Genomic DNA, 142,123 nt, shown 5'->3' on the forward strand with positions numbered 1-142,123 from the left:
CATAAAGAGTTTCCAGTAAATCTAAATGATGTCCAATGTCGAGTTTTAAACGATAAATCCCGACTACTTCCACTAGAACTTTCACTCTATTTCCCATAAAGATGAACTTCTCATTTAGGCTATGATTTGGATTGTAAGGAATCCTTGCATAGTATTAGAAACATGAGTCGTACATCCAGAATCAATCCACCGTGTATTATGGGGAACTTCAACTAAGTTTGATTCAAAACATACATGAGTATTAAGCTCACCTTTCTTTTTGAACCAAGACTTACACTTTGAGCAATCCTTCTGGAAGTGTCCAGATTTCTCACAGAAATGGAAATTATTGCCCTTTGATACCTTCTTCTAGATTTGCAAAGAGTCGTCATTGATCTTTAATGGCCATTTGCCTTTATCATGTTTCTTCACAAATTTCTTTCCAGCTCCTTGATTCTCTTGGTGACTTACATAATGGACTGAGTGACTTCATTGATTCTTAAGCCTCGTTTCTTACTGAACTAACATACTGTGCAATTCATGCACATTTCATTTATCTTTCATGATATTATAACTCATTTGGAACGGGCCATACTCAAACGGTAATGAGTTCAAAATAAAACGAACAAGGAAGTTCTTATTCACGACCATTCCCAAGGTCTTAAGTCTTGCTACAATATTTGTCATCTCAATGACATGCTTATGCATAGTACGTGAACCATCAAACTTCATGATGGTCAGTGTACTCATTAATGTCCCAACAAGGGACTTATCAGCTGTTTGAGAGCATTCTCTCACTAACACTAACTTTATAAACTCTTTAACACTATCGGTCTTAGAGAGAGTTATCTTAATACTGTCTGAAACAGTCATTCTCATGAACATTAGGTTGATTTTGTTAGATCTTTTCTAAATTTTATAATGGGCTTTCTCTTCATTGTTATTAATGTCAGTAATAGTAGCATGCTTCTCTTCCAATATAGCAAGATCAAGATCCAATACATCAAGGTGAAATTGAACTTGCTCATTCCAGTCAGAGAAGTTAAGCCCATTAAAAATTAACACAGATGATATATGAGAATTCAATGAATTGGGAACTGGTACTACATAATAAAATTCACATAAGCGTTCTGAGACATAAAACACATGTCATACATATAATTCATTCGGATAACGATCTATGTATATTGATACTCTCCTTTGGGTGATACACCAACGCACAACATACAAACATGATGATGCTAATAAAAGTCTTAACATTATTTGACAATTAAATATACACCATTTAGTAGTATCTATTACCTTTGGGTATATAAATAAATTAATGGTACACACAAATTACCTAAAATTATATTCATTGATTATAAAAACAACTAATCAACCTTTGGACGATCCATAAATGCTTATAACAATGAATTTTAATTACACATAAACCAATAATCATATAATTTAGCATCCATTATTCTATGAGTAATTGAAGTAATCATTAATTTGGAATTAAACAAACTTATGGATTTGAACACTTTGGTGACAAACAAATCCATCATACACTTAATTCCAATCAAATACGCGACATGCATATACTTATTACTATTAACAATTCATAGTCATTTTATTAATTTCATTCTAGGCCATAAAATAATATTTACATTTATTTGTTTTTTTTTTGTATTCAAACACATTCAAGCAAATATATATAGCATATACATATTTAATGCTATCAAAAATTTTAAAGCATTTATGTTAATTTAATTTCAAAGCATAAACTTTCAATTCTTTAATGACGTTCAACAATAATATTAAAAAAAAAATGAGCCCATGAGATTGAGAATAACAAAAAGTGGACTAAGAATAACAATTCCAAAAGAATTCCTTTCAAAACGTACATGGCAGAGATTAGACTTTTCGAATTCTTTTCATTCCATCCAAATTAAGGTACTTTCTCTTTATTATATATCAATTAGCTAATAGTGAAAAAACACTACTTGCAGTAGAAAAATAAAATTCTTAAATTTCATAATTAGGATTAATGAATAATTAAAAAAAAATTATTCTTTAAAAATTATAAATTTCATAATCTATACTCTGATATCACATATAAAACTTTAGGATTTTCTAAATTAATAATTATAGGAAATCAACATGATCTTAAAATATATGATTCTCACAAATAATGGATAAACAATGCACACCTTTTTTTATACTGAGACTTCTCTTTTGTATACTTTGATTCCTTGGAAAGGAGAGAAATAAGATTTTGTTTCCTTGACTATTTTTTCTGTTTATCTATGTTTATGATAACTAGGGGTTAAAGAAAACATTTTTTTGTCAGGAAGAAGACTTTGTCTCACGTTAGTAGGTATTAATCTTTTTATAATCACTACTCCGATCAAGTAACAGTAATTTTTAAAAATTCTTCTATTTAATCCAATTACAATTTAATTCTTAATTATTTATTTATTAGTCCTTATAAGTCAGATATCTCTTACATGAGACATTAATTCTAATAACCATACTGGCTAGTGGCTTGAATATGAAATTAAAATAACAGTGAGCCAAAAATTGACGATGCATATTATTACATAAGCTCCCTTCCATTCAGGTGATTTGCTTAAGTAAAATGAGTTTAAGTGCAGCCCTCCTTTCTCATTCTAAATTCTTGAAATCTGATGCATATAATCTTCTCTCTATGGCAGTGTTCTATCTCCCATTTTAAGTTAGCATGAAATTCTCCTACATGGAAAGCTTTTAAAATCTTGGATGATGGAATCTAAGCTTTTTTTTTTTTTTTTTGTGAAAGGATTCACGGAGGTTAGACCTTGGCAGTATGGCACTAAAAGTATTTATGCAAAAACTTGAGGTATGGAACTCATTCATGTATAGGCAATGGCCTTGGTTTTTTTACATGAAACTTATCTGACTAAGCTGAGATAAAGACTGCCTTAGTTGGCCTACAATGTCATGAAAAAGGTTGAAGAAAAACAACCAACTTAGAAGTTTGGTGAAAGTTGGAAATTTCCCCAAGAATGAGTAAGGACAGGGTAGTTTGCAAGGCATGCCATTAAACCTTTCCCTTCAAGTGCATTTTTGACATATTTTTATTGGTATATATATACAGATTTCAAAATTTTCAGCCTCATCCCTTTTCACACCCTCTCCTACATTCTAAAATCAGAAAATGAGTCTCCAAAGCAACCTCTTATCTCTTTTGGTTGCCTTGGCCGCAGTTTTTGCATCTTTGAATCTGATAAATCCAATTCCACAGTTTCTCAATAACTTCACATATTTTAGTCTCACAACCTTGTCACCATCATCTGCATACTTGGCAAAACCTTTAACTTGGAACTTCTGGAGAGACCATCATCACAAGAAACACCCTGACAGTGGCAATACCGATTCTATTTGTGATGATTTTCCACCGGGAATTCCACCTCCAAATACCAATACCACTTCCTATCTTTGTGTTGATCGAAAAGGGTGTTGTAATTTCACAACAGTACAAGCGGCCGTGAATGCAGTTCCGGATTTTAGTGTCAAAAGAACCATAATATGGATAAACAGTGGCATGTACTAGTAAGTTGGTCTTCATCATTCATCAAACAAACCTCCTTTTAAGCTTTCGTTGTTTTGTTTCATTGGACTTGAATCAGCCGACACATGTTTGGCAACTTTTTTAAAGGAAAAATAACTTGATTTTCTACAACTCTCTGAAAAAGTTTGATAAAAGAAAAGTTTAATGAATCCTAAAGACTGTTAGTCAATAAAAAATTATTATTGGTATAGTTATGGTAAAGGTCAATAAAATTATTATATAATAACGGTTTGTGATTATACTATAATATAATAACTCTATACTGTGAGAGCATAGATAATTTACTCAAGAAATAGTTGTTTTTCTAAGATAACCTCAATCACATCGATCATATCATGTCATTTATTTTGGACAGTGAGAAGGTGTTGGTGCCTAAAACCAAACCCAACATTACATTTCAAGGACAAGGCTACACGTCAACTGCAATTGCATGGAATGATACCGCATTGTCCGCGAATGGAACATTTTATAGTGGCTCTGTACAAGTTTTCGGCTCCAATTTCATTGCTAAGAACATAAGCTTCATGGTGAATAATTTTTATTTGTATGTCTAGCAGAAAGAAAATATAAATGTTACAATAACACTGACACTAACACTAACACTAAAAACTTTGTACATGAAATAGAATTTAGCGCCAATGCCCAGTCCTGGGGCCGTAGGGGCACAAGCAGTAGCTATTAGAGTATCGGGAGATCAATCTGAATTTAGCGGTTGTGGATTCTTCGGAGCCCAAGACACCCTTCATGATGATAAGGGTCGTCATTACTTCAAAGATTGCTACATCCAAGGCTCCATTGACTTTATATTCGGCAATGCAAGGTCACTCTACGAGGTATCTTTAACTCAATTAATAGTCACCTATCATAATAATTTCATTTCATGAGTTTTTGCTTTATGATTTAAGACTTTAATTGTCATGCGTATAAACACTTTTACATTATCAATAAATAATTTATAATTGAATGCAGTTTAAAATTATTTTACACTCTCAATGTGGTATTTTCTCTCGTAAGTTGCAGCATTGCATATGTTAAAAGTGAGTTAAATTATATAAGAGAAGATGTAAAATTTACACATACTGTTATACCAAAATTGTTTGATTCACTTTACACATACTCATAAAATTATGATTAACATGAAAATGGTGTTGTGTACAGAATTGTGAAATAGTGTCTATAGCGAACCCGGTACCTGCGGGACAAAAGAGCATAAATGGTGCAGTTACAGCTCATGGTAGAGTTTCAGGGGATGAAAACACAGGATTTGCATTTGTGAACAGTACAATAGGAGGAAACGGCAGGATATGGTTGGGTCGGGCATGGAGACCTTACTCTCGTGTTGTTTTTGCCTTCTCAATAATGTCAGATATCATTGCCCCTGAAGGTTGGAATGATTTCAACGACCCTTCAAGAGATCAGTGAGTGTATAAATAAATTATTATTCCCTAGATCAAGTTAAAACACTTATTTATCACTTAAAGAAAGAGAGTATATTTTAAAATTATAAAAAGGGGTAATGCAAATTAAACATCTCTAAAAAAAGTATAATTTGCTCTAAAAATATTGAACTGGGGTTGCTTATTTTTACGTTTATCTTATCTTTTGCATACGTACTAGTTATATGATCAAACAAGAAGAACGAATTTAGTTGCAATTTGCATATACTTTTGCTGACTATATATCCATATTAATTTAACGCATGCATGCAGGACTATCTTCTATGGAGAATACAATTGCTCGGGGCCTGGGGCTAATACGAACTTCAGGGCACCTTATGTACAGAAATTAAATGAAACACAAGCTTTGGCATTCCTCAACACAAGTTTTATTGATGGCGACCAATGGTTGGAAACTTCCAAATAAGCTTAGCTTCGCATACCTGAATCCATTTCCTATTTGTTAATTCCTTTTCCATTCATACAAATGGGAAATAAGTACACAAAATAAACAAATGGGGAAAATAGATTATAGACATAATTCATTGAATTGTGTATACTTTAAAGTGACAAATTATCAAGAGTTGTAATTTATTATAAATCCTTTATATCTTTCATGTTATGTGCTGTCCCGAACAATTTATTGAATACTTTAAAGTGACAATTTATTGAATAGAAAAATTGCGTATACTTTATAGTGACAATTTATTGAATAGAAAGATTGCAAAATAAGTAGAAGCATGACATGTTATGTGTTGTGCCCAACAAATATGACTGCAATAAAGTTGGAGATAGATCTATAGCTAGAGTTTAATCTATACATGTTTAAAAAATACAAAAGCCTTAATTACACATTACGCACTCTAATTATATTAATCGTATTTTCCAAAAAAAATAGTTAAAAATATTTCTTTTCTTTACAATCCCAAATTCATTTTTTCTAGTATCCAATTGATTTGGAATATAGAATATTATAATAATGATAGAAATGGAATGCATTTTTTTTTATATTTCTTAAAATGAAAAAAAAGTCTTAAAATTTAGATCGAAATTTTCAATTCATTTCCATTTTGAGATTAGAATTTAGATTCTATCTATTTGTTTTATTGTAAATTCCTTCCTTAGAAATTGAGTATAAAATTTTATTTTATTTATTCCTCTTTTCATAATAGGTATTTCATACACGGGATTAGTTAAAATTTCATGTAATTTAGCATAAAAAATAGATATTTCAGTATTGCTAAATTGATTTATGTGGTTTGATGAAGAATGACATAAATCAGTGGGATATTTTTCGATAAAATTCATGAGAAAATTGAAAATGTTTGGGGATGGAAATGAAGGAATGTCTAGACTACCTGAATTGAATTAGATACAATTTGAAGGGTTTTGTAGGTTCATTGATGGGGACTTATCAGAAGGGCTTTTTAAGTTTCCAAAAATTGAGGATATAGATCAAAAAATTGAATTTCAATTATATGTAGAAACATATCAATTATTAGAATCCTTGATAAACGAAAAAGATGATGTATATGAATTACTTGCATATGTGGGATTAATTTGGAAAAGTAGTAGGGACATATGAGAACAAACTATTTTTGTTGAAAACCTTCCTCTAATGAATTCTTTGGGAACTTTTATAATAAATGGAATATACAAAATTGTAATCAATCAAAATTGCAAAGCCCTTGTATTTATTCTTGTTCAGAATTGGACCCTAACGGAATTTTGGTCTATATTGACACCATAATATCAAACTATATTAGAATTAGAGATTGATAAAAAAAGCAAGGATATGGACTTGTGTGAGTAGGAAACAAAAAATATTTATTCTAGTTTTATCATCAATTATGGGTTTGAATTTAAGTAAAATTCTAGAGAATGTTTGTTATCCTAAAATTTTCTTGTCTTTTCTAAATGATAAAGATAAAAAAAAAATAGGATCAAAAGAAAATGTCATTTTAAAATTTTATCGACAACTTGCTTGCCATTATTATATACAAGTTTCTTAATCAAGAACATTGGTGATATAATGCCAAAATTAAGTTAACCATCTCTAGAATTTTATTTTAATCTCAAATAATCACATATATAAGAATTTTGTTATCAACTGATAACATCATTAAAGTAATCAGACACATATATGAATTTTGTAATTTAAGTCAACTTTTATTAAGATAAAAATTCTAAAATAATTCTTCTCTTATTTTATTGCCTTCACAATAATGTGGTATATCATTACTTTCACAATGATTGCTTCTGGGTTCTAAAATAATAGTCATCCTGAGTAATTTTACACATACTAAAAAAAAATATTAAATAGATGAAGAAAGTAGTAATTTATTAAATTAACCTTATATCATCATTAATTTATTTTTAAGTTATGTATTTTATCATATATATATATATATATATATATATATATATATATATATATATATATATATATATATAAATAAGAGATATAAGTAAAAAAAATAATTAATGTTACATTGAAAAATTAAAATGTCAATTATATATATATTGGGACAAAAAAGTTTTTCTTACACAATAATTACAACGGAGTGAATATACATTTAATACAATCTCATTAGAGGATTCAAAATTCAAATGTGTCAACAAAGTCATTTGTAAGTACAGATGAAGGCAATCTAGCGGGTTATGCCATCCAGTACAAGGCAACATACTTCCCTAGGAACGTAAATTCGAAATAACTGGTATCTTAAACAATGGAAATGGGTATACTTCTTGCTTAATGGAGAATACTACCAGTGATATAAACCATTTGGTTTCTTGAGCATCATAGCCATATACTCACATTACTAATTCTTACATTACTTTATTCACATTTCATGTTTTTTCCCCTCAATTCTAATCACACGTTCCTTAATTATGCTACATGCATAAATGCATAATGAGTGAGGAAGAACAAAATCAAGAAAGACTACAATGGATTTATTAGGCTTAGCCTGTAGGGGCCAATTGGAATAGCTTCTCTGCTTGGTCAGGGAAGAAGGTAACGAATATATATGCACCTGAAAATTTTCATTTAAAAAAAAATCAATACGAGCATAAAAAATAGTAATACAAAAATCTTGGAAAAAAAGACTTACAAACAAGAATAGTTCCCAGCACAGTTGAGATTTTTCCTTGGATTGTCACCAAGCCAGCTTTGCCGGCATTCTCCAACTCTGTAGACCCTACAGAATCAAAAGTCCCTACAGAGTAGAAATAGTTTAATGTTATCCTAAAAGATAAGTTAACTTCTAAACACAAGTCAAATAATTACTAAACCTGGTTTTACAGTTTGAAGGCCAGATGTTATGCATGCTATATTTTCGAAACCAGCTTCTTCTAACTTACTTGCTGCTGCAGCAGACCTTGACAAAGAAAGAAAATCTCAAATTCTTATATTAGTCTATTAAAACTCGATGCAAGTACAGTGAAAATTCAAGTCATGCAAATTTATAGGATTTTGATGCATCTTTTTGTCCCCACATGTAAGACATCTTCAAGTCCTTGAGGCAATGACTAACATAATTTGCTATCATCAACTCTTAACTAACATTCTTAAGGATTTATGCTGAATATTATGTTGGTTCACAAAGGATTTAGCAGAACAATTCACTCTTGGTACCAGCAAACTATCACCAAAAGTAATTGAGTGTACTTGCTAAGAATCCCCAAACACACATAATGCTTGTCCTTGTTAGTAAATTATTCAGGTAGCTTTTGTCTAGTCTCGAGTAGAATATGATTCTTTTTTTCTTTTGGGTACAACACTGGCATTGAGGTTTGAACCCCATGCCTCCCAGTAGCCCGACCCTAGTGGCTTGAATATGAAAATTTAAATCACACAGAGGCTAAAATTGATGATGCATAATATTACATTCTTGGATTAAAACTCACTTCTATTGAAAGGTCAATATCAGCATATAACTTCAGATGGTTTGCTAGCAAAATGAGTTCAAGAGCAACTCTACTTTCTCTTTTTAAACTCTAAAATCTCATGCATATAATCTTTTCTGTCGCATCATTCAATCTCCCATTTAATGAAGTTACCATGAAATTCTCTTGCATGGAAGGTTTTTAAAATATTGGATGATGGACTCTCGGCTTCTCTAAGTAGTTACAACACAGGGGAGACCTTGGCAGTTTGACACTAAAAGCATTTGTGCAGAACGTTGAAGTAAGGAACCCATTCATATATAGGCAAAGGCCTTGGTCTTATTTCATAGATTTGACTAAGCTGAGATAAATACCACCTTAGATGGCCTACAATGTCATAAAAGGTTGAAGAAAAATAGGCAATGAAACTACGAGGATGAATACAAATTTCTTAGATTGTCCAAGAATGGAACAGTGTTATTGAGATATCTTGTACGTTACACCCCTCTCTTCCCAATGCAAACAAACTACAGTTACTTTTTAGTTTGTGGCTTTAGAGATGGATTATAATATATAGCTGTATAAGCTTATAGAATAAATTCTTGTACATTACTCTGGCTAACATAACTGAGAGGTTTTTCACAGTAATACTATCATAAATGGATTATATCAACAAAATTACCTCCAACTAAGAATAATTTTCAGCAACTTTCTTTTCCCTTATTTAATAGGAATGGTTTAGGTCCTAAAGAGCAATGTAGCATAACTGGGAATGATAGTTGTCATCACTTACAACTCTTGATCTTTCCTTCTTATTCAAAACACAGGAACCTTCATCTTCCATTATACAAAAAGAAGTACACCTCAGATCAATGTTTTAATCACAAACTATATATGCATCTGATTCTACCAGAGAATTTAACAGCACTCCATAGGCAATGCCAGAAGTAGTTATGGTGTTTCACTTTGTCAAAAACCAAAGGCTAAAATATGTTTGTGACCCTAATATTACCCGAATTTTGTGTTTGCTCCATAATAATTTTTTTCTTTGTTTTTTCTCCTTGATAAAACAAAAATTTTATTTTTGGTTCTTGGCACTTTTTTTTACTCCCTATGAATTATCAAATTTTGTGTTTGTTTCCTGATAATTTTTTTCATTTGTAATTAATCCCTTCAAAAAAGACTAATAACAAATGAATTTTTTTTACTAGGAAGCAAATATAAAATTCGTTAATTTATCAGATACTAAAAAAAGTGTCAACAACCAAAAACAAAAATATTGTTTTATTATGGACTCAATGCAAAAAAATTTTTTATTAAAAACAAACACAAAATTCGGGTATTTATTAGGGATCGAAAACATATTTTATCCAAAACCAATCATCCTAGAATTGAGCTATTTGGCAAAGGCCAAGAGATGTTTTTATATCATCAACAGTTTTCGATGAGTTTTTATTTCCAAGCTAGAGTACCTTCAAAACACACTCTCAAATACGTGTGCTTAGCACTTCTTCTAAGCTAATACCCTCGTAGAACAGCACTGGCATTTCTTCACTCACTTCTAAGTGACCAATTAGTATTGAATAATCAAACCAAAGCTACATCTCCTCCTAGTTCTTTTTCATCAAACATTTAGATTTCAGACTGCACATAGTGATTATATTACAGAATCATATTTGGAGTATGTAATTTTGGAAGCCAACATAAATAAGGAACAAATGAACTAAATCAGAGTTAGGGTCTCCATGTTCCAAGAAGGGGAAGTTAAGGACCTAAATATATGCTAGTTTCCTGTCACCATGACCATAGACATTTTGTATAAATGATTAGCAATCAAATTGTGTAGGAAATCATAAACTAACCTCAGTCCTTCCTGACATACAACCAAGAGTTTACTTTCAGGCGGAAACTGGCTCTTAACAGATTGCACAAACTCAGGATTTGGCTTAGTGAATGGTAACCCAAAGAACAACCCAGAAAAATTATTGTGCAGCTGCCTTTTTATAATAGTACCTACAGAAAGTGAATGTCACAAAAGTAAAGAAATTGAAGCCGAAAACATTCACACATAAAATCTTTGGGAAGGAGAAACTCCATACCGGGATCATTGTCTTTGTTTTCAACAAAAAGAGGCACATGAGAACAAGATTTTATGTGAGCTCGCACAAACTGAGTTTTGTCCCGCACATCAAGAACAGTATATCCATCAGCTTCCACAAGTTCCTTAGCCTTTTCAGCGTTCACATACTTCACTTCTGCTTTTATTAATGACAATCTTCTCCTTACAGTTCCAGGTAGTTTCCCTGGCACGGCCCTTGCATTGTGAGTTTTTAATACCAACCAACATGTCCCTAAGTTGCTGAAAACACAACCTTAATCCCTCACAACCATGTCCACATACATACATAGATTTTCAAACATTAACTCAACTTTCCCTTCACCCCCAGCATGGTTAATTTGTAAGGCAGAATATACAATTTTAAATACCCCAAGATAAAATAGAGTTGTTTGCTTGGGGTTTTGTTATGCTATCACTATAAGTATAACATTGAAGATGTTAAATAAAAATGAAACATAAGAACATGAGTTAATTAGTTACCTGGAAGAGGAAAGACAGGAGGTGGAGAAACCAGTTCCTGCCATTGTACGAGATAGTTTGTCACTCATATCTGTGCCAGTGAAGTAGGCTTTCAAAGCTGAACTCATCTCAAGCCACCTGTTAAATTTAGTGGGCCATGAAATTTGGGATCAGCAATGGTTTTCTGCCACGTGGAAAATATCTATGATCAGAGACACATGCGCTTCTCTAATCTTAAGCCTTGGAATATTCTATAACTTCTTCAAGGACAAGGATAGGTTTTTTTCCCCAAAATACACCTTCTCTTTTATCTTTTCCTAAAATACATATCTTTTGGGAAAATTTTCTAATATATACCATTTCCTATTCCTAGGATGTCATTCTCTAATATGACAGTTGGTAAAGGCTCACAGTAACAGCTGTTTAGCTCAAGAGCTACAACATCTTGTGTATATTTGATAGTAACACTTAAAATTTAATTTGAAATTAAAATAAAAGTTATTTTGTTTCTAATAAACTGAAGCAAATAGTTATAGCAGAACAAGCGAAAGTCACCGAATCATTCATTTTAGCTACAATATGAGACAACAAACAAAGTTAATAAACCTTAAATAGCTCTTTCAAAAAACAAGAAACGTCAAATATCAGGGTTGTATATGCGCGTGGTGTAACTCAAGTAAATAAACTTTAGTTTTTTTTTCTGTATAATAGAGTAAAAAAAGTTATTCAGAGATCAAAGTTAAATTTTGATTCATCTCATTATCCATAAAATTTATTAATTATTATCCATTTCTTCTTGTTATAGTCCCTCATTTATTATTGAGAGTTCTTTAAGCATCATTTTAATAATCAAAGCGGACCCAGTGGTCTAATCGAAATCCAATGGACACATCGGTTTGATTTGTTAAGAGGATAAAAAATGCATTAGAATTAATGTAATCCTAGGTTGGACCGAGTGGGTATTTGATTGAACTATGATAGTTCTTTTGGTTGAATCGAGGTGGGCCTTTGGTTGAATCTGATGTTGCTCTTTTTTTAAAAAAATTATGAACTTCTTCTACGTTATTTTTTGTGAACTTGTGATTATTTTTAAGACATTAGATGGTTGTTTGTGTTTAAAACTTATTTATGGACTTGTATTGGCATGTTAGTTGTTATTTGAGATATTAGCTACTTTATAATGATAATCATTTTAAATTTAAAGTATTGAAAGATTAAATTATGTTAGTTACTTAGTTATATTATTTTTATATTTTTTAATATATATCAGGTCAAACTAATTTGACTAATGAGACTCTAATTCGAGTTAGGATAGAATCTGTTAAAGCATGTTTGACTTGAAAAAAAATCTTGTTTATAAAGATTTATATTAAAAAATGATAAAATAAAATAGTAAAAACACATTTTTTTTATATTTTTCTATAGAAGTATTTGAAATCAAGAAATAAAGTAATCATCACTCTTTTCCTTTCTTGTCAATGGACCTCAATCTCATAAGTAGCATGTTATAAAAACTTGAGTAAATTCATGAACACAAGTCCTTTGTATGCGTAACATAAGCCCTTTTATGTTAAACATCCAACAACTTGAATGTTCATGTCAGTGAAAACAACCTCTTTCAGCACAAAAGGAATCAAAGAGACCTGAACACTTTTGCATTTTAGTTTATTGTTTACGTCGGAAGCTAAACCTTATATATTTCTCTCCTGAACACATGTTCTAGCGTAAAAGTTCTCCACCTGCGTAAGATGCGAGAAATTGTAAAATGATTCAGCTCGAGGTCCTGGTGCAGCGGTAAAGTTGTGTCTTGGTGACTTGTTGGCCATGGGTTCGAATCCGGAAACAGTCTCTTTGCATATGCAAGGGTAAGGCTGCATACAACATCCCTCCCCCATACCTTCGCATAGCGAAGAGCCTCTGGGCAATGGGGTACGTAGATAGGAAATTCAGCTCGAGGTCTCTTCTTCACACTGTTTTTCATTATTTCATATCTTGAATAGTAGAAAAGCGAAATCTAGTCACCATAATCGTTGGTGCAGTATCAACATACCTTAAGAATCATGATTCAAATTGTATTGAGAATCTCAGCCTTAACACCAATCTCTACAATTTTCCGCTTCTTGGTTTCATTCACTCCATCCAAGGAAGAATCGTCTATTGAGTAATTTGTTATGGTGAACTAACACAATAGCACATTTATTGGAATTTAACCAGTTCAGCACCAGCAACTTACAAAAGAAACAATATGGAAAGATAGCCCAGTATGTAATTCCAACTCAACAAACAACTGGGTCAACAAAAGAGTGATCCACTCTTTCCTATCAACTTGAAATGTCTTCAATCATAAAAGTGCACATTAACAATTATGCTTCAGTACTGGGTCTTTTCTTTGTGGTGTAAGCCGCGTACTCCTTCCCAGTATCATGTTTTATTGTCTGATCACCGAAATCAAGGAATGCAGATGTGAATGCCAATGCTGATCCAGCAGAAAGTGCAGTTTTGATGCTCCTTCCTACAATAGAATGAACAGAACATAAAGCTTGCTAGAAAAACAGCAGATCCAGGGTGACTTATTTTGGATTATGAAGTTAGTAATCCTGGTTTTCGTAATTAATTAGATCCAGAAAGGTAACTTAGCACACTTCATAAGAAGGTTATAAAAGAAGGGTTGAACATCATCCTCAGGAACCATGTTTAAATTAGACCATTGCAGCTGATAACAAGCAAAAATGCAAAAGGTTGCTAATAATGGGGTATTCCATGTACAAAATGTCAAAATGGTCAACCAGGATCAAAATTAAAATGATCCCCTGTATAGGCAGACAAATGGACAGACTCATAAGAAACATAAAGTTTGCAGCATAAGACAATAGTGATGACAAGAAACTAACAAATGTTTAGAGTATGCTTGGAAGTTAGCTAGGAGGGTTTTGAAGTGAAAGGAAAGGGAGGATAAATCTTTCATCTCAAGTAAATATTTTCTGATTTAAGAAATTTCTAGAATGAGAGGAACAAAATAATATATTCTCACAAAACGTTCCAATCACCCTTAATTCATTTTTATACATCATAAAACTTTATTAATTCAAGAATGAAAGTTTCACCCTCCATTCCCTTTCTCTCCAAAACCCTCTGAAAAATGGAACAAATAATCCAACACAAGTAATAAAGAAGTCAGAACTTGAAGTAAAGGATTTCCACAAAAAATCTTAATACCAATAACAGACATTTGAAGCTCTACTACATTGATTTTATTCTCTTGTCGGCATTTTCCTGCCCAACACAACATGAAGTTCCTACTATAACATGGGGGAATATAATTTTCCCATAGCTTTGGTTTTTAACCATGCAGAATGGCTTTGTTTCATCCATGTAGCCAACCTCACCTAGTGGGATAAGACTTTGTTGTAGTTTTGTTGTTGTGTTGTATAACATGGGGGTAAAATGCAAAGTGAATCTGCAACCTATAACATGGGTTACAACTTATAGCCTCCTAGTTCTTACAAAATTCCATTTCATGCTCTCATAAAACATCATGCTACCACCAACCAATGAACCATGCACAATTGAATGAAAGCAATCCAGAAGGTATAACTCAGCTTCTTTTGTGGGACAATAAACCTCCCAATATAAGGATCCTTGAGTGACAGTGAAAAAGCACAAAAGAACAAGCTTTCTATGACAACCTAAAATGACATGAGGGATATTGAAGAAAGGGTTGGTCACAGATACCTGTCCCTCTACAAACACACACATACAACCACAAGAAGATCAATTCTTGCAAGCCAAAGAAGGAGCCAATGATAGATTGGCTTCCCTGCAAGACATCAAAAGTGCCAATGCATCTAGCACAATGACGCAATCATGTCAAAAAGAAGATAAATGTTCAAAATGGACTAATTTTCAGAAAGTGGATCAAGTCCTTGTTCATGTGATGCGGCTTCATTACCATATTTTAATTATATTATATGAGAAAATATACATAGCTCAATAACAGTAGCAACATTTCAGAATCGAGATATTAAAATATGCCAATTCCCAAATATAAACATTTATTAGAGGAAAGGGCTACCTCTGTAACCCAGAATAGTTGCACCAGCAACAAATCCGCCAACAGCTCCATTGACTAAATCCCTCTTCATCCTATAGTTTTGCACCAACTGCTCCACACCTATGTAGACTCCTCCTATGGCAGCAAAGGTCAAACCATAGTTGCCCATCATCTTGAAAGTCCTAATCAGCCCTGGAAGAGCAACATTTCTCTCTACACGAGGGACATCATACCAGGTGGCAACTACGGTCCCCCAGATAGTGCCAGCAACTAAACCAGTTGTTGCCCCCTTAATAGTTTTCATGAGTGATGAATCGTCATCCTCCAAGTACCTACGTTCTGCTGCGTCCACCATGATTTTCTCTGCACACTAACAAAATATTAACACCACCCATTAAGCATGTCAGAAGATAAAGTCACATCACAATATTGTAGACTACAACCAATTACCACTCAAACAGAACAGGAAAAACAGTTTTAACCTCTCCCAACAAAAACCATTTTGATAGAAACCAAGTCCAAAAACACGAGATTAAGGTTCCAAATAACAAAATGATTTTAATACATTTCTAAAACACCTCAGTAAACATTTTTCCATTGATAAAAAAAAAAAAAAACAGAATTGCTGGAAACAGTGGTGGCATTAATAACAAGTAGAAATACGCCGAACCAATTCTACGGTAAGACGACAACCGATCCAGAAAGAAATGAACTCCAAACCGGAAAATAACATTGGAAACATCAGCAACAGAGAACGACGCATTTAAATATTAAAAATCATAAAAACGAGTATGAATAATCACACACACACACACTCATATCCAGGGCGTGTGCTACTTAAAAAGAGAAATCAGATTGAAAACCCTAAAAAGATGTATGAAGAAGGTACGAATGGGTTTTAGAGAAGAGAAATTGACACAGAAATGCGATGTGGATGAAGAAAAACCAGAAAGAGTTAGTTGTGAGAAGATAAATAGGTACCTCTGAGAAATTGAGAAGAGAAAATGGGTACTCGTGTGTAAACTGTGGTGAACACTGAACGCCCTCGACTCAGCGCTGCTGCAGTTACTTTTGCCTACACTATTCTTGTTGAGAAAATTTTATTATATTTTCAATTTCTTTTTTAAATATACTTTATTTTAAAAAAAAACATACTAAAAAAATTCTGACAAGTAATATGACTAAAATTATTGGCATAATAATATGTCACTAATTATCCTTCAAATTAACATGTTAAGTATTCTACAGAAAAAACGTTTTTTGCTTAAAAATGTATATTTATATGATATGATTAATTAATTGTTTATATGTTGATTTTGTAATATTCTAACCTTTTAAATTAATTATCCTTCAATATGTTATTATTTTCTGATACTATTTGCTGAGAGAAACAATTCTATATTATTTTATTATCACTACAAAATTATCACATGATGGATTTTTGTTCAATAACATTATTATATTCGTGAAATATAAAAGCAGCAATTATTTAATTTTATTTAATAACATTTGATTATGAATTTTATAAAATTCGGAATTTTAGCAATTGTAAATGAATTTTGTTTTATTTCAGAGTGGTTTTCTACCTTAAGAGTAAAAGGTATTTTCTAGAATATAACGAGGATAACGAGGTTTAAATTTTGAATTTCATATAAATCATTTAAAACTCTTTATTATTAGGTTAATCTTAATGAGTATTGTTATTTTATTTTTATCTATGTGTTCCATAGTAATTTAAGATTGATGATCAGGTTTTTCTCATGAACTAGTAGGATTAATATGTTGATGTAGGAGTTTTCTTAAGATGAGTTTTCAGGATGAGTGTTATATGGTGCTATTATTAAGGATTGAAGCATTCAAAGTTAAGAAAAGGTTGAGTGAAAATAGAATTAGAATTTTAGTGATAGTTGGTTTCCGTTGCTAGGTCACTTTTATATGCCTTTATAGTGAAGAGTAATGTTGATAGAATAAGATGATGGATATCTATGATCTTCAAGAGTCCAACAAAATGAAAAATGTCCAAGTCTCGTGTCATAATTCAGTGTTGCTAACAATTGTTGAAAAATCTATTCCCCCCTCCTCCATCCAATTTAGAGCATATCTTATACTCTTTCCATTCTTTTTTATTTGTCTTTTGAGGTTTCTACATAGAAACCAAAAAATATAATAAACTTTTTTTTATCTTAATAAAATAGTTTTGAGATTTCTTATTTTTACTCCTTTTCATTTGAAAAGTTAGGATATAAATATAATTAACAAAAAAATAATTATTGTTATCTTAAACTTTTAAAATAATAAAATATAAAAACAAAAAAATTTCAAAAATGTGATGGTTAAAAAGGAACATAGAGGGAATAACTATCATTTTTACCTTAAATACATATTTTCTTTTACATATTTGGTTCAAATATGATTTTAAAGCCTTTTTCAATCAATTGTGCAATACTTATTAGATTTGATTTTATATCATGCACATATAAGATATCATAAATATGTTTCAAACATGTTAAGCTTTCTATAGCAAGTGCCCACTTTTTTCCTAGGCCAGTAAGAAAACACCATTTTCATTACTCTTCACTTTGAAAACAATGGTGTTATCAAACATTGTAAAAAACTTATGGTCATTGGTCGTGTGATTTGTGTAATTATTATCTATTAATCATGTATCACTAGAGTTATTGCCTGTGACAAAACTAATTGGGTTGGTTACAGTTTCCACATCCCACTCATGTACAAACAAATAAAAAAAAACATGTTCCTCATATTTACTAGAGAAAATTGCCACAACAAAAATCAACCTCAAACTTCTAGCACGTTAATGTCACCCAGTTGGAATTGAAAGGATGCAGCTTTTATGTTAGTATCACACACACACACATTATCTCATGGCAGGCATTCTATTATCTATAAGCTACACATTATCTATAAGTTATAATTATCTATTAGTTATTATCTATAAGCTAGTCACTATTTGCATGGATTGTTACACCACCGTAACAATCCTTACAAATAAGGACTCGCAGCTCTCACTCTATTATATAAGTATCAAGTTTCATCTCACTCTTTTTATACTCACTCATACTCTCTTAACTCATGTACTTACTTGAGCGTCGAAATCTTTTATTTTTAAGGTCCCCCCATCTTGTCCTCTTAACAAAAGGAACTCTCAGTCCGACGTGCGAGATCTAGGAGCCCACCTTGTCCACATCCACCATGACGTGGGACTGCTCCAGATTTTGGTAAGTACATTTGGTGTCCACCGTAGGGCCGCAGTAAAACATACCTCGCAACCTCTTTTTTTCACCTATGGTTAGCACACAATCTAGCCTCAAACGTGAGACCCCTTTCAAAGGCTTCAATCCTCCTCCAACAACCACAACAGATACTGATACTCTTCAACAACTCCAAAACCGCATTACGGAGATGGAGTGACGCCATGAGGAGGAGCTCAGAAAGCTAAAGACTGACCACAATCAATTGGAGGCTCATATTAGACGCCCCTAGGGCGACGAACACTCTGCTCATACATTGCCTGAACACACTTAAGGGGAATCACACCCCGACACATAGTCAATACTCAAGATGATCCTAGTCTCTCCCACATACACCGTCCTGAAAGGCGAAATACTCGTTGACACCCATTTGTCGACTGTATCAAGGAATTTGACATACCCTTAAGTTGAAAACCACTCAACCAAGAGAGGTATGATGAAACCATTGATCCAGATGAACATCTAGACGTTTTTCTCACCCAGGCGAATTTATACACCAATGACAACGCAATCATGTGCCGTGTATTCCCAACGTCCCTTTGGTCCATCGACAGCTTCGACACTCTTGTTAAGTGTTTCAATTCTCAATATGCAACAAGCCGGCCACATCATATGACATCGATTGCTTTGGTCAGCCTACAACAAAAAGATGATGAATTTCTCTAGAAATTCATGGACATGTTTGGACGCATTGTCGTTCATATCCAAAATCTCAACCCAGAGGTATCATTACAGTCCATGCTCATCGGCCTACGGCCTGGTAAGTTTACGGACAGTCTGTGAAAAAAAAAACCCAGTAGCAGGGATGAGTTGCATGAACGAGCCAAAGACTATATCCAAAATGGAAGGGATATCCAGGTTCAAAAACGAAGTCCTACAAACTGGACAAAAGCGAAACGAGAGAGAAGGAGGTACCAAGCCCAACTCACACAAGTAGGACAAAAGGCACAAGATGGACAAGCGTCAACCTCTCCCAAAAGGGCCCAGGTACGAGCGTTACATACCTCTGACGGTCAATTGCACTACAATCCTTAAGGAAGCCTTCAACGCGAAGGTACCCATAAAAATACCTCTGCCACTTCTTCCTAGGTTAGGGTTAGACAGAACCAAATACTACAAATATCATCGCAGTTATGATCACAACACAGAAAATTGTTAGGCCCTAAAAGACAAAATAAAAAAGTTCATACAGGCTAGGTATCTAGCCTAATTAGTGAAGAGGCTGGACAGTCATGTAGTAAGAGCAAGACACAAAGGACACCAAAAGGATCACCACAGAAACCACGGTGCCAACAGAAGAAGAGACAGAGCAGAAGATCGAGGAAGACAAAGACACCACCAGCAAAGATGCGAGCAACAACCTCCAAAGAACAGGAAAATGAGCCCGCCCAACAAATCAGAGAGGTAATCAACACTATTACAAATGAATTTTACTATCGAGGGCAATCCAGTCAGTCCCCAAAGTGTCACCTCCATGCCATCAGGGACATCGACATCAACTGTGTTGACCTATCATCCCTACAAAGTCTCTGTCCTGTCACTTTCACCGACAGAAACTTCAAGGGTATCAACCAAGACGACCCCATGGTTGTCTCCATCATAACCACCAACTTCATGGTGTCCAAGGTCCTTATTTACTAGGGAAGAACCCGGCCTGCCTAACCGCCTTATGAAAACCCTTTTCATGCTACTCAATCGCCTTCTTTTTGTACATCAGCGGCTTCTCTTCAAGCTCCTTGTTGGCCTCCTTCTCCCTGGACATCCTCTGTTATGACTCCTTCAACCTGGACTCTGACTTCTTCAACTTGGCCTTTAAGTCAACAACTACCTTGGCAAGCTTGTCCTTCTCAGCAGCAGTATTCTCCATCTCTCCAGCCAATTCATTTTTCTCCCTCTGCAAGCCTTTGCAGTGCTTAAATAGCTCATGACCATCTAATTTGGTGCATAGTAACTTGGCAAAAGCACTATCAACCTTGGAAGACAATTTGTGGTTCGACTTCGCAGCTTCAATGAAGGCGACAATGGCATTAGCTACCCACTCTCCAAACTTGATGAGTAATAACCCTCTATTTGGCAACCTCTGCCTCCAAGGACGCCACTGTGCTTAGCACCTTTTAGTACCCTTGCCCATTCTCTTCCAGGATCGCCAAATTTTGCTTGAGGGAGACTTTGGTAGAATCAATAGCATTTTGGACCCACACTGACCAGATAAGATTTTTTTCAAAGGTTGACACAAAACCAATTAGGGTCTTCTGCTCAAGCTTGTAACTTATTCCTCACGGTGAATCAACATCACGAGAAGTGTAGATGTGATATAAAGAAACATCGAGGTGAGAAGAGGACGACCGAGGAGGGAACCAGTGGAGATTGTGTTTCAGCTTTTGAATTCATAAGGAAAACCCAAACAAACCTTGAATAATCATATACTATAGTGAGAAAATATTGGTAGCCATTTAAAGAAGTTACATTGCAAGGGCCCCAAATATCAATATGTATAAGAGCAAAAGCACAAGAAGAATGAGAATCACTATTAGGAAATGACAATCTTTTTTGTTTTGAATGATGACAAGTTTCACATATGAATTGTTTGTCTGATGTAAAAACAACATAAAATTGTTTCAACAACAACAATCTTTCATAAGATGGGTGAACAAGTCTAAAATGCCACAAATCTATGGGTTTCTTATTACATGAAAGAGCTAAAATGCTAGAAATACTAGGACAAACAGGGATAATGATGGAATTGAAGTTGTATTCCCTATGAGGCTTGAGAGGAACAATGTTGAGTCTATAAAGACCTTTCATCATATCAACTGTACCAATCCTCTACAAGTTTTGTATATCTAGTATAAAGCATTTGTCATTCATGAAGGTTAGTTTTTAGGACAAAGAAGAGACCAATTTGAATATTGAAATCAAATTGAATTGAAAACTAGATATTTACAAAACATCCTCTAGGTATAAAGATTGAGAAAATTGAACTATGTATGCATGAGTTGCAATGACTTTATGATCGTTATGGAATCTAACAATCACAAGGTTTATCTTTTTACATAAAGAAAACAAATGAGGAAAGGCTGTGACATGATCTGTGGCACCTGAGTCAAGGATCCACTCATCTTGACTTGTCTTGCTTACACTACAAGTAATGGATAGTGCACTACCTTTATTGTTGATTGTACCAATTTGATTCACATGGGATTTGTTGTGAATTGTGTTTTGTTGTTGCAGCAGTGTCATCAAAGCTTTATACTGTTGAGAGGTTAGCTTCACATCCTCATTTTGTGTTTCTTGTTTCCTTTACTGAGCTGAGCTATCACTTTCTTCTTTCTCGGCACTGATATTATTGATGTTTGAACCTAGAGACTTGTATAACTTGTGTCTAGGAAGGTAACCATGCTTTCTATAGCACTCATCTACAGTGTGGTTAGTGAAGCCACAATATGTGCAAAGCTTGCTTCCTTTTCCTCCTAAGTTTCCTCTGCCAAAGCCACTTTGGTTTCCTCTTCCTCCTTTGGAAGCATAATTCTGAGGAAAACCATTCTTCATGTAACACCTATCGACAGTGTGATTGTCTTTACCACAATAGGTGCATGAATTTCCTAAGTTGGATGAATTGGTGTTGGCTGCATTAATCAGACTTATGTTTCCCATTACATCATTACTGGCAAGTTGTCTCTCTTGCTGCATATGAAAAGACCTTAGCTATGTTAGGCAATGGATCCATCATCAAATACATTGGATCTAACAGTGTTAAATTGATCATTTAGGCCTCTAAAAAACTACATAGCCCAGTCTTGTTTCTTCCTCTCCATAACACTAGTAAGAGCATCACACATACACTTTGGATCATATGAACACACTGGATCAGGTCTATAACTTTCCAATTCATCCCAAATAACTCGCAATTTTGTAAAGTAATCAGTTATAGATTGATCACCTTGTTTGATAGATGCCATGTCCTGTTGTAATTCTAAAATTCTCAACAAATCCCCTTGTGAATTCCTCGACTTAAAATCCTTCCATATGTCTCGTGCATCATCCATCCAAAGGATGCTCTGTCTTATCGAATGTGAGACTAAGTAAACAAGCCAAGAAACCACCATATTATTGCACCTCTTCCAAGCTGTATGAAGTGTATGGTTCAATGCATCCTTGAATAGATCCATCGACAAATTCAACTTTATTTTTCGCACTCAATTGATCGACTCCACGAGCTGTGATTTGTTGAATCAAGAACTAGAGAAACCAGTGCAATTGCAGGATTTTCTCCTAGATGAAGATAGTATGGGTTGTGTATATTTAGAGATTGATCTTGCAAAGATGAATAGGTAGTCGTGATGAAGAAATCGAAGGGAAACTATAGAAGAAGCGAGAGCAGAGAGTTGCACAACAGAGCTCTTCAATGATACCATCATGAATCTTGTGCCTGCCATGGATAAATGCAAAGCTTGCAGAGGAAGTTAAAGAGAGAAACAAATATAGAATAGCATGAATGAATTAGCTCATAAAGTTGGTTATTACAATTGATATAGTTAGTTGCAAGAGTAACTAACTCATAACTAACTACACTAACTCTAGTTACGTAGAGATTAACCAACTAAGCTAACTCTAGTTACATAATGCTAAGATATCTCTTCAATATTAATCTCATTAGCCTATTTCCAACAATCACCTAAGCGATCAATGAACCTATATATGCCTGCAATAAGCATACTAAAGAAGACTGTTATCAAACTTCTGATTCACTTTGAAACAGCTGGTTTATGAAATTTAAGCAGCTTTTAGCTACTATAACTTATAAAATACAATCCTTATTGCTGAAAAACTTATAGTAACATCCTCTTATTATCTAATTTTGTACTGGAATAACTTCTTAATGGCTCCTCTGTATTGTTATGGTCAGGGAAGGCAATCCCACAGGGCCCAAAAGGGATGCAAAATTAATGGGGGGATTTGTGGGCTCTGTCTCTCCTCTAGTGCGGTAGAAGAGATCCCTATCACCAGAGTGAAAAAAAAAAGAAGCAAGATTAACGATATAATAAATGAATTCATACAAATTCTAAATTGAATGGTATAGTAAATACTAATTGAATTTATATAAAGGTAGAAGTGAATTTTCAATAAGATCAAAATTTACTTGTATTTTTTGTTCTAGATTTTCAAAAGGGCACCTCAGTTTGCAACCATGACAGATGGCATATAAAGGGCCTCACAGTCCATATTCATTTCTGTATGAATTACCTATGGTTGCACTGGTCGGATGAGAATGCAATGAGCCATGATTGCTTTCTGAGGTCTTCGAGTTTGGGCTCTCTTCACGAATTTTATTCAAACAGGTTGGCAACAAAGAGTGCCACCACTGTGGCCACCAGTGTTCCTCCACCAATCATACATGCCATGCCTCCAGGACCTATACGTTTCTTCTTGTGCTCACTTACTCTGAGAGGAGCCTCATTTACTCCGGGAAGAGCCTCACTTAATCTAGGGGGAGCCTCATTTACTCTGGGAGTAGCCACACTTACCCTGGGAGGGGAATAATTCTTTATGGCATTTGCTTGATTTGTGGGTGGGCTACTAGTGTTATGCTCAACTGATACAGTATCCAGAGGAAAACTCCAGGGAGGAGTGTTGTCCGCCACACAGAATTTATTCTCTCCAATCCTAATTGAAGGTATAGTGTGATTATTCAATGTTATACGTTCATTATTTCATTTGATGCAAGAAACTAGAGGTGATCAACACTTGAAATAGTTATCACTAATCATAAATTCAGTATGGATTGAAAATGCTGTGGAAGAATGCCACTAAACAGATTATCTTGAATGTTCCTGGAAGTATAGGCAAATGAGCAAAGTAATAGTTATAGAACTGAAAATATACATTGGGAAAATGTGAATGATAACCCTACAAATCTGTTAGTGGAAGTTCAGCCAAGTTAGTAATTGATCCAGTGAATCCGTTATTCTGCAGGAACCTGCACATAAGCACCACTTTACAGATAAAAAACCAGACCCTAATAAAGTATAATTCTGCCTTTAAGTGTATGATGAAACATAAATCAAGATTAGAAAAATGAATAAGGCATCAGATAGAAGAAACTAACAATCTGTCAAGGTTTCTTAAGGAACCAAATGAACACGGCAGATCTCCTGAGAAATTATTGTATGAGAGGTCCCTGAAGAAAGGAAATAATCCTTTACACAACAACAACAACAACAACAACGCCTTATCCCACTAGGTGGGGTCGGCTACATGGATCAACTTCCGCCATAATGTTCTATCAAGTACCATACTTCTATCCAAACCATGAAATTTGAACAAAGAAGGATGTTATTGGCAGACTTTTAAAATCGGGTGGAATTCATGAGAGTCCTGCTCCCTAGTGAATTTCACCTAATAATAATGTGTTTGAAAATTTGTGTTGCTAGCACTTCTCTCTGGAAAAATAATAATCGAAGGGTTTGCATTTGGCTGTCTTTTTTCACACAACTCCATCAAATCAATTTTCATTATATAGTATTATCATAGTGCTTGACTTCAGCTAACCTATGAAAATATTTTATAATTTTATAAGCAGCCGCCTTTCTCTGGCGCTTCTCAACTATCATTTGTCTTAATTCAACAAAAGATAACAGTAAAGATGACTTGCAATCTATATTTTGATTTTTTTTAATCTATTTTTTGGATGAATGATTTACTTTTACTTAAATATATTTTATGTAGTTATAGTTTTCCACATACCATTTTGGTCCAACAAGAATATTTATAAATTGGAAAGGTTTAGATTGTATTCAAGATTTTTTCTCATGGATATGGAGGGTTTCAACTTTCAAGTACCTAAAATATTGTAGTGGTTGAATTGCTTATTCATTTTATACATCAAAAGAACAAGGAGGAAAATACATACATTTCTTTGAGATTATCTATACCAGTAAATACATCACCAATGGGTCCATGTAGTAAATTGCATGTGGTTTAAATTCCTGCAAGACAATGATGATTTCACAGCTATTAGTAAAGCTCAATCACTATGACATGCGTAAGAGAAGAGATAATGTGAAGAATAAACTTTAATTGATATGCAGGTTAAGCATGTTTCCTTGTAGTACCATCTCTACCGAGCTTAGTCTAAATCAACAATAATGTAGTAAGTAAACTAGCCTTCTGGACCCTAGAAAAGTATACTTGCTCACAATTTAGTCCTAAATTTTAACTTGCATGTTTCGGTCCGTAAATCAACAAAAACCTTTTCATATCACCCCTTTTATTATCTCTGATGGCCAGTAACTTGAAACAAGTTTAGATAACTTAAAACATAATTTACCTCAGGAACTAAATAGCAAACGTGGGATATTTACCCTTTTCATATCAATGAACAAAATTCCATTTTACTCCTAATGTAACTCACAGATGCCATAAATTTTTACAATTCCCAATGAGTGTGTGGGATATTTTGGTTCAAATAGTTGCAATGGTACAATCTTTATTTTATTTCTGCGATACAAAATCATGATCATGAGAACAACACCGCTACACGCGCGCACTCTCACACACACATATATACATGTACAGGTATGCTTATCAGCAAGCATAGAATTTAATTCTGGGGGACAAGGTGAAGAAGATAAGCTGGCTTACATATGTACGACATTGGGGGTTAGACCGAATGGTATTTCGCCCACGATGTTATTTGAATTGACATCACTGCAGAAACCATAACATGGAAATAAATAAATATCAGATCTTGACAATAAATCCAGATAAGAGGCTAATGCCATACAAACTCTCACAGTTGCTTCAAGTTAGGTAGATTATATAGCATACTTCCCAGATACCCAGTGAGGTTTAATCCTTGAAATTTTGTGCGTGTAGACAGAGCGAATTACTAACAGTTATTAGTGACATTAACTATGATCTAAATAGGAAATATAATCAGTGAACTTTGTGCACTACAGCTGTATGACTGATGGTCCAGAACAAGCAACTCCTGTCCAAGACTCCCCACAAGGATCGCTACCATTCCATCCTTTGAGCATCGGTGGGTAGTTAAAGGTTCTGTATAGATCCTGAAGAGCTAACACTGTTTATCCAAAACAATTACAACAAATATATAATGAATGATCAGAAAATTAGTCCATCGTCAAATTAAGTTAAAATGGATCTTAATTTTAGAATAATAACAAAATCTGAATATGCAACTCTAAAAGATGATATCAATAACCAAGCACAGTCCTCAATACAATTCAGAAGCATGAAACGAAGTTTTAGAATCCATTCAGTTCAGGACAACAGAATTGTAAATCTAAATTATTAAACCGGATTCAGTGACGATGAAAATTAAAATTCTATAGCATAATCTGTCAATTTTCGTAGCAACCAAACGCATAATATGATGATAACGGATAAATTTCCAACTTTGTTTCCAAGATTAAGAACAAATTCTATGATTATAAAAGACTAAAAAGAGTTAATAAATAGTTATCTGAGTTACCTTCAGGTGGATGTGAACGCTAATATATTTTCTTTGCTTTCTTTTTCTGAGTTCCCAAACATGCATGCAATTTGTTCTTGAGCGGAATTCGGAACAGAGCTGAATGGAAGAGAATGATTTTTAACGGAAAACAAAATCGAAGGAAGAAAGAATCAAGATTGCATTGCATTAAACTGTGACAATGAGGTTGGTGTCTTCAACTGTTTGAGTCCGTTATATTGGTTTAGGCGCGAAACAAGCTATTGGGTCTGTTAATAGGCTTTTGTTCACTCAACTTTTCCTGAGCCCAATTTGAGTAATTAGGTCTGGGCTTCGTGGGGTAACTGGGCCCTTGTATAAATGATGGAGGTTATTCTTCTTACACTATTCAAATTTCTTCTACACCTAATATATTTTTAAAAATTTTAACTTTATCATTTTTTACTTCATATGATATGGATTGTTAAAAATGTATTTTACGAAGTAATTTAACCAACTGAATTAATAGGTCAAGTATGTTAAAAAATAATTAACATCACTATATATAACACTAAAATTTATAATGTATATTTAATACAAATTTAAATTTACATAATAAATTTTGTAACAACGAATTTTGATCTAATAATGTATTTTTTTTACATATATAGATTTTAAATAAAAATCACAGGTTTAATAAAAAAAAATTGGTTATATGTCAGAGTATTTTTGGAGAGTCAGACGATTTTCCCATCACAATTGGTTTACATCAAGGGTCAACCCTTAGCCCCTACCTTTTTACCTTAATTTTGGATGTCCTCACGGAACAAATCCAAGAGATAGCGCCGAGATGCATGCTTTTTGCAGATGACATAGTCCTCCTTGGAGAGTCGAGAGAGGAATTGAATGAGAGGTTGGAAACTTGGAGACGAGCTCTAGAAACACATGGCTTTCGCCTAAGCAGAAGCAAATCGGAGTATATGGAATGTAAGTTCAACAAAAGAAGGAGGGTTTCTAACTCAGAGGTGAAAATAGGAGACCATATTATCCCTCAAGTCACACGGTTTAAATATCTTGGGTCTGTAATACAGGATGATGGGGAAATTGAAGGGGATGTGAATCATCGCATTCAAGCAGGATGGATGAAATGGAGAAAAGCATCGGGGGTGTTATGTGATGCAAAGGTACCGATCAAGCTAAAGGGAAAGTTTTATCGGACTGCGGTAAGACCGGCGATTTTGTACGGAACAGAATGTTGGGCGGTCAAGAACCAACATGAGAATAAAGTCGGTGTAGCGGAGATGAGGATGTTGCGGTGGATGTGTGGTAAGACTCGACAGGATAAAATTAGAAACGAAGCTATTAGAGAGAGGGTTGGAGTAGCGCCTATTGTAGAGAAGATGGTGGAAAATAGACTTAGGTGGTTTGGGCATGTAGAGAGAAGACCGGTAGACTCTGTAGTGAGGAGAGTAGACCAGATGGAGAGAAGACAAACAATTCGAGGCAGAGGAAGACCCAAAAAGACTATAAGAGAGGTTATAAAAAAGGATCTCGAAATTAATGGTTTGGATAGAAGTATGGTACTTGATAGAACATTATGGCGGAAGTTGATCCATGTAGCCGACCCCACCTAGTGGGATAAGGCGTTGTTGTTGTTGTTGTTGTATATGTCAGAGTATTTTTGGTTTTTTTCCTCTCATCGTTGGGTGTATTGGAAAAATGTTGAGTGCAAGAAGAAAATCGCATGATTGAGTTGCTGCTCTATGCCAAACCAATTTATAAAATGATAATAATATGAATAAAAATTATTGCTTATCCTATAATATTTATCAAAAATAATTTCGAACAAAGTTGATAACAAAATCATTTATAAGCTAAACAAGTCAACCTCTTTTATTTGAAATGCCAAGCAATAATTTCACACTAATTATTGGGTTCTTTTATTTGAAATACCAAACAATAATTTCCGCACTAACTGTTGGGTTCCTTGGAAGCATGTGAACCAACCATAAAAATGATAATAAAAATAGATTATTCAAATACTTCTTGTAAGGTATTAATGGCAAGCTTATAATCCCGAAAGCCAAGCAAAAATAAGCCATCAACCGACGCCTATTTTATTTGCTTCATCATCTCTGTTTTTCTTTATATTTTCAGTGAAACATAAAATGTAAAAGAAAATATGTTTGAGTATTTTTATTTTCAATTTTAAAAATTAAACTCACCAACAAAACTCAACATAATTGGTAAATAAATAAGTCTTTTAAGGGTTCGATTTCAGATGCTTACATGAAAAAGATTCGACCATTATCCATTCTAAACGAATTCCAAGCCCTACACATCATATACCTTGTAAGGTGGGACACTTACTTTGATAGGAGTGTCATTCTCACTACTGTTTTAAGCAACTACCTTATAAGTCATACCAATTGCATAAACACCATGTGTGTTTACAGATGAAGTATGGGATTCTAAGACAGTAGATTGACAGCTTAACTAATCCAATCTCATTTAATTCAAACCACCCAACACCTATAAATAGCAGAACCCTCCCTTCTCTAGATACGCATCAGTTAATATTGTTATTACTCTACCAAAATTCTTATTAACTTGAGTGTTAAAGTGCAAATAATTACTATTGTCACAACCACCAGAGGATCTCAACATCCAACAACCAACCTCAACACGTGCTCCCAACACCCCGTCCACCTCAGTTCAACATAAATTATCTAGGGAATATCCTTAGTGCACACACTTGCAACGAAAAAATATTCACTCCAAATCTTCAAAAATTCTGAAAACAACAAAAAGTCATTTAACATGTCTTCTTCACTCATCATGATAACATTTTTGGAATTTCCATAATTTTGATTACCTGCATCCCCACCCCTTTTGTTTCATTCTATTCTAGACTCCTTTAAGTTTTTTTCCCTTTCCTATCATGGTATTCATAGAAATATCACTTCCAATAGTTGTAACTTCTAAACGATTTGCATACCGAAATTCATTAATAAATAAAATTAATCTCTTTTTGATCTAGGAGGCCCCAACATGTATTCAAAAAGTAAAACTGAAAAACTAGTTTTAGTTTTATTGTAAACTACTGTCCAACACGTAAATCAACTACACCAGATCATTCAAACTTAACCAAAGATTCCAAATGAGTCCTAGATATGCAACTACGGAGAGAAAACTTTGCTTCTTATAGTAATCTTATCTAACTCAAACTAAATTACCTACACTAGAGGATGCTTATGATTTATACCAAAAATCATATTATAAACTGAGAGCTACCTCAATTTTGTCTTGATACTCAATTTGAAATGAAAGAAGAAAAGATTCTTTTTGCTAACTCAATTAGCAAAATGAAATTCTGAGTTCAAACTTAGATTTACAAACTCTAATGTAAACATGCACTGAATTGTTTTGTGACCCTAATATTGTGTTGAAAAAATGAAGTGATTTTTGAACAGGTTGCATGTTTTAATTAAAGTTTACAAACCTCAATTTATATGAACTTCATTTTGCAAAAACAACCCTACCTTTTCTTTCATTTGAAACTAAGTTTTGAGACAAAACCCAATTTACAATTGGATTCAATTGAAAACCATACAAAGAGCTTTTTTAGTTTTACCTTCTGAAATGTACGTTGAGCACCTCCCAACTGAAAACCAAGCATGCCTTGTTATCCAAGTCATTCAACTTAATGCTGTGCAAAATGTTCTTAGGCAAGCAATGTGTGCAACACTTAGTTGACAGATAGTCAAAAGATAATATCAAATAAAATGGAGCGGTGGTAGCAAACATCAAAGAGGCTGTCCTCCCAATCACAAATAATTCCAGAGGTGACGGCAATGGCAGAAAACACCATACCTGTGTTTAAGACACTACTAACAAAACACACTCTCAGGTGAGATTCATTCGGTGCCTGAAAGTTCCACAAATGAGGCAAGGCTACCCACCTTGCTTATCAGTTAAAACAAAACAAAACAACAAGCAATAGTTATCATCAATCTGGTAAGTAACCAAGTAGGCACAGGTTTCTGCTACATGTTATTACAAAGCTGACAAAAAAAAACAAGTGCATTAAAGTGACCAATGAGCAGATTCATATGCCCTGGACTGTTCTAGATCCATATAATGCCTCCTGCCCTGTTGGGACAGGTCCAGCTCACCATGAAGTTGGCTATTGAGAGGCTGTGAAATCTGACCGAGACCTAGATCAGGGACCACCTCGGGCGAACAGTTACCAGAATCAATGCCCTTGAAAAACCACGAGGTATTTGGAAGTTGATGGATTGATGCACCATGAGATGATGCAGCAAGTTGTGTCAAGGGTGTCCCGTTGAAATTTATCATGTTACTCAACCCAAGACTTGGTGCTGTGTTTCTAGAACCCCATGTTTGATTTGACAGAAGAGAGAGAGCACAGCTCGTGTCGGTGACCCCAATGTAACTTTCCCCTGGAGGATGTCCCGGGCTGGCGAAGCTTGTCCCACCCACCGAACCTTGCAAGAAAAGGTCAGATGATGTCTCTGAGTTGCCATTCCAGCTAAGTGTGGAGGTTTGATTTCCAGGAGCTAGCTCAGATGATCTAGGAGTTGGAAGTGAATTTCTCAGACTAAGCTTTGGGTATGAAGTCAATTCCATCAGAAAGTTGCTACCTCTGCCACTATTATCTGTCAATAAAAGTGCCAGACATTAGAGTTTGTTTTACTTTTGTATGCCAGGAATGACACAAGCTGAAACTAAATATGCTTCCCTATGAAAAAATTGGAAGAGACATGAAACTGATATTTTACTGATAGTTTCTAACCAAAAGCAGACGAAGAAAGTCTGGCATAGCGAGAGGTTAAGAGGGAGCTTGTTGGGGGCTTTCTCCGACGTTCATTATGGCCAGCTAGTCGCCTACGGCAACTTCTTTTTCCTTGATCAAACTCAGGAAGCTGATGAAACCTGTGCAAGACTATGAAACATGATATTATCTTTTACAAATATAAATGATTCCAATTTATGTCAAAGAGAGGTGAATGAGTACAAGCATACCCAAGTGCCAAGACTTAAGAAATGCTAACATGACAAGTCTACTGTTACCTTAGCATGACATGCTGTTGTTGCCACAAATTGGAAGCACTTAAAATATTTGTTGTTTCATTAAATGCAGATGCAAATGAGATGGAATTTCTAACTTATTTGAATTAGTCATCATTGCAAAGATTGCAGAACATAAGCAATATGTATAAACCCAAGAACAAGGGTATTCCATATGATGCACATCATGTGAGCTTGTTTGGCATTGAATGAGATGGCATATTAGCAGTATAAGATGCTCCTTGAGCCCTGTTTTACTGAAGCAATCCTCAAACATTGCTCAAGTAACATTCTGCGGCTCCATGATACTTGGAATTCAGCTTTAACGTATTAGTAAAATAAGACCAAAACAATACCAATGAAGTTGTTTATCTTCTATATTACCAAAAGGGATGGCATTGTATTTACTCTTTAGTGAAAGACACCAGAATAATTCAAAAGAGAAGTCATCAAGCTTAAATACAGGGGATAAACCACAATGTATATCCACCGATAGTACATCTGAAATGCTGGGAGATTGGATGCTAAAAAGTCCATCTTAAATATCTTTTCACGATCTTTCTCATGATATGTATTTTAACTTAGAATATTCAGAAGTAGGTCCGGAAACGAGTCGAGTTCAGTTCGGCTCATTAATATCTTTTGCTGAAAAATTTGACTTTTGGTTCATGAACCTTTATTTTTCAGCTCGAACTCAACTCAGTTCAAGCTCACAAACAGTTCAATTCAGCTTGTTAGCTTGGATCACATGAACCAAAAGTCAAATTTTTTAAATCCTATACAATTCAAATTTTCAATTTATTGGTAGATTTTAGATAAAATGATTGTTTAATTTTTGTGAAAAGACAAAACTGAACTTATTCTATTAGCTTTGTAGGGCCACAAGGTATGACAAAAAAAACATAATTATAACCAAAGTCTGCATAAATAAAAACTACCCTGCCCTAGATATATATAAAATAATAGAAAACCCAATCAATTATATATATATATATATTGAGCCAATTCATGAATCAAATGAGTTGAACTATTAGCAGCTCAAGTTTGGGTCATTTATTTAACGAGCTCAAATTCAGCTCATTTGGTTCATGAACCAAATTCAACGAGCTGATTATTGAATCGAGTTCCGAACTATTTTCGAGTTGGTTCAATTCATTGTCACCCTATTCAGAAGAGTATTGTTTTTCATTATTAAGGAAAAGTGTAACTTTTGACTTAGATAACCCTTTTCAACTGTGGAAGAACCATGAGACAAAAAAAAAGACACAAATTACTCTTAGAACAGCCAACAGAAAGTTATCCCAGCTCCAAAAAAAAACTGCATATAAAACCACATTCATTGACAGATAGACCATATTCTCCATATCCTGGGGTTGGAAACTTTCCAATTATGATGGCCATCTGTCTCCAAAATACAAGCTTATTACACCATTGAATACTATCCTAGAATGCACAGTAGCATCCTCTAGCACTAATGAGTCAAATTGAAATGGATAGTACATGTGACAACTGACAGTCTGACATAGCTAGCACCATAAAACAGAATAGAGATGAATAGTCACATAAGCAAAGCATGTGGTTAGGATTTCATGATCCAGCAACACCAATTGCACTCATTCTCAATAATGTATCAACAAGTCAAACTAAACAGTATGAAAACTAACATTAGTCAAGGAGGCAATACATGACTAGTGTCTTCATGCAAGGAAATTACATAAACAATCAGACAACCTATCTGTTTAAGATAGATAAATCAAATTCAACAATCAGGACCCACGTTATGGATGACCAGACAAGGGAAGGCTAAAGTCACTCTCACTCCAATTAGCAGAAAACTACCATTTTGATAATAATGCAAGCCTTGAGTAAGAATCCTAGGTTCACATCAACAAGGAATTGCTCTTGTAGTACAAATAACATGCCTTCACACTATAAAACAACTTGATTCATGACAGTAAAATACATGGATGTATCTTTACACAGATCACATACCTAAAGAGTTTGGTCATGTTTGGTAACAGATTATATTTGGAAAATTATCATTATTTTATTTTTTTTCAAAGGCTCTCTAGTAATCTATAAAAGGAAAAAAAAAATATTATTTCTCCAAAAAAGATAATCCAAACACAAAAACAGTAATGAGAAAACTGTAACAGCATATCAATAGTTCACTACACAATTGAGGGCCCCCTCAAAGGCTAGAGGGAAAACAGCATAGTAGTGTTTGTGTTATTTTAAGACTACAAATTGCACACCCACTTCAAGCCTTTTTTCCGTACAAACGAAGTTATTATTTTTAATACCAAACACACCCGGGGGTGCAAGAATCAATTCGCTGAAAAGGAAAACAATAATATTTCACATGCGTTATAAGACAGCCGTTCAGATAAGCACTTTAAAGCTACGCTAGGAGGGGAAAAAAAAGTAAAGTATACCGAGTACAATCAGCCAAATCATAACTGAACAACAAACATCTCAAGAACAGACACAAAGAATCACACCACACCAAAGCCTTGAACAAAAGCAAAGCCACGATTAAGGAACTAAACCAACTCCAAACAAGTAACACACACACCTATAACTGCACCGACAAAACAGGATAACATATCTCACCTACAAACCTACACCCCAAACCGCAGAATAACGAGCAAAAAAACTGAATAAAATAAACAAGGCCCTACCCTACTTTATCTTACCTCAATATTAAAATAGCACAAGAAGAAGAAAAAGAGAATTTTCAGTTTTGTTTCAGGTAATAATAATAATAATAATGAAAGAAGGGGTTTGACCTGCTACACTGTTGACAAAACCTTTGTTGAAGACCAGCAACAATGACTGAAGGGGATTTAGAGTGCATGCCACAGACCTTGTGTCTAGAATAGTAAGCTTTTGCATCACTCAGATCTACTTTGCACCCTTCAACTTGACACCTGGGAGGTTGAGCTGGTTGAACAGACCCACCTCTTCCTTTCCTTGAAGAAGAAGAAGAAGTAACAGTAGCAGCAGAAGAAGAAGAAGAAGAAGAAGTAAGAGAGGTGGCTGGAGTAGCAAGACCAACATCCTCAAAATAGATTTTTTGGCCGAATTTCAAACCGTTGAGGGACTCAGAAGAGGAGAGTTTGGCGTCTGAAGCCATTGGTGCTGGTGATAAGGAAAGGTAGCAGGCTAGAAGCTAGAGTGTATTGTTGTAACTATTATTATCGTTAGTATTATTCATAGTGGTTTGTTTTGATAAGAGCAAGAGAAGAAGTGAGAGAGAAAGAGGTGGTTGTTGAAGTTGAAGTCATGAAAGGAGTGGTAGTGGGAGAGTAAAGTGGAAGACAAAAGAGGAGGTGGAAGGGTAGGGAAAAGGAGAGAGTTGACGCTGGGCCATAGGTGGCAGAGAGTGTGGTACACTGAGAGAGAAGAGAGAAGGAGTGAGTGAGTGTAGTCAGAGAACCAAACACACCCTTGTCTGTCCAAAACCAAAAATAATGGAGCCAGCCAGCTACGAGAGACAGATTGTACCCTCTCTTCTTTTTTTTTCTTCTCAACTCAACAATTTCCTCTCATCTCATTGCTTCAAAAAGTTCCAAGTTTTAAACCATTCCAGGCCCTTACAAGTGTAACTGTCGTTTTGTGCAACTTTTTCTGTCCCTGTCACACACTTGCTAGCTGGTGCTACATACGAAAGGGATGTATCCATGGACCCAAATTTTACAACATATCATCATTATATATTCATTTCAGAATCAAACGAAAAAAAATCTTGACCTTGCAATTGCAATTCATTGGCGACTTATGGTATCTTTGGTTCTGCGGTGGCACCACAAAAATCAATTTTTCACCGTGAAAATCTCAAAGCTACAAAGAGTTCTTTACTATAAACGTGAAAAAATAATTGAATTGAAATTAAGCACCATTTATCCAAACATGTTATTATTAGACTCGGCTCAACCCATTAGTCTAGAATTAGACACCTATTGAATCTCAACTATTAGTTGGATTCAATATGCATATGATTCGACATGAATCGATTTGATTCGACTTGAATCAACGATTTGATTGACTCAAAAGGTAAGTATTTTTTAATTTCTTTTTAACAATTAAATCAACACATGTTGTTTATAGATTTACATACTTTTTTATATCACGGCATAACCACATTTTATAATCTAAGACAATAAAGTTATTATCCTTTCAATTTTTTCATAGCTAATTTACAAGTGTGTATGTGTTTAAAAGACGTATCTATCATATGAGAATAATCATCTTATGTTCTTATGTGAAAATGAAAATAATTAATTTCAACGATTAGATTAAAATGAAAGAGATCAAGATTAAAACATTTAAAATTCAAATTAAAATTTTATTCAATTATAAATCTCCATAAGATTTACAAAACAAAAAAATATATATCTTAAAGATTTAATATGTGATGTCCTAAGATATCTTAAACCTATCATAACCATGACCATTATCATGTTATGACTGTTTCCACCATAACTATCATAAACTCCACCGCAACCACTACCATGATCGTTAATCTCTACTGTCACCATCACATGACCGTGGTCGTTGTCGTTGTCATCACCCTCACCACCACTACTACCACCAATGTGATCATCACCATGATCACCATCATCGCCACCAATATGATTGACGCCGCTACAAAATCTTATGAGAGGAAATATCTTATATGGGAGTGAGAAGATTAAATTTGAACTGTATAAAGTTAAGATTTAATACGATGTAACTACTTAAAAGGTCGCATGACTTTTTAAGATTAAATCTTGATTGTTCATGTTTGATTATATGGTTCAAATTTAATCATTTCACTCTTATATAAAATATTTTCCTCTCATATGACATGTCATATATATATATATATATATAGAGAGAGAGAGAGAGAGAGGGAGGGAGAGAGATGACATATCTTATTAGAGAAAGCATATTATATGAGACTAAACAGATTAAATCTAGAATGTAAATCTTAACCTTGCATATATGGATATACGGTTCAAATTTAATCATTTCACTCTCATAATAATCATATTCATCTCATATGATATGTCATATATGTTTGTGTGTGTGTGCATGTATCTATGTACATATGTGTATGTATTATTTTTGACCGTGTACAACAATGATAGTTTTAATAAATAGATGATAATAATATATTGTGTGCTTAAAATTTTAAACAAGTTCATAATTATGCTTCTAGATATGTTGGATTTTGTTAAAACTTATATATTAAGTGTAAGTTTACATGTTATGATTTTTAAAATATAGACGGGATCATGTGATCGACTAGTGATTCATTGGGTCAACTTGTGACCCAGTATCTAAATCGACTCGATGACTGATCCAAATCTGATAACATTAATTTTAGGGGGTAAGTATATGGACTAGTTTGTCTCATTTAAGGTCCGACCCGTGAAACGTGTGTTTTAGACTTACCAAATAAATTTAATCTAGAAAATAAATGAACTTTTTCACAGTTAGTATCCGAATTACAAAAGCGCATGAATAAATGAATCAATCCATGAAATTAAGTAATAATTTGAAGAAAAAAAATATTTTTAAAAAAGTAAAAAAAGTGTATAAAATTAGAAGAAAAAAAATTAACTTCATTTTTAAAGCTAAAATCTATCACACTAAAATATATTAATATTTTAAATATCACAATTTAACTATAACAATCTAAATTAAAAATCAAAATCTTAACATAAGGAATTAAAATTACTTACACATCAAACTTTAACAGTTTAAATAAATAATTTACGAGTCCATAAATAAAGTCAATCAAATTCAAGAATTTATGGACTCAAAAACTCAATATAACTACATAAACTTTAAAAAAAGACTTAATATCCACAAAGTTTACGTGATTTGCGAATCTGAATCCATATAATCACCCTTGATTAATTCATAGCCGCTTGCCCTCTTCCCCGTTACACTAGTGTGCTTGGTAGAGGATCTCTTGCGTTTTCCTCGTGGACGAGTCTTTAGCTTTCGCTCCTCTTATCAACAACTCCAAAAATAAAAAATAAAAAAGATAAATGTCAAACTACTGAAAAGCGAAGTTATAATAATTTAACATTTTTTTTCACACGTTCCTATATAATTAAATGTTATTGAAAAAACCGTTTACTGTAATTGAATGTTCTTGTCTCTCACGTTGCTTTAAAGTTAAAAGTACTGTACACAAGTCAGTATAAATAGGTTGCTTAAGTAATGGTAATTGGTAAGCGCCTTACACAAAATATGAAACACATTTTTCAAAACAGTACTATATCCGAGAAAATAGTTTCCTTACAATTACAAACCACAATTTATTTATTATTTATTTATTAGTAATTACTAATAATAAAACTAGAACTTAACATGTGTTACTTTTGTTTACGCGTCATTTGTAAGGAAATTTTTATTTATAATTATTTTTATTTTAAAGGTTAAAATAACAATATTTAATAATTTTAAAATAATAATAATATATACATATTAAAAATACTAAATAAGAGAAAACGCAGATTAAGAAATTATCATTTTTAATTACTTTTCTTAATTTATACTTATATTATAATTTTAAACCATAAGAAGAAGAAAAATGTTCACATTCATTTTTTTTATCATTAGTTTACATTCATTTACATCGCACATACGGAGCTCCGGTGGTTTAGAAGTTCCGTAATTATTTTAAGACTTTGAATTGAAGTTTGATTATTTCTGTTGAGTATTCATTTATTATGTACAGCACTTCTGGTGCTTCTTTTCATATATATATATATATATATATACACTGCATATCAAAAAAGAAAACGTAGATATATTTTTTGTTTAGCTACCAATATAAGTATCTTTTTAGTGAAGACAAATCATGTTTTAGTTAAGGAATCAAATCCAAAGCTTTTTGTCAAATATATTATTGATTAAGTTAAAATAATTTCAGGTCAATTAATCTACAAATTATTGGAAAAAGTATTTTATGCAAAAATAAGATAAATAATATTCATCATTAAATTTTATTATAAATAATTAATATTATAATATAAGTCATATTAATTTTTAAATAATCTTGAAGTTTGATTAATCGTAGGGAGAAAAACAAAAAAATTGGAAATTTTTTATGAAAAATTAATTTTAGAAAAAAAATGTTATAATCATAAAAAAGGTGATTTTTCTTCTTCGGAGGGAATGGTGTATTAACGAACAGAGTTTTACTTATTATTTAATTTTATTGAAAAGAAATTAAATGAAAGGACAAGTTAAAAAAAAACCTTTAGTTACAAGTTTAGGGAAAAGATATAAAATACTAGATTTTGTTGAATAAAATAAGAATAGTAGAGAAAAGTATAGTAAAAAGAATTAGAATTATATGTATTCTTTTCAATAGCAGCATCATGTTTATAGATGGAAATTTAGAGTGCCAAAAATAAACATGAATACAGAAAGATCCTAAACATATATAATATGGACACCACAATTAGATTATTCATAATACCCTTCTTTAAATGTCTATTATTTGAAAATGTATCTCATTAAAATTTTACTTGAAAAAAACCTAGTGGGATAAAAACTTAGTGAAGAAAAAGAATGTATCATCCTTCAATAGGTTATCACTTGTCTCATTAAAAACCTTGTTAAAAAAATCCAATGGGACAAAATCATGTGTGTAGGAAAAAAAAGTCAAAACGTATTTATTCCCCCACCCTTCCTCTCTTCATTCGTATAATCATCTTTAAGACTAAGAAGTCTAGTCTTGTGAATAAGTTGCTCAAAATTCTTCATTAGCAATAACTTTGTAAAGAGATTAGCTAGATTTTCGCACAAACAAACTTGATGAACATTTATATCACCGTTCTTCTGAAGATCACGAGTGAAGAAGAATTTTACTAAAATACATTTTGTTCTATCTCTTTTAATGTATCATTCTTTCAACTAAACGATACATGTCACATTGTCTTCACATATGATTGTTGACATCATTTTCCTTGGAGATAAACCACATGTTTCTTGCACATGTTGAATTACGAATCTCAACCAAACACATTCATGACTTGTCTCATGTAATGCTAAAATTTTCACACAAGATTGAATGATGTTGCAACTATGGTTTGTTTCACAGACCACCATAAAATAGTTGTACCACCACATGTAAATAAATAATCTATTTGGGATCTACCATTATGAGGATCTGACAAATAACCTGCATTTGTATAACCCATTAGATCTGCCTTTGAAACATTTGAATAAAACAAGCTCATGCCCATAGTGCCCTTAAGGTAACGAAGTATGTGTTTTACTTCATTTCGATGTCTTCATGTAGGTCAAGAATTATATCTTGCTAATAAATTAACTACAAATGATACATCGGGTCGTGCATAATAAGCCAGATACATTAATGCTCATATAGCCCTAAGATATGGTACTTTGGGACCAAATAGTTCTTCATGGTTTTATTTAGGTTTGTAAGGATTATTGTTCACATCTACAGACCTTACAACCATTAGAGTACACAATGGATGTGATTTGTCCATATAGAACCTTTTAAGCACCTTCGTTATATAAGCTTTTTGATGCACAAAAATTTTACCTTTTAAATATTTTGTTTGTAATCTCAAGCAGAAATTTTTCCTTCCTAGGTCCTTCATCTCAAACTCTTTCTTTAAACAATCCATGGCTTTGAAAGTTCTTATGGAGTTCCAATGACATTTAGTCATTTACATAAACAACAATTATGACAAATCCATTTTTGGATTTTTTTTCATGAAAATAGATGGATAAAATGAGGATCATTATTATATCCTTCCTTTATCAAATTTTTACTAAGACGATTGTACCACATTTGTCCTTATTGCTTTAGCCCATAAAGAGACATGTTCAATTTCATTGAGTATTATTCTCTAGAATATTCTTAATTGGGCAAATTGAATCCTTCAAGGAATTTCATATAAATGTCATTATCAAGAAATCCATATAAATAAGTTGTAACAGCATCCATTAGATGTAAATTGAGTCATTCATGTGCAACTAGACTAATTAAGTATCGAAAAGTACTTGCATCCAATACAAGTGAATATGTTTCTTCCAAATCAATACTAGGTCTTTGTGAAAATCCTTTAGTAACAAGTTGTGCTTTGTATCTCATAATTTCATCATTCTCATTTCATTTTTGCACAAAAACTCATTTATATCCAACTGGTTTTACACTTTCAGGTGTATGGACCCCAGGTTCAAAAACATTTTTCTTAGAAAGCGAGTCTAACTTTGTCCCAATTGCATATTTCCATTTTGACCAATCATTTCTTTGTTGACAATTCTTGATGGACTTTGGTTCTTGATCCCATGTACCATTTATTACATTTATTATTATATTATATGAAAGCACATCGTCAATGTTTATTTCGTTTCAGTTCCATCATACTTATGACATAATTTTTTGAGATTTCTTCATTTTCAATAATTTCAGGTACCTAAGATTCTTTTGAAACTAAACAATCAATTATGTCTATGGAATCTTTTGGAGTTTCTACATCCTCTATTTAATCATCTTGCATTTTAATTCCCTTTTTTGTTTGATGATTTTTGTCCTTGGAACCAACGGGTCTATCCCGCTTCATGCATGTTTGAGACTCGTTTCCAATGTTAGATTGTCCAATTGAGATATCAATTCTTATTGGAGCATTAGCAGCTGGAACATGTGATTAGTCACCCTTGTTGGGTTAGTGAATACATTTAGTAATTGATTGGCTAAGTTTTGTAAACAAATATCTTTGAAACTTAACAAGTTTCTATGAGACTTGGAAGAATATAATGCATTGTGAATGTGGAACTTAGTTCCTCCAGGTAACAATATATTGGCTTTTCCGGAGCTTTCAATAATATGTGTACTGCCAAATATAGTACTAATATTGACGTCTTGCATTACTAGATGGGAGAAGAATTCATTTTTCTTAAGGATTGTATGAGTCATTGCCCTATCTGCAAGGCACATATATTCATTTGACATTATTGCCAATATTCATTCTTAACAAAAAAAAAAAAAAGAGTATACATAAAAAAAAAATCAATATATGGAAACAATTGAAAGATAACAAAACTTATTTATTGCTTCAAAAAGAAAAACACATATAGAGCCCAATAAAATTATTAAAGTCCAATAAAGTGAAATAACATCAAAGTACCGAAAGTTCAAAAACATATAAGTTCAAACTATTCTACTAAAGCATAAAGTTCAATAACAAAAATCATTTCTTGGCACTCTCATCACCAACAATGTGATCAATATTCCTATCCGTATAATAATCATGAGTTGTCATATTCACTTCTGGGAATGGAGTAGAACCAATTGGGCGAGCCTCGTGATTTTTCAATAAAAACTCATTATTTTGCTCAATCACGAGGAGACAAGAAATTAATCCAAAATATTTCTTAAACCCTTTTTTCTCTATATTACTACTGCAAGAGCACATTTGATGTACGAAAAGTGGAGAATATTTTTTCTAACATGTTTGGATTAGTAATATTTTCTCTATATAAGGCCAATTTATAAGTGATTCTAAATATTGCGGAATTATACTAACTTACATATTTAAAATCGTGTAAATATAAATGCATTCATTCGTAACGAGCTTTTGGAAGTATCATAATTTTCTAGTGGTCATATCTTTCTTTCAAGTTGTTCCAAAGGACAAGAGGGTCTTTATAGTAAGATATTCAGTTTTTAACCCTTCATGGAGGTAGTAGCTAAGAAAAATCATAGCTTTAGCCTTATCTTAATTAGATACTTTTATTTTTATCTTTAATAGTCTTTAAGATCCATTGCAACTAATTGTATTTCCGCATCTAATACCCAAAACAAATAATTTTTTCCAGTAATGTCAAGAGACACACATTTGAGTTTTGCAAGGTTTGACATGATCAAATATTATCATAAGAATACAAATAATTAGAATGATAAAATAGCAAAGGAAGAATGACATTATATGAAAAGGCAGGAAGTTGAGTTCAAATCAATTTCTACAATCCGAATAATATATATATATATATATATATATATATATATATATATATATATATATATATATATATATAATCTTTCAAATGTTTAAATTTAGAATTATTCAAAATTATAATCAAAATAATGAACATACAATTTTCCAAAACAAGCATCTAATCAATATAAATAATTTCCTTAAAATTAATATAAAATATATATCCCACGATATTATCTGACTATGTTATAATAATAGATAATAATAATAATAAAAAGACAACATTTTCACACACACATATATATAAACCTAAAAACCAATTTTAATTGTCAAAATGCACCTATATATGAATATTGCAGCAAATCATAAGAAGAATATCTTTATTTCGATTCTTTCCCTCCTTCTCGATTTGCAAGCCAACAAACTACACCTGGTTGGAAATTAGTTCAATTCAATTGAACGTCAACCTATACTTAATGTTTCTTCTTAGTTTATGCATTAAAATTTGGAAAACCTCCATTCAACGTGATTCAAACATGTTTCCACACACACACAGCATGCCAATCAATTTATCACCATTTTGTTGCTCCACACATGAAGTATTTTCTATAATTATATATATATATATATATATATATATATATATATATATATATATATATGAATTTTATTTATATAATCATTAAATTGTAAATATATATTATCTTAATTATTTATATATATTTTTGTTAAAAATGAACAATTATAAATATATAATCAGAGTAATTTTATTTTTATATATTTTAAAAGAATATATTATTTATCAGTGAAATATTAAATAATTTTATATTAATATAAAAATTTGTAAGTGTGACCTATGTAATAAGAGCTTTCAATTCTATGCAAGATTATTGGATAAAATTGTTTAATAAAAAGTTATTGAATAATATAAGAATTTATGTAATTTATAACCTTACACGTTGATCATTCTCATATGTGTGTGCACTTATGTGCTTTTAAATAAATTTTTTTTTTAAAAAAAAATATTTTAAAATTTATTTTTTTGTAATTGAATTTTTTTTTATTAGATTTGGGTTTCTATTTGCACCAAAAAAAAGTTTGGGTTTCTATATTTTAAAACTAAATTATTTTAGCATCTACTTTCTACCGTAAGTTGGGTGACTTTTGATAAGTTCTTTTTTATCAGCTAAACAAAATCATATAAATATATATTGGCACCAGGGGTACCAACCCGTTTACGATAGAATAGAAATAAGACCACCAAACCATTGTGAAAAATACATGGATGTGACTTTTGATAAGTGTCGGCTAACATCAATCTGATCAAACATTACCATACATATCTTAGTCATTACTGTTTAAATTATTATAAATATCTTAATATTTAGTTTTAGCTTGTTCTTAGAAATATTTTTGTTGGGTTTAGATCTCTTAAGTGAATTATTTGGTCTCTTAAATGATTTTGCTAATAGTAGGTTAGCTAATTATTATCTATGTCATCATTATCTCATGTACCCTGGTAACTCAGTGTGTCGCAGTGAGAACAAAAACGAAAAGGAACATATGCATATATTCAGCATTTTTTCCCTCTTTTTTATATAAACTAATGAAAAAGAGGGAATCTCTCCTCTCATCCCCGCATCTTCAACTAAATTAAATATTAAAAATATATTTTACCTTTTTTTCTTTCTTTTTTTCTCATTAAATTTTGGAAATTGTTCTTAAATGTCCAAAAGATGTATACACTCTGAGAGAAATAGAAAAATAGTAGAAATAAGTAATTGATAAAAATATGACATGATAAAAAAAAAGAAAAGTAGAAAAAAAATATTGTTAAAGTATTAGTAAATGATGAATGTCTAAATATCAACACTCTTACAAAAATTTATGTTTCTCTTATTTTCTTTAGATAACGGAAATCAATAACGATGAGCAAAGAGGGAACAAAAATAGAACATACAACTTCTAAAAATGTCTCTCAAGACTCTTATATCCAACTATGCAACTTAATCATTTTGATTCTACTAAAATGAAATATAAGATACAGAAAATATAATTATAATAATTTATTATTATTATTATTAAAATATTAATGATTTTATAAATTTTATTATACATCCATTAATATCATGTCTCTTTAAAAACATTTGTTTTTATTTTATAAATTAGAATACAAAACTTAGAATATAAAATTTTCGCTCTCATCACTCTTTCAATAAAATATGTTCAATATTCTATCTTTTTCATTTATAGGTATTTCTCAAGTTATTTTCGTTTATAATTGGCAAAATAATTCATCTCTCAACTATTTCAAAGTATTCATTTGGCAAAATATGTTCAATATATATATATATATATGATTTTCTTAACCATCTATATCTTCCAATTTACTATTTTTTAATCTCTGGCACTACATCATTTTTTATTTTTTTTAAGAAATTATTAATAATTAAAATTAAATTTATGTCAAAATTTAGATTATTATAAATATAAAATATAATTTTTATATTTAAAGATATTTATTTATCATAATATAATTTAGAGTTTTATGGTCATGTAATGTTAACATAAAAAATTATTGTTAGTATGAATTTTAAAATAATTATTATAAAAATAATAAACTTATTGTATATAATAATTTATTATTATATGACACTGTAAAATTATTTTAAATTATTAATATATAATATTTTTTTTATAATTTATATATTAAAAATATCTATTTAATTGAAATTTTAATAATTATATAAAAACAAATATTTATCATATACATCATACATGCTAAAATATTTGGTATATAATAAATTTTAATAATTTTTTTAATAAACAATTATAACGTCACCTGAAAAAGTTATAAAAACCCTTTTGTAGAAACCTCAATCCATCCACATGAATTCTCACATGTCATAAGAAACTTATATATTATTGTTTCTAAGTGATGTCTAAATCTATAATTTGTAATTTGTTGAAATGAAAAGTGAATAATTATACACTCCTCATCTCCTGGTGTTTGGTAACTGCATAGTCTCATCTTTTGTTATTTTGTAAATGCATCCTCCTATTTTTTGAAACACAAGTGAAAGCAGCCACGATTTCCCATCTCCATTCACAGTTTCTATGCAACCCCATTTCACCAATCAATCCCCACATTAGAAACACAAAAACCCAAAAGAAAAAAAAAAAGTAGAATTTCTTCTCCTACCATGGCTTCCAAGATTCTACCTCTTGTCGTTTCCGCTCAAAATTAATAACTTAGATACACAGATGTTGCAACAGAACAATAAATCTTCTTAGATTCTCTTTCTGCATTTATTAGCGTTTTATCTATTCCCTCATTTTTTTTCATGTTTTATTTTCCCAAATTTTAACCTTTGAATTTTTCTGATTTTGTTACCAAGTGTTAGTTTGTTACATACTTATCTCTAGATTATTCTTATCTAATCATCCTTATCTTTAAAAGTAATCACCCTTATATCTTAAATTAAATTAAATATGTTCTTTTATCACACAACCTGTTTACTAGATACTGCAGGGTGAGATTTAGCATAGGGAATGGAGTGAAAATTGTGGGAAATACAAGCAGGGATTATGGTGGTGTTTTTATATTTTTATTTTATTTTATTTCGGAAAACTTGTATTTTGAATTGTACGTGTGAAATCGAATCCCATTCTTGCAATTTGTCAGTCAACAATAGAAGTTTCTTAGGATCAACATCATCTATGAAATTGATGTCCAATGAAGACACAAGGGTGAAGTTATTTGGAGGTGGTGACTTTGGCCATTTATTATTATCTCCAATTATTTTCTATTTATAGTTTCCATTTCAAATAGCATACCAAGTAAAATAACCCCTCATCTTATCATAAATTCAAATTTCTCTACAAGTGGAGGTGATGCTTAAGCGGCAAGGGTTCAACCTCTTGTCCTAGCTTTAAGGTAAATTAATATGGGATTGTAATAGAATTTAGATTATTGACTTATTGTAATTTGATATATCTTGGTGTGGAATGACACTATGATATAATCATCGAACTAATCTCACTTCCTTCAAACTTCTGGGCCTCTTTCTTTCTTTTTTTTTAACTTTTCTTTTGTGGTTGAGTTTGATCTATGTGTTGTCTCTTATTTCTCTCACAAGTCACGGTAAATTAATTTTCCAGTTTCTTCACAAAAATTGGCAAATAAAGAAGTCAGGAGAGTATAATGGGGTAGTTTGAAATATAAAAATTCAAAAAAAACATATTTAATAGTTTGGTGTTTTAAAATTAAAGAAAATGGATAAAACTAATTTGAAATTTTAAAATAAAAGATATTTTTTTAAATAATAGTAGTTCAGAATTTTAAAATTAAAAAAATGTCAGTTTTTAAATAATAGTGGTTTAATTTTTTTAAAAAAAGCGAAAAACATATTAGTGGGGTAATTTTAATTTTTTTAATATAAAAAAATGTAGTTTTTACATAATAGTGATTTATTTTATTATTCATCATTAAAAAATGTGAAGAAACAACTTAATTCAATCAAACAATTAACAAATATCAAGTGATTGTTTTAACAATAGTGGTTCATTTAAGAAGTTAGGAGAGTAGTGAGGTAGTTTGAAATATAAAAATTCAAAATATATTTAGTAGTTTGGTGTTTTAAAATTAAAAAATATGAATGCTTTTAAATAGTAGTTTGAAATTTTAAAATAAAAAACAAAAGCTAATAAATAATAGTTCATAATTTTAAAATTAAAAAAATGTGAGTTTTTAAATATTAGTGGTTTATTTGAAAAAAAGAAGAAGCCAAGAACAGATTAGTGGGATAGTTTGAATTTTATTTTATTTTTATAAAAAACATTTTTTTTACATAATAGTGGTTTATTTTATTATTCACCACTAAAAATGTGAAGAAACAATTTAATATAATAAAAAAATTAACAAATATCAAGCAATAATTGTTTTAAATACTGTTGTGCATAAATTTTTATGAAAAAAATCAACAAAACTTTTTTTGTTTTAAATAATTAAAGAATATAGGATTAAACAAAACTTTTGTACCTATCTAGATTGTATACTTTTTCTTAATATGATATGTCATCCTTATAAGAGAAATTATATTTTTAAAAAATTTTATAATATGATATGTATATTAATTTTAATATTTATAACACTGTTAAGAATCTAGCCTTGGTGGCAGGTCATTGAAACATACAGCTCCAAGAAACCTGCTTCCTCGTGGATTAAAAAGTTCATCTCTCACTGTTAGACAGCTCGGATACAGTACTTCAACTCACAGCTTCTTTGATTGGAATGTAATAATTTGAGCAACCTAAAAATCAGTGTTAGATGAAACTTAAAACAGTTTCTCCAAATTGCAGTCCACCAACACCAATTGCAATACAACTTTCTAGAAATTCCATAGTACATCTGTTTATTAAACTTGAAAAGCAATACTCAACACAAAAATAGTTACACGAGAAAAAAAAAAGTTTATTACGTGCGTGCACAGACTATATATACAATTTTCTTGCTAAAGAAATATATTTTCATAATTAGAAATCACGAGACTAATCTCCTAATAGATTACTGAAGTCTTCTCCATATGCATATGTTGTCAAAAAATTAAACTCCTATCCCTATATTTAAGAAAATTAGTTATCTATTAACTATACTATACCTTATTAGTTTATCTGACTATACAAGTACAATGTATATATATATGTACACAACTTATATTATTATATTTTAAAAGGTGGATATATAAAAAGTAATATGCTATTCAATGAATTGCATGCAGGTACGTACGTAAGTAAAAATACATAAATTTGTATGAGTATGATTACCCTTATAAGCAGATGGTAAAAGTGACACATAAAGGCAGCAAGGATCGTGCCTACTACTGTTTGTGAAGTAGGGTCCTATATGAGTATATGGACCGATGACTATATATCCGCCACTTTTGAATACTATGCAGCAATCAATATAAGATGACAAAGTAGTTAAGTATTATGAATCGTAGCAGATTTTGGAACCACCCACATTTTCTGCAATTTCTATCTACCACCAAATACTGCACTTACTTTCCCAATATATAGACAAGATCTGAGCCTGCACAGGATCTCATTAATAACGACCCAACGAGAACTAACTAGCTTTACCACTTACCTTACCACCATGAGGCATGACGAGTAATGATACTTAGATATTCATATATCATTAACACTTATTTGACATTCTTTTTATTTTTTTATTTTTTTCCTATCAAATTATATTACACATTTTTTCTTTTTTCTTTTTCTTTCTCAATGTGTAAAATAACACTAGATGTCTGTCAATCTTTACCCTTAGTTTATAAGGGTTAACAACGTTAATAACTAATGAAATGATACGGTGAGCTCAATAAGAGAGTGTGAATTGGGGCGTATCATCTAAAATATTTAAATCTATTGTACTTAATTATTTAATTTGTTATATACACTTTAACTTGTCTTAACTTGTTTTTATTTATCCAATGTCGGCAATGTGGAACTCTCAACTCTCCCTGAATTAGTTCAACTTGTTTCTTTTCTTTTTTTTGTTTTGACTGTTGATACTTCTTTTTTAAACTTCTACTCAAGTTAGCCTAAGAGTCCTTAGGTTTGTGTTTCTTTATTGGCAGATTTTTTCGCACCCTTTTAATTTAGAGGGTTTTGGTACCTTGACTACGTGTCCATATATCAGACGAACACGTCATTTACTAATATATGCCCCCATCATCTATTTGTTGTGAAGTTTTAAATTTTGCTATTTAGTCCTTGGTTATTTAATATAAAATATATAATAAATAAAATTAAAATATTTTTAGCCCAAATAGACATATCGTGAACCCTAAATTTCTCAGATAGAACACCTAGACGCAACAACCACTGTTCTTGATCTCTGCTGCCGCAATTCTTTATCTTCCGTTGCAAAAATATTGTTAAGCTGCAAACGAGTGGTTATTGAATTCATATTATCGTGTTTGCTTAAAGTTAGTCTTCATCTTTGGTGGTGTTTTGTGGTCTCCGTATCAAGTATGAGCCATTTTATCGTGTTACTTCAAAACTAAGCAAACGATTTTTTTATTTTTTTTTGGTGTTTCCCCATTTTACATGATATCGTGCATGATTGCTTTAATATCTAACATCCCTTAAAAAACTTGATCAAACATACCCCTTTTTCCAGAATCAACAGCAACGAAAAATGACAGCAACGGAAACCATATTCGATGGAAGAAAGAAGAAGATCGTACTGTCATCTAATAGGCCAAAGTCCTTTCTTTCATTGTTTGGATAAATACTCATTTTATTTCCTGGAAGTGGTAGGGTGATGAATTGGTTTATATGAAAAATTTAAATTTAATTTCCAAAGTTGTAAAACGCGACAAATTAATTCTGTAATTAAATTTGTAAAATCATTTTCTTATTAATGTTTTTGACAAGAAATTATATTTTTGAGGAATAGTTTGATATTAAATCATAAAGTTTATGGACTTATTTATCATTAAATTGTCCATAGGATTAATCTGTCACATTTTTTACATATTTGGATATAAAATTTAAATTTTTTTATCAGCTCACACTTTTAAGAATTAAAATAAATATTTATCTTCATTTTTTTTATTGCCTCGGTTGTTACAACGTCTTCCTTGTACTCAAGTTAGTGAAAAAGAATCTCATATTTTTTTTTCACGCGCGTGCCTGACTTGTGCTTCTTCAATCTTCAGTCTCAGACCCAATATTTTTCATCTTTCATGATTGATACAGTTTTGTATGTCATTCGGGCTTGATATCATGTCAAAGGACTCTGTTATTCCCACCCAAGTTTTTGCTTTTCCCACCCCAAACTTTGTTTGTTATTTCACATTTTCAAAAAGACCCTTGACGAAAATGTATTTCTATTACATAATGTTCATAATGTAAATGCATTTCTATAAGTTAGGAGTGCGCCTTCCATACACAATGAAAACACATTATCATTGTATATATTATACGACAAGAGCATGTTTTTATTGTGTATGTAAAATGCACCCCCTAACCTAATGGAAATGGGCTTCTGTTGTTCACAACATACCGTGTACACAATATATTAATCATTGTATATATTATGCGACAAGAACACATTTTTATTGTGTAGTTAATTTTAGATATTAATATTTTTGTTTTAAAAAAACTCACTCGTATTCCTAGCAAATCAAAGCACAAAACCCTCTAGCTCCAATACTCAATTAATCAAAGAAAACGGGTGAGTTATGGAGGGTAGAAATAGGTCATACCAAACTAGAAATTTATGTTAAAATATAAGTCTTGCACATTTTTCAAAATTTGACTTATGTATTTATGATAAGTGATTTTCAGGCATCACTTAAACTTTTTAAAACCCTAACCTAACTCAGACTTGTTTAAAAGTTTTTAAATATACCAACAAACATAGTATTATTATATGCTAATGAATTAAGTCTTTAAAAAAATTAATAAATATGTAATTTCAAGATAATATGATAAAAAAATTCAATAATACTAATACTGATAATATTATGTTATTTATATTTACTTAAATAAATTAACTTATCATTTTTTAAATAAATACTTAAAGTTTATTTTTAAAACTAAATAAGATTTTAAAAATATTTACCTTTTTTTTGTGAATAGGCATAGGCTAGACTATAGTCCTGCAGGCTCTCTGCCCTTTCTAGATCTCTATGAGTATGTGTGACAATTAACAAAGCTCGAAGCTTTGTACCAAAAAATAGAAAAAAGAAAAAAAGACAACACCAAACCAAAGTTCACCAAAAGAGATTGCAGCACAAGCTTCCAAGCAAGTCAACTAGATCTAACACTAGCTTAGGCCTTCTTTGGGAACTCACTCTCTACAAAAGAAGGATCTCAATATCAACATCATCAGGCTTTTTTCGGCTTTACTCCTGATCGTTCACAATCATCACATGTTCTCATTCTTTAATAGGAACACATTTTATCCACCCCCTTTCCTTCCTTTCTTATGTTTTTGTCTTCCTATTTCCTCTCATTTTCTACTATAAATGCATGTTGCTAGAGATACCTAAGCATATTTCTTTTCCCTTTGAGACTAAAATAACACTCAAAAGGCCAAAATGTTATAACACCTATTGCTAAGTTGATTAGATGGACGTTCGACGCTTTATGTTGAAAACTTCAATGCAAGATTGGAGGACATTGAGGCTCATTGTTGACACACGTTGTAGAAGACTTGGAATTTCAATCGGCATTGGACCATTCAACAAGAGTTAGATTACTAGACATCACTCATGCTTGTTGAGTAAGTAAACAAATGTATCAAGAACTTTGTTAATCAAGAGAAATGAGAAATCCTCTTGTACCTACTCGTAATGAAAAAAGAATATCTACAAAATTTCAGGCTTTCTTTTGGCAATAGTTTTATAGAAGACTAAAGGAGCACAGTCTGCTATGAATCCTCAAAATCAAAATCAGAAATAGCACATGAAAGTTACAAAAGCAAAATGAGTAATAACAAGCAACCATAACAAGCCTTACACAATCAAACAAGCCCTGCCTCGTGATAACAAAACTCCATTAATTCCAAGGGCTTAAAACAGAACCACCAAGACAACCTTGCTCACTTGCAATCTACCCCGGCTTCAGCAGCACGACGAGGCTTGTTCTTACGCCGGCTCCTGTTCTGTCGGAATCCAGTAGACTTTATTGAATCATCAGGGCCTGGCTTTGCTAGGATGCCATTGTCCTCTTTCAAGGGATCTATCTTCTCTTTAACCTGTGTAGATCTCTTCCTTTTTCTTTTATTTACTGTGATAGCCTGAGTTTTCAAATCATTGGTAGAACCATTGCCTTTCACATTCTCCTCATCTTTCTCAATTATTTCAGTTACTTCCACTTCTTCAATTTCATCTGTTAGTAGCTTCACCGGTCTTCCTCTTCTTCTATAAGCTGGAACTTTATCCTCTTCACCACTTCCAGGATCCTCAGCAATTACAGATTGTTTCTTCCCTTTTCCTCTGCCTCTGCCCATTGCCAAAAGCCCTTGTTGACAAAATGTACTAAAATTTCTCTATAAGAAATCTGCACAGAAAAAACAATTACACTTCAAAAGCCAAACAAAGATCAAATAACTGAAACAAAACATGAGTTTAAAAGATGATAGTTAAAAGTCCACATTCAAGGGTTCAAGGGGGTTCTAAGGTTGAAGGGAGAGATAGGGTGGGGGGTGGGTAGAGGTCATGGGTTCAAATCCATCCTCTAACATTCTAATAAAAAACTAACAACTAGCATTGATTGATAAAAATACAAAAAAAACTACCCATCAATTTTGAGTGATGCTACTCGAAACCAATTCTTGATCAGATGCAATTTTTTGTTTTTAAGCATCACTTGCATCAATTATTCGTTTATACTAAATCAAAAGTAACAGAACTCAAGTATGCAATTATAATTTATAACTTATCTTCAGTTTATTACTATTTAAGGATCGAATAAAGAATGCATCAGTTGAAATTCTGATGCGAGCCAAGAGCTAGGACTTCGGGATATTGTTTACATATGCTCACTCTTTCGAATGGACAACATAAAAAGACCTAAACACCGTTTAGAAAAATCATAGCAGAAAATGGTTTCTTTGGTCAATAATCAGAAAAATAAAACATGCACAAACACTAGACTTGCATCCAACTATTTCTGAAATTCTGAACAACTTATTTCAGAACATTCAATCAAAGGATTAAGTTACCTTCACTTTCACCAAGGAAAAATACAAAGACATCAAACAGTTAAAACATTACATTTCATTTCAATTTACAAATCATTTTCTTTAGCAATAAATTGCACCACATCGCGGATCACCGAGTCCGGAGCTGAAAAAATGAAGCCAGCTTCATTTTTCTGGCAACAGCCAAGAGAAACCCAAAATACAATAAAAACTCAATTTCAATGCAAAAAGCATATAATATTAAGATTTTTTAAAGCCTAAGTTCGATCTAATTCAAGCTCAATGTAAGCAGACTTCACGAACTCCTCAGCTTCAAAACAAAAAGAAATCTAATACCAAATAAGAGTTTAAACCACTTTCCAAGTTCATCATAAGGATCAAAACAGAAGAAGATAAACATCAGAAATAGAAATAGAAAAAAGAAAAAGTAAGCAATAACATTATAGATTTACACAGAGAATTGAGATTGAGGAAGCAAGAGACACAGAAGAGAAATGAAGCTGACCTCCTATCTTGAATCAAATTTCTGTATATAAAAAACAACCCATTTTACAAAATCAGATAACAAAAATCCAGAAAGAGGGTAGACCCAGATGGAAACAGGGGTTTTTCTGTGAATGGCTTGATGCAAAGCATTAACAGAGAGAGAAAAAAGGGTCAAAATTTTGATCGGGGTCAAAGAGTGTGAAGAGACAGATCAGAGAAGTGATGTGAATGAAGAGAAATATGAGCTTAAAGATGAGACTTGGTGAGTGAAAATGTGGAACTAGGTTAGAGAGCAGTGACCAAAGAAAGAACTGAAACAAGGCAGAGAGAGAGAACTGAAAAAGAGCCGAAGTAGGATGGAAAAATAGAAAAACGGAAGATAGCTAGCCTAGTGTTGAAATTTTCTTTCTTTTTCCTTTTTCTTTAATTACTGTAGGATAACATTAATGACTATTTGTCATAAAAATATTGATAATTTATTTTGTCCTTTGATCAAGTATTCCTATTTCCTACGTAAGTTATAGCAAGACCAACCTAATACTGTCACAAAAAGGTTTAAAGTTAAAATCTCTTGTTTTATTTTCCTATAATTATTTATTTGTTATCGGAATGAAAACATGTTGAATTAAGTACGTCAAGGAAAATAGTTAAAGTTAAAATTTCATTTGTTAACAAAAATTCTCAAATTGAATCTATTTGGTTAAATAAGATTTAGTAAAATTATATGATTTTTTTTTAACATTCATAGTAATCCTCCTTATGGAGGAGCTCGACATAGTGTTTTTTAAACCATTAAAATGATTAGTATAATGAATAAGAGATGTTAGTGTAGTGTATATCTTTTAGTATAAAGGTAGATAAAATTAGGGATAATTTGTAGTATATAAAAAAAGGCATAAATAATTTATGTAATTTTACAAAATTTTCAAGGTAGTTTAAAATATATGATATAAAACTTAATCCGAGTTGGTTTGAATTATTTCTATAACTTAAATTTTTTACTGTCAATTATATTTTTAAACTATTTTTAAGATTATTAATTTGTTATTTACTTGACTCACTCATATTGAAAGATGATATAAAAGTAAGAAAAAAAGGGGGAAATTATTTGAACATAACTATATGATGATGATTTAATAAAAATTGTAAGTATATATTGTTCTTATATAAAAATTAATAGTTATGGTTGTTGTTGTTGAATAAGTACAAATATGATAATGGGGTTGAATTATGTTTTGTTATCTATAAAAGTAATTTGATAAATTTTTTTAAAAATTGTTCATAAAACCTTTGAAAGATTGTGCAAAGAAAAGCTAGTTTAAAGATTAAGATAATATAATAAAAATCTATAAGAAAAAGATAATATAATAAAAAGAACTTTGATAAAATTAAAAAAATTCTATTTTTTTTTTCATTAGGAAACACTTTACAATTCAATTCCTTCTTCTATTAGAAAAATATATAAAGAATGCAAGTAAAAAAATCAATACATATTACCTATACTAGTTTATCCTACAGTTTAAGATTACCTTCAATTCTTGACATATCATCAACATTTTTACCAAGACTTTTAAAAGTTATAAGGATAGTTTTAATTGTCACTTTTCAAGTATTTTTCCCCATATATCTTCATACACCTTTTTGAAAAAGACGGAGGATATATTTAAGGATTTTTGATATACACTAAAAACGAAAGTCTCCCACTAAAAAAATATACAAATAATACGCTTAAAGCAAAAATATGTAATAGGTCATTGAGATTTGAGTTAATGCAACTAGCAACATCGAATGTTTCAATCTTTCTATTTATATTTGTTTTTATAAAGATAAGAACCTTCAATCTTGGAAGTACTTCTTTTGAAAATATGAATAGTGCGTGCATTTACTCTACATTTAAAGATTTTGAGCATTGTTATCATATCTTCAAACTTTTTTTTTTAAAAAAAATCATATCTTCAAATTGTGAATGTTGTCTTTGTTCCTCTGAAGTTGCAGAAGATAAGAAAAAAAAATAGAATTTTCTATTTTTGTATGTAAATATTTACTTTCTTTGAAGGATTATATTTTATATTCAACTTTGTGTCAAACATGATATTTAAGATTGCTATGCTTTCAGAATTTGACCTTGATGTTTTATCTTATTTGGTCACACAATAGAGAAATGTTCAATGATCTTAAGATAAAATAGTCTTCAATCTTGCTCATAAGTTGTCAAACACTTCTAGGAAGATTAAGTTTTGCCTTATACACTCTTAAGATGATCTCCATAAGACTAAATCTTTTAAACATACAAAATGTCACTTTTTGATTTCTACACACTAAAAGTATCTAATAACTATTTATTATTCCTTAAGTAACTTTATTATTTATATTATTTATTAAAACTATATAACTTTGTTTATTATCAATTAAAACCATAAAGTTGAATTATTTTTTCCTCAACAATTATTATTAACAACAACCCGCAAATTATTTACAAACTTTTAGCATTAAGCTTACAAAACATAAATTTGACTCATTTATATAATTGACCAAAAAAATGTAGATAAAACTTATTTATTTATTATAATAAACAACTATTTAGGATGTTGAACGGTGGTAAGTTAAAAGTAAGTCCCGTTGCTTTAAAGTTTGCATTTAAATACTGGACTTTTGCCTCAGCAAGAAAGGCAGAAATTCCAACCCATCAGTGTGGAGGAATAACAACCCACCAATAGTTCAATGTCACTTGTTTTCTCAATTTCTGTTTTTCAAATTGATATTAGACAAGTGTTTAGTAAAAACATTGCCACCAGACTATATAGTAGCTATGATAAATTATCCATCTTGCGTCCCGTGGCAAATATCTATGATTTCATTATTTTTGCCAAGTTGCTATCTTTTGAGTTTGAAGGTTCTGAATAATTTTAGCTGGCTCTGATATAGATACTGAATTCAAAAGTGATGAGACTTGAGAGGGACATCATTCTATCAGATGCAATGTGGGTTTTCTGCAACACTGATATTACGTTTACATGCAACTTATATCAATACATGCACAAGATGTGTGATTTCAGAAATTACAAAAATATAAGATTGACTTGATGGTTGAGAAGAAGGTTGAAGAGAGAAGGGAGGGGGGAGGAGAAGTCATGGGTTTGAATTCTTCCCACTAACATTTTAACAAAAATTAACAAGTAACATTTACTAATAAAAAAATGTGTGATTTCAAAGGCGAATTATTACATAATGCCGAACTGCAAAGAGAATGTCTGTTCCTCTTAACAACTTAGGTTAGAAAAAAAAATCAAGTTAACAAATTGATAGCTTTCAACCCAACAAACCAGGTCATCTAATTTTCAATTGAAAAATAAATAGAGTTTCTCACTCTCACCAGTTCCATTCGCTGTGTGGTTCATACTTGAAGAACATACCTAGACATCTAGTTATACTAGAAAATCATATCCTAGGAAGTGATCTACAATGTAACTGGGGTAAGCGGGTAAGAAGGTGATTTTGATAACAAATGATCTATCTATTCTAGTCAACATTCTTCCACCTACAAGCCATGTCATAAATATCTGCAATCAGCAATAACCCATGGTGTTAGATCATGAAAACCCGTATTCTAGTTGTCCATGATGGTTTCATGTCAATGCGATGCCTGCTAACATATCTGATCTTCAATTGGCTATCTGCAATGTGCACACCATATCTACAAGTCAACTTGCAGTAAAAGTAGGGGATGCACAATTATCTGAACCACAAACAGATGCCACATTCACCCAATATTATTCACATCAGAAGTGATTAAATCTCAGTGAAAGACTGGATTTATTATCTCATGTTTGCTTTAGACAAAAAATACCAATTGAAGTGGAGGATTTCTTCAAACAACTAAAACTTAGAAGAAATCTGTGCCTTCAAATCCTGCCAAACTTGAAGGCCAGATGGATGGCGCTTCACATACAGCTTCTCAAACGCTTTATCAGAGCATGCAATTATAGTGCTCAAAGCAAGCCCCGCTTCTACAGCTCCATGCTCTTTGAGCCAATCATACATCAAAAACCGAAGCTTAACCCTTCGAGGTGAATAGGAAAGAAATGAAGGAAAACTAGCTAAATCCGATATAGAATATCCTAAACTCACAAGATTCTCAATTTTCATGTTGATCCTATCGGTTGTCTGATTAAGAATCCGCGGGGAATCTCGAATCATCTTACAGACAACCTCATAATCCAACCCAGCCTTAACAATAAAATCAAGTCTCTCCTCAAGCTCAGCTCCCTTACCTCTGAACAACCTAATCGTCTCATTCATCTTCTTTGAGTTCTCCACATACCCCAACTTGAGCATGAACTTCTTCTTCTGCTCCTTTGATTCATACTCCAAATATGAGTTCACGAAAGGCTGAATCCTCCTTCCCAGAGCCCAACTCTTCATTACCAGAGGATCATCCCTCACAACTCTACACAACCGCTTCTTGCCAGCATTCAAGTTAGTAAGCAAAGTAATCGTTTTCTTCAAAGTGAAGGAACCCAACACCAAGCACTGAGACTGCAAAATCTCCCCAATCTCCAATGCCTCCATCTCAATCTCGGTCAAGAACAGAAAACACTGCCTCAAGTTGGACAAAAACTTCGTGACCCGAATCTTTGGAAACTCGAGAAGCATGAGAGAAACCTGGTCCAGAGACAACCCAAATTTAAACAAAAAGTTAATCAGAGACAACACACTTCCTCCAGAGTCCTCAAAAACAACACTAGGGTGACGAATGAAAAAATCGCCCAACTGTTCCTCACTATAAACCCTATCAAGCAAACACAAAACATGAAGCACTATCCTCCAATCACAACAACCCTGATCGCTCAACATATCCAACAAATTCTCCCCAATCCAATCAACATCCTTTCCAACAACACCCTTCAACTTCTCCACAACCTTAACAAAACCAACATCAACACCCCCAACCAAAATGCAGGGGCTAGAAGCAACCACACACGCCAAAGTCCTCCGCGCAACACCGAGCTTTTCGTAATCCCGAAGCTTCGAGATCAAAACGCCGGGTTTGTAACGAAACAACTGAGGCGTCAATTTGAAAAGCCTCCCCATCTTGGTGCGGGGAACGCCGTAATTGCAGAGGGCATGGTAATTCTCCATGAGCAAAGCGTCGTCGTTTAGGTAAATCATGTCGCGCGGGAGAAAGGGCGCGTACTCGGGAGGGGTGAGGCCGGCGCTCTCGAAGAAGGGCTCGAACTCGTTGATGGGGTGGTAGCGGAGGTAGCGCGAGATGGAGCGTTTGGTGGTGGTGGTGGTGCTGCTGCTGCTGCTGCTGTTGTTGTTGTTGTTGTTGTCGACGTGCCGCGTTAGGGTTTGGGATTGGGATTTGGCGAGGAGGTCGTGGAGGAAGGAGGGTGAGTTTCTGCACATGTTTTCGGCGTCGACGATGTTGAGGCTTCGTGTGGAGTGGAGGTACTCGAGAAGTGCGGCTTGGGCTTCTTTGAGGGCGGCTTTTCCGATGAATTTGGTACCGGATTTCGGGGGTTTCTTCTTCGTGCTCAGGAACCTAGGGTTTTGCCAGGGTTTAAGGATGAGGCTATGAACGTTGAATTTTCGAAAGAGGAACATTGTAGGCAGTACGGTGTCGTTTTGGATGGTTAGGGGAGAGAAGACACATCTCCTCCGTCAACGCCGCAGTGGAGAGCTCTGGCTTTGTCCTCCATTTTAAGCACTTCAGTTTAGGGTGAGCCGAAGCACACAAACATCCATGTGGAAACTCTCATGTCATGTTACCGGCAGAGATGAATATTTCAACATATAAATTATATTTTAAATTTGATAAATAAACTATATAATAATATATTATTATTTTTAATTATTGATAGATATTCTTAAAATATTAAAATTCAAGAATTAGATATATATTAAAGTGAATCAGTGAGGGGGTGAAAACCTACATAAGCATATAGTCTTCTACATTTATATATACGAGAGGGAAGAGTGGTTAATTTAAAAATTATGTTCTCAATATATTAAAAATAAGTTGTTTTTTTATTTACTTATTATCCCTTTAGAAATGTTATTAGATTACAAATGTAAAACATTTAATTAAAATACAGTGTATTTTTTTAAAATTGTTATGCAATTATATTATTATATTTGATACCGTGTATTTGGTAAAACACTTTAATAGCTTATAAGCTAAAGATTACATACTTGTTTGTTAAAGTTTTTGGAGTGCGTATAATCTCCTTTAACATGCTTATAAACCACTTTAATCAAATATAAACTTATTTCAGTAGTTTATAATTTATTTCCATAAGTTACTTCAATTGACATATAAAGATAAGTTAACTTGTAAAGATAACCAACCTATTTACGTTTTTTGTTTTCTCAATTTTGTTCTCAGTAATTTATTTGAAATTCAAATTAACTTCTAAAAATTTGTCATTATGAAATTTGGAGTTCTATATTTATTTATTTATGATAAACTATTTATTATTAAGACTATAGTTGGCCATGTGGTTCGTGAACGATATCACAACAAAAAGGAAAGACTTAAAATTTTAGAAATTTATAATTTACGCCATATACTGAGACTAAATAACCACTCAAACAGTTGCAAATGATTTGAAACTTCAAAGTCTTAGAGCTTAAATGCAGAAAAGAAATGTTACTCCCGTTTAAAATATTATGAAAAAAATCTAATAAAAAAAATTATAGTCAATATTACAAGTAATAAAAAAGAATGTCAAAACTCTACAAGAGATCAATAGCTGCAAAGAAAGGTCGCAGAACTGCATTAATAAGTGATGGGGATAGGAGAGGTAACTAGGGTCTAAAACGATTTGAAAAGGAAGGCAAAGAAAAGAAACGAGTACCAAAATCATCATCTTTAGTTTTAAATACATTCATTGCTTGGGATAGTAATAAGGGTTCATTCCTACAGCAGCAGGCGGATCCCCATGTTGGTCTTTCTTTGCAGAAACTTGAGGATAAGGAATCTGCCATTGTATTGGATAAAGTGAGGGTGCAGTGGGAGGAGGGTTTGGATAAGGAGATGCAGAATATGGTGCTACTGTTTGGGGGTAACTGTAATTGATTGGGGGCCCTGAACCAACATGACCTTTTCCAGGTTGCATGTATCCTGGGTTCATAGGTAAGGGTGCCATTGGAACCACTCCAGAAGGAAATGGCGGCTGGCCAGTTTTACCTTTGTGGGAATCAGCATATTTTACAACTATATTCCTTCCCTGCAATGAAACAAGAACAATATTTATACGGCATGAATCCTTAAGCTATTGCAGGCTATAATAAGAATTTCAGCTAACATGATCATAAGCTTCAAAGCAGTTGATTCACACAACTTCAATCAAAACACGTGTGAAAGTAGATATTTTGGTTTTCACCACAAGTGCATAATGCTAGAGACCAAAGCCCCTTTCAGTGTTTACTCTAATTCTAAGAACAGGGATTTAGGGTGAGATTATTGATCAGACTGTTAGATAATTACCAATAAAGGACGAACGTCCTCCAAATGAAATACAACAGAGGAACTTTATATTTTTGTCAAAATAGGGATAAAAATTTAAACAAAAATTCAGATGCGTGCAGCGAAGTAAAATCCAATATGCAGCTAAAAAAGCAAATTTACCTGAAAGTGTGTAAACAACCGTTCTTTCAACAGAACTTTTACTTTCACCATATAACTATGATGCCTTTTTCACTCAAAATAATCTTTCATTTTTCTTGTCACAATTCCAACACATTTTTTGAGCATAGAAATAATTATGTCCTACCCTCACAGCTAACCTCAGACTTGATATAAAAATTAAAGTGTTTTCTTACCCCGAGCATCTTTTCTACGTCATCTATGGCCTTCTTTGCAGCCTCCGCTGTCTTGTATGTGACAAAGCCAAAACCACTATAGTTGGAAATAAAACAATTATAACATTAAAGTGAAAACCAGGTAACAAAAGCTACTTAGAGCATCTCCAATAAGTGAGTTGCTAAACACAAATTTTAGAAGTTGATAGTTTGAGAAAACAAAATTTTGGAACTACAAAGTTGAGAATTTGAGAGAACAAATTGGCACAAAAAGAGATATTTGAAATTGATAATATTGAAAGAAAATTTTTTTGGACTGTCAAAATACAGATTTTTCTCTATATGACTGTTGCAAATATATAGATGTAGCTCTATATATAACCACTGCTCTATAGACTACATCAACCAGTTTCTTTAAAAAAAATGAAAAGCTGCACCTTTTTGGGTTGCTACAGTGAATATACAGTTTTGTTCAGAAACAAGCACTGGTATCTCTCCATCAGTGAATATATATGCTAAAGTGGGTTGCTCTAAAAAATTGGCAACTATCTTTCTCAGGCTGTCAGGCATTGGAACTGCTCTTACAGAAATTAAAAAGACTATTAAACATTGTATACAAATAAAGTATGTTGCTACTTTTACCGTGATTCATTTGTATCCCTGTCATATGCAACTGAACCTTCCTCTATTTCACCATGCCTCGCAAAATAGTTAAGGAGAATTTCACTTGTGACTTCTGGTGATAAGCTTCCAATATAAAGCTTCCTCAGGGAAAGATCAGGAGCACTACTTGTTCCGCTTAGACTCTCACAAGCTAGATTACAGACAGCCAATCTCCCCTGAAAGCAAGAATCACCAAAATCAACCAGGGGAATGTAGTAAAGATGGCTGCAGACAGTGGCAGAAATTACTGGTTTATTTTTATTTATTGTGTTGGCCAGGAAACACAAGCAGGCAAAATGGACAAACTCTAACACAGGTCAGTTATGGGGCAGGAGGGAGTTAAGGACCTCAAGGAGGCAAAGTCAGTTAAAATGATGTTCCTAAAGCAAAACTGCAGATTCATGAGAGTTCTAAATCCAACGCAACAAAATGGGTTAAAGCTTACATCAATTAACTTGCTAGGGGCTCTCAATGCTTGCTGAGTTGATTCCATATTTTTGAAAGTTATAAATCCATAGCCACGGGATTTTCCTGTCACTTTATCAAAGATCACAGCTCCTTCCTCAATTTCTCCGTGCTCTTGAAATGCCTGGAAAAAGAAAGTAACATACAATTATAAGAAGCAATCTACAAAGAAGGGAGAATTTTATTTTTGAGTCTTGTTTCTTGAGTTCAGAGACAAGGTACTGGGTTGGAAATAAAGGGATATGGAAATTGGCATTGGATAAATAAATCTTTTTGGGCACATTCCATGTGCCATGGAAACAATCACATGCACGACACACTAAACACAGTCATCAATGCACTCACAGCACGCAATGTTTCTGAAGTGGTATTCCAGGCCAAGCCACGAACAAAAAGCTTTCGATGGGCAGGATCTGCACTTGCAATACTTTTTATTTCTTCTGCAATTGAAGGATATTGGGACCCTCTTTATGCCTCAACATGAAAACAAACACACATGCACACGGTCAATCACACAGCATACAAGTGGGAGCAATACTTTTATGGCCCTTTTTCAGAGAATGCAAGCACACTGAGCAAGCAGAAGGTACTAAATATTCAAAAATGACAGATGCACATGGTGTATACACATTTATAAAGCAATGCAAGCAACCAAAAAAGGATTGCATTAAGACCAATTAATGCAAAAGCAATACCAGACTCAGTGAAAAAAATCATTTTCATCTAGCATTTATGTTTTGATTTTTATATTTTATGTACAATTAGTCAACTGTCTCGTCTCATCTTGTTATAATTATAATAAAGCTAAACTTATCAGTTTAGAGCCCTGATGACAAAAGAAGACAAGCCTTAGCTGGCAAACCTCAGATGACTGCCTTGCGTCCTATGCGTCTAAGGTTCAAATCCTCAAAACCCACTCCACTAGCAAGGATAAGGCTGTTTACATCTATCCTCCTGAAATCCCACTATGAGAAAATACCTTGCATTGGCTCACCCTTTTAGAACTTTGATGACTAAGTGCACTGGGTCTGGGTCAAAAACGTGTCATCAGCTAGAGCCTATGCAAAACAGCCTCTTTCATTCCTACAACTTGAAATTGCCGGCGACCAGGGAGGGACAGCTTAATGGAAATGTATGAAGGGGAAAGTTGTAATGTTGTCCATATTATAGTTTGAAAATATTCCCAGAGGGTCATGACAATGGTTATACAGTGAAAATGCCAATTCCTAGGCATAAGACTCCTCACCCTAATTCATAACGACCCATACTTCAACAATATTAAGGCAAAAAAATCCTACAAGTCCAAACTCCATTAAATAGTTCCAAATCCAACTAGGTTAAAAAAACTAGATATCAAAGTCCCGAGCAGGCACTACTGCTTTCCAATTTGCACTTCTTCAACCAATAAACCCATAACGAACTATATATACAAAATTATAATACAAAAACAAAAAAAGCATCGTTTTGCTTTCTTTCTCTCCTCCTTGGTTCCCCTATTTCTCTATTGACAATTCAACAAAAGGAGGAACATAACTGCAACAACCCTAATGGATGAAACCGAAACCAAAAATAAGATAGCAAAAGAGGATACTGAAACTGATTGCAGATGAGGAAGAAAAGAAGAAGGAGAATATGAAACGCACAGTTTAGCAAGAAGATCGACGAGCTGGGGTTTAGCGAGAGGTTCAATGAGGAAGCGAAGCTCTTCCTTGGAAGCCAATTCACCGTTGCCTGCTTCGTCCAGCTCCAGCTTTCTCTTCTTCAAACCCTCCATAGTCTTTTTCTCCTCTTCACCTTCCGAACCCAAACAATGCAAAAATGCATTAGGTTTATAATTGGGCCTTTCTTATACATGCACACTGGGCTTCTCTTCGAAGAAACTCAAAAGGCCCGTGTTCCGCCATGACTCACACCATAAATAAATTTATATATCTACTTTTTAATTTAGAGTTTGAGACTATTATTTATGTTTTAAAGTAAGCAGGCAGTGTGATTGGGGGAGATTTTGTTTGCTCCGCAAGGTAGCCAGAGCCAGCCAGTTTTTCATAAAGTAAACATCTACTTAAGTTCATCAATGTCACAAAAAAAATTATTTAGTTTAAAAAAATTGATTAAATTAGTTTTTTAGTCTTTAAATTTATTTATTTTATTCAATTTGATTCTTTAATTTTTAAAATTCATTCATTTTGATCCTTCAGTTTAACTTGTGAGAAATCACACTTTGTAACAGTTTAAAATTGTTACTAAATAATTTTAAATCGCTATAAAATACACTTTAAAAAAATAATTAATTTTAAAAATTAGAATAATAAATTGAACCTAAATAATAAATTAAATGAAAAAAATACTAATTTACCAAAATTTATCTAATGAGAAAGATTTGTTGGAAAACATTGATATTGATGTTATTACATCTTTAAATGTTCAAAGAATTTTTTTTATATATATAATGTGTCTATTTTCCTTTGTATATAATAGGAGACCATTTTATGAGAAGGATGGAGGTTGAATGTGATTGGGCGTTTACTTTTTTTGGTGGATTGAATTTTTTTATTATCCTTAATGATATTATTAGTTGAGTTGGAATTTGGGAATAAACGATGTTTTGGAGAAACAAGAAGATGAAGTTGAAGCGTCATGATTATGGACAAAAGAAAATGAAAACTTTTTCTTATCCTCACATTAAAGTTGTATGGACTTCTTTTGGGCCATGGGTTATATAAATTAGGTTCGGCGCCAAACCTGATCCTAACCAAACCATTAAAGGGTGATATGTGATTTGTGTTGCTTATAGAGAAATAAATTGTAGTGTCATTTGAAAATATGAACTATGGGGGTTATGTTGAGTATAATTTACATTAGAAAAGAAATTATAAATCGTAATTGTCAAAACGACTTGTTTTGTTAAGTCACTATGTGAAGGGTATAATAAATACAAGTATTATATTGTTTGTATACGACTCTCACTTAGTGAATAGTGTTTTCAGTTGTTCTCTTAATTTTGTGACAACTCTCCTTGTGTATATGAATGCTGTGTGAGATTTGTGTGGGAGTGCTCAATAAGAGCATACAAGACATGCTTACATTTTGAAGTAGCTGCCCAAAAATCGTTTCTTACCTTACATGCTTGATTACCTATGCAAAACAAAGGCAGCAAAATGGTGTTTGCATATGCCCTAGCCATGACACATGGCACAGCTAGGAAAATAGAGTAACTTAAACAAAACAATTGACCCATCATTTGGGGACAGTCGCTTCTATTTCTGTATAAAGGGTCTTCTCCAGTTTGGTTCTTTCCTTTTGGTAATCTAACATTACTTTGAGCTGCTGGTTCTGCTGTTGAATTAGCGTGTGCAAATTTCGTTGCATCTAGTAGGCCCGAAGGAAAAATAAATATTAAAGGGTAAGTTAGTCCAAATGCTTGAGTTTCATAAACACTTTTAAGTTAGTTCTATAGATATTTCCTTCAAAGCAATTCTGTGTATTAATACCTCTAGTTGTTGGCATATATTCCTCCGGACCTCTAGTTGTAGTTGCCGTGATTCCTCAATTTGCATATGGCTGCAAATTAAAAGTATAATTTAAGAAAACAAATATGGCTGCACTTAACTGCTTGGCATTTTAGTGAGAAAAAACTCTTGCAATTGCAAATAATAAAGTATCATAACAAGTGTAGATTGCCGTAGTTTAATTGATGTTACATTTTGACTTGAAGCTCAGACTCCCCATTTGTTCTCTGTCCTTCCTTAGATCTTTCTGAAAAACAAAGTGGTAACTGTATCATATAATGCACCCCTAATACCAGAGAATGACATTATAGTTCAATGCATGAAAGTGTACATTAATTAATAATCACCAGCAAACATGATATGTTAAAAATGTAAACGAAAATATGCTGGTTTGGGTACACCGTGCACGTTGTAAAACAGATAGAAGGCAGTGTTTGGTAGAAGTATTTAAATATCATATGGTGAACATTTGAAGAATGTTAATGAGATGTATCTGGACTTATGGTGTGTCCAAATATCTTATAAAATTTCAGTTCTCTATTTTCACTCCTATCGAGCATACCAATAGCATATACTAGTTCAAAAGAAATATTTTCAAGGAATTTCATGAGGTATGCATTGATTGCAGCAATATAACTCATCAACAATGACAGAAGTAGTGTTTACCCTGCAAAGCTTTGTGCATGTGTATAGTAGACCTACATTTCTGCAAGGCATTTATATTACAAAAATATTAGAGAGCCAATTAGGTGTGAAAGTGGTTGCTAACATAGTACTTGTTTACTGGTAATAGTTTTACCTGCAAATGACTTTTAACGTGAGAAATGGACAGCAAATCTGATTTCATCATATCTAGTATAGCTTTAGGCTTTGCCTCTGCGATTAACAATGAATAAATCAAGTATGGGGTAACAAGAGATTTCTTTGTAGTTATGTTTTAAGTGTAACTAATACTTCGTTAACTTACTTTCGGGACCACCAAGGCTATTAACAATCATCATAAATGGCTCATGCAGATCTTTGGTCCATTTTATTCTTCTTTTGCCTCTCCTAGAAGCAGAGTTGCTAGAAGCTACACATGCAACCCCACAAAGTCGATGAGGAGCTTGCTTTTCTCGCTTTGTACACGAGTCCAATTATAGTAAGACACATATTAGATCTCATCAGCCAAGAAATAAGTATATTACAAATTAACTAGTTGATAAATGAATGAGGAGAAATTCTTAGGTTACACACAATCTACTTGAGATGCTCAAATAAATAGTTTATAGTTTATATGTTCATTAGAGATATGTTCGTGTATTTTAATGTGGTCCATACACTTCATATATCAACAATTAATTTGACTGTGTATGATAAATCATGCCTAAATAAGAATTTTTGTAGTAAGGGAAGAGTAACCATTTGAGTAATGATAAGTGAACACTTCATTAACACCTAACATTTCTCATTATCTCTCTTCCTATTAAACCATACTATCACCTACTACTATCGTATATGTACTTCTCTCTCCTTTCTCTTTATCTCTCTAGGAGTTATATATAGCACTTAGGTGTCCGCTTATTACTTTCCTAATAAATTTCGCTCTAAAGAAATCCCAGATAAAAAAGTAAAATAAACTACAACAATTTTTTGTTAAAGAAAAAAGAGTAATGATATACCGACTCCCATATCAACTAGCATACTTATCCTTCTCTCTCTATTCCTTCTTTCTCACTCAAGGTGTTTAATAGCATAGGAGAGTCCAAAGATCTTTATCCAAGAAAAATAAGGATGATTTCATGCCAAATCATGTATACTTTAAATGGAATCAGAAACTATTACAGCCACGTACTAAGGAAGTAAGTACCTGGTTTCTCTGAAAGGAAATTTCAAGGGGCCCTTCATCTGTGGCAGCATCATCCCTAAGTAATGTATCATCTTCTTGTGAATAGAGATCGTAATATTGAATACTGTCAGGCTGAATGCAACTATGTTTTTCGGAATAAGAAGCAATTTTAAAATATTTTTCAGAAGAAGAACGACAATCTGCACCACTGCTAGAAAAGAAAGATTCAGCAACTGGCCGGCACAAGGAGCTTGTGAATTGAGAGGACGGTGGATCTTGTTTGATGGTGATTGTGGTGGTGAAGTTATCTCCAGAAGCTTGGCGAATATTCAGCATGTGCGAGTCTGCTGTTGTTGTGGTCATCGTCGTCGTCTTTGGAAACTCAAAGCACCAAGCGGGAACTTCACTCTGATGTTGATGAGTATGTTGTTGTTGAGCTTGAAAACTCACAAGGCTTTTGGTTGCACTTGCACAAAAACCTGGTGGAGTTTGAAGAGGAGTTGTCACAATGTTGAAGGGTGATTTTGTGGGCTCAAAACTCAGTTGTTCTGATCCGACAACCTTGGCTAGGTTGCTAATCTCCATGTAGGACTCCCAATCAGTTCCGTACATTTGGGAACTGTACTGATACATGCTTCTCTCAACCTATAACCTAAAGTCTCAAACTCTTATGCAGTTTTAGTTACTACACTTCTGTGATGCTCATTTATATGCTAAACCCAGTTAAGAAAACAAAAAAGGCATTAACAGTCCCTACCTATAAAAGACTTCAAATATATATATTTTTTATTTAAAATAAAACAAAAGGGTGTGTGGGAGAATAAAAAAATGTGAGTAGTGAACAGTGAGAGGAAAAGTTAACAAATGTATACAGACATAGTGGTGTCCTCCTACAAAACGAATTTCTCAATGTATTAGGACAAGATGTTTGTCTAAATACATTCTGACCTATGAAAAATATCATGCATTGTAGCATCACATAGAAACTAATATTCAGTACTCATAATTCTTAATTCATAGATGCAAGACAGCCCTAATTTTTTTAATCTATTACTCAACGTACAGCAGCAAGCACAACTACGTGCATTACTTTGGATCGGCCGGATCCCTCCTAAGTCCCAAGTCCTGTGCTGTCACCCTAATCTCTTGTTAGATAGTTCAAAATCATCTTTCATAATTTTAATCAATTTTTATATTACATGTATTTAAATTTTTATATTTTATGAAAAATATAATTAAACTTTATTACATATGATCATGTAAAGATTAATAGATACCATATGGTTCATAACTACTTAGTAATTAATTTCTTTCTTTCAATCATTTGAAAAGACCAAAGTTAAAATTTTTTAAAAAAAAGAATATTAGTAAAGAGATAGTTTAGTACTATTGGGCATAGCATAATAGGTTTGAAGATCTAAATAGCTAATATGGTAGATGTCTTTTAGTTAAAGAGAACTGAGAATATAATGCGACGATAAGGATACAAGAATCCGAGCTAGTCATTGGTTTGTTTAGTTGGATGACTGGAAAGTGTCATTTAGTTATTAGAGAAACACCAGTACTATTTCTTTTTTATAATAAACGAATATGCATTCATTGTAGAAGACTAAAATTGGGGAATGATTAATGAATATGTAAATTATTTCTTTATTTAGAGGAATATGTAGAGATAGATGAGCAGCGGGATCCATTTAGCTTAAGTAATTTATTTCGCTTAAAATTATAATTATCAAATTCTTATAAAATAAAAACACAATTATCAAGATTAAATTTAAAAAACTTATTTTAAAAGAGGGTAGATTGAAAGAGATGAGGTAAGAAGATCAAGTATATAAATCAGGATTAATTATGTTTTTTTCCTAGAATTTTGTAAATTTGACTTTTAGTCTTTAAAGATAACTTTTAGTATTTTTGTACATTTTTAAATTTTTTATTATTAACACTTTTAGTTTCTATTATTAAGTAATTACATTAATAATCAACAGACTTATCTTGTCACTAAGGAATTTAACTAAAGAGTCTAACAGAAATAATCACGTGTAATTCTTTTTTATAAATTATATTTTTAATCTCTCATTTATTTATATCATTTGATAATGATATATAACAAATCATTAATTCAAGATGTCTGTTGCATAATCAATTAATGTTATTACTTAACCATAAAAACTAAAATTGTTAACAAAGAAAAAATATAAACATTTGATACTAAAAAAATTGTTTAGAGATTAAAAGTATTTTTTTTTAAAAAAAAATCAAAAACATAAATAACCCTATAAATAAAGATACAAGAAAATAGTAAGAGAAGATTGAGACAATTTTTTTTTCAATAATTGCAAGAATAATATATGAAATACGCATCTAAATGAAATATTGAGGATGTTTAATTGAAAGAGTGGGAAGAGTGTATCACTTTCTAATATGTGTATTCTAATTTATAAAATAAGAGTAAATATTATATTTATCAACAATATTTTTTTTTAATATTTTCACAATTCATGATTTGATTTCTTTAATTTCACGTTTCAATGCGCTTATATTATTTTATTAATATGAGTTTTTTTTTTTACTTTAATGATATTGTTTGAATAATATTTTCAATATTATTTTCATGTTATTGTATTTTTTATTGCAAGAAAATATCTTCAATTTGTTACAATGTACAAAGTTTTTTTTTGGGACATGGCAAAAAGCTCAAAAGTATCCTCCAACAATCCGGTGGGAGTTGGGTGGAATCAATGGATATGCATGATAAAGTTTTCCCTCTAGCTATCTAATGTTGTTGCATACATATTTAGGATTAAACTCAAAATTACTAATTAACTAACCGAAACAAACTTGTGTTAGTGGATCAAAAGCTCTTGATGTCAATATATTAAGATTTCTAAGTTATAATTAAATTTAAAATTAATAAATATATTTAAAAGGAAAATAAAATAAAATATTAAATACATTGGATAAGATAAGTCATGTGACTGTGAAAATAATTCCTAAAAACATTATCATTTAAAAATAACTCTTAAAATTATTATTATTCAAAACAAAGATTCATATTGGTAATATAAGAATGGATATCTAAATCAATATATGATATTTTAATTATAATGGATTCATTAGTTGGGACTCGATCCTTTGAAACATTAATTTATTTTACTCAAACAAATTCTTTTTGGTTTCATCTACTGGGGAAGAATCTCCTTTATACACAATAGATCAAAAGTATGAGACACACATGAATAACATCATAAATAATAAAAATAGCAAAAGACACACATTAATATATATATATGTTCGAAAATATCTTTTACCTGCATCCTCATCAATATCTCAAAAAATATTTATCATATCAAATAAGATTACAATTTTGTGGACAAAATTGAGAAACCTTCTCCATTATACAACCTTCTCTTACTTAAGTTGCAACCACTTTTACTCTTGTGGTGTTGATCTGACCCTCTTGATTAGGATGATATTTTTTTTCTTCTTCGCATGACCCCTTTGTGTAGCAAAGGTCTATGGCACCATTGATGAATGAAACTTGGTAGGCCAATTGTCTCATCTTTCCACCTACCTCTCTCATTATGGGAAATGGATGTCACTTTGGTAACTACATGAAATTCTGACCGTTAAAAAAACAAATAATAATAAAAAATATGAGTCAAAGTTTTGGGCCATTAGATGTTGACTGAAGGACCCTAATAAGTTGTTTTTAAACTTGAAGAAATCTTGGTCCCTCATTATGGTAGGTAGTAAAATTCTTCAAGAGTTAAGGTACACTTTACCACTTATTGAAATGCACCTCTTTGCTTTCCATTTACTTATATTAATATTTAAAAATTTGTAACAAAAAAAATAGAAATTTAGATTGATTTTGTCTCTCACACACACATATATATTAATTATGTGTGTGAGAAATATGTATTTGATATTATAACAACTTTTAACTATTGATTTTTTAATCAACCATTATAAGTGCACTCTTCTCTCTGAAGTATACTCTCTCACTCTAGAAGAGTCAAATTTATATATAAAGATTAAATAAGAATAAAAATAATTAACGTTTTGTACCACAAATCATTAATAAGTTAGTAACATAGACTAGCAAACAAAAATTCCATAATTTCTTAAATTTTCATTATAATTAAAACTTGCAAACCACCTCGCTAAATTAGCTTAAATTAACTCCCTCATACAATAATGCTATTTTAATTTCTAGGTTTATTTAAAATTAGTAATGTCATATAGGGAATCCTTTCCCTAAAGTAATATTCAGATCACTTGGTAGTTTGAAATTAATTGACTCAGATGATTCCCGATAGACACCATACCAAATCCGTCTTTGCATGTTATTAGAGAACACGGACAAATTCATATGTTCAAATAATTGCAAAAGAATGATTAATGGGTATAAGTATGCAGCATGACAATGACAAAAATATGTCGACATGCACTTCAACGATTCTTGGTCTCAATCATGTACTGCATAATCGCATAAGACATGAAAACAAAAAAGATAAAGAACAGTGAAGAAAGATAACGAACATAACCAAGTGCATATATACATATATGACCCAAACTTTATCATAAAAATGACGCAAGCTGAACAGAAACATCTCTGGATATATAATTCTGCTGAAAATCTCTGGCATTCATTGTCAATTCCAATGAAATAATTTATAGGGTGGCTAGTAAAAATAAAATTAACATAAAAACTTTACAACAAATATATATAGCAATGTGAAAGGTAATATTTTTCTAATATTAAAATTGATATTTTACGTACATCAATAGTCTTAAATTTAAAAGAATAGTTTGTCAATTTTTTTTAAAAAATAGTTTCTAGAACGATTTAGTAATGATATACTGATCTAAAATGAGCATATCTTTATAATTATTAAAAAAATTAAAAAAACCTTCTAGATTGATTATATAAAAAATATTTTCTAGATCGATTTTTCGCACAATGCACGATCAACATATAATATTGGTGTTTTTTTTTTCAACTTTTATGCAAAGAATTGATTTAGAAAGTCAATTTCTACACATGTTGAGACCAAAATTATACAATTAAAAATGAAAAGATCAAAACTATATCACTTTATTTGAATTTCTTAAAGAACTTGATTCTATATGGGCATTAGTACATTGCTCTCTCTTTTGAAGACCAGGAGTAAGGTCAATTTCCCACTTTTTACAATTATATATATGCTAAGCTGTCACGGTTATGACTTTGGCATGCAGGTCATTCTCATATCATTGAATCTCACAACCTATATCCTCTGGCTTTGTTAACGTACGCAGACACTAAATTCCCTCTAAGCAATAGAATCAGCTCCAAATTCCGCCAAACTTTCTGAGATTCTATCGTTCCAAATTTCAATCATTTAAGATTAATTAGTTCTCCGTTTCCAAACTATAATTTAAGCATCAATAATCTAAGAACTTAACAATTTTTTTAACAATAAAAACTAGTAGAACAGGGAGACACTTTCCATTGTAGTCCTACTTAACTCCTTATAGCTTAAAACATCTCATTTTTCATGGTGTAAAATCGCCTAAAACTATTGCATCCAAATCCTTTAAAATTATTATAAAATTTAAAGTGTCAAATTTTTTCTTGGTAATTTTTTTTACCGCTAATTCAGTTTTGTAACGATTTTAAAGAATTTAAAGATGCAAATACTAGATGATGATTTTACATCGTGAGGACTAGAAAAGTAGAATATTTAAAATTATATGGGCTAAAATAAAAAATTGTTGTAACTAAAGAATAAATAAATAATGAGAAATGCTAACAACCCTCTACCATCTTTTTAAGAGTTTTTTTTATGATTAGTTTAAATTTATTGATAGAATTTTATCTCGCCGACATTCTTCATAGATAATTAAACCTTAAATTTTTAATGTCAAATTTAATGGTTACCGATAGGTATAGATTATAGAATATAGATCCCTTGAGGCTGATACACGTGGACGTACGTAGCTCCAAAAATGAAATGCCAAAGGAAGGACGGCCGTCATTGCCACGATTGAATGAAAACAAGGCTGAAAGATTCCGGTCTTTTCAAGGAGGTTCAGTTTTTAAGCCTCGCCCAATCAATTAACAATACTTACCTTTTTATGTTTTCTAGGCTAAATATAATTACCGTCAATGTCTAATTAACAATAATTTTTTAGCATAAGTAATTGCAAATAATTTGATAGTACTATATTCATACTGTGCCTTGTTTGCCACCAAAAAAAAAAAAAACATAAACAAAAGTTGCATAATACATTTCATTAGAGTCTTTGTTGGAGATCTCATGCTTAAAACAATAGTCCTTTTCTGCTTCTTAAATTTAATAGCCAAACATAGAACCAATCAAACCAAATCATATTAACAATACTAATCAAAACAACAATAGAAGCTGATTTAATATACCAAGGTGTGAATCATTTTACAAAACAAATATCTTTTTGTATAATGAACCAAACAATTGGTCCGGTTAAGGAGTTATAGAATAAAAAGTACCAATAATGTTCTGCAAAAAAAAAAAAAGTACCAATGCAATAATGTTATTTTTACATAGAATCTCCATGACTCTGTTCATAATATTTTTAATCTCTTTCTATCACATTACTCACTTTATTCCGTGTTTGTTATCTTTTCTTCTCATTTTTCTCATTGTTATTATACAATTTTTTTTTGGAGAACTGTATTATATAAATATTTTAATAAGAATAACATTTATTAAAAAAATTAATGGATGAAAACATGAAATTTTGAGTTACTCATTTTTTTCTCCTACTTGGTATAAGATAATGGACCATTCCAACGTCATAGGTTATCCGTTGTCTTGTCCCTAGTTTTTTTTTTTACTCAGCAGAAGGAAAATACTATATTGCATTGGGCACTATGGGTGCCCGGAACCATTTACAAAGGAACAAAAGTGATTCCCAAAAAATCTGTCACCAACATTTACAGCATATTAACATAACATTTGTAGGATAAATTATGTACTGATTCTATAGGATATATAATGTAAGCACTCTAAATTATGTACTGATTCATAGAGTTAGCGTTTGTAGGATAAAGAACAATTTTATTCTTCCCATTACAAAATCACATGATCTATCTGTTTCTTACAAGGAGTAAGATTTTGGAAAACTGTAACTTTATACATAACTATCAAATTATTGGCTCGGAGAGGTCTTGGAAGAGAAGAAGGAATTGTTAGCCCCTTCAGAAACAGAAACCTCACTATCTTAATGATTAATTGTTGTCTCATCAGTGGCTGAATTCTGAGTATTCGGGAGGTTATTATTAGTCTTTTGCTGCTGGTCAAACATTTTTTTTAGTTCCCTTCCTTGTTCCTCAATTCGCAACTGTAATTTTCTCTGAATCTGGACCAAGAAATTAAGTTAAATGAAAACCTGAAGTTAGGAAAGAGTGTTATAACTTATAAGAATCCAACTATCCCAACTCACTCATTAATTTTAGCATTCAATTTCCTCTATATTTTTTCAACCAATAACTGCCGAACTCTTATTCAAATTTTAGCACATGATAGTGAAATTTCACATCATCACCTATTCCAAAAGAAACCTAGACTAAATAAGATTACAAACTAAATGTTGAGTATATCTTAAAGGCTTTAAATACATCATATTTTGCTTGTAAAAGTGGTGCATTATTTTAAAAGTAGCGGTTTAGAGTTCGATCATGTGAGACTATTGGATTTCATTGTTCTTATGAAAATCTCTGCATCATTTCTTCCATGCAAAACTGGTTATAGGTAAAAAAAAAGTCAAATTCAATGTTCAAGGGTCATGGTCCTTTCAGCTGATTTGGTCAATACTGAAGCTTTTTACAAGAGGAGGGGAAGGCTTCGCAAAATTAAGTACAATGTAAAAACCTTAAAAGTTTGGAGAACATGGAAATATAATATAGCATAAATAAAAGTAGTAAGAGAAAATGATAGCAAGGATATACCTCTAATTGTTCATGAAGACGCCTTTGAGCATCTAATTGCAGCTTAAGCGCCTCTCTAATTTGTAAGCCACTGCAAATCAAGAGCAGTGTCAATTTAGTATATTTATAAAATAACATCCGAAGTTAATATGAAATGAACTAGGCAACTTAATGGAAGTACTAGCATTATAGGAATATAACACTGGTATATATTGGCAAAAGAAGTAGCATTACGTTTTGACATCAAGATGATGCACATCCTTTGTGTGGGTTCTTTTGTCAGATTTCCCTGAAACAGGACAAATTTTTAGGTTCAGTTTGGAGCGTGAAGGCATTGAAGATTACGAATAAGTGGAGAGAAGAATAAAACAATAGAGAACAGTCAGTCATAATCTAAAACATAATTTCACCATAACAAGCATTGGTAGTTTGACTAAGGTTGTTATCATCAGGAGGAAGAGAAAGTAGATATTTCTCATTTAATAGCTCAATCCTTCTACCATGTTAATGGATGGAAATGCATTTATTCTTCATTGGAATATCCTACACTTGAAGTCAATAAACTACAAAAGACATTAAACCTGTGAACAATCTGCATTAGTTTATTTAAGTCTCAACAATTAATGAATCAAAACCAAAGCAAAAAGAGAAGAAGCTTATATCCCGAGCCTTTTTGACAAGCACTATAAAAAAAACATCTGCTCATCATTGTGACATGAATGCCAGTAAATCCAAGCACCAAGAAATGTCCATGACATGAAAAGAAAACTACACTACAAATTTGGTAAAATAAAAATGAATAGAAATTACCGTGACTGGGCTCTGGAATGAATTTCGCAATTCTATATTTCTGCAAATGACTTTTGACATGGAAGATAGTCAAACCATCTGTGTTCATCATCTTTAATATAGCTTTTGGTGTTGCCTCTATAGTCAAGCAGCCAATATAGGACTATCAGATGTTAAATAGATGTATAAATTATTGCCAATTGATGAATTTAGTATAAGTTACTTACGCTCAGCGCCTCCAAGGCGATTCACACACTCGACAAACTTTTCATGAAGATCCTTAGTCCATCTTATACGTGTTTTACTTGACACTATTGCCCCATTAGAAGCAGAGTTTCCAATAGTAGACACACTTCCTGCTGAAAGTGTTGGATACAACTTCTCAATCTGAGAAGAGAATCTCAGTTGTGGAACAGATAAATTGAAAGATCCATGACCAACCTGCATACAAATGCAATATGATAAGCCAATTGAATCTCCAAAGAACGAACAAGTGACAAAATCTACATATCACATATGGGGTTAGCGAAAAAAAAAACAAACATAAAATGAATAAAAAAACCGTACCATATGGTCTTGATTTCCTTTTTTCAGAAATGATGAGCCCCTGATAAGACCATCAACGAACAACTTCTGTTGTTCTATTGGAAGGAACTTGGAACTGGGAAAATTCCCACTTGAAATTTGATTAGACTTTTCAGGGGATCTACGGCATTGATTGCCACTATTCAGTTGAGATTTAACTATGGATTGCAAAGTGTTTGATAAATCAAAGTTGGTTTCAGATTGGTTTGCTGAATCCAAGAAAAGATTTTCCCTGGAAAAAGATTGATACAAAGGGAATTCCAAATCATTAATCTTACATAACTGAGAGCTCAAAGAGTGAACACCAACTTGGCAATCATATTCTGCAAATCCCATGCAGTTTTCTGTAGCATAAAAGGCAGAAGCTGGTGACTCAAAACGGCTCATAATGGTGCCAGATGATTTGACATGGCCAATGTTTGGTAACTCATGATCTGTGGCTTCTCCTCCAAACATTGAAAGTGGTCCCATATTCCAAGCTTGTCTGATATCAAAATATTGACAGTAACGATTGCCAAACTCAGAATTAAAATCCCCACTTAGTCCATGACTTTGTTGAATCAATCCTCCCCAATCAATTTTGTTCTCGTTCATTGACACAATATTGACACAAAATTTGAAGTTAGATGGTAAGTAGACTAATAGATATGCGTTACAAATTGTGAGGTAGCATCATACATAATAATAACTCTTTGAAAGCTCAACCAAATGGAAGGGGGAAGGGAGAAGAAGATTGGAAAAGTAACAATACTAATGCCAATTCGAGTCTATGGCATAAAATTCTCTTTTATATTCCCAAAAGTCTTGAGGTATAAGATTTGAATCTAATTGTCTAAATGCTACCGTGCAAGGTCATTAGCTATTAATTATTCTTGAAGAAAAAAAAGGATAAGAATGAACAATAAAGAATTGACATTAACGAAGTAGAGTACATGGAAACAAACAAAAAGTTTTGTTTAAATGTTGTCTTCACGTGAATTTAAACCAAATGCAAAAAGAATCAATAGGAAAAGGAAAACTAAGCAACCAAACTTAGATGGGTCGCGAATAAGAGGTTAAAAGAAGTCCCCTAGCTTGAGGACAACTTCAACAACAAAGCTAGATGTGTCACACATAAGAGGTTATAAAAAACGGTCCCAGACTACTATTAAATACTAATTGATTATCTTAAAATTGGAGAATATTGAGATGGCCTTATGGGCATCTGTAGTGTAATAATTAAATGTTAGATAAAGATACTGGCATAAATTCACATATAATACATCTGCTATTATTCTTATCATGCATGGATTCGGATGAAATAACTTTAACCACACGCGGGATGATATATATATTGCGAAGTGGGTATCAGAAATTACCAGAAAAGTGCATCTATTTTTTATATTCATCATAAAAGCACAATGGAACTTTAACTACAAGAATCCCAGTAGAATTCAGTAACCTAATGGGCTCTCCATTACATAAAGGTAAAAAAAGATGGACAATATCGGACACATAAATTCAATGCATTCATATGCAGTCTCACTTCCGTATTGCCGTTGATTTTTACTTAGACCTGTTTCTTACCTCCTTTTTTAATTTTTTTCAATTTTATAGCCTAAAAGACAACATTGTTTTTAAGTTCTTCATCAAAATATTGAATCACAACATTAACAATTATTTTCTTATCATTTCCTAGATTTTCTTGGTGAACGAGGCAGGCTTCACTTTCTTTCTCACTCTCAGATTGGTTACAGACAAAAAGAGAAAAGGAGCATGCTAGAAATAATGAGCAATAAAGAAAATAAAAGAATGAACACATTTAAAGTAGAATTAGAAAGCATTCTGTTTCTTCACAGTACTCGACTATTCGCGATGTGCAATAGGTAGAGTTTTTCTTATTTTTTTGACAAGAGTACGTATGTTGCTTTACCGAAACATTTGCTTGCTTTTATCCTTGTTTCTTGCCTTTTGAGGTAAATAGTAGGTAACTATTTTCTTGTTGTTTCTTGTGAATTTGTTTTTCTACAAATATATATAGAAATTTTTATCCAAACATATATAACCACGATATAATATTTTGTGTAATGTTCAATAACACAAAAGCATACAAGAAATATAACTCAGTTAATTATACAGGTACTGTAAATCTTTGATATTATCTGCATTCGATTCCTGGGTCAAATAAAATAACACAAAACATTACAAACCCCCAATATCTAGTAATTGGTTTTACTTCGAAAAATCTGGAATGGAGGATTCCCGCGGCCGTAGTGGATGTGGATAATGAAATTCATTTGATGTATATAAACTATTGTATTATCTGTCATCATACCAAGATATTATTAATGATTTATTTTCTAGCAGCAACCCAAATGTCATTATCAGAAGTGGTGGGAATCAAATTAATGGGCTTAGAGTTGAAGTTAAAGGGTGGACAGAAAAATTCCTTAGTTAAAGTTCAGCCTTTTAAGCCCGAGAAAGGAATAATCTACGTGGATTTAGAACCCTAAATTGATTCACTAAAGTGCACGAACTCTGTCTTCTTCCTTGAAATTAACCTTTGGCTTACATGTTCATGAGGACAATCTCATAACATGTTGGGGGAGTAGTGTTTATGGTTGCTTCATAATTAAATTACTGCTCTAAGATTCTGTACGTGATTTGGCATTCATAGATGCATGGTAACAGCATTCTGTTTATGCATGCTTAATTTAATTTTAAGATAGAATATATTTTTATTTTTTTAAAATTTTTAAAGTTTAATTTTAGTCTTTTTAAATATTTTTATTTATTTTTGGTTCCTTTAATTTTGAAATATGTCACCTTTAACTCATAAAATGATTTAGATACGACTTTATAAAGGGGAAAAAGTGATTTGATTAACGCTTAATTAGAGAACTAAAAGTGAATTATTAAAAGATTAAATAGACTAAAAAAGGACTGAAACTGACTTTCAAATGCTTTAGAAGGATAAAAATATATTTTATCTAGATTTTATTATTATAAGGGAATTGATTAAAATATTTGCTTCTAAACTTAGTTTACGGTTGCTTATTTCTGATTGGTATATAATTTCCTATAGAATGCTTGAGACAATGCTTTAAGTCTTAATATAATTATTTTTTTAACATAAGCGGGTTGGGATATTGCTTATATTTTTTTTAGTGATTTTTTGTATGATTTTTTTTTCTCAATGATTTTTACTTATAATAAAAAAATTATGATTGGCAATATCTTTGAATAATCAATATTGTTTTGGTTTGCAATCAATTTGTTTCTATAGAACGTTTGAATTGATTATAACACACACACACACACACACAGTTTTCGTTATAAAATTTTGAGATGAGATTTTTTTAACATAAATGATTTTACTTTAAATTTAATTTTTAGTTATAAATTTGTTGAGGTTTGCATGTTACTCTTCCTACCTGGTGCTTTGTATTTCTCAATTTTGCTAACGTTGTAGATTGACAAACATTTGTAAATGGATTAGAGTATATATCCTTGACTTCATTAGGAATAAAAAAAAACTAGCTTGATTTACTCTGGATGTAAAGAGAACCTTGTTCCATGTTATAATCCAATGATATATAAAACATAGGAAAGTGAAAATACTTTACCATAAAGAAGTATATGCTGCAAATATTGCAGCATCAAACTAGCTGAACCCAGTTGACTAAATTTATTTAAGAAGAGAAATATCATGCTAATTAATTTTGTTTTTTTTTTTACTAACAATCATTCTGTTGATTTGAAACAATTCTATTAAACTATTTTATAATATATACAGTGATGGCTACAGGTTTGTCTTTTTTTTTTTCAGGACAACTTTTGATCGAGAGTGAGAGATTATTTTTTTAAAACACGGAAATTCATTTTAAAAACTAAACTATCTCTTAATATATGTTTATATATGTTTTTTCATATACATATATTTAGAGATCTAACTCTTAACTACATGCTTAAAGAACATAATTATATGTCAACCTTATTGATAGATTCACGTATTTTACAATGATACATTCATTATAGAAAAAAAAATAATTAATCCCAACCATGTATTAATTTAAAAATAAAAATATTTATTAAAATTCATAATTTATTATGTAAATAATTTTTTTAGTATTTTCAATTTTTTTTATCAATAATTCATTTCTCTTTAATTACTTCCGCAAAGTTCTAACCTCCAAATCAATGTATAGCGGGTCCATTTAAAGTTTTAAACATAACAATACGTGTATAAATGAGAGAGCTAGCATGAAAATTGTGAAATGTGAAATGCTAAAAAGAAAATGTTCTAATACATATACATGATACTTTTCCGTGCTCCATTTTTAGCTTTACTCATTTTTTTTAAAGAAAATCCAACATAACTTTTTTTTTTTTTAATAAGAACATAAAATAACACCTTGGTTTGGATACCAAGTTTTAAAACTACGCAGTGTGTTTACCGAATCTGGGTATATATTATATATATAATTAATGCACAGTGATAATTACATACATATTTGATCTAAACCCTTAATAGAAAAGAAACTTTGATTAATTCAATATATATATATATATATATATATATATATATATATATATATATATATATATCGTTTTCTTTTCGATTTATTATATTTCTAATGAATGTCTTCATTTGAAATTATATTTCTAATCAAAGCCCCCGGAAACCACAGAAGAGAGAGAGCAAAAATAATTAAAGGTGCGATGATCATGATTAATTATATTTCTTTTTTATTTAATAATATTTTATTTTATTTTTCAATTAAAAGGAAACAATAAGAATGATTTGAGATGTGGAGGTTCGATAGAGTTCTATCAAATCTTTACTTTATTCTAATTCTAATCAAAGGAATATTAGGAGAAACAGTTCTCATTTTCCAAATTAAATATGGTAAGCAATGATACAGCAATATACTAAAAATAGCTGGCTAACTATGAAATTACTTTAATTAGTATATATTATTGTATTACTATACACGTTGATCTAATGCCAATTATTTTTTATTTGAATCCGGTGCCAAAGCATTGACATGAACGGCCAAAAACACAAGTAAACAAAAGTTAAGGACAGAGAATGAAGACCGGAGAAGATAAGAAATGGTGATTGACACGATAAAGATAAACTTGAATTCATAAATTAATAAAATTATATTACTTCTGGATAGGTAGGTGCATCTAATCAATTACATATAGTTGTGACTTGTGATCCGCGCAACACATGCACATTGGCCCCTACAACCTCCAAGAGTCGCTTTTAGAGTTCCCACTTCCCCATTGTCTTTGCTTTTTATTCAGATCCAGCAAAGGGGCGCATGAGGAAGGAAGATAGATCATAACATTCAAAGCCAGCTAGAACTAATTAAAAAGTGATAGATAGTAATAAAGAAAATGTTTAATATCTGTCATTAAAATAATTTTTCATATATAAAAAAATGGGATTGGATAACTATCCAAATTTTTTTAATTTTCTTCTCATGAAAAAAGAATTTAATACTTATATATTAATAAAGTAAAACAGTTTTACATGATCATATGATATTTCTAGGACTTTGTATAAGTTGATGAAATTGGAACATTTTTTTCTTTATTTTTACATAAGATAGATCAAAACTAAATTTAATTGGTTTCTTTTATTATATGTGATATAAGTTCATCTCAAATTGGGCAATATGTAGAAATTTTTTATGAATTGAAGAACTAAAAAAGGGAAGGCACAATGTGAAAATCTCATTGAGCATGCTTCTGGGGTGGGTCAAAGTAGCTCACACAAGAGAATTGCCATTGAAAGGGCTAATCATTTGGCTATAATGAAATATTTGGAAAAAGATCTTATTACCAAAGATGAAGGCAGGCCTCCTTTCAATTCTGAGAAGCTGTTTGTGTGGTCATGGATTGGGATCATGGTTAGTATACTTATCAAAATTTGAAGTTGTTCCATTACAGGTTGGACGTGGACAAGATAAATTCCTAGATCTCGCATGTCGGATTGGGTAGAGTTTCTTTTGTTAAGAGAACAATAGAAGAAACTTATAAAACAAAGGATTTCGACACTTAAGTAAGTAGAGTATTAGTGAGTATGAAAAGAGTGAGACGAAACCTTGTAGAGTGGAGAGGAAACTGCGAATCTTTGTTTGTAGGAGTGTTATAAGGATGTAATAGCCCCTGCAGATAATTACTGAGCTTGTAGATAATAACCAATAGATAATGGTAGCTTATAGATAATAATAGTTTATAGATAATATTAGATAATGTGTAGCTTAAATATAATTATATACCGATCATATGACAAGGAGATTGTTACAATATATTCAAATAATAAGATGTTAGAGATAACACATGGATTTAAGAGTCCAACTACTAAGAACATGACGTTTTGTGATCATGTATCAAAACTGACCTAAAGGACTAATGTATATCTCAAAGTATCTGATAACTTGTCACGTGAATCTTATGAACCAAGAATAATCTAGTTAGCAATTCACGTGGAGTTCATATTTTGTCAAATTTGCCCCTCTAAAACTATAGTTTTCTTTTTCTGGATCAGCAAATTAAATTAATAATCATTAAAAAGGTACAAGCAGGACCATTAGGTCCATGTACAAAAATGCATGTGGCTGCTGCAAAGCTTCCTAAAAAAAGGAAAATTTCCACACCCTTCACGTTAAAATTCCAACCAGCAAAATCAAAATCAGCACTAGCATAACTGCATATAAAGCAAAAACTGTAGAGTTTCAAGACAAAAGAGAAGGTGTATGCACATTGGAAATTAAATTTTTTTTATCATTAAGGTTTATATAGTTTAAATGCAAAGTGAAATATTACATTTTACTATATAAACCTTAATTGAATGGATGCATCAGAAGTTATTTTTGTTTTAATTTTCAAAAGAACTTATTTATTATAGTTGGTGATAATTTTTATTATAAATAGAGAAGAGAATTAGTGGAGAAACAACACATGAAGAGAAAGTGTGTGAGAAGAGAAATTGTGAATCAAAGTCACTTTATTGAGATAAATATGTCTTTGTGTGGAAGTGTTATCATTTCTTGTAATCATTAAGTGAGATACTCGGATTTGTAGAGTGATACACTATTTGGGGTGGGTTACAATCTTATAATCATTTTTTTGACAGTGAAATACGTTTTGAGACTGTTCTGTAGACGTAGGCAAGAGGTGTCGAACCACGTTAAATTCTTGTGTTTGTTATTATTTTTCCTACTGTATAATCTTTGTTGTATTCTCACGATCCTTTATAAACATGGATAATTTTATTTGTGAGAGCGTTGATTACCCAACAATGGTATAAGAGCATTCTATTCTCAACAAAAACAGCCCATGAATCATATCCCACCCAATAATTATGAAAATAAAACACCCTGCCCTTGCACTCTCACCCAATATTGAGGAAAAATCAACCATCATACATGCACAACACTATTCTAACCCGTGGCAATCCTTGTGGATTTTGCATCCTGACTTTTGCTTCTTTCTTCCTGCTATCTCCCAAGCAGTCAAGTTTGATTGCCTTGCATATCTACATCTTTCTCCATGTTGGAAATCCCCACTACGTTAGCTTCAAAAGCAGCTTCAATAACCTGTCTTGCACAGTTATTTCCCAAGTTAAATAACTCAATCTCCCTTTCATAGAGTTTTGCACCTCTTGCGTATTTTACCTTTTCCTTTCCGGTAATTATACTTGGGCCTCATGCCCACACCAAAAGCACTCTTTTTAATGATTCTTCCATGTCTGGAACTGTAGTTGTGGAATTCAATAAAGAAACATTGGACAGGCTTAAATAATGCTCTAGCATATGAATTAGATCATCATGGGAAAAAAGACTGGTTTGCTAATACTGAGCAGTTTGGTATTTATGCATGGGTTGCTCAAGCTATGACTACAAGATGAACAATATCATTCGGGAACAACTGCAAAAAATGGGGGATATCAAATCAATATCTCAACTTATGGAAGAAGAAGCTCGAATGCAGAATAATACTCTTCAGGTCAAGAAGAAGCGATGAAAATACTTGAGACTTCATGTCACATGGACTTTGTAATGGGGGAATTAGATAAGCTCACAATCAAGGTATATATCTTTTATTGTTGAATCTAAGTTGCTTTCTTCTCTAATTTGGATATTGTTTCTGATTTATTTTTCAGTAGTAAAAGGCCCAAGTCTATGTTGAAATTACTGATTTGTTTACATTGGTGTGCTAGCTAGTTTATATTTCACTGGATCAAATATGATTTTAACATTATATATTGATAGAATCAAAGTCCAGAAACTGCAACTATTGGTTACATCATCATAGTGGTTACGTACACTGTAGATTTATCTATGCTTTGAAACTGTTCTGCTAGATCTTGTACAACACATTTCCTTGTTTATAAACGATGCTAAACTATTTTAATGATATTGTATTATGCCATGATTGCTCATTTGCTTGTATTCAGAGATGAAGAAAATACAATCAAGTGCAACGGAACACTTTTCAGAATATTTTTTATGGTCATGAAAGGCTTAAGTTGCAACTAGAATCTTAGAAAAGAGAGCTTGAGTTGCGGAGAATTGAATTGGAAAAACGTGAGGCACGTAACGAAAGTGAAAGAAAAAAAGTTGAAGAGATTATGGAGGTGTAGTGTTTTTCTTATTAATTGTTGCATCTCTTCTAGTTATATCATGCCGTGATTGAAATTCCTGTGAAAGGGAAGTTGAAGGACAAAATATTGTTTAAGGATGATTAATTTAGATGATAATATTATATTTTACTGATTTTAATGGAGGATTTGGTTGCCAAAGTTAATAAATTTTCCATTTTTACTTATCAAGTTTGATGATCACATAATGATTGGAAAATGATCAGTTGACTTTGTGGAGAACCAAGTCCATGAATATTAGGAATATAATCCAATTGATTTCTATTATAGTAGTAACCAATTGAAGACTACACATTTTCTTTGTTCTTTGAAAAATCCGTTTTTATTTTATTGCCAGTCATAATAAATGGACTACTGCATGAGATGGTTTCTGTCAATGAATTTTGTAAATTTCTTGAAGAGTGTCCCTGGTGTTTTTTTTTTTTGTTGGGGGGCGGGTTGAGATTTACTCGTCTTAGGATGCTGAATGTAGTGTATTCCATAATGGATATCAATAATAATAATAATATAAACTCCATTTAGTTTTCATATGGTATGGAGTTTATGAGATTAAATTTAGCAAAAGGAGGGCAAAAAAAAGGCACCACCAGTTTATAATTGTATTTCCAATAATTTCACTGGGATTTTTTTCCTTTCTATTTTTACACAATTTTTTCCCCTCCCGATATGGATGTATGTGGAATCTAAAACAAAAAATTTGGGCATTATGTTTTATTTTTTTGTCTCTGAAATCACTTTAAAATGACTATATGTCCAAGAAATTTTTTATAGAATGTTATGTTTCGGCGTTTAGCAATGCTGATGTCTATTTAATTTCTTTTTAGGATGCATTGAAAAATAGCTCTTTTGAAATGGCTGTTCTGGAGAAAAACAGAAAACATCAGAGATATATATTAATTTGTTTCAAGACTTCAAATTGACCTTGTGCTACTATTAATTTTTATATAAAACTCTTTTTATCTACTTTATGAAAAAAAGGGTGTTACAAAGGAGAAAGTGCATGAGAATTATAACTAAGGCAGTTCGCATTTCGTAAACGTTTTTCTATTTATAAAAAATAAAAAATAAATAATAGGTGATGTTTGAATCCGTATCGTTGATTCAAACACTCGACACCCCGTCGCACATGAGTAGTGTTTGAATCCGTATCTGGTGCAATTCTGACGCAGGATACACCTATGTGCGATTGGGACCGTGCTTCTTAGCTATTTATTAATCACAATAAAATTAATCTCCAACCCCAAAATAAGGACAAGAACCATGATTAACAACACTAGATTAAAAGATAGAAAACCTAATTCACAAATTTTGCAAAGAAAAATGTCAATAACATACTATTTTAACACATTTTTAAGACATTCTCTCTTATTGGTTATTTTTTTAAAAAATAACAAAAGTTTGTAGGTTTCATGTTACTTAATGACTTTCTCTTATGATTTTTGTAATTTTTAATAAATTTTATTCCATGATAAATAGTGTGATAAAAGAAGTGTGTTACTAACTCTTTTTTATAACTAAAGAGGATTCCCTATTTGGTTTGGTTACTCGTCTTATGTAATCAATCATATTACTGCAATTAATGGTATAATTTGTTTTGGATATGGTATTTGTATATAATTGATGCCATTCAAGATTAGCAGGTTCATTGGAAAGAAAAAATTATACTTTTTAGAACAGTTATGACAAAGAGTCGTTTTAAAAAGTTATTTTTTAGAATAATTATCTAAATAAAAAATCTAAAATGACAACATTTTATAACAATAATCATTCTAAAAGGTCATAACTTTTTATTACGTGATTTTTTTTACAACGTCCTTATAACCGTTGTTAAAAGTCACTTTTAACAGTCTTTTTCTGTAGTAGTGGCTGTTGCTGTATTGCTTTGATAATGATACATGAGTTTTCAATTCACTTTATATACATTTGCTTGATGCCCAGGTGTCTGCAATTGCTATTAAAGTTGACTTGACCAAGATTGATTGTGATGCCACTGTATAGGCATTCACCCAACTGTGGCTAAGGAATTTGTTACCATGAGGACTCCCACTAGGAAGATTCGAAAGAGTCAATCTTTTAAGGTAAGCCAATGGTTCTTAGCTTGTGTCTTTCAATGATATCTTGTGTTGAAAGTCCTGCATTTTAGTCAACAACAAAATGAATACTTTGATAATTTAAGCAGTCTTGCATGCACGCAAAGTCTTTGATTATAAAAAGGAAAACAATTCCAAATTTTCATTTTTGATTTCTATCTTTTAATTTAAATTTGTTTTTCATCTCCTTCAGAAATACTAATAAGTTATCCTTTGAACCATATTTCTTAATGTCTTCTTTATATTAGTTCAGTATCTAAATGTCAACATTCTTTAAAACATAATTTATTTATGAATAATGGATTTTTTTTTAAATAAACTAATCATAATATATTAAAAGTCATATTAAAATGATTTTATACCTTGTTTGGATAATCTTAAGGCAATTAAGCTCTGAAGTCAAGGAAGGCACCTGGAGCACAAGCAAAGTGCTCAGGTTTCAAATGCTGTGGTGGATTAACAAATCAGGCAAGTTCCACCCCCATACCACAATCACAATTAAAACACATTTCATAAATTATAAATTGGGTTACCTATATAGACATTTCAACCGCATTGAGTTAAATTGGCTTCCTCTAAAATAAGAACTGAGACTGGATTTATCAATTTTTATTTACCTCATGTCATTGGAAAAAAATGCCTTGCAGAAGTAGATATAACTCAATCTAAAAAGGTACATATTTTATATATTAATAATGCGCAACAAATTGATCTGATTTTTAGTGATTTCCCAATTTAAGTTCTTGATAGCAGAATTGAATTTCATCTTGCAATTGATGTAGTTTGGACGTTCTCTCGAGGCTTGTGCGAAAATTTCATCCTGCGATTCATGTTGTTATAACAGATATTGCTAAGCTGACTTAGGCAGTGCACATGCTGAATGGCTGGTTACTAAACATGCAAGCTAAACGTCAATATCCTTCATGTCAAGGTACACCGTGAGTAGCAGAGTTTTCTTGAATGTTTTAAATAGAATTAATAGTGCGGATAAGTCTATTTTGATGTAATAAAATCATGACTGTGATGAAATAACTTCACTATAAGACTATCAGCATCAGATAAAACTGTGGACAATAAATTGAAAACTACGATTGATGGAATTCAGTTTTTGACAACTTTTTGTTCCAACAACATTTATTATTTTTTTAAAGCAAAAAACATTGAATTACTCCAGATCAACACTAGAGATGATCTAACCTCCAATAATGAAGCTGAAAGTAACACAACCGATCATATATTTGATATGGTCCAGTTATAATGTTAGGCCCAAAAGAAGTATTAAGAGATTGTTATTAAGTAATAAAGATATTTTGGATGTTTGTCTTTATATTCTGGTGTATTCATGTTGAAGGGTGTATCAATGAGAATTAAGTCTATTTTCCTCTCTCTATTGTTCTTTATTAGAAGGTCCTCTGTCCTCGAAATCAGAGGTTTACCACCATCAATATTCCAAAAGAAAGAGTACAAAACACTTGGGGAACAACACCAAACTCAAGGCAAACAATTAAGGAAACCTGTAAGAAGGGAACCCCATTCTGTACCTAAGAAGCTCCTATGATATAAAGGAGGGTGGGGAGTCCCATTAAGTAAATCCAAAATTTTGTGCACCAAAAGAGGCAAGTTTGTTTGCACCAGAGAGTTGATTTTCTTATATTCAACAAAATAATTATTGCCTTTTGATGACCTGTACTTTCTTTTTCACTTTTAATGCTTCAATTGATGCTTGCAGGAAGCTCGAAGGTGTTTTTGGGAAAGCTTCCTTGTTCATGATAATAAAAAAAAACATAAAAAGCTATCAGTCACCTTCCTAACACTTTAAGTGGTTATAAATTCTTCCAAATGCTTATTTAATTTTGGGAAATTTTTTTTTTTATTGTTTAGTTAAGATCAACAGTTTAATTGGTATGCCTGGCTTAACTATATTGTAACACACACCTTTCCATTTCCAGGTTAGGTTTGCAAGGAGGGTAGGTTCTTTCTTGGAAAACAGAGTGTGGTGAGGAGTTGTTATTAACTTTCTTCAGCCTACTTACTTGGTTGTATGCTTGCTTCAGTTGTTTATTCCCTATAGTTTACTAATTCTGTTACAGGTTTTGTGGTGTTAATTACATTTTGACCATTTTGACAATATTATCTCATACTTTGTGCCTGAATGTACATAGCATCAAGTGCTTGTATTTTTCACAATGAATTGGTGTTTCTGTTACATATGATCTGCATGCAGTATATCTAAATAAAAGTAAATAAATTTATCATGTATTTATAATTAATAACAATATAAAAACTCTTTATCATGTACATGTGTTTATTCTATTTTAACTATGAGCATCCAAAGTTTGTCCTTAAAGATATTTGTTAAAATACTTAGAATTTTAATATATTGTATTAATGTAAATTTTATTATTATACCTTTAAAAATCTCAACAATCTCAATTCTAGACTTTTATTTAAAAAGTGCACAAAACTTTGACATGATATCATACATGGAGAGAGCAACAAAAAGCAAGCACAAGTATCTACTAAACTCTATGATGCCCATAGGATTGCTTAAATAGATGGAACTAATAGTGGAAGGACAAGAGTTTCAAAAGCAAAGGTTTTTTTTAGAAAAAAAAAACTCTTTATTAACACTAATTATTTTTCTTCTTATCACGTCATATTACTTATCATTAATTTATTCTTCTTACTTTTCTCTCTTTCACTGGGTATTGATGAATAGCATTTAATCACATAGTAAGGAATGGGTTAATTCTTGGAACAGGGACACAAATTATGGGGTTAGCCCTCGGAAGAGTGATGCCAGACTTTTCTTCCATGTCCACCTTGCCATTGCCACCAACAAGCTTCCATTGGAAACATTGAATAATTATAGCCAGATTCACAGGAACAACCTGCCAAGCTAGAGAAGCACCAGGACACGTTCTTCTTCCACTCCCAAATGGAATAAAATGATAATGTTGTCCCCTAACATCCAATTGATTCTGCCCATCTCTGATAAACCTCTCTGGCCTAAACTCAAAAGGGTTCTCCCAGTGATTGGGATCCCTACCAATAGCCCAAACATTGACAAATAATCGTGTCTTTGCTGGAATATCATACCCACAAACCACAGCACTTTTTGATGACTCTCTAACAATCAATGGACCACCAGGGTGAAGCCTAAGTGTTTCTCTAACAATGGCTTGAAGGTAAGGAAGGTTGGCAATATCTGATTCCTCTACCATTCTACTTTTTCCAACTACTGCATCTATCTCTTGTCTTGCCTTCTCCAACACGTGTGGATTGTTGATTAACTCTGCCATAGCCCATTCTATGCTTACAGCTGACGTGTCAGTCCCAGCAACAAATATGTCCTGTATATTATCATTAGAAACAGCACATGTACATATTAGATTTGTTTGCATGAAAGGAAAATGAAGGATAGACATCTATACTCTAGTAGACTAGAAATTATTATATGATACTTGACTCAGACAATTTTTATGTAACACACAACCAAGTTTTATTAACTCTTTATCTTATGAATTATTTTTTCCTTAATTAAAAAGCTTGTATATTACGTGAAGATTAATCAAAATTACGGCTGCATAATGATTTGCATGGGAGCACGTAAAAATTTCTTGTAATAAATAGATACCTTGAGCGATAAAAACAGAGGAACAACAACAAGACAGATAATTAGTCTGAAGTTATTAGGGAAAAAAAAACTGCATATGTTGACTTACCATGATGAAGGCCTTAATGTTTTTTTTGTCTAATTTGATTTCAGCATTCTTATCTTCGTGCATGTCCAATAAAACATCAAGCATGTCCTTAAACTGACGTGCTGTGCCCGTTTCTTTGTTTTTCATTCTTTCTTCTTCACGCTGCTTTATGATTCCGTCCACCACAACGTCGAACCTGATATATATAAAGTAGATTAGATAGTTAGGGGAGAATAAAACAGAAAAAAGATAATAAAGGTTCAATATTTTCCTTTAACATTCTAATAATTAACATTTGTTGATGATAAAAAAAAAATGACTCGAACCTGTCTCGAGTCTCCTTGATTTTCTTGTTGAACCCCTGCAAATCAAAAGGCTTCAAGTACCAAATGAAGTCCGAAACGTTGAACTTCCCCATGAGCTCCGCGATATCCGACACCAGCTTCTTCATCTCTTCAGCCTGGTTGTCGTTGTCAGAAGTTTTCTGACTCAGCGTCATTCTAGACACAACGTTGTTGGAGAGTGTCATTAGCTCGTCTCCGAAATCCACGGGCTCGCCGGCAACGCCTTTTCGGAACACGCGGCTGATGAATCTCTTGGTCTCTTGCTGCCTCACGGGAAGGAACTGGTCCATCATTCGGCCGCTGAGAAGCTCGGACATGCAGAGTTTCTTCATGAACTTCCAGTAGGGTCCGAAGGGTGCAAATGCGAAAAGGAAGTCCTGGGAATCGTAGGCAAGGCCTTTAACGGCGACGTTTTGGCCGGGGCGGTTGGAGAAGTTGATTTCGTGGGTTTTGAGGAACTCTTTGGCGGCTTCCGCGGTGGAAGCCACCACACAAGGGACTGAGCCGAGGAAAAGTTGCATGATGGGTCCATGGCGGAGTGAGAGCTTGTAAAAATCTTGGTGGGGTATTGGGGACACAAGGTGGAGGTGCCCAATGATGGGAAGGCCCTTTGGACTCGGTGGAAGCTTTTTCTTCCTTTCTTTTCTCCATACTATGTATGCAAACACTATGCTGGAGACCACACAAATCACCAACACTTGATAAGCCATAATATATAATACTATCAATTATCAGGTGCTTTTTTTGTTGATGATGTGATAGCATAGAAAGAAATTACTAAGGAAAGAGTGACACTAAATAGAAATCCTAGTCTGCCATTCATCTATGCTAGTTGATTTTTTTGACCAGTTGAGTAGCTTTGAAACTAAGAGTGGAAAATATAATTATATGAAAAATGTTTCATCGATCGATGGACATCGATCCATTAACCTACCTAATATTTAGAAAAAGAAATATAAATAACAAAAAATAATATATATATATATATATATATATATATATATATATAATAGAATTTATGATATAACATAAAAAAATATTGATAAAATGTTTAAAAAAAATTAAAAGAATATCTATGTATCATTATTAAAAATATGTATCATTCATGATCATGACAGGCAGAGACAGAGAGCACCGTTCAAAGATGAACTCGCTCGATAGCCGCCATTCTCGTCAGTGATGGGGGCTAAGAGGAATTGTTTGTTGCAACAAAAGATCTACTTTGGTTTGAGTTATTGCTGGATATTGTTTTTATTTGAGTGTGTAAACATCACCATGCTTCCATTGTCAAAAAATGGTCCCACTGCGAATGGAACAATTTTTTTTTAGTATATAGTTTTGACTAAGTGTCAAAATATATATTATCTTTTCGACTGTTCTAGTAACAGGTCTGATAAGAGAAAAATCAACATACTAAGCATTAATACCGTAAGAATGCAGATATAAGTCATTAAATAGCTAGAATTTTGGTGTAATGAGAATTGGACATAAATAGTTAGAAGTTAAATTGTACAAAAAGTTTCAGAATTTTTCGATTTATTCCGTGTACCTATTAAAATATTTTTGAAAAAAAGATTGCATTTTCATTTTTTCATTTGGATTTGTATTTGTACTCAAGACTGTATTTGCATTTGAACATTCATAACAATATTCATATATAGAACACAAGCACACACATATGCATAAAGATGAAACTATAATATTTACAAATTTCAACATAATAATTTTTTGGAATTATGCTATAACGACACTAACACCGCAAAAAATCAATTAATATATATATATATATATATATATATATATATATATATATATATATATATATATATATATATATATATATATATATGTGTGTGTGTTGTGTGTCCTAGCTCAACGAGATCCAACATGTATGCATGTTTTCAATTCAAATATTTTTTAAATTTAATTACATTTAGGGTTTATAGTTTTTAAATTTATCTCTTTTAGTTTCTATAATTAATAACTAGATTTTTTAGTCTTTTAAATTTAATAAATGAATTTTTTAGTACTTAAAATTTATATTTTAATTTGCAGAAGGTGTATGTCGTTAAAATTCTTTAACTCCGTTAAAAAAATACAATACAAGCAATGAAACTAAAGGGGAGTTCTGAGCAGAGTTAACGAATTTTAACGATAATTTTTATAAACTGAAATATAAAAGAGATAAGTTTAAAAATTATAAAAATTAAATATATAATTAAACCAATATTTTATAATACTTTTGTGCGTAAGGTTCGCATTGTCATCACAAAATCAACTTTGGCAAAATTTCACCATTTCTCATTTATCATTTATCATATTATACAAGAGAATTTTTATGGTGAATTAAATAATGTGCGAGATTTTGATATGTTAATTTTTTAACCAATCAAATTATTTGTTATCTTTTTATTAACTATTTTTTTGTTTTTTAAATTAGTTTTTAATTATTATTTTTAAAAAAATTTAAATTATAACTTTTTTAAATTAAAAAATATTATTAAAAATAACTTTAAAAGTCTAAATTTTAAAATAGTTTTAGTTACTTTTAACATTTTTTATAAAACTTGTGCTAAAGAAACAATAATAATAATTTTTAAACCCTAAATCTGAAAATATTTTTTTATTAATAGTGTTGAAAGTAATTAAAAAGATTTTAGGACTCAGACTTCTAAAATTATCTTTAATCATATTTTCTAATTTTAAAAAATTATAATTTTAAAATTTTAAAAAATAATAATCAAAGACTAATTTAAAAAACCAAAAAAATAATTAATAAAAAAATAATATATAATTTGATTGATTAAAAAATTAACGATATCAAAATCCTAAAATTATTAGACACACCATAAAAACTCTATATAAAACCAAGACGCAACCCTGAACCTCGCTTGGCTTCAATGCTTGTATTTTTATATAACAATGGTCAAGTTATTAGGCAAAAATTCAAAATTAAACCACCCTCAATTTCACTACTGCTTATTCAAGTATATGTACGATGAAACATCTTACAACCAATTAAATTCCGCTTTTGGCATATTCAATTTAAGCTCTCGCCAAATATATATATATATATATATATATATATATATATATATATATATATATATATATTCAATTTGAGCACAATGAATAATAAAACCCAATACACACATTCAGAATTTCACGAAATGTCCACGAACAGTAGGGTATTTATATATACAGGTCACCCGTAAATTTGAATTGATTCAAATCGATTCAAACACTTTGAATTGAATCATTTATATATTTGGATCAAAACTGAATCGAACCAATCAAAATCATTAAAGTACGGGTTGGATCATGGATTTAGATTAATAGATCCGATTAAAATCAAATTGAACCGATCAAAATTTGTAGTCTTGTTTGGTTTGGTTTTAAATATTGTTAGTAATGGGACTCCAAATTTTAGAACTGTAAGTGTTGAGATTACTAGTGTTGGAACTTTTAAGATATTACTTTCAGGTACATTATAATTTATTTCACATTTTTTTCATATTTATTATTTTTGTCATGTTTATAATATTAATGAATCATATTTTGTTGATTTGTTTCAGCAAATCTGGTTGTAGCAGGAAATTAGTTTGTAAAAAATAGTTGTGATTTAGTCTATTATAGTAAATCTCATTGAAAAGTATTTTATGTTAATTTGTATTAATTTATTTTAGAATATTATGTTGATGACATTAAATAAATCAATTTTACTACTTCCGTACATTTGATAATATCGTGTTAATTATATTGGATATCTGGATCAATCATGATATAAAATACTAATTCTAAGAAGAAAAAAAAGATCAAACTTAAATGAATAATTAGTTGGCCCGAACTGAATCAAATAGTTCATGAATGAATTGGATTGAATTTTAAAAAAAAAAACTATGATAATCAAACAGATTAAATTTGAGTGGGTTGGATCTTGAATTTAACCAAAATCAATCCAAACCGACCTACCAACCCCCCTAAACAAAAGTCTGGCATAAAGGCTAACATACTTTTTTCTCAAATTAATTACCTATAATCTGAAATTATTTTTTCTATTTTTTAATTTCACTTTTGACTTAAAGGTAAACTATATAGTTAAAACTGGACTATGTAATAGATTGGGACCGTTGTTGATGATAGGCCATCATAATATCAGGGCTGTTTTATGGGTTTGGACTTAGTACTTAAATGGAAGTGGATATTTCAGACTTGGGCCTAACAGCAATAAAATCAAAGCCAATGCTATTTGCACCTCTATTTTGTTAAGTACACCCCATCCCGTATCTATATTTTTATTATCAGTTTACCCTTTTATTATTTTAAACATAGTTCTGGAAATTATTTAAAATACATATCAATTCTGAAAATTATTTTTCATAATTACATTTTAATAAATAAAAGGGTATAATTCAACAATGGATGTTCCTTGAAATGTAGTGTCTCATGGAGGAAAATGTATAGTGTCATGAATAAATTTTGTGGGAAATGTGGTATTAGATAAAAAAAAATATTTAAAGAATAATGAATAATATTTAATTTGGGGATTAAATTTAGGATTTAAATATTAATAAATATAAGATGAAAAATGGGATTTAAAAAGTAACAAACGGGGCTTACAAGTTGTTCAAAATAGACAAAAAAATAAATTTTTGAAATATGTTTCTAGAAAATAAACGGGGCTTACATAGTTCCAAAAATAAATTTCTAGAATTGATATATGTTTCTCGAAAAATAATTTTTGAAACTGTTTTAACAAATAAAAGGGTATAATGGACAAAAAAATATAAAGAGAAGGGAGAGGTGTACTTATAAAAGATAACGTGTAAATAGCAAGTGCATAAATCAAGATGATTATTTTTTTGGTCCTTTTTTATTTAATTTGATAAATTTGATCTATTATTATTACAAAATATAAATTGATCTCTTGGTTTTTAAAATTGAGTCAATATTTTCCTTTTTTTTCAATTGAAAATAATGCTATTAATTTACAAAAGTTGTGAAATAGAAATTGTCTAACTTTGCTAATGACATTATTGTCAATGAGATGGAAAGGAAAATGTTAACCATAAGAGATCAAATTAAAATTTTTAGTAAAAAAAAGATCAAGCCAAACCGATTAAATAAAAAGTGAGAACAGAAGAATAATATTTAACCTAAAATCCATTCAAATATATTACTTCAATAGAATCAGATATTTTATAAGAATTATTTAAGTTTAAAAGGACTTTTCTTTGCCTTAAATTAGAACATCACCCCCTTAAAATATTTTACGCAAAAAAGTAATAATTAAGCACAAACCACAAAATTTAAATTAAATGATTAACTTAGAAGGTTTCTTGGAATTTAAAATTGTTGCTTTCACATAAAAATTTCTTGGAATTTAACCTTTTTATTAAGCACAAACCACAAAATTATTTATTTGAAAAAAAATGATTAACGTTTTCTTCTCTATTTTTTATATATTGGACTACGTAATATAAACTACGTTCAATTAATCTATAAGTCTGTAAATATGTTAAATTATTAATAGGGTATATGCTCACTAATAGTATTACATGAAATAGACATTTTTATGTGCTAAGATAAAGACTAGACCCATGGATGGAAATAGGAATTATGGATTGAAGTCTTGTAAGTCATCATACATTTAAGCACAAAATATTGCAGCTTTAAAAAAAAGGTAAAGTTAATGCTAATCATTTAATTTTACACATTTGAATCCTTGCTATCACTGTATAAGAATACCATGCAACACATAAGTCAAAATTCCTATACAGAGACGGGACATCACGCCTCCAAGGCTCCAACATTGTCATTGGTAGTTGACCTTAAAAAGAAAAATGTCAATGGTAGCTATAATTGCAATTGCCAACTTAAGCCTAGCAGCAACTTCATAATTAAATTGGAATCACTCAAGATTAAGGCAAAATCATTGTATGTTAGTCACCTGGCAACAAGACTTTCATGGATCTTGACCCTAATGTCTTTATGTCGATCAGTCTCTTATCTCAAAAGGGAAGGCATTAATTAAGCTAATTATTTGTTGCAGCTTAAGGACCTAATTTACCGTATTCATGCACCTGGCAGAGGACAATTCGAGGGTTAACGTTAATCAATTCAAGGCACTATGTATTGACTATAGAGAGAGGAGGAAGAATAGAGAATGCCGTGCGTGTATTTGGGAAAGGGGACAAAAAATAAAGTTGAGGTTTCATCACATGATGATTCAAATTAATGCACACTGTTTTTAGCAGCCTTAATGCACACTAATTACATGTAAAAATACTTAATTATATGGAAATTTAATGGAGATTTAAAATTAGTGTTAACTTTTAGGGATTTAGTTTAAAGATTTTAACGCTATAGATTTAATTAAAACTTTTTCCTTTTTTTTTTGACAGAAATACTTTTTTTCAATTATAGGGATATAATTAAAACTTTAATGAAATTATAAGGCCCCCACATCTTTGTAGAAAAGTTACCACAAGCTAAAATCTAGTGAATCTAAGTAGGTCTAGTTAGGAATATTTAGGGTTTGATTTGGATTGATTTTGAATTGAAAATTAGTTGATCTAAAGATTAGTAATTTATAGTTTGATTTGAATTGAATTGTTAAAAAATATCTAATCCGATCAAATATGATAAAATGCGATTTTGATTGGATTTGATAAAAAAAATTTAAGTAGAATATGCATATGAAACACATAAAAATATGAAAGTTGTAATGTATAAAATGTGAAATGATTAGTAATTAGACTTTTTTAGATTAATACTAATGGTTAATTTTTGTTAGTAAAAAAAATTTAAATCTATAACTTATTTCTCTTCTTTTTTTTCTTAACCATGAAATCAATCATATAATTCTAAATAGTACTCAGAGTCTGAAAGAGTACTTCTAAGATACTTTAAAATTTATTAAGGTATTTATGTCTAGTCAAGGAAAGGATAAAAAAAGAAGTAAAAATATGAAAGTTGAAACACATAAAATGCTGAATATATGTGTAATGCAAAATAATACGTGGTAAGAAATATCGGTTTCATTTGGATCGGTTTGATTTTCCAATAATGATCCAAAATCTTATATGATGGATTATCCAAAAAAATTCAAAGAATTTTGATTTTCATTAGTTTTTTATTTTTTAAAAATTAATTTGCATTTTTTCTATTAGATTGAATCTAATTAAGTCTAATGTCCAGCTTAAATAATCAATGTAAAATATTCGCTAAAGTTCGCTTTTTTTTTTGTTTTTGTTTTTTTAGATAACTAAAGTTCGCTTAAAAACACAATTTACTTATTCATTAGATATTTATATTGTAACTTAATTACCTCTGATGGGTATCGAATTATTTTGGTATGCATAATCAATTAGCGTAAATAATCTCAAAATTATTTTTAAGTCATTATTTTAAATTAATGTTATTTCAATGCAACTAAGAGGGTATGGTCTAATAAAAAGGAATGATCCCTACAAAAATGAATTATCACAATTTGAATTCTCATTAAGAGAATGTTATATTTAGTGTTCAAACAAAATTGACTCTTATGAAAAAATTACATAAAAGATAAGCTTATTTCATTACATTGTTTTTTGGATACCAAACAAAATTCTTGATAGATGTAATAAGCTAATAACTTCAATAAAAACTATTTTAAAAATATATATTCCTAAACAAGAGAGAGAGAGAGAGAGAGAATTGAGCCAAATAAATATTTAATTACTAATATCTTTTATTGTACTGGAATATTTTAAATATTTAAATTAATTAGGTTTTATGACAAGGATTTTTTTATACATATAACAATTATACAAACACTTATAGTATACACACACAAAATTTTAAATTAGGGTAAAATTCATGTATAATTTAAAGAAAATATATTAAATTAAATAATAATTATTATCAAATAATTAAAATTTTGTATTTTAAAAGAATAATATAAAAATAATTTTTCATTATTATTAAAATAGAATATTAATAAATAAATAGTTTCGAACTATTAAAAAATAAAAGATATGGTATAATTGATTAAGACAAAAGGTACATGCACCAAATGAATAGAAGTAATATAATATACTCTCAAAGTAATTTTAAGAAATTTATTCTCTTTATTTATTTTCTTGAAATCTAATACAATAATTAATACTCTATTCCTTTAAATAGTTGTTTAAGAAACTTGCACTTCAACCAACAACATCAATTACTCCACTTTTTTCTTATTAAAATCATTTTTCCGTACCTAACTATAATTTGTTTTCCTATTGGTTGGTTGTCATTTCATTAATTTCTCTCTCTTCGTTTGTTTCATTTCTCTCTCTATATATATATATAATTAACGTTTCTCTGTCAGCAAAAAAAAAGTTTTCCTTTAAATTTAGATTCAGAACATGTATTATCCTTAATTCTTTTTTGTTGGAAATAAGCAATTTGTAGAGAAAATGAGAATCTAGGAACGTGTACATAGTTCACTGCATATTTGACCAATAACTTATTTATTTTTCTTTGAAATTAATGCATATTTATGATTTACTTTTATAAAAAAATATGTAAAATAATTAATGGAAATAATAAGGATATAATTGATAAAAAAAAATGTTATATTAGACTTTGAAAACAATAGGTAAATAGAAACAAAAATTTGGTTAAACTCGGACACTTAAAATGGAACGGAGAAAGTATTGGTTAATTATTATAATTATTAGATACTAGGAAAAAACAGACACTTCTATCTAACTTTTTTTTTCATATTTTTGTAAATAAAAAGAAAGATAATAGAAGTTAACGGGTCATTTGTGAAGATAATTATAGTGATAAAATAATAATTTATGAATGTAATTATAGGAATAAAAGGTGTACATCCTATATTTTCTTTATATATTACTGGTGGAGAGAAGGGGCACTATGTGCCTCTTTACTTATTTTAACTATAAAAAAATAGAAATAAAAAAAAAACTAAAAACATGAGAGTGAAGTGGGTAGTTTTATTAGGAGAGAAATAATAAAATTTAAAAATTAACAAAGGATAAAATAGTTTAGTGATAGTTTAGTGAAATGTATATATATACACCAAATAGAAGTATTTCTTTTATTATTGGTATAGATATATTATTAGATATAAAAAAATGAATGGTCAGATGAATAATTTGAGTTATTGAAATAACAGATTCTGACCTTATACAGAGCCTTTGCCTTTGCCTAGTTTCAGATGATAATGGTAATTTCAACAATTAATTAACACTGTGCAAGTGCGACCCCTGCGGGCACACAAATTGCATTATATGCTGATGCACACTGCATGATCACTCTTGTGCCACTTTCATGTGCTCAAAAAGAAAATCGAAAATGACACGATCGACATTTTGATTACATCATGTCAGGTCTTGTTTTTATTCTCCCTATAGGCATGGACAAATCATCCTTGTAGCTACCAATGATTATAATAATCACTTTACAAACTTCAGCAAATATCTGCAAATGATATCAAAAGGGCTGATAGCTAAAGTGTGATCGAGCCCCTCTTGAGCATACTAGGTTAAGGTACTTACGTCTACTTCATCATTGCTAAGGAAAATAAAGTGCTGCGGCTATGTAGCCTTAATTGAAATATAAAGAGCCAACCTTACGCAGCTAAATATTGCTGCTGACTTGTTCAATTATTATTATTTAATTTTATGTATGAGAAGTTCTTCAAATATTATCAGATCAAGAGTTTGGGTTTTTGACAAAATGAACCTATCGGTAGTTGGTTCTGCATTATTGGAGTTGGATTGGATCATGCATGTAGTTGTTGCGTTTTGTACAATTCATTAACTAAAGGACTAGCAAATTTAACCTTTTGAAGCAAATTGCCACACAAGCTAACACGTAGAGTTATTATTATTTTTCTTCCTCTTTATTCTTTCAAGTGAGTCAATTGCGGAGAGGCAATGATGAATATAGAAAGATAGGAATCGTTTTAAAGATCAGTAACTCAATGTGTCTTAATAAGAGTATGTTTGACTTTTCAATAATAAAGAAACACTAGTAATAGAAAAAAAACGAAAAATAAATTCAATTTTTTTCACTCACTTATAGTTATGTATATCAATTTTTCGAAAAAAAAAATGACAGAACTTTAATGTAAAGTTAAGTACACAAATTAATTTTAATTTACGAGAAAACCTTTTTTATTTTAGTTTCTTATTTTCTTTTGTTGAAAGTCCAAACAAGACGTTAATTCATTTTTTTTGGTACATAGATGTTAATTCATTTAGTTATTAGTACGAAGCACATCTTATATACCCCTTATATAATTCCAACAGGGCATTCATTATAAAAATAAAAAACAAAAAATTATGCTTGGCTATATGAGATTAATTGTCTGCAGTAAATTAAATCAGTAACCCTCTGCATATAAATTTGGTATTACCTGCATTGGTTGGCTTGAAGGTTATAGTAAAATTAGCAACTCTGCTATATAAAAAGACGGTAGTAAGTTTTCCAAACCGAACACACAAAAGGAAGAAACCAAATAAAATTAAAATCACTAAAAAAGAAAAAAAGAAAAAAATAAAAGGGGAGAAAATGACATACTTACTAGGAAAAGTTGAAATGCAGAATTGCATGGGAGTTTCGTTGACGGTGACAAGTGATGCTGAGGGAATATATTAAAGGAAAGGTGAATTATTCCTATCTTCTGAAGCGACTAAATGTATCTTTTGGAGTTCGGCAAAATCTAAAGTTGACTAGGCGTAGGGTATTTTTTTTTTAGTTTGATTTCATTTTAGTTGATATTCTACGGATTAATTTTCTCCACACTTGGCTAATGACAACATAACCACACAAAAACACATTCTTGCATAGTACTTCATTGAAGATTGATAAATGCTACTGATTATAGTATATTTTTTAACACACTCTTTTGTATACAATTTATTTTATTAGTTAAAATTTATTAAAAATTATAAAATTTTATGGGTCCTGCATCTTATTTAACTAATGAGTTCCACTTATGATTTTCTAATTTTTAATGAATTTTAACTAATAATAATATATTAGAATTATATGGGGACACATTAGTTTAGGCATCAGCAACAGAAATGGCATCCTCTGGCTATGTGTAGAAAATAGCGTACGTGCACTCCTCTTGGTAGCTTATTTAGACACTTTATTCGCATTCAACAGAGGCTAATTTTTGAAATTGTAAAAGTAATTAGTGAAGAAATGTCAATAAAATTGAGAGCCCTCATAATCTCATTAAATAATACAAAATTGGAAATGAAAAACAAAGTTCGGATTGGAAATGGTTAATGTTCATACTAAGGCAAGAGTATGCAATGAGATGAAATAAGTTTTGACTTGTAAGGATGGCAATCAATATGGATGTGAATAAAGTATTATAATACTTATCATATCTTCAGATAATTAAATAAATAGTAAGTATTAATTATAATAGGTACTAGTATATCTTTGTAGTTCTAATAATAAAGACCCTCTTTTCGGATTTGTTTTGTATGAATAATAACTTTAATACTGGTTACCGTGTTCTATGACTACTTAAATACTCATATTTGCTTCCAAAAAAATCATATTTGAATTTATTTCTTATACTTTAATATCAGGACACTAACTCACGCACAAGAATTTCAATTTTAATTTTAAGGACATGGATATCATTTCCATGAAATCACACTTATCAAATGATCAATCAAGTATATAATAAAATTTTCAAACCCACTTATTTCCATGAACTTTTACAAATAAATATGCAGACCCGAATCTAAATCCATTTAATATATATCTTTCTCATTATATGTATCTTTTTCATATATACCTATTAAAGACTTGTGTTTTGGTTGATGAAAGATAAGTTAAAAACCATTTGAAGAGCACTGACTTGTGGTACGTAAAATTTCCGGCGAAAATAATACAAAGAGGTGTGTAAGTTAATGAAAGATAACGTAATTTTTGTTCAGAAAAAAAAAGAAAAATAATGCCAACATATATTTAGAAGTGACATGATTATTTTTAAAATAGCACGAATAAAATAACTTGAAAAATATATGTATATAATATTTTGATCCAAAACATCGTAACTCACGTTACTTTAAAAGAAATAGAATGGAGGAGTACTGTAGAAGAGCAAAAGTTCAAGTAGAATGAAAACTCTTAAAAATTGTAAAACTATAAAAATGTATAACTGAAATTAACTTTTAAAATTAAGTTACACACTTTATTTTTTTTTCCCTTTCTTTCATTTCAATCTAATTTATGCGAGAGAAGAATAGAAACTTTTGGTTTAAATAAATTTAGAAGTCACAATTATTTTTAAAATAACTTGAAATGATATATGATGCAAAACATGTAGTAGTCACGTTACTTTAGAGTAGGATAAATGAATTAGATTGGAGGTGTATTGAAAAGTAGTAGTTCAAGTAGAACAAAAACTCTTAAAAATGTGTAAAACTATAAAAATATATAACTGAAATTAACTTTTAAAGTTAAGTTGCGTACTTTTTTCTCTTTCTTTCATTTTTTTAATCTAATATTATATAAGAGAGAAAAATAGAAATTTTTGGTTTAAATTAATAAATTTCATTTTATTTTTAAAACTTTTACCTTGAGTTTTAATTTGATGTAACTTTTATGGAGAAAAAATCTGGTGAAACACAGTCTAATGCATCGGGCATGTCCAGGGTAAAAAGTCTATTGTCTTTTTTAAAATGATTAAATTAATATTTTTTTCTCTAATTTATTATTTAGGTTCAATTTGGTGTTTTAATTTTGAGTTCAATTTGATTCTTTAATTTTTAAAATTAATTCAATTTAATCTTTTAGTTTTTTTTTCAATTTGATCCTCTAATTTTTAAAATCAATTAATTTTTATGAAAAATATATATTTTATGATAGTTTAAAGTTATTTAGAGATAGTTTTAAACTGTCACAAAATGTTATTTTTTACTATTTAAAATGAAGGATCAAATTGAATCGATTTAAAAAAAATTAAAAAATTAAATTGAACCTAAATAATAAATTAAGCAATCAAAATATTAATTTAACCTTTTAAAACAAATAACTGAGTATACGTAATTTTGCGCATGTCTCCTTCAAATCCAACTAATTGATGGATCACAGGACTATTTCAGTATAAAAATAAGAAAAAGAGAGAGATATCCAGATTAAGATTTGAGATTATCCACCAGGCTCTTGAGTTGGCAAAGGCCAAACATGACAACATCTTATTACAGTAAAAAAAAAAAAAAAAAACATGTGAAACGTTGATATCATTAATTTCACTTAGTCTTTTATTTTTTAAAATATTTATTTTGTTCATTTAATTTTTAATTTTGAGTCATTTTAACGTAAGAAAAAAGAAGAATGACGAAAAACATCATTATTTTCCAGGCTCGAACTTCGGCCTTTCCTTCCTGTTTGGATCACTTCTCATACTCTAGGAATGTGATTGAAGTGATCTTGGTCTCTATGGAAAGCTTACACATATATATACACTTTTCATGAAGCAAGTTTAATCAAATTAAAAGTTGAAGTAGATGTGTTGTCCTGACAATCTTATATATGTGTAATGTTTTAACCATATATTAAGTTGTAGACATCAAAATGATAGAACGATGCAATTTCTTCAGGGACAAAATTATATACAAATTTCATAAAGACACAAAAAGTCAGTTCTAGTTGTAAAATGCCCAAAAGACAAAAATTTGAGAGCAATGTGATCACAGACCTACACGTGGCTATCCGACGAGTCTGAGTGCCCGCCCAGCGCACTTTCACCCTGTTGAGCAGATTTGTTATTCTTGTTTCTTTATTCCTTTTGGGCATGGGTGCATCCTTGTGCTCCAAAAAGTCTAAGCATGCTATTTAATGGAAGAAATTACATGTTTGGGTCATTCTTGGACTCCTTTGAGGACTGTTAGCGAGGACGAGTTTGAGAATCATCTTTTGTCATTGAACATGAAAGAAAGTGACAATAATCCCCCAAGATTTATGGTTCTATCCTCATATCTCTTTCATAGATTTTTTTTTTCTTTTCTCTTTCTATGATTTTTTAATTTTCTTTGGGTTTGGTTAGGATGAACCTCGGTTTATGTGAATTAAGTTATTGAATTCATGCCCAATGTTTTTCCATGATTGACACTGATTATGAAATTGATACATAATGTAAATTTTGCAATTGGGAAATTGGGATTTAGATTGTTCCAATTCAATAACCATACAAATTCTTGTATGCATATATGTGTGCATTTCCTACATCTACTGCTTGTTGCTAATTTTGCTTGCCTAAAGGATTAGGAATAAAATTATCTAATAGGAGCATCAAAGGATTCCTGACACCTAAAATTCTTGTTTCTTTCAATACTTTTACTTGAATTCTTCTTTCTTTCAATTAAATCAAAAACCCAAAATTCTTATTCTTTCATTGTTCTCAAATCAAAAGAGTAATTAATTGATTGTATCATCATTATTGAGAAAGTCTTAGGTAGGCACATACCCATCATGTCACTCTTATAAACATAGCAAATAATATTGACACGTGTGAAATAGAAAATTAAAATAAAAAACAACTGAATCCATATTTTCTAATTTTACTTTCTCACATCTGCAAATACTCGTCCACATGGTCCATGTTTACTCGAAAATCATATCATACCTCCACGGACATCTACTTTGTTGGTCCATGAATATAAGTTTCAATGTATATTCTATAACTAAAATACAGAATTTATCATTCATCTAGAGGCACAGTGGAGAGGAAGAATCAAGAATCAAATACTAGAAGATGATGATGCGGTTCACAATGGTTTTGGGACAGAAGGGGACGATGATGATGTTTGGGCTGAGATGACTAGGTGCCTTGGAAGCAAAACAATGTCGATCACAATGGGTGTTTCAATTCGCTGATTAAAAGAAAAACATGTGTTCAATGTTTCCACGTCGACCGTTACAGATATACCCGTGTGGCCGTGTTGATGAAAGTACGAGCGTGTTTGAGGAAGTTCACCCCATCAATCGTGGTTGTTGATTGTTTGTCTTATGCTGTAGTTGATGCCATTTTGTTGGTTAGGACATAGGACGGAGGAAGGAAGTTGCGGCATTCAATAAATAAAATTTGGTGATATTTAATTAGAATTTTTTATAATTTATAAAAACAATATTAAAATATAAATTTTAATGAGTTGTTATTTAAGAAAAAAAAATCGATAAATTTCTATCATACTTTTTAGTATAAAAATATATAATTATATAAATTCTTTAGATTTTGTTAATTTTTTTTCTTTTTTTATTGGTTATGAATTTTCTTTTCTCTCACCACACATATCATTTTCTTTCTTTAATATTCTTTAAAATCTATATGTTATATATATTTTTGTTATTCTTATAGAACAAAAAATGTCAAATATATACTCCTCCGATATGCACTTTTTTCTTTGTTTTCTAAATTAAATATTTGTCTTATGTGTTATGACTAATCATGTTTTTTTTAATTATGTAGGAAAAAAGGTATTCATAAATACACATTGCGGAATAAAAGGATCTATATTATATTTAAATTATATTATAAACAGATGACATATTAAAAAGTGTACCTGTTGATGAACTCTTGAAGCATAAAAATTCTTCAACAGTGTGAAGTGATATTTTACATGTATCTACCGAGACTGACCTCTTTTCGTTAACAACTTTGACAAGTGAAAAAATAATAATAGAGAAGTGATATTGGGATGATTTCAACGTGCAGTCCAATACTCTATTTATAGCATGATAAGGATACCAAATTTCTGATCAAATCAAAATCATTGTTGATAATATCCTTTTTTAAGTTATATTATTTCCTATTAGCTTTTATTACTAACCATTTAGCAATTAAAATTGAAATAATAATTAACCAGTCAAACTTGTATCTAGTCGCATTTTCAACCCAAATTCCAAATACAAAATAATGCATGTTTGTTTCTCTTCTTTCACCAAATCTTTCATATTATTTATATTTTCTGTGCTAGCAAAAATATAATAATATTCCACCTTTTTGAAATCAATTAATCATTTGATCATATTAAATTCTCTAATTTAATTAATCATCAAATATTAAAATAATTTTTTTAACATAGATTAGAACACTCGTTTGTGTGTAACCCCGTATGTTCAATAATAAGTCAGTAATATGTTAATCAAATTAATATACTAATCAAGGTAGGTGTCTAACAACACTCCTTAACGTCCGGATAACATGAAGTAACATTTTACTTTCAAGAACCATTAGAAGAGTAGTGTAATAATTTATTCCATCTTTACAGCTCTGGATTAACTCTAGAGTATGGTATTACTGTCAAACCCTTTTGAGTTAACTCATAATGACTTAAGAAACTCATTTCTTCTTTCATTTAATTTTCCTGATCAGAATATAATTTTATTCATAGAGTTCAAACTCATTACCAAGAGTTGATGGATTCCTTCTTGATTAATCATTAATTCTACAGATATTTAATCATATCCAATATCCATTCAACAAGTGCTCTAAAGCATTAGGTGTCTGGAATTAAAATAAAACAAGTAATCTATTAATTACTATGACAATCTCAGGTCAAAGAAAACTATTATATCTCTTCTTGAGAATTTTCTATTGACAGTTTATGGTAAATTTTAACCATTAAAATTTTTTAATTGAGTCAGTTCAATTATCACATCAATATGTGACTCATCTATATATGCAAATTAATAAATGAGATCTATTAATATTTATCCAATAAATATTATCACATATATATTAATCTATCCGAATTATTTATATCCTATTTACAATAATCATATGATCAAGAACGGTTTAGATTAAAATTAGAACAAACTTGTTTCTCATTATCATAATCTCTATTATAATAACAAGTCTTTAATTTTAATCAAAGACATTATCAAATGGACCATTTAATCAAATGGTGAAATAGGACAATGAAAATAAAATAATAATTTATTATTAAAATTAGAATTGATTACATGATGACTTGGATTGTGAACATACAAATTTATTTTCAACAGACTATATTCATAACATGTTCAATGTAATATTTTCGTGACTGTCACTCTTAATTTCACAATCTACATAACTCAATAACTCTTCTACCAATTTTTCATAATTTTTCACCCCAACTACTCTCTTCTAGTATATGTTTATTATTGCATTTCATTTAAACATGTCATTAGATTTATCATGAAATAATTGTAGTAATTAAAAAATTAAAAAAACCAACATATAATTTTAAATTTATCATTTAAATCCAAAAGTAAGAATGAAAAAATGTTATTACAAAAAAGATTAATATAAGATGACATAAAGCTAAAATCACTGTAACTATTAAAAGATTTTAAAAAATTATTTTGGTTTTATTTTTTAATCCAAACCTCATCATTTCTTATTATTTTCTTTTCACTAACTCTTGTAATTTTGAATGTGTTTTTAAAATTCTTTCAAATCTTATAAATCTATAAAGTCTTTTCAAATTCTTTAAATTTTAAAAATATAAATTTATTAAAATTTAAACTATCATAAAAGTCTTCTAAAGAGATTTGATAAGCCATAATATTTTTACATAATCTATAAAATTCACAAGAATTTTTTATGTTAAAATAACTTTGTAAAATCCTAATCCAATAAATCTCCCTAATATTAAAGTGATTATTTTTATTTTGGTGTTAAATATGCTCTATTAAAATGTTATTTTTCTCTCTCATTTATTTATCAAATATATAATTCTCCTTTTATATTTTGTATTGTGAAGATAATGGTATTTTTTATAGTATTTAACATGAAGATAAAATATTTTATAAGAAATTTCTTAAGGTTCTACTTAGGAGAGTCTTAATTAAATTTTAACTTTAGTATTAAAATCTAATATGTCATTGCTCCAAATAATACTGAACTCAAATTTTTTAAATAAGATTTAAGTTCAAATTATGTAGATAAAAATAATAATTGAAATGGGAGTATTTGATTAAAGGTGACAAGATAGATTTTCTCAAGAAAATTAATCATCAATGAAACTGATTAATATTCCGTTATAAAAAACTCATGCATATCTAACCGAAGATTTTACTTAAATATTTCAATCCTTAAATTGGCATTGAACAGCTGTGAAAAGAAAAAGTTAAGTGGCTAGCTATGTGTATATATTATCAATTAGCCTTCAATTAAATCACTCCACGATATTATCCAACTTTCTTACGTTCTCTTTTATAATTACTACTATTATTTTGCTGATCTAATTTCTTATGTCATTCAATGACACACTTTCTTTCCCCCTATAATAATATAATGCAAACAAAGTTCTGCGTAAAGAGTAAAGGAAGTGTCAAAGTACGTATAAATCTAGGATGCTATTGTTTATGAAAAAAACAGCTTTGGCTGCAAATTCGGATGAAAGTTCTTAGCAATAAAAAAAAAAAACTAGCAGTGTTAGGGAAACTGCAGGGTTATTGTTTATTAAAAAAAAAACAGCTTTGGCAGCAAATTCGGATGAAAGTTCTTAGCCATAAAAAAAAAAAAAACCCACTAGCACTGTTTGGGAAACTGCAGAGTTATTAATTAATGAAACATTTAATTAGTAGTTCCTATACGATAAATGTTAATCAAAAGAACATTAATTAAGAAACTTAAAATAAAAATCTTTTTATTAGAAAAGAAAAAATTATATTATACATGATCTTTTTTATACTCGTATGATTTACACATTCTCTTTTTTAATTTGTTAACTAATACTATAAAAATACTCGATTAGCAAGACTCTTCCTACATAAATAACGTATTATAATCATTGGGTTCGTAATTATGGCGATTCTTGAGCCTTAATCACCGTTCTCGAACTGCTTACTATTGCAATAACATAATAATAACACCACCACAAGGAAATTGAGTGTTCGTGAAGCTGCTGAAGCCTTAGCCAACAACCAAATATTTTTTAAAAACAAACAAGCGGGTCTCTTATCCCCAACATATCCACAAAAGAAAAAGAACAATATGACAATGTTATTTTGACAATTTTTCCACACAAAAAAAGTGTAGGGCATCCTTTAAATAAACTAAAAAACCAAAGGACAAAGTGGTAATTCACCAGGGTTGGCACCCCATATAAACTACAACAACAGCTCCCAAATACATAACACAACACTGATCACTCTCACACACACTATTTGTAAAATTTTCTATCTAAACCTGCCCCCTTAAGGACACAACAAAAAAAATGTTTAGCCCTTCGCATCTCAAAACCTTGTACCCTCTTCAACAAGCCTTCTCAGTAAAACCATCTTCAACCATAAGCTCCATGAAGCTAAAGAGAATCGTGCACACCCTCATAGTCTCCCACTTGTGCCGAATCATTCGTGCACTCTCCAAAGTCAAAGATGTAATGGTTGAGATTCTTAAAGAAAACTCAACCACCATCCACTTCCCTCACAAAAAACATTGCAATAGACGCAAGAAGATCATCCTAGGCTCCTTCAGGCTCCACTACAACTGGTGCTCCTCCAAATCCTCGCACGTGTTGCCGGTCCCCGAACCGATTTATGCCACGTGCCGCGACGACGACGACGAAGATTGCCCCTACCTAAGGTGGCTTGAGGAGAAGAAGGTTGAAGGTGAAGGTGGTGGTGATAGTAATAATAAGGGTGCAAGTGCAACACGTAATGAGCATGTTGAAATGAACGAGATTGATGTGTTAGCAGAAATGTTCATTGCCAATTGCCACGAGAAGTTCAGGTTGGAAAAGCAAGAGTCTGATAGGAGGTTCCATGAAATGCTGGCTAGAAGCATGTGAAACAAAAAAGCTCAACACATGTTTTGGTCTTTCTTTTGAAAGTTGGTTTCCCACGTTCGAATTCGAACTTCTTGTTGACTATTTGGGAAAAGCTTGTCCATCATCATCGCATATCATATCAAATGTGTCCAGGGTTTTATTTATTGTTTACGGGTCATATATATTAATTTGCCTTTTTCTTTTTATCCAAACTTTTCAAAAGACTAAGGGGGGTTTGAACTTTGAAGAGTTGTACATTATATAGGGAATATGGGATTGGGAATTGTGCAATTCTTCTGTCTGTTGATACGGTCACGGTAGCTTTAACTTTTAATTTGCAGACCTTATTATGACAATAATTGAGAAGTGCTGTTTGAAATTATGCAGATCTCACCTTATAGAAAAACTACATGACCTCTCTGCTTAGAAGTTGTTTTCAATTTTCATATCAATGTAAGTTTTGATAATAATATGCAGTTTTTTCTTTTTTTGGAAACTATTGTATATTTGTTCGTCCATATGGAATAGCTAGAAAGGCTGCACAAAATAATATATGAATTTGAACAACAGCTAGCCAAGTACGTACAAATGAATTGATGAGGAAGTTACTCATATTTTGGCTAAGTTACTCACATTGAAAGCCAATACAAATTTACACAGTGCCCTGTCTTCCAGAGACCTAAACATAGTTATAAATTATTGGACATCAGCATCGTATCCGTTGTTAATCGATTTTTGGTGTTACTTGCTTGTTTGCTAGTCCGTGTTCGGGTTGCGGCCAAAATAACGTGAAAGAAGTATCAAACTATCCAATTCATTTGTTAACATATTTGTTTAGTAGCTTCTTGGAGTCGAGTGCCAATGTGATATTTTTGGTATACTATTCCTTATTTAATTATTTCTTGGGGAGTACCAATATGATATTTTTTTAACCACTTGAAGCTTCCAGCATCCTACCGTATCTCACGCAGATTGCATAGCTACGGAGCACATGTCAATTGTAGATCATGATTTTACAAAACTCCATTTAGTTCAATTTGTTAACCAAGTTTTAAAGCACTTCTAGTTGCCTATTTGGTGATGCACTGCCACTTCTTGCATTATAATGTTGTTGCCCATATGTTGAATCATCTAACACCTGCAGCACCTCCAGCATCAAGAAATGTTGCAGCCCTGCCACCTGTAGCAAATGGGTCCACAACACCTGCCATTAAGACCCGCATATTCAACAAGTTTAAATATGTCATTTGTGCTAGTTCAATAAAGAGTAGACTCAGTCTCCACCCAATTCACCTACTCCAACCCCTCCCTTCCTTTTTATCCTTTTCTTTTCTCTTTGAATTTTTTTTCTATAACTACCAAAATTAAGGTATTTGGTTTCTCAGTGCCACTCCAAGATATCCCTACAAGTTTTATTTCTTTGGGTCCGTTATGAAGCTAATCCTCCATTTGAAATTTAATCACAGTTAAAACAACTCGCACATTCCCAAGAGTGTATTTTGTAGGAATCGAATTCAATCCTTTCTTATAAACTCAACGTGTGTTGTTACCTAAGCAATACCCATTGAGTCTCTTTAAAATTTAATTTGCAAACATTTGAAGAAATTTCAGAAATTAAGATAAGGGATAAATCATTAGGAAGGTAAAAAATATGCTTTCTGTAACACACTAGGTGGAAGATACACTAACAGAAAAGACTAGTTCTTGGATTCATGGCAGAGAATCTTAATTAACCTTAACATGATTTAGACAGTAATAATATATATTAAAATGATGGTCCCCATTAGGTAGGTAAGTGCATGGATCAATATGCACGCACTCTCACTCACTACCGGACAGCTAGACAGGTTTGAAACAGGCAACATATATAGTTACGGTGATAGATCCAACATCTAGTACTTTTCAAACCCAAATCATGTTCACAAGTAATATAAACTAATTGAATGACTTTGTCATCTATTTCTGCAATCTTCTAATGTACTAACTTAGATGGTTATCCTTTTTATCCCACCCACTGATTGTGTTCTGTCTTACTTGACTAGAATAACATGTAAGAAAAAAGAGAAAAATGGAAATCTTGTAGAGCCTTAAAGGAAGAGCACATGTTCATGACAAGAGCACAGGTCATTGATGTTATGTGCTGATGCACTTGATCTTAAACAAAGAAAAGTTGCATTCTTTTACCGTAATTAGGACATCAATTGGCTTTGGTTACTCTACCAGGTCAGCCAAAGGGCGGCATATCCTGCCTTTGCTTACAAATTACGAGTATACAGTATTTAGAAGTTTTTTTGATACCTTGATCATGAATCACATATATGCCAGCATCATTTACTCAATAGTTTGAGTATCTCAATAATTGAGCAAAAATAAACCGAGCAATCAAAATAGATGGTAAAAGAATTATTTATCCTCAAGTGGGTTCCTGAAAGTCAGAGATAGGCTAATTTATAGTAGCTAATTGCAAGGGTAGAGGACTAAAAGTTTATTTAATCAATTTTTAAGTATACAAATATTTGTCTAGTTCTGCCATGATATAGCTCCACTGTCTTAGGACGATCCCAAATATGATTAAATAAAAAATTTGGATAACGAAATATGCTAAGTCTCACATCAACCTTGTGCATGATTAGACTATCTTATGTAATGGTTGAGGAATCTCAACTATTTGCGGTGAAAGGAACATAATTAATAGGAAGCTAGCACATCTTCATGTCGTATATATCAGGCCATTTATTACGTTCTCATTTCTCAATAGTAATACTATTTTTTTCCACAGAATTAATTTTCACATATTTCTCTCTATATCTAGCTACTAATCTGGTCTGCGTAAGTACAGAAGTACAGAAATTAAGACCAGTCAATAGCCTTTTGCAATTACAGGGTTAATAGGACGGTAAAAGAAGGTAGCAATGGCATCAATACTGATGCCTTTTATTCTACTGAGTTATGCTTTATTCCGAAACTTCTTTAGCTGCTTTATTGAGGATATGTATGGATTGGAAGCTTTAGTAGATACAAATTTGGTGCCTTTGGTCTCCTTGTTACCATAGAAACTGCTTTTACACATAAAAGTGAAAGGGTGGAACAACTTGGGATTTTATTCTCAAGGACAGTATCAAATGAGTGAGGTGGGGGAGCTGCTTCGGTCTGCCTCTAATTCCTCACTTGGACCACTGTACGGCATAGCCCAGCTAGTAATCAACATTGTGGGTCTGTATTGTAATTGTGTATTTGTATACAGATCACAAATATTGTTATCAAATACAATTGTATTTAAAGTCAGCTAAAGTTATTATGGATGATCTAGTTTTTTTTCTCAAATATTATACTCGCATTTTCGGTCAGACTAAATTCTTTTAAAATGTTCTCATATCATTTGATTTATATAATCTAATTTTTATATTATCTATATCAATATATAAAGGTTATAAATATAAATGATTAGTATCATAATCAGTTCAAGTTATCGAAACTTATGAGAATATCTTAAGATTTTACCAAAAAGTTAACCATCAAATCACTTGTTAAGGAATACAACAAAAATGACACACAAGGATATCTCTATTAATGAACAACAAGCTACACAAGTGAATTTAATATCAAATCTCACTCAAAAGCATAAGGCATATTTGGTATATAGATCATTGTCACTTATATATGTTGTGGGTTGGCCAAAAGATAGCATAGTTCAAGCCATTTGTTAGGTCCTCAATTTTTTTTTATATTACTTCCTCTCTCACATTATCATTGTCATCCTAAATTATGTTACATAGATAAAGAAAAACCAATAAATAAATAAATAAATAAAAAATAATAGTAATTTTATAAAATTAATCTTATTATCATTAATTCATTTTTTGTTTTACTAGTTCATATCATTAATATCATAAGGAATATAAGTAAAAAACAAGTAATTAATATTACATTGAAAAGTTAAAATGCCAATTATTTTAAAATAATTTGTTAGCTAATTTAATGCAGTAGCGAGTATAATTAATATGTGTTTTTTCTTTGTGAAAGTTTCAAAATCATGTTGGATGAAAACCTACTTTTATTTTTTCTAAGGTCCCTAATAGGTTGTCTCTTAAGATTTGGCTTCTTTAAAGTGAAAGGGTGCATTTTAGACTTTAGAGATTAGTGTGGGCAATAATTTAGAAAATGAATTATGAAATTTGTAATGTGTGTGTGTGTTGCTTGACATACTTATCTCTATTCAACATGATATTTCTTACTCAGCTCACACTTACACACCAATAATACGACAAACTTCTTAATAGATTTTATCTTAAATTTAACTTGACAGAGAATTTATTACTTACATACTAATGAGTATGCCTCTGGTTTTATATGTGAAATTAGTTATTTATTTTTCAATATTTATATTATACCTTTATAATTTAATTTGCATATTTACATTTGGTTTCATTCTTTAATTTAATGAATAATTATTTATAAGAATCAAAAGAAGTGAGTCTGTCTTTTTACCTGTCTATTACTCCAGTCCTGGTCCTATATATAACCAACAAATGATATTTTTTTGTCTTAATTATAAGTAATAATCATCAATTTTCAAATTTATTGAGAATTAAATGTCTTTTATACTCTTAATTTATTACTAACTCTATTTACTAGACATGCACTCATTGAACTATAAGTTTTAACATTAAATAAAATTATCACTTGTAATATTTAAATTTAAAGATACTTTTAGAATAAAATTTAAATTTATAATAGTATTAAATATGACCACCATTTTATTTTTATCTTGATGATTTATACTATGTTGTTATATATAGAATGGAGGTAGCATATGACTAAAGTATCTTCTTAATAATTTCTTTTTTCATAGTTTGAGTTGTGGTTTTCTCAAGTCTCAACTCATCTTTTCTAATTTCTATAGCACCTAACATTTTTTTCCTAATTCTAAAAAAAAAATCCTGTCATTCTTAAAACGTTTTATACGACATCATTTTTGTCAAGGTTTCTTCTCTGTTTATTGCTTACCAGTTATTTCAATTTTTAAACGAAAAAAAGTCAGGCCAACAGCCATAAACATAAAAATGCACCCACAAAATATTGGCATAAAAATTGTTGAGTTTGCGATTTGCTAAAGTGAAGATCGCGAAAAAGGAACATGGGCTCTGAAATCTGAACAGCACAGAACAAACAGCTTTAGGCAATACTCTCTAGGCTTTGTTGCCTATGTTTCCGATCCTTTTCTGATGGGTCGATCCATCGTTTTTCTTTCTTGCTAGCACTGGATTTTGAATATTGAAAACTCTTCTTTTGAAAAAAAGTACTAGTTAAACACTCGTTGGCGGTAGCAAAAATTGGTTTATTCAGTGAAATTTGTGTTTCGATAATTTTCTGTGTTATTAACATCAATCTTTACTTCTTTATATTAATTTTAAATATCTAAAACTAATAAACTTATATATAAAAATATTTATTATATTAGAAGTATAAAAAATACTTACAGTTATTTTTTAATGAAAACTTAGTACCATTGTTAGACATTTAAATTCTGCTATGATATAAATGTTTTCCTAATTTTACAGGTTAAAATGATTAATTTTAAAACAAACAAAGTTACTCTTGAGAGAAGATTTTTTTAACTTTTTTGATAAATAAATTGATTATAAAATTTAAGACTCATAAATTTCGTCATATTTATATTTTAAAAGTGACTAGTACTTTAACATTATAATGTATAAATAAATGTTTGTTTTATATAACTAAGAATTATAAAAAAAATACTTTCAATATATAAAAAATAAAATTTTCTATTGTAATTAAAATTTGTAATAAATAAATTAACATATAAATTATATTTTAGATTTGTGATGAACCATTTATACTGTGATTCAAGATTGTTTTTAATTATCGACAATTTCTTTAAAAAAATTTAAAACGATAAATAGTCATTTCAGTCCATAAATGTGTAGAGTGCTGAAAAATTTGTTACGGAAAGATGAAAATTCATTCCTCCATTAACCTTACTTTAATGAAAGAGCCTATGTGACACATTTAGGGACAAATTTATCAATATTCTACACAGTAAAAAAGGAAAATGGTTATTTATCCAAAATATAATTTAATTTTCATCTTTCCTTTTTTAATCGTTATAGACATAACATTACAATAAACACTTTAAAAATAGGAAAACAAACATAATAATAAACATAATATTGATTAATAAATATAATTTTTTGTTGCTCTGAATTTCTATTATGACAATATTAGGTACAGACAAACTCAAGTTGAGTATCATCTTTTTGTAAGAATTAACTTAATAAATATACATTTTTATTTGAGTCTCATATTTTAGGTATTGTTAGATTAGAAATTTCAGGATTATGCTTATTACTTAATACTATATTTGTTCTGACATGTTTGTTTTCCTATTTTTTGTAATATCGTGCTTGTAATGATTAAAAAAGAGAAAAGATGAAGATTAAATTATATTTTTGTTAAATACTCATTTTCATCCTTAATTATGTAGAGAGTTGATAAATTATCACATAAACTCTTTTGATAGGTTAAAGATGAAAGTTAATGGATAGATAAATTTATTCTATTTTTTTTCACTTTTTGAACTAAAATTTAAATTTTCATCTTTTATGAATGAATTTATCGACACTCTACATATTAAAAACGAAAATAGTTATTTACCCAATTTGAAATTCATAGATTGAGATATATCGAGATTAAGAAAAATTCCTAAAAAAAAAGTCTTGTTGAATAAATTTGGTCATCTCTCGATATATAAAATCTATCCCGCCACCATTTTTATCCATGACTTTGTATTCCATTCTCTCTCTCTTTCTTTTTGTTTTTTTTTTTTCATCGTGCAAAACACATTCTCAGTTAATTTTTTTAATAAATTTCAATCAATAGAATAATGTATTCAAAAAGTACCTTAAAAAATGTGTTAGTAACATTTTTCTAACATTCAATTTAGTTATTTCAATCTATAATTCATTGGGACCTGGCTGACCTAGTGATAGAAGTTAAGATACATACAAAACGTCTTAAGTTTGATTCTCAATGCTATCATTCAACAAAAAAAATAGTTATTCTAATTTTTAGTAAGTGTGGATTTTATTTAACTACCTAGAAATCATTTTAACTTTTAAATTATTACTTTCAAACATTAATCAAATCTCTTGATATATTTTTTTAAAATTAAATAATTATTTATTATAACAAAAAAATGAATATTGATTTTATCAAAATCAAATAACGTATGTATGTAATTCACTGGAGAGTTCCAAATTACAAAGGTGGGTTGATTGCAAATTAATAAATAAATAATATCAAGAAAAGTCCAAGATTGATTGTTTATTTTTATTACTTTCATCCCCATACTGCACTGCTCAATTTTCAAAGGAAGAAAATGTTATTCATGATGGGGCAAGAGAAAGTGAAGACCAAACTTGTCTTCCTTTCCTACCATCATACCTAACACATTTTTTTTCACCATTTGATTAAAGGGGGAGATCTCATTTTCTGCACATTTATACTCAAATTTTGTCACTGATAATATTGTTGTGAGAGGTATGTAATTTAACAATTTTCTTTCGAAACCATCCCATCCAACGACTAATCTATATGTTCCATATCACCGCCAATAAGTTCCAATTGATTTGGCTGTAAAGCCAACTTTATACCTAAAAGATGCATGATATGGCTAGATAGACGTTTCAACAACTCACTAGCCTACAACCAAACGTGCACTACTCACTTTGCCATCTGTTCTCATGACTCGTTTTGACCTTGCCATGATTGAGTAGCATGAACATGAATCTCCCCTAGCCAAGCGTGTACACCAAGAATTACAATTATTTATCTTCAGAAAGGGAAAGTACTTCATGTGAGTGCTAGCCCATAACCGTGCTCAATAGACTGGTGAAAATACAAAGAACAATCTGGTCTTTGGAATGGAAAGTAGAAATGTTGGAGAATAAGTCCCACATCGGGTAACTAATGACAAGCAAGAAGGATTAAGTTTATTTGTTTTGAATCTTTTCAACAATACAGATCTTATGTTTGATATAGATCTAACATTCCACTGTCAAAAATTTCAACATTTTCTTATAATCAAAAGTGAAATTCCCATCTATGCCTCTGATGAAACTAGTGAAATTACTTCCTTTTGCAAAGCCAAATCCTTGGAATATACTTTTTATTTTTTAGTTGTAGTTCTTATGTACACTTTCTGCCTGTGCTTTCTCTAATTCCTTCAACATTATCGCTAAAACCATACAAGAGGAAATAGCAAACAAGAAAAAGAGCTACGAATCTAGCAAAATTGGTAAACTATGTAAGTATTATGCAATAGGCCAACAAAAACAGACAAGATCAAATCACAAAGAAAATTCCTTGCTAAGATCTCTACAAGAAATGTCTAATCCTACTTGTTCTGAGTAGGATTTGGTATGCTTGGTGGTGCTTTCCTCAGACTTGGCTCCACAACTTTCTTCTTCTGTTTCTTGCTTCCACTTATCTTGTTTATACTTGTTGAAAAAGAAGCCAAGGATGATGATAGAAGCTCCCTTGACACTGACAAACTTGTCTCTCCTAAAAAGCTCTGTTCATGGGAGAGAGAGTACAAGGAGAACAGAAGAAAGTGAACCACAACCAAGGCCAAGACAGCACCCAAAATTCTGCAACTTCTGATCTTCATGATAAATGGAGAAAAGGCTTTTTTAGTAGGAAAGTGAGAATGAACATTTTCAATGGTTGGATCAGGTTTATATGAAAAGGGAAGGAGCATGCCTTGTGCACGTGGCTCACCATTACTTGCACAATATCATATTCAAGAAATGGGGAAAAAAGGTAGCTTCTTAGTTAATCAAAATTGTGTTGGTTTTTAGTTGATGATACGGTTAATGTAATCTTCAGGATACCATTAACTCAAACGAATGTTAACAAGAATTTGAATGACAAATGCATAGTACTTTTTCACTCTCTAGTTTACGGGGTTGGAACCTGGAAGCTGCTGATCATGTGACACATAATCGACCAATGTTCCTCCTCATTATGCAATAACTTTTAAGTAGTGGTCATGTGATTGGACACGTGAATCTGAGCTAAAAACCTTGCATATTCATGTTCACATCTTTGTCAATCAAAATAATGGTTTATTGGCTTTTGATTAGATTAAGAACTTTATGTGTTCAGCCGGGACCAGTTTGGAAAAATGCCCAAGTAGTAACTAACTAAACATGCCTAATCATTTCTATTTTGTCATCATCTTTCACCACTTTGAAACCACTTGTGTTTTTGCCTTATATGCTTCCATGTTTTCAGTATGACACGTGAAAACTGAAAACCTTATACTTGAGTTAGATTAGAAGTGAAGTAGAAAATTTCAACTATCTTAGCTGGCTTGTCAGACACATTTGAAAATACTGTTGCTCTCTGAAGATTTACACTAGGCAAGCTTTGTTTTCTTCTGTTTCTTTTGTACTCGAGATTCTTCATGTTTTCCCAAGGTTGGAAGATGGGATGAGTATAAACTACGAAATTCAGCACCTTGGAAGATTTTTAATTATCCTCACATGACTGAGCTCCAGTAGCAATCTTGGGGATCAAATTAAATAGAAACCCATTTTTAATGGCTAATTTTTTACTCCCTGCTAGGACCCTTGCTCCTGAACTAAGATCCTATTTAGGGATTCATTGAGTGTAAGTAAAACAATTCCACATGCACAATCATCTTTGGTGTACATTAATTTCACAGAATCCCCATCACCTTGGTTTTCCCGAAAAAAAAATATAATTATTCTAAATAATATATGACCCTCAGTAGATATTTATAACTTAAAATTAACAATTTTTTTAAATGAATTCTAATTAAATATACAATTTTAATTAGATAATCACTCTTAAAAGTAATAAGTCCTAATCAGATTTAAGTAAATAAAAATACTAATATAACATTTTTTAAGAAAATATCTAGTTTGTGAGATCCTGATCTCTTCACTCTCTCAATTAACTCACTACAAATTAAACTATAGCATTAATTAGTATTATTATTATTATTATTATTATTGTTATAAATACTATCTTCAAATTAAATTAATATTATTTTAATTTCTAACAACTTTTATTGTCTTTAAAATAATGTTATTATAAGTATACTATTATCTTTAATTATCTTTGAAAGAATATTATTAAATAATTTTAATTTTATATGATTTTTAAATTATTGTATATAAATAAAAATTATCTCATATGGTCCTACTTATAACTTATTAATTAAAGGTGATAAAATGGGCCACCCAATGAACTAAGATGTGAACAATAAGTAAGGTTGGACTAGCTTGAATTTCAATTTCTTATGGGCAACATATTTGTTGGCTCGACCTATTGGATTTGGTCAAATTGATCCCCTTTTTTAGCCTAATGTATAGATTTTACAAGGAAAAGTAAAAACAAAAAAAATCCAGATCATAGGCATGTTAGTTATTAGGCCACATTTCATGGGTTTGTTTGGCCCATCAAACTTGACTATATTGACCCGATTCTTTTGGGTCTAAAATCTAATAGCATATTTGGAGTGATGATGAACCAAAATTAATTATCAAATCATGGTGGATGTGAAGCAACATATAGTTGCTTTGGAAAAATTATGGTGACACCATGATTTTTGAGATAGTCACCATGATTTTAAAGGGTATCCAAACATGCTATAAGAGAATGGACAAACCTTAATTATTTGCAGAATTTTTCTTCCTACATCATTCAATTTTTTATTAATTCCAATATTACCATTTTAAATAGGCTATATGGATTATCAATTCGTACAATCAATCCGTGTAGGCTGTACGAATTGTTAATCCGTATGAGCTATACGAATTACCAATCTGTATAGACTTTTCCCTGTCATTCACATTCCAACTTCCACTGTCATGTGTTCAATCTCTCACTTCTCTCCTTTCCGTCTTCATTTAGTTGCAAACATCCCCACTTTCCTCACACCTTATGAGCATCAACAATTTCCCCATATTTCCCATACATGTTGATCAAATTGGTGCCCACGTAGAGATCCTGATCGACGTCGCACTAGAACGCAAAGCCATGAAGCGATTTTCCCTCCCTTGCCTTGCACGTGCCATAACAAGCCTTAATGACTGAAGGGTTAGGTGAAGCTGTTGGGGAGTACTCCATGTGCCTTCATGTGAGCAAAGGCGAAGAGGGTATGAGAAAAGAGATTATTTTAGCAGTGGGATTTGATGAGTGGTCAAGAGGAAGGTGGAAGGGGTGAAAACGTGATGGAAGATGGAGGAGGCTAGGAGAGAGTGGAAGTTGGAATGGGAATAACAGAGGAAAGCCTATACAGATTGACAATATGTATAGCTCATACAGATTGACAATCCTTACGGCCTATACGGATTACCAATCCGTATAGCCTATTTAAAAGGACAATGTTGGAATTAATAAAAAAAATTGAATGGTATATATGAGATTTTGAATGGTGTAGGAAGAAAAGCTCTTATTTGCATGTTATTAAGGCCAATTCATTGGGTCAAACCCATTTTAGAATATTATTATTTTTTTAAAAAAAAACACTATATTGAGCATCCCATGTACTCTACAAGCTCCCTAAAAATTCAAGTATATTTATAAAAAAAATGTTAGCAGCACACTCTCAAACATATTTTTTTTATTATTAACTAAAATTTATTATAAATTATAAAAAGTTGTGAATGTCACTTCTCAATTAATGAATTTATCTTATAACTTTATAATTTTCAATAATTTTTACTGCAATCCTCAAAAGCTTATATATGCACCAAACTAACATTTTTAGTCATAGATTCACAGGCTTATCCAACTTACAATTACAAATCCATCTAATATAGGCCAATGCAAAGGGATTTGAATGTTTGAAAATACCAAACTATTTTTCTCAACCCTAACACCTTTCTCTTTGTGGGAATTACTCCCACAACAAAATCTCCTTCATCCGTGATGTTAACTTATTCTCTCGTGACTTCACCTTTATGGGCAACATATAGATTAATCAAAACCTGATAGTCCATGAAGCACTTTGTGTTGTCTTTATGGACAAAATATACCCTAACCTGAATATTGTTTTGGTTTTTGAATATTATTAAAATTAAAATGGTTGACATGTCTACTTAGGGAGATCCTCATGCAGAAACTAGAAAGTAACGAACTAAAAAGATTAAGAGGTAATTCTCTGGATCAAGTCCTTATAATTTACCTTATGAGATCTTAGACATGTACATGATCCAATGTCCAATAATATTGAAACTTGGAAGAACCTCTCATTAGTACTATTTATCATTTTGTGATGAATTATTTTATTATCAAGTTATAATTTGCAACGTGTACTAAGTATAAGCAGAGGAAGTTTGACTATGGTGAATGGCACTGAAAACATTTTTTCTGCACACATACTTTCTACTCTGAACTGGCAAATATTGAAACTTGGAAGAACCTCTCATTAGTCCATGCATTCAGCTCATTTCTCTCTCATTGTACGTTCCAGTTCGTGCCGACTATTACTAATATGATTAGCCTATTCAATTGAAATAATATGCCCAAGTACAAGATTACACTTTATAAGCTAGTATCGTCGTAATATATTTTAAAGTTATATTTTTTATTCTTAATAAATAGTTGATTTTTTTATTTGTTATTAGTAAAATAAAATTTATTAATTTATTAGAGAATAAATAAAAAATTTGTTAATTTATTAAGGATTAAAACAAAATATTAATGATAAAAAATAAAAATATTATTTATTAGAAATTTATCATAAAATATAAATTTATTAGAGAATAAATAAAGGATATTTATTAAGGATAAAATATATTTAAACCTATATAATGTATGAACCATCTAGTTCACCACGGTGGTATAAAAGAAAAGATTGGCTATTATGAAACCGTTGATAACTGGTATTAGAATTTGCTCCCTCCCATTTTTTGCATTTGTAATGCAGAGAATTCTGTTTTTTTTTTTCTTGGCATGATCAACTCCCATTTTTTGCATAAAATATAATTTTTTTTTCTTGACAAATGCAGAGAATTGGCATTATCAACTTATAGCTGCAAAGGTATTAAGAAGCCATCAAAGAACACGAAGAAACAAGAACAAGATTTCATTTCAAGAAAAGAAAAACAACAAAGAAGTAATTTCTTTCAGCTTCATCTTCTGTTCCACAATTTTGGATAGCGTGGATGATTTGATTCGGGAAGCTGAGAGGGAAGCATACTATTCTGTCTTGCGTGCTTTCAGAGGTCAATCCGTCGTTGGTCTTTCGTGGGTATGTATTTAGTTCCTTCTTTTCCTTCTCCACTATCTTTGCCAGCTGGTCTTAGGAAAGAATTGAGGATCTCAGAAGATGATAACAGAAATTTTCTTCGCAGCCTTAATAACGATGGAACTCTCATCTCCATATGGTATTTTAATTATTTGAGCATATTTAAATTAATGGGATAAATTATCAAGGTCCAAGATCATCATGGTCCACGGAATCTCCGTGTGACACGTAGTTGAGTGTTATTAACTCTTTTTTTAAGTTGAAAAACTCGACTAAGTGTCACGTAGATATTGATTATTGGACCGTGGATACGCGATGATTTGGAATTATCTAATAATTTCTCCTTAGATGAAATTGTGTTGTTTCTGCTTTGGTACCATGTTATCTGTTAACGAGATGGAAAATGCAATCAGGGAGTTCAGACAAGGGCAAACTGGCAGTGTCAGTCACCAAAATGCAACACGAAGATATTGATTATTGTACCATTTCTTGTATACATACATGTAATAATGTGATTAGAAACTTTATGTGATCTCATAGATAGGTGATTAGACAAGAAACAAGAAGAAGAAAAAATTAATCCTTATTCAACATCATATAAGACTGTAAATATAATGAAATTGAGAAAAATTTAAAGTTATTAGGAGGGGGAAAATGAGTATTAAGAAATTATTATGAATTTGAAGAAAAGTTACAGGATAGAGTGTTTATAAGTTTAAACAGGTCCATTTAATAATTTTTGTCCGTGTGCCTCAACAATCATATATTTCTGATACCTTTCTTAGCTTGTGACTTGTGACAGAGATGGGCGGGGTGAAATAAAAGTGAATGAGGCTGGATGGCAACTAGTTTGTGAGTTACTTTGAAAATGCTTATACTAATTCTGAACTCTCTCAATTTATTAAGCCTGACTTTTACCTATTCATGCACGTGTTCTATGCCAGCACCAAGGAATGCTCCTGCTGCAAATTCAGTTCTTTCAAGGGATGTTGCTTTCAGCCACTTCTTTGTATTCCGATTTGACTTCAATGATTGGAAGGTATTTCTTTTTTATAATTGTTTGTTTGTATTCAATTAAATTTAGTGTATCATTGTTCGTTTGTGTATGTTACGGAATTATGAACATTAGCTTTTTCGGCTTCCCTTTTTCTTTTATTGAATATTAATGGTTGGACTATTGTAAGGAACCTTCGCAATCAAATTGTTGTGGGAGTGTAACTGTTTTGAGAGAATAATATTGCAGAACACCGACTTGTCCTTATGTGCTCTGCGCACCCAATTTGAAGTTGTCTATTGATATCTTTTAGACTTTTGTGTTAGGTGACGTGGGTCATTTTTAAGGTCATTTAGTTTTTTTTATACGTTTATGTTGCTCTTTGTATCCGAGTTCAATGGATACTTTTATTGGTGGATAATGTTTTCCTAGTTTTCCTGTTTGTTTCATTTGCACATTGGGCACCTAGGAGATAGTGGCTAGTGTAGTGGCTCAATTTTTTTTATAAGTAGAGTAGCTTGCCATTGAGTAATTGTATTCCCGGTGGAAAGCAATAAAAGCCTTCTCGTTTCCTTATATAATTTTTCTTTTGCATTTTTATTTATTTAACAGTGGTATCAAGAGTTTGGTTGATTTTTGAGTGTAAAAAGGAAAGTGTGAGAAGGTAAACACGGAAAGGTTAAGTCCAAGGGAAACACTGGGAAGGGAGGCAGAGAGTCTGAAATTCTGATTCCTATTTAGTAGCAGCAATAAAGGACAATGGCCACAGACAATTTTGTTGGATCAAGTGGCCTCATAATAATTAAAAAGGGGGGTTGAATTAATTATTCCTAAACATTTACTAATTAAAAAATTACTCTTCTACGGCTTTTACTATGTTGTTAAGAGAATGAGGAGTAGAAGAGAAATTTAACAGAAAGTAAAAGCGAAAATTAAATGCACAGCGGAAAGTAAAAGAGTAGGAAAGAAGGAAACAAATACACAAGAGTTTTTATACTGGTTCGGCTACAACCCGTGCCTACATCTAATCTCCAAGCGACCTGCGGTCCTTGAGATTTCTTTCAACCTTGTAAAAATCTTTTTACAAGCAAAGATCCACAAGGGATGTACCCTCCCTTGTTCTCTTTGAACCTAGTGGATGGTACCCTCCACTAGAACTGATCCATAAGAGATGTACCCTCTCTTGTTCTCAGTCAAACCCAAGTAGATGTACCTTCTACTTGTACCACAAAGGATGTACCCTCCAATGTGTTAAGACAAAGATCTCAGGCTGTTAAGTCTTTGATACTTTGTGAATGGGGATACAAAAGAATTTTCAAGCGGTTAGTCCTTTGAACACTTTTGTATAAGGGAATGGGAAGAATCAAAAGAATTCTCAGACTATGTCGTTTTGAATTCTTTGACAAGGAAGAAGGGAGACACAAAAGAATTCAGGTGATTAGTCCTTTGTTCTTTTGGAAAAGGGAGAAGAGAGACACAAAAAGAATTCAGGCGGTTAGTCATTGGCGAATTCTTTTTGGCAAAGGGAGAAGAGAATGAAAAGATGAATAGCACAAGTTTTCAAGGTTTAGAAAACCAGAAAACTTCAAAAAGCTTTTGGTACAAAAAAGAAGAAGAAGTTCAAAGAGATTCAAGGCTTGTAAAGGATTGTAAGAGATTGATTGGAAAAGTATTCAAGATTGAATGAATGAATTAAAAATGCAAAACAAAGTCTTGCTTTTATAGACTCTTCATGTCTGGTCAAGAAGACCTTTGAGAAGAGTTATAACTTTTTAGAAAAACTTAAAACCAATTTGAAAAAGTCAAAAACCTTTTGAAGAGTTACATCTTTTGATTTATTCAGAAACAATCACTGATAATCGATTACCAAATCAGTGTAATCGATTACACAAAGCTTTTATGTGAAAAGATGTGACTCTTCACATTTGAATTTGAATTTCAACGTTCAAAGGCACTGGTAATCGATTACCAAAACATTGTAATCGATTACAGCTTTTTGAAATCAATTGGAACGTTGTAAATTCAATTTGAAAACTTTTTTAAAACAATTTTGCTACTGGTAATCGATTACAACAATCTGGTAATCGATTATCAGAGAGTAAAAACTCTTTAGTAAACATGTTTTGAGAAAAATCATGTGCTACTCAATTTTTGAGAAAAACTTTTTATACTTATCTTGATTAAGCCTTCTCTTGATTCTTGAATCTTGAGTCTTGAATCTTGATCTTGATTTTTGAGATCTTGAACCTTGAATCTTGAATTTTGACTCTTAACTTTCTTCTTGAGTCTTGAATTCTTCTTGATTCTTATCTTGAACTCTAGAATTATTCTTAATTCACTTGAGTTGTTCTTTGATTGATCTTTGAGCTTTTTGTTATCACCTTTGTCATCATCTTTTGTTATCATCATTGTTATCATCAAAACACCTTTGAATCACCTTTGATTCACCATGAAGCTTTGCTTCTACAAATTTCGTGCAACCTGCTATTCCTCAATTTGATGGTCATTATGACCACTAGAGCATGCTGATGGAAAACTTCTTAAGGTCCAAGGAGTATTGGCAAGTTGTATCGGATGGAATTCCTGTATCAGAGGCCAGCATGGCAATGACAGATGCACAAAAAATTGAAATAGAAGGGATGCATTTGAAGGATCTCGAGGCAAAGAATTATCTTTTCCAAGCAATTGATTGCCCAATCTTGGAACCATCCTTTGCAAGGATACATCTAAGGAAATTTGGGATTCTATGAAGAAGAAATACCAAGGATTTGCATGGGCAAAGAGGTAGCAGCTTCAAACACTTCATTCGGAGTTTGAAACACTACGAATGAAGTCAGGAGAATCAGTCACAAACTATTTTTCATGAACAATGACAATCGTCAACAAGATGCGGATCCATGGTGACAAAAAGGAGGATATCATTGTAGTTGAGAAGATTCTTCGGTCCATGACTCCAAAATTCAATTTTGTTGTTTGCTTTATTGAAGAAGCTCATGACATCGAGGAACTCTCAATTGATGAACTGCAAAGTTCCTTATTGATTCATGAGAAGAAAATTAATCAGCAGGAGATAAAGGAACAAGCATTGAAAGTCTCAATAGAAAATCGCTCAACATCAAAAGGAAAAAGAGGACGAGGAAGCAATGATCATGGCAATCAACAAGAACATTAGCAACACCATGAGAATCAATTCCACAAAAGAGGAAGAGGTCGAGGAGGCCATCATTTTACAGCTCACAGACCAAAGTCAGCAGACAAGTCAGATGTTGAATGCTACTGATGTCATATGTATGGCCATTATCAGTCAGAATGCCGAACTAACTTGAACAAAGACAATGGAGAGAAAACTAACTTTGTTGAAAAGGAAGAGGAGGTGTCGTTTTTGATGGTGTGTCATGTGAAGGAAGAAACTCAACAAAACATGTGGTATTTAGCACTGGCTGAAGCAACCATATATGTGGAGACAAGATGATGTTCTCTGATTTAGACGAAACCTTATGCAATACAGTCAAGTTTGGTGATAATTCCACAGTTTTTGTCTTAGGGAAACGAACGGTAACTCTCCAAACCAAAGAGAATTCAAGTCACACTATCTCTAATGTTCTTTTTGTCCCAGATTTAAAGACCAATTTACTTAGTATGGGTCAGTTGCAAGAAAAGGGGTATGAAATTTCTTTCAAAGATGGAGTATGTCAGATCCAAGATGCTAAAATAGGCTTAATTGCTCAAATTAAGATGACAACAAATCGTATGTTCCCACTTTATCTCCACAACACCAGTCACTCATATTTTTCAACCAAATTGAAGGATGATGCATGGCTTTGGCATTTTCTCTATGGTCACTTAAACTTTAGTGGATTGAAGATCCTATGGCAGAAAAATATGGTGATTGGACTTCATCAAATTATAGCTCCCTCTGAAGTTTATGAAGAATGTGTGGTTAGCAAACAACATCGAAATCAATTTTCACAAGGAAAATCATGAAGAGCAGGAAAGGCATTGGAGTTAGGGCATTCTGATATTTGTGGGCCAATAAATCCATATTCAAATAGTGGTAAAAGATACTTGATCACTTTTATTGATGACTTTAGTCGCAAGACATAGGTGTATTTTTTGCAAGAAAAATCTGAAGCTTTCACTACATTTAAAAATTTAAAGTACTTGTTGAGAAAGAAGCCAATAGCCCAATAAAAGTACTTTACACTAATCGTGGTGGAGAATACAACCCACATGAATTTGTAAACTTTTGTGAGGCCCATGGAATCAAGAGGCAACTTACAGCTGCCTACACACCTCAACAAAATGGTGTCTGTGAGAGGAAGAATCGCACAATTATGAACGTGGTGCGCAGCCTTTTGACAAGGAGTGGTGTTCCCAAAACTTTCTGGCCTAAAGCTGTAAATTGGAGCATTCATATTTTGAATAGAAGTCCCACACTTATTGTTCAAAATATGACACCAGAGGAAGCATGGAGTGGACAAAGACCATCAGTAGATCATTTCAGAATTTATGGGTGTGTCGCCTATGCCCACATTCCAAATCAAAGGAGGACAAAGCTAGATGATAAGGGAGAAAATGCATCTTTCTTGGTGTTAGTAATCAATCAAAAGCTTATAAGCTTTACAATCCCATCACTAAGAAAATTATTGTTAGTCGTGATGTTATTTTTGATGAAGAAAGGTGCTGGCCATGGATTAGTAGTGATGTTGTTGAGCAATAAATACCTACAAAATTTGATGGAGTTGACAAAGAGGAGAGGCAGCAACCAGCAGAAAATGATCAACAAATTCCACCAGAAAATGTAGCAGATACTTCAGGCTCACCAACAATGGCATCAGATGATGAACGACCTCAACGTGTTAGAAAAAGGCATGCCTGGATGACTGATTATGAGGTAACTAGAATCCACCAATCTGAAGATCCTCTTATACATTTCGCTTTATTTTCGGATTGTGATCCTACAACTTTCGAAGAGGCTATAAAAGAGTCAAAATGGCAAAAGGCGATGGTTGAAGAAATTGCAACCATTGAACGAAACAACACTTGGGAGCTTATTAATCTTCCAAAGGGACACAAGACAATTGGTGTCAAGTGGGTGTACAAGACAAAGTTGAAGGAAAATGGAGATGTTGACAAGTATAAGGCACGCTTAGTAGCTAAAGGCTACAAGTAAGAATTTGGTGTTGACTACAGAGAAGTGTTTGCTCCTATTGCCCAACATGATACTGTCAAGTTGGTAATTGCGCTTGCAACTCAACATTCATGGCCCATTTTTCAATTGGATGTCAAATAGGCATTCTTGCATGGAGATTTGGAGGAACATGTATATATTGAACAACCTCCTGGATATATTAATTTTGGAAATGAGCATAAAGTATATAGATTGAAAATGGCTCTATATGGATTAAAACAAGCTTCAAAAGCTTGGTATAGTCGACTTGAAGCTTATTTTTTGAAAGAAGGATTTCAAAAATGTCCATATGAGCATACACTTTTTATAAAAATTAGTAATGGTGGAAAAATACTCTTTGTATGTGTATATGTGGATGATCTTATTTTGATTGGGAGTGATGCTGCCATGTTTGACAAATTCAAGAAATCCACGATGATTGAATTCGATATGATTGATCTTGGCATGTTGTATTATTTCTTGGGCATTGAAGTAATGCAATCTGCTGCTGGAACCTTTATTTCTCAAAAGAAATATGTGCTAGAGATGCTGGACAGATTTCAAATGAAAAATTGTAACTTTGTTAGCACACCTATGAAGTGGGTTTGAAGCTTGTTCGAGATCCTGAAGGAAGGAAGATTGACAACACTCTTTACAAGCAAATTGTAGGGAGTCTGATGTATTTAACAGCCACTAGACCTGACATAACTCATCTTGTAAGTCTTATTAGCAGGTACATGGAATGTCCAAGAGAAATGCATCTTCTAGCAGCAAAAAGAATTTTTCGATACTTGCAAGGGACTGTTGGTTTTGGATTGTTTTACAAGAAAGGAGAAAAGACAGATTTAGTTGGTTTCACTGATAGTGATTATGCTGGAGATCAAGATGATAGAAAGTGCACTTCAGGTTATGTCTTTATGATTGGTTCACGAGCTGTCTTATGGTCATCAAAGAAGCAACCAATTGTCACTTTGTCAACAACTGAAGCTGAATTCATTGTTGCAACTTGATGTGCCTGCCAAGCTATTTGGGTGAAAAAAATTCTTGAAGAGCTTTGTTTCAAGTAACAAGGACCAACTCCAATCTATTGTGATAGCAGTTCAGCAATTAAGCTCTCTAAGAATCCAGTTTTACATGGGCACAATAAACATATAGATGTGAAGTATCACTTCTTGAGGAATCTCTCAAATGATGGAATCATAAATCTGATTTTTTGCATAAGTGAAAATCAAGTTGCTGATATAGTTACTAAACCTCTCAAAGCACCTTTATTTCAGAAGCTATGAAAATTGAATAATTAGTTTCAGAGATGATGTTCTGCTACTTATGTTGTTTAAACTGAATATTGATATTTCAGTTTACGGGAAGGAATTTTAGGTGACGTGGGTCATTTTTAAGGTCATTTAGTTTTTTTTCTATGTTTTTGTTGCTCTTTGTATCCAAGTTCAATGGATTCTGTTATTGGTGGATAATGTTTTCTTATTCTTCCGTTTTGTTTTATTTGCACGTTTGGCACCTAGGAGTTAGTGGCTAGTGTAGTGGCTCAATTTCTTTTATAAGCAAGCAGCTTGTCATTGAGTAATTATATTTCCGGTATGAAGCAATAAAAGCCTTCTCGTTTTCTTATATAATTTCTCTTCTACATTTTTTTTTATTTAACATTTTCTACTATCACCTTCATGATCATTCAGATTCAGATTCTTATGGAGCTATAACATAACAGTTTTGTTTTTTTTTTAAAGAATCTACTGAGTTTTAGTGTACATTTATTCTTTAATTTTCTTGCCCGCGATTTCCTACTGGATGCAAATTATTCAAGAAAAAAATGAGTTCCTTTGTCATTTAATTTTTGTATTGTGTTAATTTAGTCTGGAATTGATGGAATTGATGGAAGGTAGTCGTAATGTATATTAATATTAGATCGACTCCTGTTCAACTATCATTCAAGTTTGAACTAATGTCTTGAGAGAGGTTCAATTGGTCATGTTTTTTAAGACATTGGTTTAAAATAAAGGTTTGTTTACCTTTAAACTGACAGAATAAAATTAGGATCTTACTAATATCATTTGAAGTAATTGACAAGCCTATAAATGAGTGATTTTTTTTTGGGTAAAATACTACCAATGGTAAACGGTAGATCTAAAGGTGATTGACCTAAAGAAAATTGAGTCTTTTTTTTTATATATTTCAAATGAGAAAGTATATGTTGGATTTATGTGTGGCCTTTTTATTTTTGTAAAAGTTAAGAAATATTTTTTTAGGCTAAAAATTTAAGCTTTAATGGCCTTATTCTTAGTTTGTTTTCACCCTATGACTTGTTATGTTAAATAAAGTGATGATACTTGCAAACACATCTAACTTAAAAAGAAATACTTGTAAACACTCTAATTATAAGTGATTTTAGCGGAGTAATATAAAGAGATGTTAAGAACACATTGTCAAACACACTTTTTTTTTAATATATTTTCATTTATGTTAAAATTAATTGGAAATCATAAAATTTAATCTAGCAACTTTTGTTCTTTACATATAAAGATAAATATTATAATAATACTAATGCTTTAAATAAATTAAAATAATCAATTTAATTTAATTCACAATAATTTATTTTAACCGATTATGGATAGATATTAATATCAATAAATTAATACGAGTTTTTTTTATTTGGTTAATTTATAATATGTTTTGTCTTCAATAGTAATTAAAAAAGGATTTTTTAATATAGTTAGTTAAAATTATTAAATTTAGGAATAATGACTTTTGTTTAATAATTTTTTAATTTTTAATCATGTTTAGGTTTTAAATATTGTTCATGAACATTTTTAGAAAATACTTTAAATATAATTAGGTATGTCAAAAAATGAATATTTTTCAAATAGCTCGTTATATAATTAGGTATGTAAAAAATAACTAGTTACAAGCATCTTGGTCAATCAACTTAACAAGAGTCTCTTGATAAATAACTTGTTAAATAATTAGGGATGTTAAAAAATGAACATATTTAATTATATAATTAGGTATGTTAAAAATAAAAATTAAGTTTATTAATGCATGCATTTTATTATTCATTGCATATAATTAGCTCGTTATATTTTATTAAATTAATTCAAAATTGTTTAGATAATATCTCACTTTTAGATTAATATTAAATTAATTAATTAGATGACATCTAGTTAAATTTGATTTATTCAAAACTAATTAGATTATACTACTATCTTATTAGATTTTAATAAGATAGTACGTGAGAGAGAGCGAGGCGGCGGAAACACCCACGCGTAAAAAAAATCTAACTCCTCAATTTATAACATCCTCAATCGCTAATTATGACATCATTACAGTAATAAAAAAATTAATTATTCATTTATCTTTTATTTTAGTCCTTTTTATTACCCTGTACTGAGCCTATTATTATTTCCCTCTCTCCTTGCTCCTTGCTCCAAAACCCCTTCTTCAGGGTCACCGCTGTCAGGGTTAGGGTTTTTCCACCTTCTTTATTTACCAATCTTCTTCTACTACCACTTTTCCCTCGTTCCCTCTCTTAGTCTCTTCAATTGTAAGCTTTTTGCGCTAGGGTTTCCTCTGCAATCTCTTGTACTTGAAGCTCGTTCCTTCTTCCGGATCTCGATCTATGGATACCCGCAAGAGGGGAAGACCCGAACCCGGCTTCAGCTTAAATGGCGGATTCAAGAAATCCAAGCAAGGTTTGATTTTTAGCATTCTTGCTCTTTTGGGTTTCCACGTTTTGGTTTCTGCTGCAAAAGTTTTTTTTTTCTTCTTCTTCTTCTTTCGTGTTTGTGAATGTAAGTAGAAGTCTTTCTTCATTTGTTAAATTGTTATTAGTAATTTCGCTAAAAAAATTAACTCAACCCTGTTATGGTATGGTGCTCATTGAGGGGGGAATTTTCTCTCTTACGCTTATGAACATGGCTACTACTGCCGTTGAGTTTTTTCACTTTGGCCTTTTTTTTCAGTAGTTGAGGAAGTAGAAAACCAAAACACTGTGATTATCCCGTCTTTCAAACTTTATTATGTTAGATAATGAACTCAACGTGCGAAAATTTCTAAAATTGTCACTCAAAAGTAATTTCACTAAAAAATACATGTCAACACTGTTATGGTATGGTGCTCATTGAGGAGGAAATTTTCTCTCACGTTTATGAACATGGCTACTACTGTCGTTGAGTTGTTTCAGATTGGTCTGTTTTTTCAGTAGTTGGGCCAGTGGAAATCAAAATCACTGTGATTACTCCCTTTTTCAAATGTTATTATGATAGATAATGAACTCAAAACGTGTGAAAAATTCTTAAATTTTGCCACTCAAAAGTAATTATGTTTGAAGTTGTTAATGGCTTTGGAATAAGATGTACTAGATTAATAAGCAAGAGAATGTTAACTGAGAATAAGTAATAATGTTTTGCAACAGAAATGGAGTCCTTATCAACTGGTGTAGGAAGCAAATCGAAGCCATGTACCAAGTTTTTCAGGTTCTAATCTGTTCTTTATCTAATAAATATTTTGAACTGCCTATCTATTCTTAATAGTGTTATATTATAATTACTTTAAGAATTAATTGTTTAATTGCTATCAACTAAATTGTGCGATTTTGCAAATTAACTGGGTATTCAAAGCTTTTATACAGGTACATACTGTTGTTTGGTCTAAACAAGTTGTAACAGAATAAACAGAGTACAAAAAAGATAACAAGTTGATGGACTAAAGTTGGCACCAAGATCACTTTATTTATCAGTGATAAATTGATCATTCCCCACTTCATGTTTACCTTACAGCTTAATTAGTTTGTTTCCCGTTTAATTATGTTTAACTTCAATTTGCCAGCTTTTAATGGATTTTATTGCTTATGAACCCACCTTTCAATTGGTAAGCTTTTAACAAACTAATATGAATTATACTTCGATTGGGTTGGGTCAGGTATGATTTCAAAACTACATATCAATGTCAGTGGTTTTGTAATTTGCATTTTCTTGAATAAAACATACACTTTTTTGTCTTTTAATCCATAACCAATAAGAATCACTGTATCCAATCCCTTGATCCTGATTTGCATGAAACTTTCAGCCAGAAATAACTAAAGAAGAAATGAATTTGATCAATATATTGTTTGTTAATTGTTATCCAATCCATCCCCTTATCATAGTTATTTTGTTCATGAAGTTGTCTTCTTTGCTCTTTAGGAGATGGTGACTTATTGAAACACCATTGCTTTGGTTACCAGTTGGTACTATAATAAATATCTTTTGCTGATCTATACTTGTGTTTTGGAGTTCTTTGATTGCCTGTCCTTTTCATATAATTTTAGAGTATGATTGAATTGTCTGTCTGCTTTATAATTTTTATTGGGAACTGCAATGTGCATACTTTTGAGGAGTTTTATGGATCTTTTCTAGTGATGGTTTCTTGTGGTTGGGTACTTTTCTAAAAATAAATGATGGTTTCTTGTGAAGCTTTACAATAAATGATTGGGTACATTTGTGAAGCTTTATGATCATAAATGATGGTTTCTTGTGATTGGGTACTTTTGGGAAGCTTTATACTCATAAATGATGGTTTCTTGTGATTGGGTACTTTTCTAGATCTTTGTTGTCTTTCTAGGTCTCCCTTCCATGTTAAATTTATGCCCTTTTTACTTTTTGGAGATACCCTGCATGATGCTCTATTCAGGAATTTGGTCTGGTTTACTGTAATTATACATCAAATCGAGTGAATGTAATATTAAATTAATATTTTGGATGGGTACAAACATGAGTAATCTGATCATGTCATATTTGTCTTGCAGCACTGCTGGTTGCCCATTTGGTGAGGGCTGCCACTTCTTGCACTATGTTCCCGGTGGTTATAATGCAGTTGCCCATATGATGAATCTAACACCTGCAGCACCTCCAGCATCAAGAAATGTTGCAGCTCTGCCTCCTGTACCAAATGGTTCCGCACCACCTGCCGTTAAGACCCGCATATGCAACAAGTTTAATACTGCTGAAGGTTGCAAATTTGGTGACAAATGCCATTTTGCTCATGGTGAATGGGAGCTTGGCAAGCATATTGCTCCATCATTTGATGACCATCGCACCATGGGACCCACTGGAGTAGGTCGTCTTGCTGGTCGAATGGAGCCCCCTCCTGGCCCTGCTGCAAGTTTTGGGGCCAATGCCACAGCCAAGATCAGCGTAGAAGCTTCCCTGGCTGGAGCTATCATTGGGAAGGGTGGCGTGAACTCAAAACAGATCTGCCGCCAAACTGGAGCCAAACTTTCAATTCGAGAGCATGAATCTGACCCAAATCTTAGAAACATTGAACTTGAGGGAAGTTTTGAGCAAATCAAAGAAGCAAGTAACATGGTAAAGGATTTACTTTTGACCCTGCAAATGTCTGCACCACCTAAAACAACCCCAGGTGTTCCTGGCGCACCTGCCTCTCATGGAAGCAATTTTAAGACGAAGCTGTGTGAGAATTTTACAAAAGGGTCTTGCACGTTTGGAGATAGATGTCACTTTGCACATGGAGCTGCTGAATTGCGTAAATCAGGAGTATGAACTTTCTTAGTCAGGCACATTAGCTAGGGTTATGATTATTGTTGTTGTGCATTGCTACTGACAGGACTTCTGATGTTAGTTTTGTTGTTGAGTTGCTTTACATAACTTGTTTTATTTCCGATTTCAACTCTCGCTTATATCATGAAACTGGTGTTTTCTCTAGGCTACCCCATTTGGTCCCAAATAATGCTATGAAAATAGTGTGATTTTAGTTCCTTCCTTTTCCCTTAGCAGGTACTAAATGTGTTTTTGCAAAATAAAGGAACTAAAAGTGAATAAAAGTGATTAAAAAAGTGAATAAAATTTTAGTAAGGACTAAAACCAATAAAATAGTGTTATTTTCAAGGAATGAAAATGTCTGCTAGCTTTTTTATTTCATTAATATATTTTTTGCCAGTTAACTAGAAGTATTGATAAATTACACGATTTTCTATGAATTGAATGGAATAGAAATGTTCTTGAAATACAATTATTATTTGGTTTCTCAAATAAGGTAGATTTGAGGATGACAAATTGTTAAAATATATTTAACACAATAAAAATGCTTTTAACAGTGTAGATATATGGATGTATGTAAACCAAAATTTTATTTGAGCGTATGGTAATAAATATCCAGACATCGACGGGTGTGGACAGTACTTAAGGACGAAACTGAATGATGAATGATAATATGGAAGAACTAACAAAAGAGATTTTAAAATCTCAAATATTAAATAAACCAAAGCACATAATTGGAAATTTTCATTCTTATACTAATAAAAGACTTGCTTATATGACAATTTTTCACCCCATAAATACAAATATATATATATATATATATATATATATATATATATATATTCAAATAATACATGTAAAAAGTTATTTACATAGATAATACAAAACAGGGTGCAAGATGATAAATCAGTTTCCCTCAAATGAATTTCTCACTTGCACAGCTTTATTTGTTGTTAACAAAACGCACATTAAAAATTAGTTCCCCAAGAACTAATTCTAAAGTGTTTTTTTTGCTTAGTTTACAAATCGATTCTTAGAACTGATTATTAAAGTAGGTTTTTTTTAAAAAAAAAAAAACTAAATTCATAAATGAACTGAGTTTTTTTATGCTTATTTATTTTAGTTTTTTTTGTTTTCTAATTTTTTTTCTGTTTTTTCTTACATTTTTTTAAAATTAAGTGATTTTTTTGTTTTAATTTTTTATTTTAATACTTTATAAAAATATAATATATCTAGAATATTATTTAAAAAATGAATATATTTAAATACTCAATATAAATAAAATTTAGTTAAACATTTATAAAAAAAATGCATATCTCATCTAGAATAACATTTAAGAAAAATACATATATTTAAATACTCAATATAAATATAATTTAGTTAAATATTTATTAAAAAAGTGAATATACTTAAATGATCTAATTCTTTCCTTTAAATAAATTAAACATGTTTAATTTAACTTGTTGGTTGCATATTTTTTTTAAAATTTCAAATACATATTTTAATAATCAACTAAATGAAAGTACAAAAGAATTAAAATGTATGTTAGGATGAGTTGTTGTCTAATTTTTTTTATTTTAAAAATGTAAAAGTAATTGAATACTAAATATTGTTATTTTTAACTAAATGGTTTTTAAATCAACTTTATTCCATGTTAGTAAAATATTTTGAAATAAAAAATATATAAAAGGGATGTATTCAACAGAATGTCTCTAAGTATTCTTAATAATTTACTTATTATTTTATACCCTTAATTAATATTTAAAATAAATAATTATAATTTATTTTATATTTAATTTTATATAAAAAGATGTTGTCTGTGTTTTATTTTATATTTAATTACTTATATAAAAATATTTTGTTAGTATAATATGCATATTATAACTTTTTTTTATTCATATGCATATTATAACTTTAGTGAGATTATTTTATATAGAATGAATATAATAATGAAATTAATATTTTTAATTCATAAATTTTGTACTTTTTTTCTTGGTAAAACTTGGTAAATAATGTTGTTTTAACTTTGTTTTTATTTCTATGGATCTTTTGTGTCTAAATATATCTATGATATTAAAATTAAGTGAACCTAAAAGTAATAAAAACATCAAGATAAAAAAAAGAGAACTAATTGAATTTCATATATAATGAATAATTACACTTTTTTTACACATGAATAATTATAATGTGGTAAAATAAAAAAGTAATTTAGTTAAAATAATTAGAGTTATTTAGTGAAAATAAAAAAGTGATTTGAATTATCCAAGGTAATAAAAATACAATTTAAAAAAAACTAAAAGAAATAACAAAAAATAGAAAACCAGAAAAAAAATTCATTTTCTCAACTAAGTTGTTTTTTTTTTATATATAAAAACTACTTTAAAAATCGGTTACCTAGGAATCGATTTCTAAAACTAGGCAAAAAAACACAATTTAGAAATCGATTCCTTATGCAAGTGAGAAATCGATTTTGGATAAACTGATTTTTAACCTTATAGAGTATTTTGTATCATTCATATAAATATTTTTTCACATGTATCATTTTGATAAATGTTTTTTTTTAATTTTGAGGGTAAAAATTCGCTTATATGATCCTTATGCCTCAGGGCGAGTATCGTTTGAGGTAATTCGAGATTGTTGGGGTAAAAATTCACATGTATCATCTTATTTATGTTTCTTTTTGGTCCAAACATGATTCTCATATTCACGTGCAGATGAATCTAATAAGACAAATTTCATGTTTTGAATAAATCAAAAAAAGGTTCAAAATCATGCTTGAAAATTAAAAATCAAGAGTTTTTCAAAAGGGCTAACGTGATGAACTAAATAAGAAAGGGGATCATTTTAGAATTTTTAAAAGTTAGGGGACCAATTTAGAGTCAAAAAATAATTTAAGCAATCATTTATATATTTTAACCTAATTAAATAAGAAAAGATTGCGAATTAAATAAGAAAGGGGATCATTTTAGAACTTTTAAGAGTTATGAGACTAATTTATAACAAAAAAAAATTAAGAGACCATTTCTATATTTTAACCAAATTAATTAGGTAGTAAAAAATTAGTTATTAGAAAGAGATAATTAATATGGTTTAATCTATGCAAGTTTGTATAGTATAGAAAAACCTTTTTTTTATTAAAGTATTATTCTTGTAATCTACATACAAAATCTGACTTTTTTATTTTATCAAAATGGGTTAAAAATTAAAGGTAATTACCATAATGGGTTGGTCAACAAAGTATTTACTAAAATAGATGATTTTAGTAATGTAGGAATGTAGGAGGAAATGTCAATCTAATATGGTCTATTGTAAGATATTTAGCGTTGGTCAAGTCAACACTAAATACTTGATTAATGATTAGATCTATAAGTATATTTTTCACTAGCCAATGCTAAATACATGGTTAATGAAGAGAC

At 31.2% G+C, this 142,123-nt stretch overlaps 12 protein-coding genes, 1 long non-coding RNA gene and 1 pseudogene across 15 annotated transcripts; 4 read left to right on the forward strand and 10 right to left on the reverse strand.

The window, feature by feature from the left end:
• The first annotated feature begins 3,118 nt into the window (after nt 1–3,118).
• Nucleotides 3,119–5,711, forward strand: LOC100806629 (probable pectinesterase 8). The gene is made up of 5 exons (XM_003553379.5): nt 3,119–3,552; nt 3,927–4,098; nt 4,198–4,404; nt 4,730–4,989; nt 5,281–5,711. Exons 1-5 carry the CDS (start codon nt 3,158–3,160, stop codon nt 5,432–5,434), a joined length of 1,188 nt encoding a protein of 395 aa, XP_003553427.1. The 5' UTR covers nt 3,119–3,157; the 3' UTR covers nt 5,435–5,711.
• A 1,777-nt stretch (nt 5,712–7,488) lies between these two features.
• On the reverse strand, nt 7,489–11,775 carry LOC100801860 (rhodanese-like domain-containing protein 9, chloroplastic-like). The gene is made up of 6 exons (NM_001289244.2): nt 11,495–11,775; nt 10,995–11,254; nt 10,758–10,908; nt 8,302–8,387; nt 8,121–8,225; nt 7,489–8,042 (listed from the first exon to the last, which is right to left on the reverse strand). Exons 1-6 carry the CDS (start codon nt 11,536–11,538, stop codon nt 7,972–7,974), a joined length of 717 nt encoding a protein of 238 aa, NP_001276173.2. The 5' UTR covers nt 11,539–11,775; the 3' UTR covers nt 7,489–7,971.
• A 1,728-nt stretch (nt 11,776–13,503) lies between these two features.
• Nucleotides 13,504–16,603, reverse strand: LOC100499840 (uncharacterized). 3 transcript variants are annotated; one of them, NM_001415810.1, is made up of 3 exons: nt 16,506–16,603; nt 15,546–15,887; nt 13,504–13,985 (listed from the first exon to the last, which is right to left on the reverse strand). In NM_001415810.1, exons 2-3 carry the CDS (start codon nt 15,877–15,879, stop codon nt 13,837–13,839), a joined length of 483 nt encoding a protein of 160 aa, NP_001402739.1. In that variant the 5' UTR covers nt 15,880–15,887; nt 16,506–16,603; the 3' UTR covers nt 13,504–13,836. The 3 variants fall into 3 exon arrangements, with proteins under 3 accessions (NP_001402739.1, NP_001236744.1, XP_040868310.1); NM_001249815.3 differs by having other exon boundaries at nt 15,546–15,894; XM_041012376.1 differs by lacking the exon at nt 16,506–16,603 and adding an exon at nt 16,195–16,455 and having other exon boundaries at nt 13,657–13,985.
• Nucleotides 16,604–23,276: 6,673 nt separating this feature from the next.
• LOC102662818 (uncharacterized) lies at nt 23,277–25,776 on the reverse strand. The gene is made up of 4 exons (XR_005889896.1): nt 24,903–25,776; nt 24,680–24,773; nt 24,041–24,460; nt 23,277–23,793 (listed from the first exon to the last, which is right to left on the reverse strand). It is a non-coding gene; the product is annotated as an uncharacterized lncRNA (long non-coding RNA).
• Nucleotides 25,777–31,139: 5,363 nt separating this feature from the next.
• SPL9D (squamosa promoter-binding-like protein 9d) lies at nt 31,140–35,887 on the reverse strand. The gene is made up of 3 exons (XM_003553380.5): nt 35,129–35,887; nt 32,065–32,204; nt 31,140–31,927 (listed from the first exon to the last, which is right to left on the reverse strand). The coding sequence occupies exons 1-3, from the start codon at nt 35,473–35,475 to the stop codon at nt 31,335–31,337; spliced, it is 1,080 nt and encodes a 359-aa protein (XP_003553428.1). The 5' UTR covers nt 35,476–35,887; the 3' UTR covers nt 31,140–31,334.
• A 16,810-nt stretch (nt 35,888–52,697) lies between these two features.
• Nucleotides 52,698–54,912, reverse strand: LOC100802389 (uncharacterized). The gene is made up of 2 exons (XM_003554153.5): nt 54,541–54,912; nt 52,698–53,392 (listed from the first exon to the last, which is right to left on the reverse strand). The coding sequence occupies exon 2, from the start codon at nt 53,340–53,342 to the stop codon at nt 52,932–52,934; it is 411 nt and encodes a 136-aa protein (XP_003554201.1). The 5' UTR covers nt 53,343–53,392; nt 54,541–54,912; the 3' UTR covers nt 52,698–52,931.
• A 2,912-nt stretch (nt 54,913–57,824) lies between these two features.
• LOC100807690 (transcription termination factor MTEF18, mitochondrial) lies at nt 57,825–60,283 on the reverse strand. The gene has a single exon (XM_006604320.4). It carries the CDS (start codon nt 60,126–60,128, stop codon nt 58,398–58,400), a length of 1,731 nt encoding a protein of 576 aa, XP_006604383.3. The 5' UTR covers nt 60,129–60,283; the 3' UTR covers nt 57,825–58,397.
• An 899-nt stretch (nt 60,284–61,182) lies between these two features.
• On the reverse strand, nt 61,183–65,276 carry LOC100802911 (UBP1-associated protein 2C). Its single transcript, XM_003554154.5, has 6 exons — nt 65,099–65,276; nt 63,801–63,921; nt 63,436–63,579; nt 62,970–63,166; nt 62,349–62,424; nt 61,183–61,753 (listed from the first exon to the last, which is right to left on the reverse strand). The coding sequence occupies exons 1-6, from the start codon at nt 65,227–65,229 to the stop codon at nt 61,412–61,414; spliced, it is 1,011 nt and encodes a 336-aa protein (XP_003554202.1). The 5' UTR covers nt 65,230–65,276; the 3' UTR covers nt 61,183–61,411.
• A 1,220-nt stretch (nt 65,277–66,496) lies between these two features.
• On the reverse strand, nt 66,497–69,425 carry LOC102662952 (uncharacterized). The gene is made up of 7 exons (XM_041012901.1): nt 68,816–69,425; nt 67,932–68,102; nt 67,734–67,840; nt 67,631–67,670; nt 67,157–67,211; nt 66,947–67,016; nt 66,497–66,824 (listed from the first exon to the last, which is right to left on the reverse strand). Exons 1-7 carry the CDS (start codon nt 69,423–69,425, stop codon nt 66,693–66,695), a joined length of 1,185 nt encoding a protein of 394 aa, XP_040868835.1. The 3' UTR covers nt 66,497–66,692.
• Nucleotides 69,426–75,741: 6,316 nt separating this feature from the next.
• On the reverse strand, nt 75,742–78,878 carry PHR31 (MYB-CC domain-containing transcription factor PHR31). The gene is made up of 6 exons (NM_001250145.2): nt 78,103–78,878; nt 77,763–77,976; nt 77,557–77,673; nt 76,981–77,035; nt 76,768–76,837; nt 75,742–76,178 (listed from the first exon to the last, which is right to left on the reverse strand). Exons 1-6 carry the CDS (start codon nt 78,712–78,714, stop codon nt 76,041–76,043), a joined length of 1,206 nt encoding a protein of 401 aa, NP_001237074.2. The 5' UTR covers nt 78,715–78,878; the 3' UTR covers nt 75,742–76,040.
• LOC113000433 (protein INVOLVED IN DE NOVO 2-like) lies at nt 78,829–87,555 on the forward strand (annotated as a pseudogene).
• Nucleotides 87,556–91,291: 3,736 nt separating this feature from the next.
• Nucleotides 91,292–93,764, reverse strand: LOC100808223 (3,9-dihydroxypterocarpan 6A-monooxygenase). Its single transcript, XM_006604321.4, has 3 exons — nt 92,897–93,764; nt 92,592–92,766; nt 91,292–92,219 (listed from the first exon to the last, which is right to left on the reverse strand). The coding sequence occupies exons 1-3, from the start codon at nt 93,622–93,624 to the stop codon at nt 91,593–91,595; spliced, it is 1,530 nt and encodes a 509-aa protein (XP_006604384.1). The 5' UTR covers nt 93,625–93,764; the 3' UTR covers nt 91,292–91,592.
• Nucleotides 93,765–112,043: 18,279 nt separating this feature from the next.
• LOC100803442 (uncharacterized) lies at nt 112,044–113,101 on the forward strand. Its single transcript, XM_003554155.5, has one exon. It carries the CDS (start codon nt 112,144–112,146, stop codon nt 112,714–112,716), a length of 573 nt encoding a protein of 190 aa, XP_003554203.1. The 5' UTR covers nt 112,044–112,143; the 3' UTR covers nt 112,717–113,101.
• A 22,458-nt stretch (nt 113,102–135,559) lies between these two features.
• LOC100803981 (KH and zinc finger (CCCH type) domain-containing protein) lies at nt 135,560–138,926 on the forward strand. Its single transcript, NM_001255525.3, has 3 exons — nt 135,560–135,863; nt 136,586–136,646; nt 137,957–138,926. Exons 1-3 carry the CDS (start codon nt 135,791–135,793, stop codon nt 138,708–138,710), a joined length of 888 nt encoding a protein of 295 aa, NP_001242454.2. The 5' UTR covers nt 135,560–135,790; the 3' UTR covers nt 138,711–138,926.
• Nucleotides 138,927–142,123: the final 3,197 nt, after the last annotated feature.

The sequence above is a fragment of the Glycine max genome, chromosome 19 (genome assembly GCF_000004515.6).
Source record: "Glycine max cultivar Williams 82 chromosome 19, Glycine_max_v4.0, whole genome shotgun sequence".
Classification (NCBI taxonomy): domain Eukaryota; kingdom Viridiplantae; phylum Streptophyta; class Magnoliopsida; order Fabales; family Fabaceae; genus Glycine; species Glycine max.

Excerpts from the sequence above, each read along its gene's own strand:
- LOC100806629 (XM_003553379.5), top strand. The coding sequence starts at position 3,158 with ATGAGTCTCCAAAGCAACCTCTTATCTCTTTTGGTTGCCTTGGCCGCA. Across the intron at positions 4,405-4,729 it reads ATGCAAGGTCACTCTACGAG|AATTGTGAAATAGTGTCTAT; the intron begins GTATCTTTAACT and ends TGTTGTGTACAG. Across the intron at positions 4,990-5,280 it reads AACGACCCTTCAAGAGATCA|GACTATCTTCTATGGAGAAT; the intron begins GTGAGTGTATAA and ends GCATGCATGCAG.
- LOC100801860 (NM_001289244.2), bottom strand. The coding sequence starts at position 11,538 with ATGGCAGGAACTGGTTTCTCCACCTCCTGTCTTTCCTCTTCCAG. Across the intron at positions 11,255-11,494 it reads TCCTGTCTTTCCTCTTCCAG|CAACTTAGGGACATGTTGGT; the intron begins GTAACTAATTAA and ends TTGTGTTTTCAG. Across the intron at positions 8,226-8,301 it reads CCTTCAAACTGTAAAACCAG|GGACTTTTGATTCTGTAGGG; the intron begins GTTTAGTAATTA and ends TCTACTCTGTAG.
- LOC100499840 (NM_001415810.1), bottom strand. The coding sequence starts at position 15,879 with ATGGTGGACGCAGCAGAACGTAGGTACTTGGAGGATGACGATTCATCA. Across the intron at positions 13,986-15,545 it reads AACTATTCTGGGTTACAGAG|GAAGGAGCATCAAAACTGCA; the intron begins GTAGCCCTTTCC and ends ATTCTATTGTAG.
- SPL9D (XM_003553380.5), bottom strand. The coding sequence starts at position 35,475 with ATGGCTTCAGACGCCAAACTCTCCTCTTCTGAGTCCCTCAACGGTTTG. Across the intron at positions 32,205-35,128 it reads TTTTGTCAACAGTGTAGCAG|GTTTCATCAGCTTCCTGAGT; the intron begins GTCAAACCCCTT and ends AGTCTTGCACAG. Across the intron at positions 31,928-32,064 it reads ACTTTCTTCGTCTGCTTTTG|ATAATAGTGGCAGAGGTAGC; the intron begins GTTAGAAACTAT and ends TTTTATTGACAG.
- LOC100802389 (XM_003554153.5), bottom strand. The coding sequence starts at position 53,342 with ATGGGCAGAGGCAGAGGAAAAGGGAAGAAACAATCTGTAATTGCTGAG.
- LOC100807690 (XM_006604320.4), bottom strand. The coding sequence starts at position 60,128 with ATGTTCCTCTTTCGAAAATTCAACGTTCATAGCCTCATCCTTAAACCC.
- LOC100802911 (XM_003554154.5), bottom strand. The coding sequence starts at position 65,229 with ATGGAGGGTTTGAAGAAGAGAAAGCTGGAGCTGGACGAAGCAGGCAAC. Across the intron at positions 63,922-65,098 it reads GTCGATCTTCTTGCTAAACT|AGGGTCCCAATATCCTTCAA; the intron begins GTGCGTTTCATA and ends TGAGGCATAAAG. Across the intron at positions 61,754-62,348 it reads ACGTAGAAAAGATGCTCGGG|GGAAGGAATATAGTTGTAAA; the intron begins GTAAGAAAACAC and ends GTTTCATTGCAG.
- LOC102662952 (XM_041012901.1), bottom strand. The coding sequence starts at position 69,425 with ATGTATCAGTACAGTTCCCAAATGTACGGAACTGATTGGGAGTCCTAC. Across the intron at positions 67,017-67,156 it reads TCTGAGCTTCAAGTCAAAAT|CCATATGCAAATTGAGGAAT; the intron begins GTAACATCAATT and ends TTTAATTTGCAG. Across the intron at positions 66,825-66,946 it reads ATATATGCCAACAACTAGAG|ATGCAACGAAATTTGCACAC; the intron begins GTATTAATACAC and ends CGGGCCTACTAG.
- PHR31 (NM_001250145.2), bottom strand. The coding sequence starts at position 78,714 with ATGAACGAGAACAAAATTGATTGGGGAGGATTGATTCAACAAAGTCAT. Across the intron at positions 77,674-77,762 it reads TCGCCTTGGAGGCGCTGAGC|AGGCAACACCAAAAGCTATA; the intron begins GTAAGTAACTTA and ends GCTTGACTATAG. Across the intron at positions 76,179-76,767 it reads GTCTTCATGAACAATTAGAG|ATTCAGAGAAAATTACAGTT; the intron begins GTATATCCTTGC and ends TTCTTGGTCCAG.
- LOC100808223 (XM_006604321.4), bottom strand. The coding sequence starts at position 93,624 with ATGGCTTATCAAGTGTTGGTGATTTGTGTGGTCTCCAGCATAGTGTTT. Across the intron at positions 92,767-92,896 it reads ATCAAGGAGACTCGAGACAG|GTTCGACGTTGTGGTGGACG; the intron begins GTTCGAGTCATT and ends TATATATATCAG. Across the intron at positions 92,220-92,591 it reads ACATTAAGGCCTTCATCATG|GACATATTTGTTGCTGGGAC; the intron begins GTAAGTCAACAT and ends GATAATATACAG.
- LOC100803442 (XM_003554155.5), top strand. The coding sequence starts at position 112,144 with ATGTTTAGCCCTTCGCATCTCAAAACCTTGTACCCTCTTCAACAAGCC.
- LOC100803981 (NM_001255525.3), top strand. The coding sequence starts at position 135,791 with ATGGATACCCGCAAGAGGGGAAGACCCGAACCCGGCTTCAGCTTAAAT. Across the intron at positions 135,864-136,585 it reads ATTCAAGAAATCCAAGCAAG|AAATGGAGTCCTTATCAACT; the intron begins GTTTGATTTTTA and ends GTTTTGCAACAG. Across the intron at positions 136,647-137,956 it reads CCATGTACCAAGTTTTTCAG|CACTGCTGGTTGCCCATTTG; the intron begins GTTCTAATCTGT and ends TTTGTCTTGCAG.